At 63.7% G+C, this 136,824-nt stretch overlaps 2 protein-coding genes across 7 annotated transcripts; one reads left to right on the plus strand and one right to left on the minus strand.

Moving 5' to 3' along the window:
• Positions 1–4,164: 4,164 nt before the first annotated feature.
• SLC12A7 (solute carrier family 12 member 7) lies at positions 4,165–72,133 on the plus strand. Of its 6 annotated transcripts, none has more exons than XM_045443149.1 (25): positions 4,165–4,369; positions 48,842–48,936; positions 49,298–49,420; positions 51,721–51,867; positions 52,860–52,914; positions 53,785–53,915; positions 54,697–54,938; positions 55,650–55,861; positions 56,241–56,408; positions 56,975–57,073; positions 57,528–57,585; positions 57,942–58,116; positions 58,958–59,076; positions 59,347–59,445; positions 59,831–59,950; positions 60,476–60,580; positions 61,013–61,181; positions 62,915–63,110; positions 63,384–63,553; positions 64,319–64,450; positions 65,278–65,385; positions 65,863–66,041; positions 66,532–66,546; positions 69,390–69,523; positions 70,467–72,133. In XM_045443149.1, exons 1-25 carry the CDS (start codon positions 4,180–4,182, stop codon positions 70,556–70,558), a joined length of 3,333 nt encoding a protein of 1,110 aa, XP_045299105.1. In that variant the 5' UTR covers positions 4,165–4,179; the 3' UTR covers positions 70,559–72,133. The 6 variants fall into 6 exon arrangements, with proteins under 6 accessions (XP_045299105.1, XP_045299113.1, XP_045299132.1 ...); XM_045443167.1 differs by lacking the exon at positions 4,165–4,369 and adding an exon at positions 34,346–34,568; XM_045443185.1 differs by lacking the exon at positions 4,165–4,369 and adding an exon at positions 38,456–39,014.
• A 3,489-nt stretch (positions 72,134–75,622) lies between these two features.
• NKD2 (NKD inhibitor of WNT signaling pathway 2) lies at positions 75,623–101,966 on the minus strand. Its single transcript, XM_045451348.1, has 11 exons — positions 101,760–101,966; positions 101,066–101,139; positions 100,031–100,299; positions 99,707–99,786; positions 82,210–82,270; positions 80,931–81,058; positions 80,335–80,430; positions 79,674–79,821; positions 79,327–79,411; positions 78,545–78,672; positions 75,623–78,274 (listed from the first exon to the last, which is right to left on the minus strand). The coding sequence occupies exons 1-11, from the start codon at positions 101,964–101,966 to the stop codon at positions 77,775–77,777; spliced, it is 1,776 nt and encodes a 591-aa protein (XP_045307304.1). The 3' UTR covers positions 75,623–77,774.
• Between the last annotated feature and the right edge of the window lie 34,858 nt (positions 101,967–136,824).

A 136,824-nucleotide genomic window follows, 5' to 3' on the forward strand; every position in this document is an offset into this window, starting at 1 on the left:
TTGGGGGCAGGGTTTGCGCCACGAATCTTGGAGCCTGAAAAATAAAAGTCAGTTATTCTTCCAGCAAAAATGGGTTTATTTGGAAACCCGTGCTCACGTGGTCAGTTAATCTTCGACAAAGCGGGAGAGAGCATACAATGAGGAAAAGACATTCTCTGCAAGAAAGGTGCTGGGAAAACTGGACAGCGACGCGCAGAAGAATGAGCCTGGACGACTTCCACACGCCACGCACGAAAAATAAACTCAAAACAGATTAAACACCTAAATGTGAGCCTGGAAACCGTGAAAATCCTAGAGGAGAAAACAGGAAGTAATCCCTCTGACCTCGGCAGCACAACTTTTTACACGTGACACGTCTCCAGAGGACGCGGGAAACAAAAGCAAACGTGAACTACTGGGACCTCATCAAGATAAAAAGCTTCTGCACAGCAAAGGAAACAATCAACAAAACCAAAAGGCAGCCTACGGAATGGGAGAAGACATTTGCAGATGCCGTATCTGATAAAGGGTTGGTATCCAAAATCTATAAAGAAGTTATCAAACTCAACACCCCCGGAACCAAATAATCCAGTTAGAATATGGGCAGAAACATGGCCTGGGTGGCTCAGTTGGTTAAGCATCCGACTTCTGCTCAGGTCATGACCTCGAAGTTGGTGGGTTTGAGCCCTGCGTCGGGCTCTGTGCTGACGGCTCGGGGCCTGGAGCTGCTTCGGATTCTGTGTCTCCCTCTCTCTCTGCCCCTCCCCTGCTCACTCTGTCTCTCTGTGTCTCAAAAATAAATAAATGTTAAAAAAAAAAAAAGGAAGAAATGGGCAGAAGACATGAACAGACATTTCCCCACAGAAGATATCCAGATGGCTAACAGACATGAAAAGATGCTCAACATCCCTCGTCATCAGGGAAACACAAATGAGATACCACCTCACCCCTGTCAGAATGGCTAAAACTAATAACACAGGAAAAACAGATGTTGGCGACGATGTGGAGAAAGGGGAGCCCTCCTGCACTGCTGGTGGGAATGCAAACTGGTGCAGCCACTCTGGAGAACAGTGTGGAGGTTCCTCAAAAAGTTAAAAATAGAACTACCCCATGGCCCAGCAATTGCACTACTAGGAATTTATGCAAAGGACATAAAAATGCTGATTCAAAGGGGTACATGGACCCCAATGTTTATGGCAGCACCATCGACAGTAGCCAAAGTATGGAAAGAGCCCCAGTGTCCATCGACGGATGAATGGACCAAGAAGATGTGCTTTATACATACAACGGAGGATTACTCGGCAATCAAAAAGAATGAAATCTTGCCATTTGCAACGACGTGGACGGAGCTGGAGGGTATTATGCTGAGCGAGATAAGTCGGAGAAAGACAAATATCATATGATTTCACTCATATGTGGAATTTAAGAAACAAATAAATAACAAAGGGAAAAGAGACAAGCAAAAAACACTCTTAACTGCAGAGAAGGCTGGTCACCAGGGGGGAGGTGGGGGTGGAAAATAGGTGTCGGGATTAGGGACTGTCCTTGAGGCGAGCGCAGGGTGCCGTACGGAAGTGACCGATGACTACTGTGCACCCGGAAGGAGTAACACTGTAGGTTAATGGGACTCGAATGTTTGAGGAAGGGTTTATCCAGGAACAGCAGGGAATTACGGCTCAGGACTTGCCAGCTGGAGCGAGACGGGACGCGAGTCCGACCGACAAGGGGGAGCACCTTTATTTTGTGGCGGGGGGTGGGAGGAGCTGTTTCCTGGAGAAAAGCGGAGCTCAGGGTGTCCTCGGATTCCCGTCAGCCGCTTTCCTGGAGGAGACGTTGTGGACGCCTTCCTCCGGCCGGGCCAGCGACCGTGCTGATGCTGGGACCTGGCTGGCTGCCCGCCTCGCCTCCCGGTCTCCAGGCTCCGCTTCGGTTCATTTTCACCAGCGGAATATTTACAGGGGAGACTCTCTGATGGCTGAGGTTCTGTTCAGAATGATGCAGGCTGGGGGTGGACGGGAAGGGGTAGCGCCTGAGCTGCGGGGGGACGGGCGTCAGACCAGGCTGTCCACTTGGCTCACGCTCAGGTCCCTGCGATAAAGGTGCGGAGGAAGGCCTGGAGCGGCTCCTTCTCACTGTGGTGGCTTGTGGCACGTGGCCCAGACCCCTCGCTGCACAGGCCCGGCCTGCCCAGCGTGGACCACCAGCCACGGCCCGGGACTGCACGGCTCAGCCCGGTCGGGGACACGGCTGCTGGGCCTGGGCCCGACCAGCCTTCGTGGCTGGGCCCCTGGGCCCCACGTGTGGCCCCGTCTGTGCTCATGGCTGAGCGTGGGGCCCAGGGTTGGGCTGGGGGAACGGGCAGGCAGGGCCTCATACCAGCCCTGGCTCTCGGGGGCCCTGGGGCAGCGAAGTTACTTATATAGGTCGGGTGCTGTGTGTGACTTCTGAGTTGTGTTCTTCTGAGTGGGGCTAACTGCCCTTCTCCTGTCTCCTCCCTCTGCTGCTGGAATACAAATGTGATGGCTGGACCAGGAGCAGCTATCATGGGCCATGAGGCAAATGAGTAGAAATCACACACAGCTGATCACTGGCCTTCTTTAAGTCGCTGCTCAGAGATCATCTGGATGCCCCATTTACAATATCACCTTTCTAGACCCTTTGTTTCTCCATCACAGCTCTGATCTCTGCCTCCCTTTCAGAACGTGTGCTTCAAAGTGGCAGGGATATTTGTTGAGCAAATAAATGTACATAACATGTTGAATAGGGGCACCTGGGTGGCTCAGCAGGCTAAGCATCCGACTTTGGCTCAGGTCACCATCTCATTGGTCCCTGAGTCTGAGCCGGGTGACCGGCTGCCTGTCTTCAGTGCAGACCCTGCTTGGGATCCTCTGTCTCCTTCTCTCTTGGCCCCTCCCCAACACGTGCGCGAGCTCTCTCAGAAATAAACATTTTAAAAGAGACATTGAAAATTGTAAAGTGCTTTCCTGAAACATGAAGTGGTAGCAGTATTAACACAAAATTAACCTGTGGCGGGTTGGCGCATTGCAGGCGCCCAGACACACGCGGGCTAGTTCTCCCCATGTTTCCTGTCCACTGTTCCCAGGCCTCACCTCCGCCTCCTCCTCCTCCTCAGCTCAGCTCCATCCTGGTAGGAGTCCGCCGCTGAGGCCAGCTGCCCCACCGACACCGACCTCCCGGGCCAAGCGCTGAACACCCCAAGGGTCAGAGTCGGGGTGGATGGGGGCAGAGGATGGGGGCATGCCAGGCCAGGGGGTCCCTCCCCAAGACCCTCAGTCCAGGATGCCTCCACCCTCGCCCACTCCAGGAAACTCTGGCCCTGGCCTCATTGTGAGTGGTCCCCGATGGCCCCTCTGCTTCTGGGTGTGGTCACCGTCCCAGACCAGAAGGAGACCTCCTGTGTTTCCCAGGCCCTGGCGCTGACCCCTGCGGCCTGGTTTGGGCGAGGGGTGTCTCCAGGACCTTGCAGACAGACCCCCAAGGCTCTGCTGTTCTGAAGGGACATATTGGCATGGAGATCAAGACTTCCGTGTCTCACGAAGCCAATGTGCCCCTTTCCCCGGTGACCGCGCCTGAAGCCCACGCTCCTAGCTGTCCCTGCGGCCACCCCTCTCCGCTGCCCGCCGGGTCCCTACTCCCGCGCCCTGGCCGCCTCCCGGGTCCCCGAGGGGGGGGCTCTACCCCTAGGGACCGCCCCGCCCCCACCGCTGCCCCGACCCCGGCCCCCCGCGTGCACCCAGGCCCCGCCCCCCACCGCCCCGCCCTCCCCTCGCGGACCCGGGCCCCGCCCCCCCACCGCCCCCGCCCTCCCCGCGCGGACCCGGGCCCCGCCCCCCCACCGCCCCCGCCCTCCCCGCGCGGACCCGGGCCCCGCCCCCCCACCGCCCCCGCCCTCCCCGCGCGGACCCGGGCCCCGCCCCCCCACCGCCCCCGCCCTCCCCGCGCGGACCCGGGCCCCGCCCCCCCACCGCCCCCGCCCTCCCCGCGCGGACCCGGGCCCCGCCCCCCACGGCCCCGCCCCCGCCCGCCCCGCGCGGACCCGGGCACCGCCCTCCCACCGCCCCGCCCCCGCCCTCCCCGCGCGGACCCGGGCCCCGCCCGCGGGCGCACTGGCGGGGCTCGAGTCCCTCAGCTTTGGCTGCGCCCGGGGACCAGGAGGCTGGTGCTGGCGCTCGGGCCACCATGTCCCAACGATTCATGGTGACCCCCGCGGCGAGCAGGGCGGGGGACGCGGGGCCCAGGCCCGAGGGCGGCGGCAACCATCTCCCCAGCCCCGGCCGGGCCGCGGACCTCGACCCCGCAGCCGCCCCCGAGTCGCCGAGGGTTGACGCGCTTCCCATCCTGCGCTACTGCCGCGAGCCGAGCCGCTACGGTAGGTGCCGGCCCGCGGGGACGCCCACCGAGGGCGCCCGGCCACCTCGTCTGTGCGCCGGCCGGGGCTGCGGGAGCGCTGACGGAGCGCCGGCCTTGGGGACAGCCGCGGTGGCGGCGGCGTCAGCGCTGGGGTCGAGCTGGTGTGGCGCGTGCCCCGCGCGCTCCTCTGGGGACCGTGGCTGTGGCCCCGATGCCGCCTTTCTGCCCTGTCGTGCGCCCTGGAGGGCGATGTGCGTCCCTGGGGCCATTGTCGGGGCGGGGGGTGGGGGCGGGGATTGACGGGTGATAGCTCCTGGCATCCTCTGACCTGGTTGCCTCCGGAGCGCGGAGCGTCCAGGGAAGTCACGTTGGAGTGTGGAGGCCGAGTTGGGGCGCCTGGAGACCGCCGGGGAAATGCTGGGCCCCTCCTCGGGGTGAAGACGGCCCAGGGTCAGGGAGGCCTGGGTCAGAGCTGTGTTTCTAGAACCCCACGGCCCTCTGGTCAGTCCCTAGGCTTGTGTCCTCTTCCCCGTGGGCCCCGCACTCCCTCGCCTTTAATCATCCAGCCTGTACCAGCGACTTTCCTTGGGTTTTGAGGGCGGTGCTGTGCCGGCGTCGGGAAGTGCTAGCGAGTCCCCGGGTGGTCCCGGCTCCGCCGTAGGTGTGTTGGGGTGTACGGACAGGGCCCCTCCTGGCAGCCCACAGCCCTGGGTGGGGGAGGGGGCAGAGGGGGAGGACAGGCCTTGCCCTCCAGCCTCAGGCCGCTCCTGGGGGCACCCAGCCCTGCTGGACTGCGTGGCCTCCACCTCCGGGCTGATGTCTCAACCACCTGTGGCTTCTCAGGTGCCGGGTCTGAGGTTTCCTGCAGGTCAACGGGGGTCCGTGGGCTTCTGGGCAGAAGGGCCTCAGTCCGGCCCCCAGCGGGGAGGATATTACAGGAGAGCCTGGCCTGCGCTCACGGTGAGGACCAGCTCCAAACAGAGAGCGGAGATTCTAGATTCTTTCCCAGCAAGGCCTTTGTTGACTCGGGACCTTTAACGTTAGGATGCGACCTGAGCGGGCGGCCCTCGGGAGTGGCGGGCACTCCGTGTGCACACAGGTTGCCGATGCCCTCTCTCGAGACCGAGACCCCCGGGACCCTGGCGGTAGGACACGTGGTGGGCGCTGGGGTGTGTCTCCATCAGGGGTCGCCATGACACTTGTCACTCTGGTGGCCGCATTTCTCAGGTGCCGCTCCCTCCCCGTCAGCCTCTTAGCCCGGGGAGCCATTGTTTGGGCTCCTGCTGTGGGCCAGGCAGGGCCCTCCCCCACGGTTTCCCTGCTGACCCGGAGCCCTCGGGAGCCCGGTCTTGTTTTCTCTGTGGGCACTGACTCTGCTGTTCCTGTCCATCGGTTAGTAGGGGTCAGAGCTGCCAACTGTTTCTGGGGCTGCACTGTCCCTCTGCTCTGAGGGAAAAGGGAAATGGCCGTGACAGTTGAGGTCAGTAGAGACCGGGGGACCTGGGACAGCACGAGTGAGGAAAGAGCCCCCCACCCCCACCCCCCCAGCAGTGGCAGGCAGCCTGCGGTGTGGCCTCTGAGAGAGCCCGTTCTCCACTCCCCGCCCCGGGGGACCCTGAGGCCCCGCCACGGGTTTCCCCACAGGAACTGGGGCCTTGGAGGCCGTGTGGCCGGAACGTAGACTCTCAGTGGGCACCGTCCTGCGTGGAGCTGTCCTGCCCAGCAGGGCCCAGGTCCCGCCACCCCGGGCAGGGACGTGGCCCCGGGTCAAACTGACCGTCCGGGTCCTCCCAGTACCTCCCTGCCCCTTCTGGCCCCCTCTGCCCCTTGCCCTGGGTGGCCAGTATGCTGGCCGGTGCCCCTGGGGAGAGGGTCTGGTGCCAGACTTGCTCAGGTCAGCTTGTCCCTCTGCCCTTCCTCGGGCGACTGATCCTGTTACCCTCACGCTGACGCGGGAGAGGGCATTTCCCCAGGGTCCTTGACGTGGCAGATGGCAGGCAGGGGGCTGTTTGGGGCCAGGGACACCCGCCTGACCTTAGAATTCGCCCACACACACCTCCCCCCTTCCTGTGGGTCAGACCTCCCCCCTCCCCCCACCTGGGGGCCGAGCCACCCCCTCCACCCCCTCCGCCCACCTCAGCCCTCAGGTGCGGCAAAGGTTCTGAGCTCTGGTCCCCCGGCAGACCGACGCTGGGTCCACAATCGCGCTCCAGCGGTGTGCGGCGGCGGCACCATTGGGATCAAAGGATGGTGTGCTGTGCCCTCCCCGGGGGGACAAAGACCGACGATCTGACGCTGCCCATGACAAGTGCACTGAGCATAAAAAGCAACTCGGGTTTTCTGGTGCGCCTTTGCGGGCGGGCGCTGGTCCCGAGTCGCCCTCCCACTTCTCCTTGTGACCCAGGGGAACTTTCTGACCCTTGGAGGGTGGCAGCCTCCAGGCTCAGAGGCTCCCCAACTGCGTCAGTAGCCGTCGTGCCCCCTGGAGCCGGAGCAGGAACCCGCCAGGCTGAGCCTCCGACTTTGCCCTTAGACTGGCTCCCCTCCAGTGAGTTTGCCCTGGTGCACTTGTGCAGAACGGGCATGTCGGCGGGGTGTCCCTTCTCTCCGCCACGGGACAGGACAAAATCCCAGTCTTGGCGCCCCGTCCCTGTGCCCTGGGCTCAGCCAGCCTTTCCCCGGTACACCCCGGCTTGCCGAGTCTCCTTAGCCTTCGCGGGCGGCAGGGCTTTGTGTTGGGGCGGGAGCTGGGGTGAGAGGCTTGCCGGCCCGCCCTTCCCAGCCCGGCCGTGCCGCTGTTCCAGGCACACCAGGCGGGAGAGTGTAACTGGGCAGTGACAGGGCCGCGGTACCAGAAGGTGAGGTGGCTGAATTAGGGCTGTGCCCCTGTTCCCAGGAAAGCTGTGGTGCCAGCTCCTGGCGCAGTTCCTTTCTGGGATCGCACAGCGGCCCCACATCCAGAATGGAGACCCCGAGGCCATGGGACACCGCCCACAGCTGGAAGGGCAGGGAGACAGGGAGAGAGTGTTGGCCAGCAAAGTTGGCCTCGGGGAGGCACAGCCACTGGCCTGCCCCTCCAACCTAGGGCCACACTCCTCGGAGCTCAGCCTGGCTCCCCAGGGGCCAGACTCCAGTCAGCCACCTCCCTGTCTCCGGTCTGGACCGGTTTGCAGGTCTGGGGGCGTCAGACAAAGGCCTGACGCTGAGAGTCTCTGGAGAGGTCATCCCACCCCACCACTCACCTCTGTGGGCTGCCCTGAGCCAGTGCTCCTGGGGGGGGGGGGCGGGGGCAGCCCAGGGCTTCCCCGAGTCAGGCGGACCCTCGCCCTAGTGTTTGCCCTCGTGCGGCTGCTGGTTTGCACGCCGGAGCCGGCAGAGGCCCGTTCTCCACCCCCCCCCCCCCCCCCCCCCCGCGGCAAAGCTGACCTCTCTGTTTCTCTGAAGCTGATGTTGGGTGTTAGAGTCCTGCAGAGCCTCGGAAGGACAGCTGCAGGGTGTCGTGTGCATTTGTGCATCTGCGTATGTGTGTTGTGTGAGTGTGTCTGTGTCCGCGTATGTGTGTTTTGGCTCTTTCTTGCTCAGGAGGAGGTGAGGGTTTGACTGCCCAGCCTTGCAAGGGCTCCGGGCGGAGCCGCGGGACGAGGCCGGGAGTGTGCTCGGGCACGCTGCTGGCCCAGCCTCTGCCAGGTGCTGGTCCCAGACACCGCTGTCCCCAGGGAACAGGCTCCCCAGGCCACCCTCTGGGCTGGGCCCTCTGCCCGGTCCGTGGACCCCAGGAGAGCACACCTCCACCGCCCCCCCCAACCCCAGAAGGCGCGTCTACACTTGGTGCAACTTCACAACTGGGTCATGGGTTTCTGCTCCAGGGACGTTTCAGGGGAAAGTCCCATTTCCCTGGCTGAACTTGGTGCTTTCTCGTCGGGAAGGAGGCCCGGCGATGCCCTCAGCTGCCAGGGAAGGCAGGCTGAGCCGGAGCCCAGGGCGCGGGCTGCCTAGCTCTGGTGTCAGAGAACCCGCCACCCGCTGGGCACACTCTGTTTTCTCTTTACTTAAATATTTCATGGCGCGCGGCCGTTGCGTAGACCTGGGAGCCGCCTCCAGCTCTCAGGGAGCAGCGCTGCCCAGAGCACGCTCGCTTTGTCACTGGCCAGAGAATTCTCACCTTGGTGGTTTCTCAGGGCACGTCGTCACTTCCCTCCTTTGCTACCTATGCCCAGTTTGGCTTCTCCGTGGGGTGGTGTCGTGGATTTGGAGACACCAATTCTCTTTAAACATCAAAAATTACGTGATGGGGAGCCTGGGAGGGGCTCAGTCGCTTAGGCGTCTGGCTCTGGGTTTCAGCTTTCGTCATGATCTTATGGTTTGTGAAGTCGAGCCCCATGTCGAGCCCCGTGTCGGGCTCTGTGCAGACAGCACGGAGCCTGCTTGGGACTCTCTCTCTGCCCCTCCCCTGCTCACTCTCTCTGTCTCTCAAAATAAATAAACTTTTTTTAAAAAAATTACATGATAGGGGCTCCTGGGTGGCGCAGTCGGTTGAGCGTCCGACTTCAGCCAGGTCACGATCTCGCGGTCCGTGAGTTCGAGCCCTGCGTCGGGCTCTGGGCTGATGGCTCAGAGCCTGGAGCCTGTTTCCGATTCTGTGTCTCCCTCTCTCTCTGCCCCTCCCCCGTTCATGCTCTGTCTCTCTCTGTCCCAAAAATAAATAAAAACGTTGAAAAAAAAATTACATGATAAAGTCTGTATTCAGTTAGCCACTATGCACACTGAAGTCTGTATTCAGTTAACCCGCTAGGGGGCTGTGCAGGCAGGCCCAGGACCGCCCTGTGCACAGGGCCTTCCCCGGGCGCCCAGCTGCTCTGCCCTCGCCTCCCCTCCCACCCAGTCCTGTCCCCGTGAGCAGGGGCTCCGCCGTGCAAACGTGGGCTCGGGCTGGGGGTTCCACACGTGTGTCCAGGGATGTTGGCTAATACAAATATGTAGGGGGGGTGGCAAAAGACAAGAGGCAGCTACAAGCACCAGGTTAAAACATGCAAACATGCGTCAAAGGACACTATCCAAAGCACCCATGGAATGGGAGGCAATGTTTGCATTGATGAGGGATTAATGAGGGATTAATATCCAGAATATATGAAGAACTGATGAGGGATTAACATCCAGAATATATGAAGAACTCTCACAACCAACAACAGCAAAGAGCAGTTTAAACGATGAGGAGAAGCCTTGAACGGACTTTATAAGAATGTCCAGTAAGCACATGGAAAGAACGCCCAACATCACCGACGGTTAAGGACATCAAAATCAAAGTCACAAAAAGGTGCCGCCTCGCGCCCATTTGAATGGCTATGATACAGAAGAGACAGAAGCAGGCGTTGGCGAGGCCGTGAGACATCAGGACGCTGGGCGCCGCCGGTGGGGACCGAGGCCGTGCACCTGCTGTACAGCGTGGCGATTCCTCAAAACACTAAACCCAGAGTGACCGTGTGGTGCAGGGACCCCACTCCTGGCCACGCACCCGGAGCGTCTGAAGGCAGAGACTTGGACAGGTTCGTACGCCCAGATTCACGGCAGACAAAAATGTGGAAACAACCCAGATGTCTTGTCGAGGGAACAATGGGTGAGGAAGACACGGCCCCTCCACGCACAGGACTATTTGCAGCCTTGAGAAGGAGGGACATCCTGGCACCTGCTACCACAGGGATGGACGTGGGGGACGGTGCCCTGGGAGCTGAGACACATGACTGTCCACATGGGAGGTCCCGGGAGGAGTCCCCGGAGGGCCGGACGGCGGGGGGCGCCAGGCCCCAGGAGGGGCTGGAGAGAGAGTGTTTCATGGGGACAGAGTTCAGGAGGAGGGGCCGCCGTGGAGATGGCTGCCCAGCAGCTGAACCGTAAAGACCTTGGCTGCAAGTTTTAAGCTTCATGTTATATATATTTTACCGCAGCAAAAAAAAAAAAAGCACCTATGAGAAAAGCAAACGGGAGAGGAGGGTGAGAGGAAACCAAATTCATCCCCTCCCCCACCCGCCCCTTGCAGAGACAGGGGCTCCGGATTTCCGAGGAGAGGGGGAGGAGGCCTGAGAGGCAGCTTTGATTAAATCAATTCTCGCCAGCCAGCTCTCCCAGGGGTGAGCCCATTCTCATCTAAATTACTCTCTGCAAGGTGTGACCTCAGGACTTTGGCAGGAGATATTTTTGTGCAGGGACCTTCCTGTTTCAAGCAGCACCCAGGAGAGTTTGGCTTGCTGCCCTGTGGGGAGGAGCTGTGGGCCCGGGACGACCCCCCCGCCCCCAACTCCCATACTGCCCTGCCCCCAGCCCGCTCCTCCAGGGACCAAGAAGGAGCCCTGGGCCCCGACCACCCAGTGGGGAAGCCCCCCACCCCCACCCCGGACACATGGGGGACAGCACTCTTGGCCACGAGGCCCACAGCCCCTCGCCCTGCTATCCTGAATGCCCCGAAGCAGGAGTTCTCTAGTTCTCCTCTGAAGGAAGGGCGGGTGCAGGGCACCCGGTGGTCTGCCTTTGGCTCAGCTTGGGTGGCCTGTCCTTAGAAATGGGGACAGCGGCTGCTGCCTGCACTTTCCCCTTCCAGATGCAGCACTTACTGGTTTTTGCCTCAGAGCTGGCCTTGCTGGGGATCAGGGACCCAGCTTCCTGCCGCTGGAGGAACCTGAGACCCCCCCACACACACACAGGAGGCAGGCAGCCCCCCCAGATGGCCCCCTGGGTTGTCGTGCTGTGTCTCAGCCACAGGCAGGGCATGCGGGTGTGTGTGCATACTTGTGTGCGGTGCGCGTGTGTGCAGGTGTGCATGCATGCAGGCGTGTGTGCCCGAGTGTACGCGGGCATGTGTGCAGGGGTGTGTGCACGTGTGTGTGGGTGTGTGTGCACGTGTGAGGTCTCTCCTGCCTGCAGGGCGGGCGGCAGAGCTTTGCCTCCTGGTGGAGACTCCCGCATGATGCCATCAGGAGCCGGGCAGACGTGGCCCCCAGTCCTCGCTGGGCACAGGGAGCCCGAGCCCTCCTTCCTGCAGCAGCCCCAGGCCTGGTGCCACCCCCAGTGGGCCGAGTGGGCGCTTCAGGGCATCAAGTGCTCTGAAAAGTTCCCTAAAAACGGTGGTGGAGCCATGATGCTCACTATAGGCACCTGGGGAAATGTGGAAACTTCCGTAGTTGGGGCCCACAGAGAAGTGGAACCAACAGGATGTGTGTATAGAGAGAAAGACGGGGATTTATTTTGACGAATTGGATTGTTCATGCAGCTGTGCCTTGGTGAGTCTGAAATCTTCAGGGTGGACAGCAGGCAGGAGACCCAAGGACGGGCTGTCGTGCCCACAGGCCGTCTGCTGGCAGGAGACCTTCCTGCCTGGGGAGGTCAGCTTTGGTTCTATGTAGGCCTTTGACTGATTAGACGAGGCCCACCCACGTCTGGAGGCAGGGGGACCGCTTTACTCAAAGCTCCCCACTTTCAGTGTTAATCTCATCCAAAAAGCATCTTCACAGAAACACCCAGAATAATGTGTGACCTAATAATCTGGGCACTGTGGCCCAGGCAAGTTGAGACATCGAATGAACCATCACAGTAATGGAAAGAAAAAGGCCTCAGAAATAGTCGCCATGAAAAAGCCTCTTCCAGGCCGCCTCTGTGTGTCTCTGTGCACACGCGTGTGCACGCACACGGGGATGAACCATGGTGCACATGCTCTTTCAAACTTTATCTCTTAACGGAAATGCTTCTTTGGAGCAAAAGTGCCTTCATTCTCTGGTCCTGAGTGTTGAAGGAAGCCCTTATAAAGCCCCCCGGACACAAAGCTTGAACAACGAGGCTTCCAGCCTCGGCGAGTCCGCAGCAAAAGGCTCCACGTTTATTTACCAGTCCTGTTAGGCGCTCTGGGTCCGTGCTCCCAGCCGTGCCCCAGAGCTGGTGGCTCGCTCCTCTGTCACGCTTGTGGCCGACGCTGGTGTCACGGGGTCGGTTTCGAGTGGTTGGACACGTGCTTCGCCAGCTTCAGAGGCTCTGCTGGGATTCGGGGACTCAGAGAGGAGACAGCGTGGCTGTGTGGCTGCGTGGCTGTGTGGCCGCTCCGGAGAGGAGGGAAGGGCTGCGGGGTGGGGGGGGGGGTGGTGGTTGGAGGCGAGGGCCTGTTTTTCCCGTTCACGCAGATGGTCGCTTCAGAAGAGCACAGCAGCCACCCGGCCACCCGCTGTGTCCCGTCCGTCCTGTTTTCCGCCCCCCTCCCCCGACCCGCATACACACTGGACGGCAAGCTGCTGTGCTTGAGGGACCTCCCTGGACGTCGTTCTGTGGGTGCTCGCGGGCAGTCTGTCTGCCCCTCGCCCCGTGGTTGGGCTGCACCCTCTTCTCTCTGTGGTTGGATTCGGGGGACGGTGCAGGTGGGACGGCCTGGCTGGAGACTATTTAGAGTCCGGATTGGAGTGGGGGACGCGGGGGTTTCACTCGGTGGGGCCAGGTGGCTGGGGGTGCCCCGGAGCATGACCAGGCGCCTCCCTCAGGTCGCTCCACTTCCCTCGACTCCCCTCGGTGGGACCGCGGGTCCTTTCAGACACGTTCTGTGAGGACGGTGTGCATGGAGCCTGGCCGCACTGCCTGAGCTCAGGGAGCAGGTTCAGGGCGCTGTAGGCGGAAAAGCGGGACTGGGTGTCGGGGAGGACCCCAGAGAAAAGCGACGGAGACGCAACATTTCTCCTGTTTTCGTTTGAGAAGAATGCCACAGAATGTTCTGGAGCTCCAGAGGCTCCCCTTCCTGGGCTGTGGAGGACTCTGCCTTCCAGGAGGTGCTTTCCCTGGGGCACGGCTGTCACACACGGGCTCTCTCCCGACTGCACGCCCCCGCGTCTGGCACAGGACGGGGCCTCCCTCTGCCCCTTCATGGCCTTGCCGAGCACGCGCACAGGACGCAGCACCACGCCGAGGCGGGGACGGGCCGAGTGGAGTCCCTGTTATTGTCCTCCTGCCCACCTGCTTTTGTGTGTTCTGAGCTCTGCACGCGTGGCCCAAGGAGCAGAAGCCACCGGAGGAGCTGGGGTGGGGGGTGGGGGGCGTGTGGAGGCCCCTCCCGGCCGGGGGTCCACTGCTGGGGGTTGGTATTCTGGGCAGCGAGCTCAGGGAGGGGAACAGAGGAGAGGGAGGGAGGAGGGCGGGGACAGCGGGAGGCAGACGGTGATCTCCCTCCCCCGGTTGGGGCCGCGCCTGCCCGGGGAGCTCGTGGCGGCCGCGTGAGGGGCCCGTCCTCGTCCTCGGTGGCCAGCAGGGCCCAGGGGCGGGCGGGACGGGTGAGGCCGAGTGGCGTGACTGTGGCCGTGTGGTGCGGGGAACGGCAGTCTCTCTAGGGTAACAGCGGCCGGCGGCTCCTGTGTGCCTCTGACCCAGCTCTCGGAGTCTCCTGACGGTGTCCACGGTAACGGTGCCCGAGACAAAACAGCTCGTTTCTCTCTCCCCGTGTGGTGCCCGAGAGCCATTCACTCGCCCGTCATTCTTTCCCGCCTTCGCTCCTTCCGCCCACCCTCGTGCCCCGTCCTCCGGGCCGAGCTACCCGACAGGCCGCGGGCTCCCCGGTGGCAGCCACCGGCCACAGGTGGCCGTGGACCTGTGGACTGTGGCTGGGGCCCACCTAAGAGCTGGACTTAAATTATTTAAATTTTTAACTAATTTGAACTTAAACTTAACCAACCACACGTGCTGAGTGGCCGCGGAACCGCACGGCCGGGCTGGCGCGGAGGGCCCGGCCCAGCAGGACACGGACCAGACCCACAGCTCCAGAGCGTCTGCTCCAGGATTCAGACGATGGAGCAGGGGAGCAGGGAGGCGGGGCGGCGTTAGGGCTGAACTGTGTCCCCACAAAATCCTCCAGCACGTGACCGCACTCGGAGAGGGTCCTTGAAGAGGAGGTGCAGAGCCTTCCGCACGCCGAGGATACCGGCCTCAGGGGAAAGCGCCTTGCCCACCCCGGCTCTCGGACTCTCAGCCTGTGTGCTGTCTACACCGCCAGCCTGTGCAGCCTGTGTCAGCTCAGCCTCCTTGGTGCCCCCGGTGGCTCCCCTGAGCAGTCTCCCCATTGTGGTCCCTCGTGAGGGCACTGAGCCACAGCCAGCACAGGGACCCTGCACCCTCCCCGGCCGGGGGCTCCTGGACTGCCTCACCTGGACCGAGGCACACGCCTGCCTGTCCCTGCAGCCGCCTCCCTGTGGCTCCCCTGCCCCTCCCCCGCAGGCCACCTGAGCCCTCCCCAGGGCCCCGGGCTCCTCCTTGCTGCCTCTTGTTGCTTGGAGACCCGAGTGTCCCCGTCCCCCTGGACTAGAGACAGAGTGGGGTGGCCGGCTGTGTTGCTGTGTCAGGCTTCCCTCGGGGGCTGCTGGAGGGGCTTGAGGGGAGCAGGTGACGCCACCAGGCCTGGGGCTGTTCCTGAGGGTCCTGGGGATGCAGACCAGTGGTTAGGGTCGCCCCCAAGAGACTCCAGGGACACCTCCCACTGAGCCACCGGGAGGGAAAAAGCAGCCAAGATCAGGGGCTGCCTCCTGAGGAGAACGGCCTGTATGAGCTCACACAGGCTTGTGGCTCCCACCCCCGGGTGGGGGCTGTAGGGTCCTGTGGGTCTGGCTACCCCCTCCGTGGCCGGCAGGAAGTATGAACCTGCTCGCACCCACACAGCTCTCTGCAGGGTTCCCTCCCACCCGTGGATCCAACCTGGGCCGAGTGACCGCCCTGAGCTCCCCAACCCAGTGTAGATGTGGGCTTGGAGTCCTCGCAGCTGAGAACTGTGCTTCTCGGGGGTCTTGTGCGGGTGGTTCCTGGGGGGTGCTGACCCATGCAGGGAGGAGTGAGCCCCTCGGCCGACACCCCCCTGGGCCTGTCCCATGCCTTGGTGCACTGAGACTCAAGGCTGTTCTGGGAGGCAGAGGGGCGGGCTGGTGGATTCTAGCACGTTCCAGCACGCTTAGCACCTGAGGCCGGTCTTCTCAGCTGATCACTTCTGGGACCGGTGGCCTGAGTCACACGCACCAGAACTGTGCTTTAGGGACGTGGAGAAAGCACTCTGGAAACCTCACCGCCCCCTCCCCAAGTGTTCGGAGGGCCAGCATGAGGTGCACCCTTGGACAGCGGGGCAGAAGGAGCTCACAGAACCACGTAAAATGACGCTGCCCCGGGGAAAAGCAGGCTTGCTGCTGGGGTGTGTGTGGGGGGGGTGACAGGGTTGTAGAAACGGCTGCCCAAGGGGTCAAGCAGGCCATGCTGTGGAGCCCCCTTTCCTCTGCGCCCACCCATCGGGACCACTTCTCTGAGATGAGCCACTCTCCTGGGTGGGCCAGGCCTCACTGCCTCTGCCCGCTCACGGCTGGGGGAGGGGACCTCCTGAGACCGAGGCTGCCTTCCGGCCCTGTCCACCCCCACCCCGTGCTGCCCTCGGCACCCGCTTTGTGTGTGGGCCCACGCGTCACGGTCCCGGGGGATGGTGCTGTCACCAGCCTGGCTCCCCTCCACGGGGGACTTGCCAGGCCCCCGCAAAGGCCGGGGAAAGCACTCCTTCCCTCCTCCTGCCCGGGGCCCGGCCCACGAGGGTGAGGGTGAAGCCTGGCTTGTGGGGCCGTTGGGGGTCTCAGGATGCACTTGTTGCTGGCCTGAGCCCCTCCACCCCTGGCAGCCCTTCCAAGCTCAGGATCTCAGCTGTCCCCCTTTGAATTTTTTTTTTTTTTCAACGTTTATTTATTTTTGGGACAGAGAGAGACAGAGCATGAACGGGGGAGGGGCAGAGAGAGAGGGAGACACAGAATCGGAAACAGGCTCCAGGCTCTGAGCCATCAGCCCAGAGCCCGACGCGGGGCTCGAACTCACGGACCGCGAGATCGTGACCTGGCTGAAGTCGGACGCTCAACCGACTGCGCCACCCAGGCGCCCCTCAGCTGTCCCCCTTTGAAAGGCCGGATGGTAGGCGGGGGTCCCTAGGGACAGGGCACGGTTGGTCTCCTGCCCCGAAGCTGCTCCCTGAGGACACGTGTTTTATGACCCTGGCAGAAAGCCATGCGTTTTGGGTGAGTTAGTGGCAAGCAGACAGCCACCGGGGGCCTGCCAGCCTGTCCCACTGTCCGAGATGGTCCCACTGTGTGCCGAAGGCCACAGAGAAGCTTTGGGGTCTGCCCCTCCTGGAGCCCCCTCCCTGGGAACCAGAAACTTCCAAGTTTGGACCTTATCTTGTGTTGGTTTTGAGGCTAGCAGGGGGGCTGAATGATGGCCCCAAAGGATACGTCTGCGTCCTAGTCCCTGGTGCCTGTGAATGGGCCCGGTTGGGAAAAGCATCTCTGCAACGTGATTGAATTAAGGATGTGGAGGTGAAGAGGTCATCCTGGGTTCTCTGGTGGCCTGAGTCCATAACCACTGTCCTTACAAGAGACACAGAGGAAGACACAGGCACAGGAGAGACCACGCGAGGAGGAGGCAGAGGTTGGAGGGCCAGGCCCTGAGGGAGAGGCAGGAGGGAGCCCCCCCCCCCCCGCCCCAGGGCCTCCAGAGGGAGCACAGCTCTGTGACCCCTGGCTGTGGGACGTGTGGCTCCAGAGCCCTGAGAGCAGGCTCCCGTGCGTTAGACCCCATATGCGACGGGGTTCCAGCAGCCGTGGGGTGCTCATCCTGTCAGGGGTGCCAGAGGGGTGGGCTGGGTTCGCCTGGGAGTCGTTCCTGGAGAGGGTGGGACGCAGGAGGAGGTGCACGAGCTCGGCGTGCCCCGCTCAGGTGGCATCGTTGTGGCTGGTGCCCTGTAGCTGCCGGCGGCTCCTGGCGCGGGGCTCAGCCCCGCCGACCGCATCTACAGGGGCGAGCAGCCCCCAGCCCCGCCCGGGCCGAGCGCCGCGGACCACCTGCTCGAGGGCTTCCCGGGGCCTTGTCCAGCCGCCGTCCCTGGAGGGAGAGGCTGGACCCCAGCAGGGAGGGGACAGCTGTGTCCCACAGTGAGTGGATGACGGACGGAGCAGGGCCGAGGGGTGCTGGAGGGGCCTGCGAGGCTGGGACCCGACCCGACACCTGGGAAGCTCTGGGTCAGATGCTGTGTCTGCAGCCACCGGCGTGGTGCCGCCGGCCGGCCGCCGTCCCCGCGGGAGAGCCGCGTCCGCCGCCTGCTCACACAGACCCCACGGGACGGCCCACGTGGGCTTCCTCGCGGAAGCCACGCGGGCAGCCCCGGCCGACGTGCTCCCGAGCGCGGGCCTGCGAGGCCGAGCCTGTTTGCGAATCAGCTTTTACGGAAGCGGAAGCGGAAGCGGAAGCGGGCGGCCTCCTCCGGCCCGCGCTCGCTCCGGGCCACCCGCTGTCTTATCCCGGGGTCACTGGGGCTTGGCTCCTATTCGGAAACATGCTTTCCTCGAAGCGCAGTCGTGACGGTAAGACCCAGCAGGGGTGAGGCTCCTGGTTGGGACGTCGGGGTTCCGAGCGTGCGGCAGTAAGACGGGACGCAGCCCCGAGCGCCGTGCCGCGGACTGCCCGCGTTTCCGTGCCTTCGTGCGCACGACACCGTCCAGAGCGTGTGTGCGGGCTCCCGCAGGAGGGCACACGCGCTCCGTGCCTCTTTCGCTGCGTCTGGGGACGGGGGCGCACATGTGAGCTGCCGCGTGCTTTTCCCTTCTTGCCGGGCTGACGGGGCGGGGGAGCCCGGACTCGGGGCGGAGAGCTCAGGGCGGGGCCCTGGAACGAGGCAGCCCCGCGCGCCCCCCCCCCCCCCCCCCCCCGCGCCGGCGACGCGGTCCCCGCCGCCCACGGCCCCCGGGCGTCTGGGGAGGCGTCGCACACCTGCCAGGAGCTCCCGGGCCACTTTGCAGACCGTGGCACCCCTGTGGCAGGACAGCGTGGCCGGGGATGGGCAGCGGGTGGGCTGAGGAGCCCGGACAGGGCCCGTGACAAGAGCGCGGTGACGGGGCGGGGGCTGGGTCCGGCGACCCCCTGGGGTCAGCGGGTCCGGTCCACAGGGTCAGGCGCGGGCCGTCGTCACAGGGAGAAGGAAGCTGGGGCTTTTCCCCGGGAGTGATGCTCCACCCCAGGTTTTCTGTCCCCAACATGGTGACTGTCACCCAACCTGCACGAAGGATGTGTGATTTAGCGGCAGTGGGAGACGGCCCGTTAGAATCCATTCCGTGGTCTCACCTGCTGAGGGCCAGGCGCCCAGCCAGGTGCTGGGGGGCAGGCCTGGGGCGGATCTCGGCACGGGGTGCCGCGTCCCCTCAGCCTTGTGAGTTCAGATGACACGCTGCAGCAGGGAGCAAGCAGGAAGGGCCTTGAGTGCAAAGGTCACTTTCCGGAAAGGTGCCCTAAGCTGCCCAGATGTCCAGCCCAAAGGCGACAGTGCAAAGGCCCTGGGGCAGTGGCAAATTCAAGATGGGACCTTGGACATGAAGAAGACATGGGGCGGGCACTGGCAGAGGGAGCTGTGGTGACGGGGTGGGCGCATCACTGATCTGGCAGACACGCCCAGGCGGGCAGGGGACTGGCAGAGTGTCACAGCGGAAGGGTGGGGGCTGGCGGGGGGGGGGGCGGCACTGCGGACGCAGGGATGGCAGGGACGAGGAAACTGCCTCCTGTGTGGTTGGTTAGGGGATCGAGTTGGCTTTCCGTGGCCAGTTCTGGGTTGCATGCGCAGCGGTCACCGGTCAAGTCTTGACCGTCTGGACCGATGGCGCCAAGGCCGTGGGCAGGGTCCTGTCGTCCTGTCCTGTGCCCTGAGGCTGCATGGGGAGCAGGCTCCGGGTCACCCCTGGACTCGGACCTCTGTTTGCCTGTTTGTGTTCAGATTTCCACGAGGTGGGAGGACGGCCCGTGAAGTGGAGGCAGGATGTGCTTGAAGGGGTGGAGACCCCAGGGGATGGGGCGACCTCGAGGTGACCAGTGAACAGCTGCTGGCCGCGCACCACGGGGCCCGTTCGTGATGGTCCTGGAGAAGTACCTTCCGCAAGAGCAAAGGCCCTGGGGTCACCCGTGCGGGGCACGGCTTGTAGGAGGCTCCCAGCGGGGACAGCACACTGGCTTGCTCTCTCGCTCTGCTCTCCAGGTTTGGGGGCTTCCTCGTGCCCACCCCTGGCGCCGGCTGGGCCGGAAAACACGCAGACAAGGCTGTGCAGGTTTCTTTCGCCGTCTGGGCCCCGACGGCCTCTCTGCCTCGGGTCGCTGGCCTTCTCGTGCTGGGAGGGGGTTCTGTCCTGAGGATGGGTCCTTGGACGCTGAGCGGCTGGCGCCGCACCCCCTCCGTCCTGTGCGGTGCCCAGGCCTAGCCTGGAAGCACGTGGCTGGGGCACCCTCGCCTTTCTGGCAGGAGATGGTGTGGGCTGTAAGAAATGATGAAAACATGCACGTGACTACCTTGCTCCTGCCTAATTCCCGCCCTGGGGGCAGAGTCCCCAGGCAGCACTGGAAAATCTCACACGCCCTGGGAGAGGCAGGCTGGCAGGGACCCTGAAGCCACCGCAGCGCAGAGGGGTCGTGGCCGGCTTTGTCCGCCCGCACCCCCACCTCACGCCGCGGGCGTGGGATGGCCAGACCCAGCGGCCGGCAGGGCAGTGTGCCCGTGACGCTTCAGTGTCAGGTAAACACAAGCAACGCGAGGAAGACTCCTCACCAAAATAAAAGTCAGCATGTATCTGAAACTCCAATTTGACCGGGCACCCTGTGTGTCTCTCACGACCCCCATCTGGGGTCCTTTGACCACGGGGTCCTGGAGGGAAGGAGGCCGGGACCACACTTAGCCGAAGCACCCTGAACGAGCTGAGGTGTGGGGGGGATGTTGGAACAGCCTCAGCCCAGCGAGCGGGGGTGCGGGGGGCGGGGTGCTCACCGCAGAGGGAAGACCATCTACGCAGATGGTTGGGGGACTTCCAGTGTCCCTCTCGGGGGTCGGATCCTGGGGGTGACACTGCCCATCTCCCTGTGCCGCCAGGCACATCCTCGACAAGGGGCTGGTTGAGGCACCAGGGCGGGCTCCCACCGCTCACCAGGAGCGGGCTTTCGAGGCCTGGGGAGGGACGGGTCACGTAGGGCGCCCAACACAGAGCGGGAGGGGAGATCCTGTGCCTGGCCGCCTCTGCTGCCCTCACGGCCTGTGGTGACCGCCCACAAGGGGGCCGTGCAGGGCTGTGTGTATCTGTTGAGTCTCCAGAACCTTCTGCGTGTGGTGCCGGCACCTGGCTGTCTGGTGCGGGCTCCCACACAAGCTGGCAGCTTCTGGACAGACAGGGTCCGGAGGGCAGCGTCCAGGCCCCTCAGGCGAGTAACAGGGCGGCCAGTAGGGGGCGGACAAGGACCTTGGGAGCCGCAGGCCTTGGGGTCAAAGTCAGACCCGCTCCCACCTCGCGAGCTCTGATGGAGGCCTGTTTTTTGGTGAGGCCGCCTCGTCCTTGGCTTACCTCTGAGACCAAGTCCACACGCCAGACCCTCCTTGTTCCCTTGCTGCTGTTGGATCCTGCCAGGAGGCCAGGGGCTGGAGGAGGAGTTCCGGAAAGTTCCAGCCCAGCCTCAGGGCCCTGACTCCCACCCGGTCCCTTCCTCCTGCTCTCCCCCAGCTCCCACTGGGGAGTCAGGGGCGTCTCCCCCACCCCAGTGTCCTAGGCCCCTGCAGCCCCCAGGCGGGGCTCCCCGTCAGTCCAAGCTGTCCCTGAGGCTGCAGCAGCCCTTCGGAGAGGCGTGCCCTGCCCAGGACACACCCGAGGGACCTGCCCCAGGGACCCTGCCTCAGGCCGGAGCAAGGGCTGGGGCCTCTGAAGATTCTGAAGGGTTCAGGAGCTGCCCGAAGTGGCTGCCTCAGTGGGGTCCAGGGGGACAGTCACCGCCGCAGCTAAGACTCGAGTTAACCAGGTATGTGCAGTTTTAGGTGATTTTCCATGTACTTTCTCAACCACATCCAGAAATAAAGTTTTGGAGGTGGTATCAAGGACTTGGTGGGTTTGCTCACTCCCCTCTTTAGGGGAGAGTGGGGGTGTGTGCAGGGCAGTCCCCTCCCTGGACACCTGACCCCAGCCCTGAGGGCTTGGCGCCCAGGACCTGGGGGACCAGAGGACAGCAGGGCGGCAGGGGACTTCCCACCCCCGACACAGTGCGTCTTCCCCTTTCGAATCCCCAGGTCTGGGCATGGCCGTCTGGCAGCTCCTGGAAGCTGAGCTCCAGGGGGCCTCTGGGCACCACCCCAGCCAGAACCTTCTGCTGTCTCCTTTGGTCACGCCTGTCACACCCGCCAGGGCCCAGGCTGCTGCTTCCCCCAGGACTCCCAGGTGCTCTCAGGGTTCTTCCTGTGGGGCTTGGAGGCCCTGGCCAGGCCCCTGGTTGAGGCCAGTGGGACCCGGGGGGCCCTGCGGTCGGTGTGTCCTGCTCTGGTGGGGGCCTGTGCTCCCCAGGAGGGGCTGGAGGGCAGAGGGGGAAGCCCTGGGAGTTTCTGGGGTCTCGGGCTGGCCCTGCATGGTCCCCTGGTGACTCTTTTGGTGGCCTGGGGCAGGGTGTCACCAATGTGCCCTGGCTTTCACCGTGCTGGAGGCACTGCTCAGCCCAGCAGCCCTCTCCACTCTCAGACTTGCTTAGCTGAAACTACATAGACTTGTAGAATTTAGCTTTTAATTGTGGCCAAATAGGGGCACTCGGGTGGCTCTGTCGGTCAAGCGTCGGGCTCTTATTTCAGCCCTGGGCACGATCTCACAGTGCGTGGAATGAAGCCCTGCATCAGGCTCTGTGCGGATGATGTGGAGCCTGCTTGGGATCCCTTCTCTCCTTCTCTCTCTGCCCCTCCCCTGCTCGTTCTCTCTCTCTTTCTCAAAATAAATAAAAATAAACTTAAAAGAAATAGTTGTGGTGAAACGTACAAAACACAAAAATTTCCAAGCATCTACACTGAGTGCAGCCGACCCACCGACCATCACGTCACCCTCCCAAACCGGAGCTCTGTCCCCAGGAAACACGCCCTCCCTGCCCTGTCTGACCTCCAGGCCTCGGGGGCCCTGGGGGGAGCCGAGTGGGTGCTCTTGGACGCCTTCCTTGTCTTTACTGTGGTTTTACCAGTGAGCTGGAGACTTGGCCTGGCCTGTCTCCTGTCTTCCTGTGAGCTGCCCGCTGCCCCACGCCCTCCTGTGCCTGCCCTTGGCCATCCAGAAACGCCCCGGACACATTCGGCAGCCACTGGCTGGCTCACACTTGGTGTCTGCATCTCGGTGGCCCCCTCCCCGCCTTGCCGTCCCTTTGGCTCCCCTCCTGCACGCAGAGGCTGGGGCTGCTCCCAGGACGCGGGGGTCCGGCTCCCCTGCCCCTCAGATGGTACCCACCCCGCCCGTCGGCTGGTGTGGCACACGGCCACGGAGTCCCGCCGTGCTGTGTTTGCTCGGACAGAGGTGTTTGAGTTCCAAACACCTGCAGCCCCACCTGGTGCCGCCTGGGCGGGTCCAAGCGGACGCAGGGGCTCTGCCCCTCGGAGCCACGAGGCTCGGCTTTCCCCGAAGCAGTGAGGGGCCCATGTGGCTACCACACCCACACTGTGCCCCGTGCCCTGTGCCCCAGGGATGGACGCAGGGGCGGCACCATGGCCTGGTGGTGGCTGTGGGAGGCTCCTTGGTAAGGTGCCCTGACATCTAGAAGACATGGCTGTACCTCAGGAAGGGCAGAGCCCTGGGTGGACACACACGTGCTCACACACACACACGCACACACACACACATCCATGCACTTCACGGGGACTGATGGGAACCAGGGAGACTGCCTCCTGCCTCCCCCCTCCTGCCCCCCACCTCCCACCTCCCACCACTGGTGGGACCAACCTTGGGTAGCCAAGCTCATTGGTTAGCAAATACTCATTGAGCACCGTTGGGTGCTGTGTTGGGTGATGGAGGACAAGACACATTTCCTGCATCTGAGAAGGGTAATTCTAGAACCTTCCATCAACAGGGTGAGGAGGAAAGAAACCAGTGTCCAGAAGATGTGCCTCAGGATATCAGGAGACTTGATGGCCCGGGACCAGCCCAAGGTCCCGGTCTCCCAGACTAGCTGACTGGCTGGTGGGTCTGGTGCTTGTTTACGTTAACTTTGTTTCTCAGCGAGAGATGGTGTTGGGTCTCCAGGTACCTGCCCGGTTCTGCGTGAGAGCTGTGTTGTCATTCGGGTCCTGTTTCTTGTGCTGCGGACAATAAAGACTTTATCTAGGCAACTGGGGCTGAGTGACCTTGATTCACTGGACTCTGGATTGACGCCCACTTCCTGCCCAGGCGGGACTGGTTGGCACGGGGCGGTGTCCCAGCCACGCCCCCTCTGCCCTCCACCGCCGCCCTAGTCCTTCTGGTGGACACACGCGTGTTTAAGTCAACTTGCACCCACTTGTGATGCGAGGAGTCAGAAATGCACAATTCCTCCTCGTGCTTCTTCCTGAGCGGCCGGGAGGTGATGAAACCTCCTCCGGGATGAAAACAGGACGCCGTATCCCTGCAGTTAGGGGCACGTTAATGCGTTTGCCGGCCGTGGCACGTCTCTTTGTGGCTCCCCCTTGCAGTTCCTCGATGACCAACGTTGATTCGATAAAACAAGCTAGGCAATATTGCTTTTTTTAACTATCTGTGAAAGTTGAATATAGTTGGTGTTATTTCTTCTTTAAGTGTTTAGAAAACAACTCCTAGGCGGCCATCTGGGCCGTGGGGTGTGTGTGTGTGTGTGTGTGTGCGCGCGCGTGTGTGAAGGTTTTCATTTCCTCACAAGATACCGTGCTCTTCAGAGCTGCTCTTTCTTCTTGCGATACTTTGGGTAGGTTGTGTTTCCCAAGGAATTTGTTTACATCTACACTTCAAAAATGGTTATCACCAAGTATTCGTCACATCTCCTGTCAGTATCAATGCCACAAACCAGGGATGTGAAACAACAGAAGTGCTACCCTCCGCCGTCCGGCCGCTACGGGCCCTGTGTCAAGGGGTAGGCGGTGCCCCCAGAGGCTTCGGGTGGCCCTGGGCTGCACGGCTCACCCTGTCTGTGTCAGGCCGAGGCTGCCTCCTCCTGCTTTTCAAACCTGTCTCCTCTTAACACCACCAGTCATCCTGGATCAGCGCCCACCAGCCCCAGGGTGGCCTTGCTTGAACTTGATGACTTCTGCAAAGACCCCGTGTCTGAATGAAGCCACATTCACAGTTCTGAAGTGGATTGAAATTGCTTGTGATTCTGCTGGACGTTCACGCGTCTTTGGGGAGAATACGCTGTGTGGTTGTTGGGTGTGTGTTCTAGCATCCGCCGGTGAGGCCAATCTCGTTACACATGGGTGCAAAGTTCATTTGTCTGCACTGAGTCTTTGTCTTTGTCCACTCATTCCGTCAGTTACTGAGAGGTATGTGCGAAAACCCATTAGCGTGGACGTTCGTCCGCGTTTGCTTTCAGGGACGAGGGTGCCGGGGCACGTGTCCTCAGAAGGGCTTGTGGCAAGGCGTCTGGGTGGCTCAGCGGGTCGAGCGTCCGACCGCGGCTCGGGTCACGATCTCTCAGTTCATGCGCTTGAGCCTCGCATCAGGCTCTGCAGAGCCCGGAGCCTGCTTCGGATTCTGTGTCTCCCTCTCTCTCTGCCCCTCCCCCGCTCACACTCTGTGACTCTCTCTCTCAAAAGTAAGTAACAAAAACCTCTAAAAATTTTTTAAAAAGAAGGGCTCATCAGTGGTGCGTTCACCCGGTGAGCCAGCGCGGGATCCTCTCTTCTTGCCTTCTCTGGTATTAAACGTGTATTTTCATTATTCCGCTTCCTCCAGCGGCTTCCCGTGACTCTCGCGGCTGTGCCTGGCTTGTTGGGGTGGGTGTTCACACGGTCACCTCTCACCTGTGGGGCCCGTGCTCCTGAGCAGTTGAATTCAGTGGACGGACTTCACGTCTCGTGCGTTTGCCACCACGCCGTGTCGCCGTCACCGTGTGCGTCCTGACCCACCTCCCACCTCCTCCCCGGTTACTGCAAATCTCCGTGCTGCTGTCCGGAACCGCCTGCCTTCAGCTTGGGAGGAATTTTCTCGGGTGTCGTTTCCTGGGAATGTCATTGTCTTCCCTCGTTTTGCAGGACTGTATTTGCTGGCGTGGACGGCGAGGTGGCCAGCTGTGGCCTCCGTCCCGTGGTCTGTGGCGCCCGCGGAAGCCGACGTGGCAGACGCTCTCTGGTTCTGCTTCTGTAGTGTGTGTGTCCTCCCTCCCGGGAGCAGGAAGTGGCAGCCACGCGGCCTTAGTCAACCTGCTTTCCATTTATTTTCTCTGCGCTCGTCACACTTTGACATGTTTTTGGGCTGTGACGCTTGTCTCTGAGAGGAACTTGCTGGTCACCTTCGAGGTTTTGAGCTATAAGGCCCGAGCGACCTTGCTGTGCTCCCGTCGTGGTCAAAGCTTTTTTTTTTTCTTAAATGTATTTTTGACTCATTGCCCCGAGAAAATAGAAATTAATGACTTGTGGCGTTTACACAAAAAGTATTTCTCTGTGGATGGCGGCGAGGCTTCTAGCACTTTCTCTGTCAGCTCTCGTGTGATTCAAGCCAAAAATTTAATGTTTGAACGAGGTACTTAAACCCAGAGATAGTTATCTCACTCAGAAGCTGTGGCTCAAGCACACTGCCCCTTTTCTCCCCCTAACGGAATAGAAGAAAGTCCAGAAAAAGGTGAATTTGGGTTCAGGCTGCCAAGCAAAATTGGCAGTTTCCAGCTTGAGGCGACGGCTCAGCCGGTTGGAAACCGTCCAGCAGGCAGAGCGCGGCTGGGTCTCTGTGTGCCCTCGCCCCCGGCTGCCCCTCGGGGTCCATGGCCCCCAGACACGCATGTGTGTCCCCCAGACACGCACACGGGCCGCGCTGGTGAGGAGATCTCAGCCCGTGGCGGGGGGCCGGTGCTCCCCGTGTCTCCGGCCTGGTGGCCTTGCTGTGCGGCCGCCCCCGGGAGGTGCAGGGGGAGGGCTGGCGGGAGGCCTTATGCATTTCTCGGAGGGTCCTCCTGCCTGGATCCTCGGGTGTCTGTCTGCCTCCAGGGGCACGGAGGCTGGAGCTGTTACCACCCAGACGCCCAGGACCCGCCCAGAGCCCGTCTCCCCTCCTCGGGGCTGGCGTCTGCGCAGGCCCCCAGCCCTCCCCCAGAGAGAGTCCAAAACCCTGCGCGGCTCCCCACCTTCCTGGGATGATAGGTGTGACCTTGAGAGAGGCCGTTGGTCACCTTATCAGTGCTGTGGATAATAATAGGATCGAAATCACCGCCCTGGGCGCCTGACTGTGACCTGCTTATCTCGGCCAGCAGCAGCTTGTTTAATTTAAATGATTGCGAAGTATTTTTGTCTCAGCAGGGCTGGCTCACCCTGCAAGTTGAAGGTATGGGGAGCGTCCCCTTCCTGTGGGCCCAGGGAGACGCCTCCCGCCTCCTCCCAGAAGGCTGGCGTGGGCGCCCCATTCCTCACAAAAACAGGAACATAATCCCGATGCTTTTCTTTCTTACTTAGACACATTGCCTGGAAATCGCCCCACCTCCATCCAGGGGACGACGTCACTTAGTGAAACACATGATTCGCAGTAGCCAAAAGGTGGAACCAGCCCCCGTGTCCGTCGACAGACGGATGGACACAAACGATGTGGTCCATCCGTGTAGTGGCACAGTGGTCAGCCTGGACACACGACGTGGCCCATCCGTACAGCGGAACAGTGGTCCGCCTTAAGAAAGAAGGATACCCTGCCACCTGCCACGGCATGGATGGACCTTGAGGACCTTGTGCTCCGTGGAATTGGCTGGTCACACGGGACGTATCGCACGTGACTCCCCTGTGTAAATCATACGTAGAGTCGGAAAGGGGGACATGGCCTCCAGGGGCTTGGGGCCTGGGGTCCGGGGTCAGCGTTTCATGGGGACGGAGCTTCAGTCCTGCAAGATGGAAAGAGTTCTGGGGGCGGATGGTGGTGACGGTTGCACAACAATATGTTAAAAGGTAAACTGAGGCACCTTACAGGTTTTGGTTTGTTTTGTTTTTTTTTCCCCAGAGTTTATCTGGAGCTTCCCCAGCAGGAGTGCGGGAGGGGTTTGTACAGGACACAAAGCCAGGAGGTGACCTGATGGGTCATAGGGCACGTGGCCAGCTTATTTGTGAGGCTGCCTGCCTGCCTGGCTGCCTGCCTGGCTGTTCTCAGGCCCCGTTCTCTGTTTGCGCATCAGAGCACCCGTCCGGCGGCCTCCTTGTTTGACTGTGTTAACACTCGTGAGTGTACTTAAAGCCCCTGAACCACAGTTAAATATGGTTAAAACGGCCAGTTTATTATTCTGTGTATTTTGCCACAATTAAACAGAATCCATTTTTCAGAAAGGGGAAGAAAACTCGAAATGCAGACGTTTTTGTCCAGATGCGAGGTTGGGTGAAGGAGGCAGGGAGGCCCGTGTGGTGGCAGGATTCACGGCAGCCACGTCCACAGGGCTACATGCCCACACACGGTCGCGGCGTGGCACTGGGTCGCTGTGACAGCCCCCAAGCTGGGGTCTTCACCCCCACTGACTACATTGTGTGAGACCCCGCTGCTTGGCGGCTTTTGAAGCTGCCTCCCTCCCGAAAACAGTCACCCAGGCCCTAGCATGGTCCTGAGTGGGGGTCCCGTCCTCAGACGGGATGCTGGTCTGGTCACGTGGACTCTAGGATGACCCAGTGACCACCCCCACGGGACTTGGGGACAGTGGGGGTCACCGCAGGCTCCCATGAACAATAGCCACAGGCCGTGGTGGCCAGCCTTGGCCGTCCCCACGACGTCTCAGGAGCCCCAGGAGGGGTGAGCTCGCAGAAGCAGGGTGCCGCCACCGTGGGCCTGGGGGTTCAGCTGCCGTGGGAAAGCAGTCTCTAAGACGGTGGCCCCTGTGCAGGGCCACCTGGGGTGACCTGGGCAGTTTGTCACTTTGGAGGGGTCACTCCTCCAAAGAAGGGACAGCAAATGAACAAGGGCTGGGGTGGGGGCGGCAGGGGTCTGGTTAGTGTTTGGCCGCTGGCTCGGGCAGGCCCCTGTGGCCTCGCGGTGTCGAGGCCATACTCCGCCTCCCCAGGGACAGGGTCCAGGGAGAGAACCTGGATGACCAGCCAAGACCCTTGAGCAGATGCTGGCCCTGGAGGAAGGCCGACGTCTTCTTGGACCTGGTGTGTTCTGTCCACCCACCCCCCTGCCTCTGCACCCCTGCACCTGCCCGTAGCCGGGGTCTCCTTCTCCCAAGTGCCTCCCCGCTTCCCCACCCCCCCGCCCACCGCACCAGCACTGTGCACAGTCTACCTTCCTCCTTGAGGCCTGGAGACCTTGCCTCCTACACCAGATGGAGCCTGGGATGTGGGGACCCACTGGCCACCACTTTATGTGTCCAGGGACGGCCGCGGTGCCTGGCACGGTGATGCTCGGTGACGGACTGTTGAACTCTTAGAGGAACTGGTCAGCAAAGGAGCTCACCTTCCTTGGGGGCCACGTGACCCCTACCGTTGCACAGCTTGTCCGGACACCACCGCCCGGGGCGGTGACCACAAGACGCTCGGCCAGAGTCCCTTTCCAGGCCGGGTGTGCACACAGCTGCCCTCTCCTGGGAGAGCCCGTGCCAGCTACTGAGGGTGGCCCGTGGCCCTGTGTCCAGGGCTCCGCCTTCAGGGCCTGGGCGAGGTGTGGGTGGGCAGTGGGCTCGGGTCCCCGGAAGGGCAGCTCCAGTCTCCACCCCCCCGCCCCCCGGGGTCTGTGGACTCTCGGAGCTGCCTGCTGTCCCAGCCCTCCGCTGTGCTGTGTGACATCTGGCATCCACTCGGCCTCTCTGGGGCCCACAGAATGGGCATCATTGCTGTTGCTATAGATGGTTGTCTTCTTTCCCTGTGAGTAGTTGGCACAGCACAGATAAAGGCCCTGAGCCGCGCCCGCCAAGGGAGCTTTGGGACATTTCCTGCCCCAGGGCTCATGAGACCCGCGGGGCTGACAGACCACCCACCTGGGACCTCCCGCCGGGACAGGTGCACCAGACAGAGTTCTTTGTGATGTGATGGACAGTTCTCGCTGGCGCTCGCCCACAGAAGGACGTGGGAGACGCCGCCCCGGGTGGCCCACTGCCAGGGACACAAGCGACTCGGGGCAGGGGGAGGCGCACCTGGGGCCTCGGGCTTGCTGCCCCCTCTCGTGGAGCTGAGCTCCGTCCCAGGGCATCGGGCTGAGCCCACCTCCGCGTCAGAGGCAGCTCTGAGCTATGTTTTCTCCCCCCAGTAAGGTCACACACGGGACCCACGGCTGAGCCCAGTGGTGTGCCCAGGGCCACCGTCCTGGCGCCTGGCCCTGCCTGCACGAGCTGTCACTGAGCTCTGCGCCAGCACGCATTTGCACAGCTCGGACCCTCCCGTCCGTCTGCCCGTGGTGTTGCTGGGCTTGTGGCTCATCTCCCGCCTGGCTCGCGAAGACCGTGCCGCTCTGAGCATCCGAGTGTGTGTCTCTGTGGGGAGAGGGACCGGGGGCTCCTGGCCAGTGTGTGTGTGTGTGTGGGGTGGGGGGGGGGGGTTTCCGAAGTGGCCACATGCTTCCCACGCCCCGTGTGCAGCACAGGCGGCCCCCTGATGAGGTGCCGGTCTCTCCTTACTGATCCGTGGGGCTGTCCTTACAGACTCCGACACAGACCTGGGCTGGCTGCGTGGACGACCGTGGTCCTGGCGCCCCGGGGGTCCACCTCTCACTCTGAAGGGAGCCCATCAACGAGCAGAAGTGCCTGATGGTAAGGGAGAAGAGTTAGGCAGCTTTTCTTTCCGGAACAGTGCCTTCGAGGCTGCAAGGGAATCGCACGGCCACCATTTTAATGTCAATCTGTTTCATGGCCCCTGACCATAGACTGTGCTCCTGCAAGCTTGGGGCCTCCTTGATGGTGTCGCCTCACACCCAGGCCCAGCTGGGGTGGGAGCCATAGGGGGTGTCCTGTGAGCCTGCCTGGGGAGCTCAGTGGGGGCCTGGGGGTGGAACCTGGCCAGCACCGTCAGCAAAAAGGTCCCAAGGTGACATCAGTAACACACACCACAACCTGGGAGTCCCATGTGATGGCTGTGAGGGGGACCAGTGGCTGGGAACAGCCTGCATGTGGACCTCAGGGGGACAACAGGGTATCTGGGCCTGAGGGGAGGTCAGGGGCCCCAAGGCCCAAAGCTGGATGCTCCTGTTCCCCCCCTCCCCCCCCCCGCCCCATCCCCTAGAACTCCCCTGGGGAAGTCCAGAGGCACAGGGCACACTCAACAGGCTCCAGGGAGGGATGGAACCTGCTGTGCCCAGACCGCGGCCGGGGTCGGGACCGTGGGAGCCCCGGGAGCAGGCCCGGGGTGGGTAGGTGAGGTCCAGGCACAAGGCCCCGTTGCCCTGGCAGTTTCCACTGCCCCTCACTACCGCCCGTGACATCGGCTCCCGCGGGAGGGGCTGAGGCCAGGTTGCCGGCCTGCCTGGGCCCCAGGACACTGGTCTGGGTGAGCCGGGCAGGAACGGCCAGAGAGGTCACACTGAGGCTATGTGGCCTCCGACATTTCTGAAGGGGGTTTGATGGACCTGCGTTGCTGAGCAGGGATGCGTGCCTGTCCCGGTGTTTCCTCGGAGCTGAGGGCCCTCGGGGGTCTGGGCAGGCAGGAGGGCCCCGCCTGTGTTGGCGCAGGCCTGCTGGTGAGGGCGCCCCACGTTGGTCCCCGGGAGGGCTTTGGGGAGAAGGCAGTCAGGGCCAGCATCTCATGTTCTCGGCCCCCGAGGGTGTTGCAGTGAGCTTCTCGAGTTTCCACCAAGATTTATGTGAAAAGAAGTTACTTGTGGCACCAGAACAAGGTGTGACGGCAAAGCGGTGTTTTGGCGTCTGAAGCTCTAAAGAAAGTGGGAGGCCTTCCTTTGTTCTTTGATCACGGGTGTCCTGACCGAGGGGTGGGACGGGGGCACAGGAAACCTGTGCACGAGGACAGAGGACCGAGCCTGGGTGTGTCTGCAGGGCAGGGGACGGTGGGGCCCCTGGGGGGTGGACTGGGGTGGAATCTTCTCGTTAAAGGGCTATAAACCCCATTTAGTGCTTAAGTCCTACAGGCTTTCTACCTTCCACTCCCTTGGAAGGTTACTTGCATCTCGCAAAAACAACATGAAGCCCCAGCAGGGTTTCCGGGGTGCTCTGGAGGTGGGGATGCCACCTTCCTGGCTCCAGATTCCGCCCTGCAGACGCTCCTTGGGCACCGCCTCCCACCGGGATCCGCCCGCAGGGTGGGGGCAGGGTGGGGCTGTACAGCCAGTCAGGTGGCAGTGGCCATCAGATTACCCTCCAGGGGGCATTGGAGGCTGTGGAGAGGACAGCGTTTTTAAGATATGGCCATTTGTCACTTAGAGCTACAAAATTATTTTGAAGGCTTTCCAAGCTACAGAAAAGTGCCACAGTCGTCAGACTGCTCACACCCCCGACAAGCCCGTGAGTCCTCTCCCTCCGTGGGCCCTTCCACCTGGCGATTCCTGCCTTCTTGTTCCCGTGCCCTCAGGTGACAGTGACGTGTTTGAGGAGTCAGGCCATTGTTTTGCAGAACTTGGAAAGCTTGCCCCTCCCTCCTTGAGAGGGACAGGTGTCCCCAGGGCAGGCCGCAGGGCTTCTGAGCAGGGAGCCGCCCAGTGGGGCCAGACTCAGGGTCACGGGGAGGAGCCTGGGGGGTCGGTGTGAGCCTGTGGTGGAGGGGCCAGACACAGGGTCCAGGCTGCCACTGTGGCACCGTCTGGGCGTCCACTGCCCCTGACTGCTGCCCTCTTTCGGAGCCACAGCCTGAGGGCCAGACTTGGGGTCTGCAGGGCCCATCCTGGCCGTGGGTGGTCCCCTCAGACAGAATTCTCCCCGTCCCACCAGCCCCGAGGGTCCTGGTGCCACAGAGCGGTGAAGGCTCCAGAAGTGGCCTCTCCCCTCCAGGGCTTCTGTCCCCCCTCTGCCCTCACATCCCACCCTGCCAGGGACGGCTCGCCACACTTGTTTTGACCAGGTAACTTTGGCTTTAGGTAAAGGGGTCTCCCCCCCCTCCCCTGCTCCTGGAGCCTTTCTGGTTCTTTCTGCTCACCCCACTTCCTCCTTATTTCCCCTCCCCCTTGGCCCTCAGTCCCAGCAGCAGTGTGGGACATCTGCTCCCTTTTCCTCAGGACTGGCCCCAGGCCCCTGGGGTGTGCACCTGGGTGGCTGCCAGGCCCTCCCGGCCTCAAGGCGCTGACTTCCTGCCCGAGGTGGTCCCGGGCCTCCCAGAGCTGGCCTCTTCCCTGACCCAGGGCAGCCGACGCCCCATCCCTCTCACACCCTCCTTGGTGTGGTTCCTGGACAGCGAGCTCCCGGGCAGCAAAGACGAGCTGAAATCTTGAGCCTGGAAAGTTGGAGGGTCAGCCACAGCCTCTGAAAAAGAAGGGAGGAGAGAGTCCTCTGCCAGTCCCCCAGCTCCCTGTGCGTGGCCCTTAACCTCTGGACCTCAGTTCCCTCACCTGTGAAGGTGTTGGCCCCACTAAAGAGCTCCTGTGGTCACCTGGCCCTGGCCGCAGACCACTAGGGTGGAAGGGGGCTGGCAGTCCCCTTGCCCTTGCAAGCTCCCCCCACCCCGGGACAATAACTTGAGTTTGGAGAGGCCTGGCCACTGACCTGCCCAGCACGTCCGCGCAAGGTGCCTCTGTTCCCGCACCCCTCCCCTTCAGCACCACACTCCAGTTTTGTTGAGCGATGCCCGCACCGTTCAGGGAAGCTGGCCCTTCTCTGAGAAGGACACCTGGGACCCGTCTGTATCCTGGGTGGGTGGCCTTTTCCCCACCTTTCTGGCTGCTGCCCCGGGAAGGCAGCTGAAGCCACCCAATGCCTTCCACCTGACACTCAGACCTCTCTGGGGGACCCCTGTCTCTCCTTTGTGGGAGGCAGGGTGTGAGGACAGACAAGGTACAGTCCTGGTCCCCTGCTGGCCCAGGCCAGCTGCAGAAAGCGAGTGCTCACACTGGGTGGGGGGTGGGGCGAAGGGGACCCTCCCCAGAGCCGGGGGAGGGAGGGGAGTCGGGCCACCCTACTGTCTTCTTTTTTGTCTTTCATTGGAAATGGATCTTCTGAATTTGTTTTTATATTGTTCGGTTGTTAATATGAAAAAAGGAAGAGAAAATGCAGAACTTTGTAATCCCCAGGACCGCCCAGCTGCCATTTTTTTTGGCCTATCGGAACATTGTCGCACATTTTTCAAACCTGATCAGACCACTCTGGTTAGCCTGTTATGGTGTGTATGGTGAAATAGTAGACGTGTTTTGGGGTGGGTCACTGCACCAGATGCCATAACTCACTTTCCTTTTGGTGGACGTTCTGTTCTCTACTTTTCCCGCGTCCTTTGTTAATGAGCGCACCAGGGGCTGGAAGATAGGGGGCCAGTGCTTCCCAGGGCTGTGCCTGGCCTTCCTTCCCTGGCTGCAGGGCCCAGATGAAGGAAAAGGAGGGCTCCCCAGGGTGGAGGCCGGGAAAGGCAAGGCCTGGGGTCCTCTGTGGGCCTGGACCTGTCTCAGAGCTTCGGTAACTTGTGTCTGGGTTCTGTCCGTCGAGGACTGAGCCCCAACAGCAGCCTCTGCCCCCCACCCTATGCCAGGCATGGCTCCTTAAGGTTGTGGGTGCTCCTGAGCCAGGCAAGGAGGAGGGAAGGGGGAGACCAGATCCGCGCACGGTGTGGTGAGCGGGTGGGGGGTAACGCTCTGTCCTCGAGGGGGCCAGACTGCGTGTGGGAGGACCTTGCGGGCGGAGGCCTCCAGGGAACGCGGCGGCTTGGAGGCTAGTGCGGGCAAGGGCCCCCTCCCGGCAGGGTGACAGTGCAGGAGCGAATTGTCACCCGCTGGGGGAGGCGCGACCCCGGGGGCGCGGGCCGTCCCCGAGCGCAGGCTGGGGGAGGGGACTTCTGCGGAAGGCGCCCCGCCCCGCTCCGCCCCGCCCCGCTGCGCGCAAACTTTTCCGGAGGCCTAGGGGGACGGCAGGTGAGGTCACGTGGCCAGGGGGCGGGGCGAGCCGGGCCCGGGGGCGGGGGCGGCCGGCGCGGACCCCGCCCCTGCTCCCAAGTCCCGCGGCGCGTCGGCGGAGCGCGGGCCGGAGCGCGGGCCCGAGACGGAGTCGGAGCGCCATGCCCACCAACTTCACCGTGGTGCCCGTGGAGGCGCGGGCGGACGGCTGCCAGGACGCGGTGGCCCAGGGGACCGAGGGGACCGAGGCGCCGGGGCCCCCCGAGGGCGAGCCCGACTGCCAGAGCCCGGGTGAGCGCGGCCGCACCTGCCCGCGGGACAAAGGCGGAGCCGGGCTGCGCGGGGCCCGGGGGCGGCCGGGAGGAGAGGCAGCCCCGGAGGGGGCGGAGGGCGAGCCGGGAGGGGCCGGGAGCGGGGACGCGGGGAGGCCGGCCTCCTCGAGGAAGGGGTGCGGGGCTGCCTTCCACCCACTCTCCCCAACTCCTTCCCTTGGAGGCTCCCCCTCCCCACGGTCCCTCTCTCCCCCTGCTCTCACCTCCCACGAACCCCCCCTTACCCCCCCACCCCTGTCCCCGCACCCCCACTGCCTGCAGAGCCCCCTCGCCAAGCCTGTCCCCGGGGCTCAGGGCCCCTACTGCGCCTATGCTCCCAGGGACTGTGGGCTCCGCTTTGCTGCCCCCTGCGTGTCCCAGCCCCACGGGGACACAGGAAGCACCTTCTTTCTCGCACTCTCGGTGGGACGGGAGGAGGTATGGGACGCCCAGTGTAGCTATGGAAACGGGGAGGGGCCTCGCCCTGCCTGAGAACCCCCAGCCCCGGGTCCCGCAGTCCGGGTAGGGCCGCGGGGTTGTGGCCGCCCCAGTGCCTTCCTGCTTCCTTTCTGTTGCCTTTGCTCTGCCCTTGCGCGCTGGGGCAAAGGGCTCCGGCCAGATAAGCCCCGGCTGGGAGCCCAGCTTTGGGCGCCGCCTCGCCTGGCCGCCGACAAACCCGCTCTCTGGGGTCGTCGGCAGGAAGCTCGGCAGGTTCCCACGGGCTGGGGGAGGGGCCGCCCCATCCTGCAGAGCCTGGCGCTGGCCGGCGAGGGTCCTCCTTACCCTCTTTGTTTCCGGAATCAGGAGACGTCTAGCGCTTTCACTTTCTCTCGGGGGGGGGGGGGGGTGAATACTGGATCCCCCATCCCCCAGGCCTGCTCCCTCTGTCCTGCAGTCTTCAGACCCCGGGTTCTCTGTGGCTGATGAACGGGTCACCCTCAGTAGCTGCCCTCTAGAATTGGGGGTGGTCAGAGGACAGCCCACAGCCCCAGGTCTCACTCCTCTGCGGTTGGGCAGAGGCTCCCTGCTCCAGGGGTTAAGGAAAGAGGGCCTCAGACCGCTGGGGGCCCTCTACCCTGGCTGGTTAGGTCAGGCACCTCCTGAGAGCAACCAGTGTCAGGTGCCCCGGGGAAGGCGCTGTCCTCATTGGGCTGTCCCTCCGTGTCCTTGTCTGCCTGCGGGGGTCTGGGGCTGGTCACCGCCCCTGCCTGGCTCGAGGGCTTGAAAGCGGGTGGTCTGTGAAAGCAGTCTGGGTGCCCGGCCCTCCGTGGTTCTGAGGGTGCTCCTGCGTGGTCTTCCTGGGTGCGCTGTGTTACAGCGGCCACATCAAGTGCATCGTGTTCCCAGAGGAGCCTCTCCTGCCTCGCCTGGGTGTCCCGCTTCCCGTCAGCCGGCCCCTTCTCCGGCGGATTGCAGTCCTATCTTTCGAGACTTGGAGTGCATCTTGTTTTGAAGTTGGGGTGATTTTCTTCCTGCCCATTTCCTCCTGCCCGAGGGCCCGAGGGCCCGAGGGCTGGGCACTGCCGCTCCCCGGAGAGCTGGGCCTCTCGCCCAGCTGGGCTGGTGGGGGGCCGGGGTCCGAGCCCCCGCCCACTGTCTCATCCTCTGACCCCTTCAGTTCTGTCCCGGGCTCCTCAGGAACCTCACTGCCTGTGGGAGCTGAGTGTCCGGAGCTCAGGCAGATGCCAGGCCTGGGCCGCGTGCTTGCCTGGTGATGAAGCCTCGGTCCCCGGGCCGTGCTCTCGCTCAGCTGAGCCAGCAGAGAAGTCAGCTGGGTCTTTGAGTTTTGTGTTCTCCGTTCTTCATCTTCCCTCAGGAAGAGACAGGGTGGAGCCCCCTGCGTGGTCACCGTGCTCGGGGAGGGGGCTCTGCTAGGCTGGACTCTGATGTTGCACGTGAGCTTTCAGAGCCCATTTGGTGCTCAGGGTGCCGTGTGACTGGCACTGTGTCGTGTGGCCAGCGTGACGGTCACTCTAGTGGAGGAAAAGTTCTTAGCGAGCTGGGAAGGCCTGGCAGGAGCCTCTCCTGAAGGCTGAGATCCCCGCCAGTGGCCAAGCCTGGCTCCATCACAGGACCGCTGGTGCTTCTGACTGGCCGATCCCCTGGGGAATCTCCTCGCTTTCTGGGTGGGCCTCCCGGTGGTGGTGGCGAAGCAACACTGAGGGGGCCCTTCTGGGGTGTTTTTGGAAGCCCGGAGCTGTCTGGAAATAGGGGGCCTGAGACCCCAGCTGGGGGTCAGGGGCCAGGGTGTGCTGAGAGCGGGTGGGAGTCAGGGAGGAGTACTGCTCCGCTCATAGGCCCACCTGGCCTGGCAGAGCTCGGCGGGACTGTCGGGTGTTCCCTGCGTCGGCTGCGGTCCTGAGCCGGACGGAGCCTTTACGCCATCGGCCTGCCGCAGCTCCACGCACACCAGGCAGATGCGTCGTGAAGCTGGGTCCTATCTTGTGGTCGTGGAGGCCCCCACTGCTGCCGGCCTTCAGCATGGAGGCTGGAGGACGCCAGCACTGACCTTAGCTGCCCGGCTGGTGGGCCTGTGGCTGGTGCTTTAGAGCCAGGAAGACATGGCCCTTCACCCGGCTGGTGCTTAAGGCAGGCCTGGGCAGGGGGAGGCCAGGGTCAGCACCGGCAGAAGCCGTGAACCCTCCTTGCCTCCCTGCCTGCTTCCGGGGAGGTAGGGGCGGGTTCTGGATGACAGCTTTGTCTTGCCTGGGGGGCGGGGGTGGGGAGCCGTGCCTTCTTGAGGACCTTTAATGTCCTGCATTTTCTTGCGTGATTGGAGATCGCAGGCGGAAAGGATGGGTTAGTTCCGTCCTTTGGTGTTGTGTTTCTTGGTGGAAGCATCTTCCGGGAGGGAGGTGGTGGGGAGTGCGGATGCTTCTTTCCTGACTTCCAAGTGTGGGGTTTTTAGGGACTTCTGGGAACCTTCCTGAGTGTTGGGCCTGGGTGGAGCCCCCTCCAGGCCCTGTGGGGGCTCTGGAGCTGGCAGGTGTGCAAGTGAGGCATGGCCGCAGGCCCTGGGCCCCCACGGAGGTCGGTGGGCTCAGCCCTTGGAGGGTTGACCCGGCCGGTAGCCCTGTGTCCCTGTCCCTGGCTGAGACTCCAGTTCCTCACTCCCCAGGGCTCTGACCCCAGCCTCGTCCTCACCCCGTCACTGTTCCCCTTTTTGGATTCCTGTCTGTGACTTCTGCTCTGCAGCTCAGCTCCTGGGGGCACCCAAGGGTCTCCTCCCGGCCCTCTGAAGGGGGCACTGATCCCTGGGCGCTGCAGCCAGGGCAGCGGGCAGCGCTCCGAAGCCACGGCCCTGGACCTCAAGCGACTTCTCTCTCGGCGCCGTGGGTGGCTGCTGCCCGGGGTGGGGGGGGGTCGCCGCTGCCGGAGTGGTTGAGCTCGCCTGGGGTGGGGGCAAGGGTTCAGTGAGCTGTGTGGTTCTGGAGAGCGGCCAGGACGGCGGCTTCCGGGTTCGGTTCTGCTGGGTGAGGACACGGGGTTTCAGGAAGGGAGGGAGGCGGCCCGCCGTCCCGTTGGCAGAGAGTCCGTGGCTGGCGCAAGCTCCCAGCACCGTCTTGGAAACGGCCGTCAGCGGTCATGGTGTCTCACTGTGTCATTTAAGGAGACGTCGTGATACTAGACGGCGGGTGGGGGAAGGGGCCACCACACGTGCGTGTGTGCCCAGACTCGGTTTCCGGTGGGGAAGCGGCAAGGTGGAAGCATGCGTGGGACGTGTTCCCACGTCTCTGTGCGCCTGTTGGGCTCCCAGACGGTCTTCCTGGGGGAGGCCCTTGGCTCGACTAGGTCCCCTGCTGGGCTCGTGTGTGTGCACACGTGGGCTGTGTATCCGTGTGCATGTGTGTGCACGCATGTGGGCTGTGTGTGCACGCACGTGGAGGCAGGCACAGGGGCTTGGCGGTCACGTGGTGTTGGGGTGTCAGGGCATCTGTTCTTGCCCTCTCAGCCCAGTGACGTGGCTGGAGGTGTCATTCGGGGGGTGTCTGTTGCCACCCGGGCTGAGGAAGTGGTGGTGAGACACGTCTGTGCCTCTGATGTGAGATCTGTTCCCATGACCATTATGAGGAAACTTGCCACATAGATCCCTGAGTGTGTTGTTCTAGAAAGTTCCCTAGACATTCTCAGTGTGATGCTGCTATGCTGGGATGGGTATCTGAGCTGTGGACACCATTGGCCGTGGTAGCTGCTTGTGGGGGGGTGGCTGCCGTGAGTTTGGCACAAGGGGCGCCTGTGAGGGTCTGCCTCTCGTGGCCGCTCCCCGAGGGGCTGCGCAGTTACAGGGCCCGCAGGGCAGTTCTGTGAAGACTGGAGCGTCCACCACGGCTGGTGTCCATTGTGGCCTTGGGTGCGTCAGTGTTCAGATCAGCGTGTGTCCTGCTCCTGGGGACGTGGAGGCTGCGGGGCCAGCACATGATTTGAGGTATGTTGGGGACAGTGGAGTGCCCTGTAGTGCTGGGTGTCAGCATGGCCTCGTGGAAGGGGACGCTTGGGTGCCGGGATGGTGGTGCCAGGCGGAGAGTGGCCAGGGGGCAGGCTAGGCCTCTCCATGCGGAGACTGGCCTGTTCCGGTTCTGATGTCCCTGGCTGTGTGGCTGTCCTGACTGGGGGGCATCTCTGAGCTGTAGCCTCCCCGTGGGGGTGGGGGAGTCCTGGTGAACCCCCGACGCAGTCACCGTTTGCAAGGTGGGCTGTGGCTGACCCCACAGACGGACCCTCTGCTCACTTGGCCTTCCCTGGTGACGCGGGCACTTGGGTCTGTGGCTGTGCCCGTAACCGTGTGCTGGACCAGCAGGGGTCAGGCTGTCTGTGGGTGATCGGTGGCCCCCCTGGAATGCCGCCCTCCCCCCGGGTGTGTGTGAAAAGCAGTGGCCTCTGGGGTGAGCCTGGCCCCAGACAGGGAGGCGCGATGAGTCAGAGTTTGAAGCCACGGGACACTGAGATGACCCAGGGGAATTCCGTGGATGGGCCGGCCGGCGTGGGGTATGTGGGCTCTGCACGGACTGGGAGGCCGGCCTCTTGTGCCTGTGAGCAGGAAGGAGCCGACTCTGGCGGCTGCGGGGCTTGGATGTGGAGAGGCCGCTGTGCTGGGCGTCCTTGGACACCGTCACCTGCCTCTCTCTGCTGGGGGTGCTCCGTGGGGCCTGTGCGTTGTTGGTGTTGTGGGCACTGTCGGAGATTGTGGGGCCCCCTACTCACCTTGCTGAGGGGCTGGGGGCCACAGGGCATTGCCCACCCTCAGAGGTTAAGGCTCAAGTGAGTTTCGGGGTATTTCTTTCAAGGAAATGGCCTCAAGTGTTCCCTGCTTACCCTGTGTCCCTGGGGGGGTGTGGATGGAGTTCTCGGGGCGTTAGGTGCCCCCCAGGGGCAGCCGGAGTGGGCCCAGGTTCTCCTGCTCGGTGGGATCCTGCGGGTGAGTGGAGGGGGGGGACTGCCCACCGCAGAACCCTCTGTCAGGGCGCATAACTGGGTGACTCCCGGGCGGGCCCGGGCTCCTGCGTCGGAGGACCGGTGACCTTGGGCCAGGGACACCTTCCCAGGGCTGCTGTCCGTGGGGGCTGCCGCAGAAGGCCTTTCCTCATCCCTGCACGGCCGGGGCAGCTGGCGTTCGGTTGATTGTGATTGTGGGGACCCTGGCCCAGGGTCTGCCGCTGTCACCCACAGTGGGGTGTGCGTTTTGCGAGCCGGGTCGGGCGCTGCAGCCGTGAGCCCGCAGGGCAGAGCGTGTTGTTAGGTGTTACCATCGCCCAAGGGCAGGCACGCTGGCCGAGCGCCCCCTGCGGTGCGTCGCCATAGCCAACAGCTGTGCCGGGCAGGCGGGCGTCTCCAGCTCTGCCCTCGGCGGGGCCAGAGGAAGGCCCGCTGCCGGGGGGGGCGGGTGGGGGAGCCTTGGACGAGGACCCAGCAGGCCTGCGGGGTTGTGGCACCCGGGAACACGTGAGCCGGTCTCCCCGGCGGTGGGAGTTTGGGCCTTGGCGGTCGGGGCGGCCAGGTGTGGGCACCTGCTGAGGACAGACCCGCGCAGGCCTGGGCTCCCTTCTGGGGGGCTCTAGGGCAGTGCTGTTGGCGGAGACAGCACAGAGGCTTAACGTCTCCTTTTGTGAAAAGGAGGGAAACTCCCTGTTCGGAGCAGAGGCCTGGTTTGTGCAGATAAGCTCAGCAGCTCCAGCAGGACTAGGGCCGGACAAAGTGAGGTGCCCCGGCCAGCTGTGCTGTTTGCACCCCGGCTCCCTTGTCCGTGGCTGTTGGCATCATGTGGGTCCTCGAACGTCTTGCCAGGAGCCCCGGTGAGCAGGCCTCAACCAGGTGTCCCAGGGGAGACAGGGTGAGTGGCTCCCGTGTCCTGGGGGGGAGGTGGACAGGGTGAGTGGGCCCGACCAGGTGACCCCTGTGTCCTGGGGGTTCCCGGGGCAAGTGGGCCTGACCAGGTGTCCCAGGGGGTGGACAGGGTGAGTGGGCCCCACCAGGTGACCCCCGTGTCCTGGGGGATCACAGGGTGAGTGGGCCCCACCAGGTGGCCCCCGTGTCCCGGGGTGGGGGCGGTGGTCCGCCAGGCTGCTTCCCTGGTGGAATGTTGAGGTGCCCGTGCAAGTCTTGGCCGGGTCTCCCGCTCCTGTGTCTCTGGCCCCGTTGTGCCTTGGGCGGGTTTCTTGTCTTGCGGTTTCTTCTGGAGGGACAGGTGGGGGAGGAGGCGGAGGTGCCGCCCTGAGTCCTGTGTGGTCTGGGGTGGTATGGGGGCAGCCGCGGAATCTCCTGCGTCCCTGGGGCGTGTGCGTGGCTCCACGCCGGGGTGGGGGGGAGCTGGCCGACACCTCGGCAGAGAGGGAGCGGCTACCGGGACTCAGTGCCGGGCCGCTGGGCCCGTGTCCGTTCGGGGGGTGGGGGGATGCGTGCAGGTGGCGTGAGCGGCGGCTTCCTGCAGGGTGCTGGCCGCAGCCACCCCTGCGTCCCTATCTGTGCTGGCCTCTGCTCCCGGAGTGCCGCAGGGCCCGCAGGAGAGCATCTCGTGCCTCAGTTTCCCTGTCCAGGAGCCGGCCTGTCGCAGGGGTGGCCGTGATCCCTCGGCTGTGTCGTCGGCCGGTTCCCAGGGAGGCTCCGCAGTCACTGGGGAGGGATCGAGTTGGGCCGAAACCAGAGGAGTGGCCGCGGGTCAGTCTTGGGTTTCCTCCTCCCTGAGCCGCAGGGTCTCCGTCACCGCCAGACGGGAGCCTGTGTCCGTAACAGGAGCCGCCCCAGGAGGCGGCTGAGGGCCCGGTGCCCCTGGCGGAATCTCCCCACCCCCTCCTTGGGCCTGGTCGCCAACTGCAGATCCTGACGTGGAGGAGGTCGCGGGAGAGGGCAGACCAGAGTGGGCAAACGGCCAAGTGACCGATGGGAGTGGGGGTCCGTCATTCCTTGTGCGGGGTGGGAGGGGGGGCATGCCCCTTCAGGAAAGGCCGTGAGGCCGTCAGAGGTGTGGTCCCCAGAGACGTGTGGGAGTGCGTGTGCCCGGGCGCGTCTGTGCCGTTCGTCTGTCAGTGCGTGTGATCGTGCACGTGTGTGGTCTGTATCTGTGCACACGAGTGTGCCCGCGTGCTGTGCCTGTGCCAGCGCCTGTGACTGTGCACACGGGTGGTCTGTGTGTCCTGGAATTTTCCGGGCACTCCTCCTGCTTTGCAGTTTTTCTTCATTGGCGCCTCCTGGTAGCCGAGTGTCCCCTGGGATGTTCCCTCTTTTGGGGCCGTGAGTGTGGGATCTGAAGAAAACGTCCCAGAGGCGGAGTCTTCGCCTGGTCTCTCGGGTGGCGGGTGGCGGCAGCTAGTTGCTGTGGTGGCCGTGGTCGGGCTGGGAGGGGGCTGCGCTCCTCCAGCGTCTGAAGCCGACCTTCTCCCAGAGGTCCCCGAGGTGGTTCCCCAGGGAGCCTCCCCCTTTTTGGAAGCGTGGGCAAGCGGGAGATGGGGGGAGCCTGGGGGGCTTTGTCCCCGAGGCCACACTGCCCCTCCGACCATGAGGCTGCTCACGGGGGTCATCTGCTCTTGGGTCACACCTGGCGTCACATGGGTGCTGGGGTCAGGATGCGTCTGATGCTTTGGAAGTGAGGGCTCCGTCCTTGCCGGGAGGCCTCTGGGAGCCATGGGCAGGCCCCCCTGCCACTCCTCTGTGGTGCCAGGCTCCACGAGGCCAGCCAGATGCACGCGGAGGTCACTCACGTGGTGGACCCGGCGTTAGGCAGATCGTGCCTCCGTCCTGTGTCAGGGACCCCGGACTGGAGCAGAAGTGTGACACTGGCCTTAAATAAAGGGATTTGTTTTTGGTGGGCGCACTGGGCACGGGGTGAAGGAAACAGGTGAAACGTACTAACGTGAGCTAGTCCGTGTGGAACTCGGGGAGCAGTGTCTCAGGCCTCCGTCCCTCCCCCGCGACCCCAGCGGTGGCCCTGCAGGCCCGGGTGGGCGGGCTCAGCGGACACCTGAGGGGGGGCCCTTGGCTGGGCCCGGGGTCGGGCGGGCAGGAAGGGCGTCCGCTTTCCCGTCGGCTTCCCTGTGGGGCACACGCGTCCCTGAGACGGCCCTTCCTTCCGCTTTCCTGGGGACCTGGGGTGGGAAAGGCTGGCGCATGGTCCCGGGATAGGATGCCGTGCCTGGTGCGAGCAGGCATCTGGGGCGGCGGGCGGTGGGGGGTAGTTGTCACGGTTCTTGCCCTCATTCTATTTCCTCTGGTTTCGACACGGTGAGTGTTTCTGTTTTAGCCAGAAATGTGCCGTGAAAACCACGGGGGCTGTGACCTGAGCCTGGCAGTGTTTGCTGGCTGGACACAGAACTCACCCTCCAGCCCAGGAGGAGCCTGCTGGTCTGGGTTCCGGAATCCAGGTTGCAGCACTGGTCCTGGATGTGATGCGTGGAGGGCAGGGGGCAAGGCCCAGGGGTCAGGAATCCGCTATTAGGGCTGTGGAGCCGAGAAACACCTCATTCCGGCCGTAACGGGGTTTCAGAGAGGTCCTGGCCACGGGCCGTGCTCCGGGGTCTGGCACCGGATGCACCAGGGGGCCACTGGGGGGGACTCCATCCTGCTGGAGGCGCCCTGCATGTCTGGGGTCCAGCACAAGCAAAGCAGAGCCTGCATTTGGGGGCAGGAGGGGGGTGGCCGCCGACCCTCCCAAGTCAGTCTGTGCCCCTTTCTCGGGAGCGGTTCAGGGAGAGACACTGGTAAATCCTGGATGCAAACCTGGAGGCGGAGGGAGGTGGGGAGTGATGTGAAGCTCACTCAGGAGGAGGAGACCAAGCCAGGGGACGGCGGCTGATGGACGCTGTAACCCGAGAAGGGACAGGGACGCGGGGGCTTCTGGCCCTCAGGGCTGCAGGAGGACACTGTCGTCAGCAGCAACTGGGGCTCTGGGCTCCAGTTGGTAGCAGGCCACCGGGGTCTGAGCTCTGGACTCCTGGTCGGTGGCTGGCCTCCCTGCCTCCTTGAGCCCCTGCCTCCCTGTCCCCGGGCATCCCTGCCCTGCCTGCTGCGTTTGCACACACTTCTCTCAGGGACAAGGGAGCCAGGGCTGTGCAGCGTGCCTGGAGTCTGGAGAGTAACCAGATTCAGGCTTGGGGGAGGGAGGCGCTGTCTGCCAGGATGACCTTGCCCCTGGTCACATCCGATCTTCCCTGACCAGGGGTTGAGATTGCATTTAGCGGAGTCAGAACTGGTGTGTGGGTGGGGGGGGTGGGGGGGGTGGGGAGTTGCCTCCAGGACTGCGGGGCGAGCTCTGTACCCTAACGGGGGCAATTACGGGGGCCTCAGGAGGATGAGGCAGAGTCCCTGTCTGGATGTGTGTCCAGCACTGTGGGGGCAGGGGGCAGCTTTCACAGAAAAGCTGAACGTTTTGTTGAGCATTTTGGGTTAAGAACACGATTGTGTTGTGTTGTGAACAAAGCGTGTTGAACATTTTGTGTTAAGATCACGGGGTGAGGTGTGGCTTCATCTGAAGTAGCCTGCACAGGAGGGGACGAGGACAGCGCTGCTGGCCAGGGCCTCGCACCCCACGCCCACCTGTGCTCCTTCCAGGTTCCAGTTACTTCCTGAGACCTTGGGCCCCAGACCGGCAGACGCCAGCCGTCCGGTCCGCTCCGCTCCTGGGCGAGCGCGTCCGTGGTCTCTGGGTCCCGGGCCAGGGTTGGGCCTGCTCACCAGTCGTGTGTCCCACAGAGCAGGTGTAGGTGTTTGCGGTCGCTGAGGCCGTCAGGCTGCAGAGAGCAGTGATCCCCGAAGCACTGGTTTCCGCAGACGTCTCTGGGCTGGCAGGCTGGGTGGGGGGCTTTAAACAGGCTGATCCTATGTGCCGTGAGGTGGGGCAGGGACTGCTGGGCAAGCTGGGAGCGGGTCAGGGTGGGTGGGAGGCGGGACGGCCACCTCCCTGCTTGGCGGCCTCCCCGAGGATCACACACGCGGCTGTGTGTTGAGAGCCCCCTGCTGGGCTCTCTGCAGCCTGTGCCCTGGCCACCTGCTTTTGTCAGTAAAGTTTTATCGGCACGTGGCCCTGCTGCTTGTTCACACCTTGTCTTTGGTGCCCAGATGCTTGTGATGGCACTGTGGCCTTTTACAGAGGAAGCTTGCCGGACCCGTGGTCTAGGACCTTTCCCCCCTTGCTGTCTGTCCTGGCATCAGCACGCTTGAAGGATCTGGGTCAGGAGGCTCGTAGAATGCCACGGCATTTGTGCGTGGCCATTTGCTTGGGGTGGTTTTCAGGAGAAACTCTTTGAGGCAGGAATGCCACGGGGCGTCCTGTCACCGTGTGGCTCGCGTGGCCCCAGACGACCCTGGTACTGGGCACCTCCCCTTTGTTCTGACGATACAGGGACCTGCTCCTCTGTCTTTCACCCAGGGGGTTCAGGGTCTCAGATTTTTGCCTGCATTTCTTCACACACTGGTTACGAGTGGTCTGAGGCCTGTGTGCCAGCGTGTGTGAATGGTGCCTGCCCATATGTGTGTCTTCCGGGCCTCAATTCTGAAATTTTCAGTCTGTCGTTTCTTCGAGATAAAACTTGCTTCTTTATGTACGAGCGAGCCCTACACCGTGCGAGTTTCTCTGGCTTTGCTTTTTAACATTTGTTTTTGAGAGCACACGCGAGCATGCGGGGGAGGGGCAGAGAGAGAGGGGGACCCAGAATCCAAAGCAGGCTCCGGGCTCCGAGCTGTCGGCGCAGAGCCCGATGTGGGGCTCAAACTCACAAACCGCGAGATCATGACCTGAGTCGAAGTCAGATGTTCAACTGACTGAGCCACCCAGGCGCCCTGCTTGACACATTTTTTTAAAAGCTCTCACTGTAGAGTTTGTAGAAGCTGTGAGGCCGTGGAGAGTCTCTGGGGACCCGTTTCTGTCCCCTCTGCTGCTCTGTCTTCTGAGCCGCTGTGGGAGACGCCTCTCCCGGTAACAGGCACTTTCTCCCTGTTGCGGCTCTTCCTCTGGCTTCACCAGTCGGCCCGGCAGTGTCCTTTATCAGAGGACGTGGGCCACGTGCTGCTCTCCACCGCCCCGTCTCTGTGCTGTCCCTGTTTCCGGAACATTCCACGCCTGTCTTTGCCCTCTGTGGTGTTGCGTCCCTGAGGGGCCGCTTCTGTGCTTGTCTGGCGTTGTCTCAGGCTTTCCGGTGAAGTCACCAGTCACGAGTGTTCTCCCTGGGTGTCGGCTGGCTTGTGACCCTGGTGTTAACCTTGACCTTGGTTAGGTCAGCGGGTCGGCTTCTCCCCCAGGGCGTGCTTGCCTTGTGATGTGGAGCAGGTCTGGCGCAAGCCGCCACTGCAGCCATCCTTCCCGCGGGGGCTTTTCCGTCCCCATCCCTCCCTGTGGCTTAGCGGGCGATGCAGCCTGGCAGGTGCTTGTGCCGTCCCCCGTTGTTCACCCGCCCGTGGACTTGGTACGTGTACTGTGACCTTGGACACAGATTGTTTTGGGGGTGGCCAGCGGGAGCCCCGTGCTGGTACTCTGTCCCTTCGATGATGTGCTGGGGTGTCCTCGGCCGACAGGGGGGACAGGCAGGTGTAACGGTCACAGGTGAAGAGCCCGCACCCTGCACACCTGCCCCAGCGGCCTGGGGTGTGCCGTGCGCTCACAGACACACAGGCCGGGTCTGGAAGCGCTCACCCAGGTCTCTGGAAAGGGGACCCCGCTGAGGCTTTGGTCTCCTTAGTTCTCCGGGGTCTGTAGTGCAGGACTCAGTCTGCGTTCAGGGCACTCGGGCCGCTTCTTTGAGCCCCGCTGGGGTGAGTGTGGAGAATGGCATTCGGTGGAATATGGTCGCTTGTGTTCCGTTTACTGTTTTGTCCATCTTTGTTTCTGCTTTTTCTTTCTCTAAGTGTGAAACACGGGTGTGGTTTCAGAGGCCACGCGAGGAGGCGCTGGCTGGCGAGAGCACAGGGTTAAGGTCCGGAAGAAGCTGTGGGGTGCAGACCACAGACCGGCTGGGGCGAATGGTGGGTTGTGGAGGTGGGAGGGCCGGGTCTGCCCGCTCGGGCTCCAGGTGCCGTGGGCGGGGACCCCTCGGGGTCTGCCTGGGCTGAGGGATTCTCTGCTGTGCCCAGTGTGGTGGCCCACCATCGCTGCCCCTCGTCACCTTGAGCCGCCACGGGGACAGACCGGTGGACACCTCCCACCCCTGAGTGTCTGGGGAGGATGGTGACCCTCCTGTCCTTTGGGGATTCTGTCAGAAAGTTGGACCGTGGTGGGGTCACCCCACAGGGCCCGCTGTGAGTCTCACTCGGTGCCCTGGGGTCTGAGAAAGCTGGTTTTGGAGACTTTCCTGGGGTCCTTGCTCTGGGGAGCCTTCCTGCGTGGCGGGTCGTAGGTCAGGACACCAGATGGTGTGGCAGGAGGCGTGCGGCCTGCTTGGGGCTTGGGGCTTATTCCTGAGCAGAAGGCTGCCCCAGAGTCCTCTCCCCGGACCCCGGCAGGTAGTGCCACCACTGCCTGGCATCCCAGCACCCGCGGGTGAGCGCCACGTGCCCTTCCCGGGGGCTAAAACCCTGTGGTAGACACATTCTGTTCTGTGCTTTTCTCCTGACATCCGTGGGTGCTGTTCTGTGTGCCCAGGATCTTAAACTCGGGCAGACCTTCATCGTGGGCTGAGCTGTCTTGAAAACCACGTGCCCGCCGATGGGCTATGCGGTCGGCGAGCAGTCTTCTTATTCTAACTTTTTTGTAAGGAGCACTGCGGGTCTTGGTCTGGGGCCATCTGGTTATCGCAGGGTTTACAGACGTGGCTGTGCCCGCCTGGACCCGCCCCTGCGAGCCACACTCCCAGGATGGGGTGACGTCGGGGCGTCGCTTTGCCCTGAACACGTTACTTGTGAGGTTGATGGGTTTCACGTGGGTTGGGCGTATACGCTCTTCTTGAAGCCTGTTGGGACCCTGGAGAAATAGTGGGGGGCGGGAGCCATCTCTCACTTACTGGTCGAGGGCCTGGCTGTGACCCCGCCTGCACGGAGGTCGCCCTTGTCCTTCCTTTCTGATGCCATCCATGGCACAGGGTGGCGGCCGTGCCGAGTGTAGGCTCTTGGCAGAGGGTTGGGGGATGCAGGGTCCGGGGGGCACCGTGCCTGTGGGCGGGGCACCAGGTGGCAGGGCCGTGACCCCGGCTTCAGGAGCAGATGGTCAGGGGTCACCAGCCGCTGTGCAGCAGGGAAGGTGCTCCTTTGGCGCCTGCTGTGGGCAGCCGTCTGGCACCAGGAGACACTGCCGCGGCCTGTGTGCGGGCGGCTGACCGCCTCCAGCCTTGTGGGTGGAGCTGAGGCACCCTGGCCTGCCCTGGGCCTTCGTGTGGGCACCGAGACCACAAGGTGCAGCTCCCCCAAGGCACGCAGACCGTCTCCCCGCGGTCAGCCTGCTGCCTGGGAAACGGGATTGTGCTGTCCTGTTGGGGGGGGGGGGGTCCTGGATGCAGTGTATGGCCCCCCTTCCCCGGCATGCAGCTTGGGTCTTGCTGAGTCAGTGGGGGCTGCACTTGACTCGTTGGAGTGGGGTCCTGCCTGGGGGGCGGGGGGCGGGTGTGTGTGTGTGTGCGCGCGCGTGTGCACATGCGTGGGGGGGTTGGGGGGCAGGGTCCTGCCTAGGGGGTGGGGCCGTGTGCCAGTGTGTGTGCGCAGGGCGGGGGGAGCCAAGGGTCCTGGAGTCTCACAGGTCCTCCCCCAGGCCTTTGGGGGAGGGGCTGGGCCCGCACGGGTCTGCAGTGGCCCCTGCCTCCTTCCAGCTGCTCCTGAAACTGACCTGGGCGTTTTCCCCACCAGGAGATGGAAACTCGAGAGAAAACAGCCCGTTTATTAACCATGTGGATGTGGAACCGGAGAACTGCTTTGAAGGGAAGAACATGGCACTTTTTGAGGTGACTCATGCTTCCTTCTACACAAAGTGCGAGGGCTGAGGCTTCACTCGGTCACATGACAGGGCCGGGGCCCCGAGACCCCACGGTCTAGTGAGGAGCTGGGGGTCAGGCGGAGGGCTGGCCTCCTGATTGGACACTGTGCATGGGGGGAGCCCCACACCCCGGCTCTGTGGCCTGGAGCCCCGACCTCTGCTCCTGACCCCAACTGGGGACCCTGGTGTGCAGGCGTCCGGGACGTCGAGGGCCCGCATCAGCCCTGTGTGCCCCGGGTGTGGGGCTGGACACCGCAGGGAGCCCTGCTGGCCGTTGCTCCCGTGGGTTGAGGTTCCGGGTAACTAACCCACAGCTTGGCCCCAAACAGGAGGAAATGGACAGCAATCCCATGGTGTCCTCGTTGCTCAACAAGCTGGCCAACTACACCAACCTGAGCCAGGGCGTGGTGGAGCACGAGGAGGACGAGGACAGCAAGAGGCGAGAGGTCAAGGTGAGCCCCCACCCTTCCCCCTGTCCCCTCTCCCCCGTCCCATCTCTTCCCTTGTCCCTGGGACACTCCCTGAGTCCCAGCAAAACATTAGTTTTGTCTCTCGTCTGCACGAGGTTCAGTTAGGGCAGACGAGGGCTTTTTCCGACCTTCCACGGTGATTATTCCCCCGGCTCTTGGCCCTGCCAGTACTGCCCACAGGTGCTGTGTTTCAGGGATTATGAAGCAGGGCGGCGACCAGGCCAGCAGGACGAAGGTGGCCTGGGGCCTGGGCACCTGGTCTCCCCTCAAGGGGTTGAGCATTTTCTGCCGGATTCCTGCAGCTGGCTGTGGCAGCCTGGGGGCTCCGTGGCCGCCTCTCCCTCCTCTGCGCACTCTGCCCATGGCGCCAGCCCTGCGTGCACGGAGTCCCTCCCGCATCTTGTGTCCAGCCTGACCTCGGCTGTCAGGAAGTCCGGCCACAGAAGACACCTCTTACTATAAACCAGCAGAATGGATTCTCCCATTCCCTTGACACTTGGGCGCGTTTGCTCTGTGTTTGTGAAGTGCCACCTGCTTAGTCTGGAGTGAGAGACGTGGGGTGTGAGGACTGCCTTGCCCAGCCCTGGTCCGGCCGCCCTCCTGGGGGCAGGGAGCAGTGCCCTGAAGGACGCTCCCCAGCCCTCGGGAGCCCATGGTGGCCCTGGTCGCAGGTTATACCACGGATGCTGTGGGCCAGGTGCCATGCTGACAGATGCTCTGGGGTTTCCCATGTACCCCGGGCACTGCCTGTGGCCTCACAGGCTCTTCTCTGGTCCAGACTTTGGGAACCTCAGGCATCTTCTGTGCAGTCAGCACCCATCGGTGTCTGTCCCTCTGTGCGTGTGCTGGGGCTTCTGTGATGTCCACTGCCTTCGGAACAGGTGCTTTGCCGTGGTGGGCCCGGGTGTGCCGGCCCCTGCTGGCTCCCCCCGCTGTCCCCAGGCTGCCCAGCTCAGCCCAGTGTGTCCTAGCCTCCCCTGCACAGAAGTGCAGCCCAGACCCCTCCGCATAGTTTCTGTTGGCACGTAATCTAAGTGTCCAGCCTGGTGAACCTGCACAGCACGTGGCTTGGACCTGTGGCCAGGTTAGGACCTGGGACAACCTGCCCGTGGGGCAGGTCAGCTGTCTGTCCTCTGTCCCCTGGAGACACTGGGGCAGCTGCTGCAGGCTGGATTTCGGTCACAGGAGGGATCCAGCCACCCTGGGACCCTCAGCACAACCATCGTCACCAGGTGGACATTTTCTGGGTGGCACGAATCAGCCGCCCCGCTGAGGGCTGACCAGGTCCCCTGGGGATGGGGGCTTCCCTTACTGTCCCCTGTGACCAACCAAGCACAGGAGCTCATCCGCAGATGTCCACCCCCCCCCCCCCCCGGCCCCGCCCAGTGAGGGCTCTGGACCTCCCGTCCGGCCGGGCTGGTCCAGCAAAGCCGCCTGTAGGAGCGAACTGCAGGTTCTTCCAGGGTGACTCGGGTCTTGCCCGACGCCAGGTGCAGAACAGCAGTGGACGCCCCGCGTCAGCTGGGGATGGCTGCGTGGCGCTTACCTGTGAACGAGACGCCGCCCCCTGCCTGGCACCACCCTCCCTTGGCCAGTGCGTTCCCAGTTTACACAACTGGAAAGTCCCTGAGTTGCTCTCGCCTGCCCCGTGGCCACTCGAGGGGGCACACAGAAGCCAGGCACCCCGTGGGCGGGCAGGCCCAGGCCCTGCATTAAGAGGGAGCTGAGCGTCCCAGACGTGAAGACGCCCACGCGCTCGGGGGTGCCCTCAGGGGGTTTTCCCCAGGGTTGTGGGGTCCCATGGGGCTCTGTGGCCCCGCCCCGTCCAGGCTCATGGGGGCAGGCGTTCCTGCGTGGAGACCAGCCCTTTGGTCCTGAGAGTTTACCTGCCTCCTTAAATGTGGGTGCAGCCTGCTGCCCTCGGGGAGCCCGTCCCTGGGCCGCGAGCCGGCAGAGCTGCCTCCAGCCCCTCGATTGCAGCCTGTTCTCTTTCACAGGAAGTGATTTCAAAGCAAATCTTCCCCAGTTTTTTTGTGTTTTTTAATTCACCTGAACTTGAGAGGTGTTTCCCTTGAACGTCATCTTGCCTCTTCAGACAGCCCTGTACCTGATCGCGGTGTCATGTCAGCTGTCGGACAGGACAGGCTGGGCCCCTGGCGTCGTCTGCCCGGCCGACGTGCTGAACTTCTGTCCCGGGGCTCCCGGGGCAGGGCCGTGCAGCTGGATGCCTGCAGGTGAGGGTCCAGCCTCCCTGGAACCAGAACTGCTGTGCTCGCTTCCAGAGCCCGCGCATGGGCACCTTCATCGGCGTCTACCTGCCCTGCCTCCAGAACATCCTCGGCGTGATCCTCTTTCTGCGCCTGACGTGGATCGTGGGGGCGGCTGGCGTCCTAGAGTCCTTCCTCATCGTGTCCATGTGCTGTACCTGCGTGAGTGACTGCAGGTCCCCGGGCGGGTGGCGTCTGGACGTCAGGGACCCATCCGTGTGGGTGGCCGGGGGCTCTCCAGGGCTCTGTGCCCAAGGGAAGTCGAGTCTCGTGGGGCCGGTGGGACTCCTGTACCTGTGTCTGTGAAAGGATGCTGGGGCGCACATCCTGGTGGCCGAGGGCTTCTGAGGGGCGCTGTCAGCACTCGTGAGGGTGCTGTGTTTTGCCGAGGTCCCTTTCCGGTTTTGAAGCCCCTGGGCTCCCTGTTCGAAGGAAGGGCCCACGCCAGTGACTTGCTCAGCCCCAGACCCCGGTTCCCCAGACCCGCCTTGCCCTCATGTCTCCTCTGCACAACTGCACTAGGCCTCCTTCCCACTGCTCGTGGGTCTGCCGTGGCCTCTGCGTCCTGGGCACCTGCTCCAAGAGCCACAGCCTTTCCTGCCTTGCTCTCACTGTGGGGACCGTAACTGGCTGTTCTGATCCCCCGGTGTCACCTGGAGCCCTCTGGCTAAAATTCAGACAACACAACAGGCGAGAGTCCCTTGACCTGGCCCCCTGGGGACCTGCCTGTGCCCCCTACAGCTTTGTGGGCTGTGGTGTGGCTGCCTGAACTGTGTCCCCTTCCTTCTGTGACACTGCTTTTACTGGAGGAACCTGGAGGCTATCTGGAGTAATTGCCACAGAAACTTACAAACCTGGAATAAGAGAAGAGGCTTCTTTAAGTAGCAAATGTGCCCAGCAGGACACTTAGCCACACCCCACGGCAGGTGGACACTCGGGCAGGAGCCAGCCTTTCACTCCAGGTGGGGTCCTGCATTGGCTGTTTCTGATGGCCTGCAGGAGCCCAGCTTTAGGGGTTGGGTGGGAGATGATGAGGAACATTCCGGAGCATTCCAGAGCCCATGTGGCTGGTGGCTCGCCGGTTCCTTTGTGATTGGGCCGGTGCGGCTCCCGGCGTGTTCTCTCTTTTGAGAGGATCTCCTGTGTCTTTGCAGACGATGCTGACCGCCATCTCCATGAGTGCCATCGCCACCAACGGTGTGGTCCCAGGTAAGGGTGCCGGGCAGGCTGAGCGGAGGGCCGTCCTCCTCACTTGGTATCGCAGCCCACCAACGCACCGAGAGCTGGTGTCCTGGTGTCCCCCAAGGGTACCAAGGTGGGGATCCTGTGCACACTTGTCCCCTAGCACCTGGCCTGGCGCCCGAGCCTGCTGTGACATCGGGCTTCTCTGGGTAGGAACCCAAGGGAATACTTCCCCGATACTTTGTGAAATCTCACCTTTGTCCACCGGTTGGAGGTGCTGGCGTTTTACGAGTTGATTCTTGCCTTTGGTTCTGGAGTTAATTTCCCCCAGACCCTCATCCTCTTTCTAAACCGAGTCATTTCTGCGGCTAAACTGAAGCACCACAGCGGGCAGTCCCTGCCTCAGGCACCCTCTGACCGGTGTCAGCGGCCGGGATGCTGGAGGGCCTGCCAGGGCTCCGGTCTGTTGGGGGACCTGGCTTGGCCTTGGAGCCTTGGAGTCACGGCTACTTGTAGTGACCGTCCCCGGGACAGGTGACAGGTGGGCAGTGAGCTCCAGGCGAGGAGGGCAGGGAGGGACCGTGTGTCCCATCTCCAGGTCTTGGGGAGGCTGCCCCCGGCCCGGAGCCGCCCTGGCCCAGCGGGCAGCAGCCGTGTAGGCGGCGTAGATAGACCCAGGTGGCTGTGCTCCCCGCCCGTCGGGGGCTGGGAGGGGCCTGGTGTGGGATCCAGGGTCAGCTAAGGCGTCGGCCATGCTCTGGTGCAAGACGGTGCCCACACGGCCCCAGGTGTCCTCAGCCTTTTTGGGGCAGAGTGCACAGAATTGAGGCGTTGGGTTCACCTTCAGCAGCACAGTAAGTGGTGCGACCTTAAGCTGTTTCCTCCTCTGGTTCGCAGCTGGCGGCTCCTACTACATGATCTCGAGGTCCCTGGGGCCTGAGTTTGGAGGGGCTGTGGGCCTCTGCTTCTATCTGGGCACGACCTTCGCCGGGGCCATGTATATCCTGGGGACCATTGAGATTTTTTTGGTAAGTGCTTTGGTTTGGGCTGGTTTTCCAGAGCCTGAGGAGCCTGTCCCGAGGCGCACGGGGCCTCTCGACCGGCCCCTCACCGTGTCTCTCTGACACCGCCTCCTTGGGCCCTCGAAGGCTGACTGCGTCCGTCTCCTCAGAGCCCACGCAGCTGTGACCCAGTGTCCGTTGGCCGCCCGGCGGGTGGGCCCCAGCGTTCTTGCCCAGCGGATGTGCTTGCTGGGCCGCAGGCCTGAGCCCAGGGTGGGCCTGGGGGCCTGAGCCCAGGGTGGGCGGGGGGGCCCGAGCCCAGGGTGGGCCGGGGGGCCCGAGCCCAGGGTGGATTGGGGGTCCTGGCCTTCAGGGCCGTGGCCGCTGGAGGAGGCGGGGCTCCCAGAAGAGAGCTCCTTGGCCACGAGTCGGTCCTTTCTGCTGCCCGCGCTTGGTTCATGTTGCACGTGCCCGGTAGGGCCTCCCAGATGGTATCCTCACTCTCAGGTGGTCGGGCCACGGGTGCCCCCTGGCCTTGCGGACTGGGCTGGGGGTGCCACCCGAGGGCCAGCCTCCACGACACCAACCCCAGGACGGCATTCCTATGAGTCTTTCTTCTCTGCTGTCGTGTCTTGGTGGCAGCACCCAGGGGCCCACCGTGAACGGGTTCTGGTGGGCTGGGAGCCCGCAGAGGGGGAGGGAGCCCAGCACCAGGTCCTGCAGACAAAGATGGCCTCCCCCGGGGGGCCGTCTTCCAGCCGGGGGTGGTCGGCGGCCCTCCTCGACCCCCTCCCCCTGTCCCCCACAGACCTACATCTCCCCCAGCGCGGCCATCATCCAGGCGGAGACGGTGGGCGACGAGGCCGTGGCCATGCTGCATAACATGCGCGTGTACGGGACGTGCACGCTGGTGCTGATGGCCATGGTGGTCTTTGTGGGCGTCAAGTACGTCAACAAGCTGGCCCTGGTGTTCCTGGCCTGCGTGGTGCTGTCCATCCTTGCCATCTATGCCGGCGTCATCAAGACCGCCTTCGACCCGCCAGACATCCCGTGAGTCCCGCGCCTGCGAATCTGCAGCTCCTCTCGTCAGCCTGGTCTGTGCCCGTGGCCGCGTGGTCGGGATCGGGGATGAGCCGTCAGGACTCTCGTGCGCCTCTGCCACCTGCGAGGGTGGGACGGGTCTGGCAAAGGTCGGGGTGGGCAGGGTACTGGTGGCCCTGAGGACGGTCAGGCCCTGAGCTCCTGGGGTGGCCTGTCCTCGGTGCCCTCTGTGCGTGGCTCCCCTCATCCTCACAGAAACCCCCGAGTGCGTTCCTTTCTCGTCCTTCCTCCGGATGCGGATGCCGGGTCCCAGGGAAGCGGCCCAAGGTCACAGAGCGAGTGACGAGCTGTAGAATGTCCGGTGCTTGGGCCGGCTGGATGGGCCCAGCGCCCACAGGGCTGATCTGGGAGGGGCCTGGCGGGGTGGGTGGCTGCTGGTGTCGAGCCCCCCGGCCCCTCCACGTGGAGGGAGCTGCCTGTGTCAGATGCCCCAGGACGGGCCATGAGTCCACAGCACACTGTGAGGAGCCCGGGACCCCGAAGTGTGGTCTCGAGGGGCTGCTGTGTCGACACCCGTCCCTCCCAGCTCACGCAGCGTTCCCATCACGCAAAGTGGAGCGTCAGAAGCGATTTAGCGGCCCCTGGCCCCGGTCGCCCAAGAAAAGCAGTAGTGGTTTCAGAAGAGGCCCCACGACTCCTCACGCCCGACCACCGCTCTAGGGTCTGTCTGCTGGGGAACCGCACCTTGTCGAGACGCGGCTTTGACGTCTGCGCCAAGGTCCACACCGGCAACAACAGTACGATGCCCACGGCGCTCTGGGGCCTCTTCTGTAACAGCTCCATGCCCAACGCCACCTGTGACGAGTACTTTGCCCAGAACAACGTCACGGAGATCCAGGGCATCCCTGGCGTGGCCAGCGGCGTCCTCCTGGGTGAGTCCCCCCCACCCCCACACTCCAGGCGGGCGGGGCCACGCCTCCCCTCCCCCACAGCCCACCCGCCGGGCGGCTGTCTGTCCTCCCCGGAGCTGCTGTCACCACACAGCGTGCAAAGGCAGTGGGGTCAGTAGACACTTTATATCTAGGAGTTAGCCGCTAGGTGCACAGGAACTTTCCGGGTTCACTGGAGACTCACAGGGCTTTTCCGTTTCTGTTGTCTTCTGGGAAGACACACTTCACGTCTTCCTGTGAAGTTGGAGCCCATGGGAGCTTGGGAACCCTTTACCGCCAGCCACGTCTGCTGGGGCCTCCCTGAGTCAGGGCCCCTGCGGAAGGTTCCGGAATCTTGTTCCTGGTCTGTTGTCGCCCACAGATAATCTGTGGAGCTCGTATGCAGACAAGGGGGCGTTTGTGGAGAGGAAGGGCACACCGTCGGTGCCTGTGCCCGACGAGAACAGAGCCAGCGGCCTGCCCTACGTCCTCACTGACATCATGACCTACTTCACCATGCTGGTCGGGATCTACTTCCCCTCTGTGACCGGTGAGGCCCCCCCACCGCGCACACGTGCCCTGGTCCCCTCACTCTCCATTTGGCCCAAGAAACGAGCCTCAGGATCTCTGCTCCTGTGTGCTGTGGTTGGGGTGCAGGAAGGGGCTTTGTCCCAAGCTCTCCTGAGAGGCCGTTGTCACTCAAAGGAACCGTGACCATGGTGGCCGGGAGTGGACACGCTTTCTTCCACACCAGTGCCTCCTCCCCTGCACGTGTGCACGCGCACTTCCTGCCGGGACACCCCTCGGCGGCCGCGTGTGCAACGGGAGCCTCCCCCACCCCGGCCTGGCCCTGGCTCCCTGAGCCGCCCGCAGCCGATGCTGTGTCTGCCCGTGTGGCTCTTGCCAGGGGCCGCTCGCAGCTGTGCTCCTGCTCCGGGAGCCCGGTCCGCATGGCCGCCTCGCCAGGCTTCACCTCCGCACCCTCTGCAGCCACGCCGTCTGGGGGCTGGGGGCTGGGGGGCTGCTGAGCGCTTCTCTCTGGTCCCACCCTCCCTGTGTGTCGGGGCCAAGGGCCTGGCCTGGTAAGCTGCGTGTTCTTCCTGTGGGCTTCTGTAGGTATCATGGCGGGCTCGAACCGGTCTGGGGACCTCAGGGATGCCCAGAAGTCCATCCCCACTGGGACCATTTTGGCCATTGTGACGACATCTTTCATCTGTATCCTTGAAAGGGCCGAGTTCGGGGGTGGCCCTGATGCTCTGCCCGCCACTGTGTCCCTGGCCACTGGGGTGGGCTTCCCAGGCTCTGGCGAGTTCTGGCCGTCATCGCCCCCGAGGTGGAGCTGGGCAGGCCTCTGACACTGACCTTCATGGCTGGTTCTGGCGCAGGTCCTTGTCCGTAAACCACACGTACCACCACGTCATCCCACGTAACGTGTCACTAACATGTAGCCGCTCCCTGCTGAGTGAGCCAGGGTGCCCTGCCCTGTCCCTGTGGCAGTCACATTACAGGCCGTGTGCAGCCTGACTCACCTGGTGGATGGGGCGGTGAGGAAGGTCCCCTGAGGGCTGCCAGGACGGAGTAGGTGGGGTCAGGGTTGGTCAGGTCCACCTGCAACCAGGGCCCTGTGGCCCGTGCGTTTGGCCTGCCTCTTCCTTGACGTGAGATGAAGACCTGTCCTGCATCGTGCTCTTTGGGGCCTGCATTGAAGGAGTGATCTTACGAGATAAGTACGTTTTCACTTGCAGCTTCTAGAAGCTTCCGTGTGTTTTTTCTAGACGATCGTAGCGTTGACCTGGATTTCAGGCTTCGAGCGGTGGAGCAGGAGGCCCCGTGGCCCCTTTGTGGGGATTCCGTTTGGCCTGGTGTGTCCACCCTCCAGCCTGGAGCTGGGGAACCACAGGGCAGCCTCTGACCCCGAGAGAGCGTGAGGGCGCCTGTGCGGTCCCTGAGCGTGACCCGCGGCGATGCTGCTCTTACACGAGTGACCGTGGCTTCCCTGCTCCCGAGAAAGGACACCGAGGGTGGGAGCGGCCTCGTTCCTGCTGAGAAGGTGTCTGAAAGCCCACCTGCCCCTGCCCCGCAGGTTTGGGGAGGCCCTGCAGGGGAAGCTGGTCATCGGCATGCTGGCCTGGCCGTCCCCCTGGGTCATCGTCATCGGCTCCTTCTTCTCCACTTGCGGTGCTGGTCTGCAGAGCCTCACGGGCGCACCACGCCTGCTGCAGGCCATTGCCCGCGACGGCATCGTCCCCTTTCTGCAGGTGAGCTGGGAGGCCGTCCTTCTGCGAGCGTGTCCTCGAGGGTCGCTGAGGGTCTGCCCGCAGGGCACGACCTTCACTGGCCCGCACTGTGGGCCCCAGGCACCCCTGCCAGCCTGGTGGCTCCCCGCAGATGGTCACTGTGCTGTGGGAACAGTGAAGAGCATCCACCTCCTGCCGGGGCTGGGGCGGGGGCCAGTGTCTGTCCTGAGCAGGGCCGGGGTGGGGGGGGGGGTGGGTCTCTCCGGGAGGGGCATCTATTCTGCGGGGTGTCTGTCCTGCAGGGAAGCGTCCTCCACTTGGGACGGAAGCTTTCTGGAACGAACTTGACGGTTTCACGTCTCAGTGTCCTGGGGCCACCCTACCAACATGCCACGGGCTGGGGGCTCAGACGACACGAGCTGATTTGCTCACACTCTGGAGGCCGAAAGCCCGAGATGCAGGCACGGGCAGGGCTGGTTTCTTCTGAGGTCTCCCTCCTTGGCGCGTGGACGCTGTCTTCTTCGAGGCCTCACGTGGCTTCCCTGTTCCTGTGTCTTTGTCACTTCTTGCAAGGACATCAGCCGGGATTGGGGCTGCCCCCGTGGCCTCGGTTCCTGTAAAGCTCACAACCTGCAGACATAGTCACCTCCTGGAGCGGGGGGGGGGGGGCGGTGGGGCTGTGGATGTTGGATGTTTGTCCTGATCCCGGCTGGAGAGGGTCCGGGACGAGTGGTAAAAGTCTGCTTCTGCCTCCGTCCCATATCTGAGACCCTCTGGAGTTGCACCTGAGACCCTGGGCTTCTCATCAGGGTGACAGGTGTGCCCGTGGCCCGTCAGCAGCCCCCCTGCCCTTCCCCTGCAGGTGTTCGGTCACGGGAAGGCCAACGGGGAGCCCACGTGGGCCCTGCTGCTCACGGCCCTCATCTGTGAGACCGGCATCCTGATCGCCTCCCTGGACAGCGTGGCCCCCATCCTCTCCATGTGAGCGGGTGTGGGCACGGCGGGAGGCATGTGGGGACAGGCTGTGGAGAGGTGGCTGCCGCTTGTCACCTGTGCGTCCCTGCCCAGGGGACAAGGGACGTGTATGGTCATGGGGATGGAGGGGGCGGGGAGACCCCTGTGGGGGGGGGGGGGTGGTGGATAATGCTGCAGATGAGGGGTCTTCCTGGGATCAGGGGGCCCAGGTGCCTGCAGGACGGGAGCTGCCGTGGGACCCGCCCCCGCTCCTCTGGTGCTACGTTTGTGCCCCAGGTTTTTCCTCATGTGCTACATGTTCGTGAACCTGGCCTGTGCCGTGCAGACCTTGCTGCGTACCCCCAACTGGCGCCCGCGATTCAAGTACTACCACTGGTGAGCATTGGAGCCCGCGAGCGGCCGCTGCCTGGGCCACGCAAGCGTCTTGTGGCATGTGGCCCCCGCTGGGGGTGTGGCCTCAGTCTCCCTGGGCCCAGAGCATTTGACTGCGGGCTGCTCGGTCCTCCTGCTGCCAGCGTGCGTGGCTGGCGTGCGTGGGGGACCGCTGAAGCCAGCTGTGCTTTGTGCCCTGGGGGCGGCGTGGGCTTCCGGTGGGTGGGGCCAGGACCGTCTCAGCCCCCGGAGAGGGGTCAGTGGCAGGGACTGATCTCAGGGCATCACTGCTGCTTTCTCACGGTGGCCGGATGAGATCTTTGTGGGGAACCCGTGAGGTTCTGGGCTTCGGCCATGGGCAGGCACGTGAGCTGCGTGTCCCCCGCAGGGCGCTGTCCTTCCTGGGGATGAGCCTGTGTCTTGCCCTGATGTTCATCTGCTCCTGGTACTACGCCCTGTTTGCGATGCTCATCGCCGGCTGCATCTACAAGTACATCGAGTACCGCGGGTAAGCCGCTGCAGGGCCTGGCCCCGGGGCACAGGCAGGACCCAGCTGTCACAGTCGCACACCTTCGTCACAGCAGCTGGAGAGTGACACATGTTTTACGGCGTGGTTTTTGAGAACTTTGAAGTCCGTCCAATGACAGCACTGATGTGTTGGCGGATTTCAAACTTTCCAGAAAGTACCCCGCATCCCACAGCGCCTGGTCCATCCCTGGGGCGTTTCCCTTGGGCGCCTGGCCCCCTCTGGGGAGGGTGCTCTGGGCCGGGGTCCCTGCTGCTGCCCCCCAGCTCTTTCCAGGGTGGTTTAGCCGGAGTGTCAGGGGCCGTGACCACTTGCACTGGGGAGGCCAGGCCCACCGAGCCAGCTGTGCTCCTCAGCGTCCGCTCCACACACACAGCCGTGTTCCCGACTCCCACGTCCCGCCCTCGGCAGAGACCCCATGGTGCCTCCTCGGGGAGGTTGTTGCCCCTGGGGGCCTGAGGCCCTGGACCCCTTCCCTTGGCACTCAGTGCTGCCCTTCCGTCACAGAGCCGAGAAGGAGTGGGGTGACGGCATCAGGGGTCTGTCGCTAAACGCTGCCCGGTTCGCCCTGCTGCGTGTGGAGCACGGCCCCCCCCACACCAAGAACTGGAGGTGAGCGCCCCAGCTTGCCCTGAGTTGGCCTCCTGCCCTCTGAAGCCCCGAAGCGCCGTCTCTGACAGCACACTTCGGAGAAGGAAAGTTGCTGCCTCTCTTTGGGGAGCGATTGTCTCAGAAGCTTCTAGCACCTTCCCTCAGTCCGCAGTGGTTGGCCGTGGCGCGATCAGCATGTCTCTGGGCACTAGGCCGGACCTGGGTGGCGTGGTGGGTGGGGAAGGGGGCGAGCTGACCTCGCTGGGGTCCTGCCGAGGACGGAGGGCCAGCGTGTGGGCGTCTCCCTGCCGCTGGGGGGGGGGGGCGGAGAAGGCCGTGCCTGGGGAACGGCGGTTTTACCCACACGGAGAGCCCCTCGGCCCCCCGGGCACGCGCACCCGCGCTCCCGCGCACCTGGCGGGGGCGCGGGGTGACGGCTGTCTCCCCCCGCAGGCCGCAGGTGCTGGTGATGCTGAGCCTGGATGAGGAGCAGTGTGTGAAGCACCCCCGACTGCTGTCCCTCACCACCCAGCTCAAGGCCGGCAAGGGCCTGACCATCGTGGGCTCCGTGCTGGAGGGCACCTACCTGGACAAGCACTCGGAGGCCCAGCGGGCCGAGGAGGTGGGCAGCGTGGGCGGACGGCGGGCGGAGGGGCCAGGTGGCCCTGAAGCGCGGCGTGGGGCAGGCCCGTGTTTCCTGCACGGGCTGGGTCCGTGCGTCCCGTGGGGCTGTCTGGTTTCGAGGCCCGGGGCTTCTGGGTTTGGACGGAGCTGGAAGGAAGCTGCTGCAGGGACCTGCTGTGGGCGGGGCCTCGTGCTGGAGGGGCCGCCCGCCCGGGGCTCAGGCCGAGGGGCGCGACCTCGGCACGTGTGGAAACGCAGGCGTGCGGGTGCTTCCAGACAGAAACGCTTCCGTGTCCGTGACTAGAGCAGGAGGCACGGGAGCACCAGGTGTTCCCAGGCAGCCTCCCTCTTGTCCCCTGTCTTCCCTTCCTCACGGGTGGAGCCCCGCCGCCCCCCGTCCGGGCAGATGGCGTGTCCTCGTGTCCGGGAGCAGCCACGCTGCTGCGGTGGGCCCGAACCGGGGCTGCACCCAGAGGCTCATTCGGATTCAGAGCGGGGGGTGGGGTCGCAGGACGGTGGCCTCCTACCTGGACAGTTAGCCCCGCGCGCTCAGCGGTCCGCAGGTGCAGCTGGTTCAGGGAAGGCAGCGGACGCGCTGGGTGCTTGTCCCTCCCTCTGGGGCGTCAGGCCCCCCGCAGTGGGACCTCAGCTCAAGGGCTCAGGTGCGGCAGTGGCTGGCTGCAAACCAGTGTAAGCGGTGTCCTCCTTGCGACGCTCACACTGCCCGTTTCTGGCCAGGGCTTTGCTCTCCGGATCCCCTCCTGCTCGTGGCGACAGGAGCTCTTGCCCTGACCCGAGGAGTGGCGGGAGAGGCCCTGGCGTTGACTTCTGACACAGCTCGGGTGCCGCGCAGTCTCCGGGCAACTCTCGCCGGGTGGGGCGTCTCTGGCGAACCGAGGGGGAGGTGGGCGTCCACGAGCCAGGGCCCAGGGCGGTTCCGGTGTGGCTGGGTTCACGGTCTCTGCCCCTTTCTAGACTCCACTGCTACCATTTAACACACAAGGTTCTGTTCTTTGCTAACTAAGTCCTACAGAAAGCGTTGCGCGCGCTTACGTCGTAAGAGTTCAGTTTTGTGTTTTGGAAGAGCGTGTGTTTGGGGTGTCTCGTGGTATCTTGTGGAAGCGGGGGGTTCCTGTTCTGAGACCCCTCTGTTCTCGTGCGTTGAGGGGCTCCTGACGTTCCTGTGACAGAAGCGTGGGGGGTGAGTGGTCCATAGACAGGTTTGGTTCCTCGGTGGGGCTCGCGCAGTCAGAGCCTCCCTAGTAGCGTGGACGCCACGGGTCTGGGCCAGGTTCTGGTTTCCTGGTCTGCCTGGCGGTCTGCCAGCCGTCGGATGGCTCCGTGTGCCGGTGGCTCGGCTCCGTTATTGCCCTGGTGGCACGACTGGGTTTCACCGCAGATGTGCGGCAGCTGTGGGGCTGAGGGTCACGGTGTCCCCGAGAGGGGGCCGCCATCTGAGGGGCTGGCGAACAGGGAGCTGTGTCTCAGGACGAGGGCCCGGGGGCCCCGCGGTGCCCAGACTCCTCCTGCTCTGGTCATCTCCTGCCCCGCCCTGTGTCTCTCTGCCCGTGGAACCGAAGCCAGGAGGCCTGGTTGGTCACGCTGGGGCTCGCGCGCCGGCCGGGAGGCCGGGAAGGGTGAGGCCGTGCTGCTCCCCGCGGCGAGAATGCCGCCGGGTCTGGCCGTGACCGTGCGGTTGGCCCCTCACGGTCCCCCCGCGTATCTCCCCAGAACATCCGGGCTCTGATGAGCGCGGAGAAGACCAAGGGTTTCTGCCAGCTGGTGGTGTCCTCCAACCTGCGCGATGGCATGTCCCACCTGATCCAGTCGGCTGGCCTGGGGGGCATGAAGCACAACACGGTGCTCATGGCCTGGCCCGAGTCCTGGAAGAGGGAGGACAACACCTTCTCCTGGAAGAACTTCGTCGGTGGGTCCTGGGCCCCCTCTGCGAGGCTCCCGGAGGCCCCGGCTGTGCGCCCCGTGGGAGAGTGACAGCCCCCCCCCCCCCCCCCCGCCTTGGGAGAGCCTCACTGCCCTGTGCGCGCCAGCTCCGCCCCTGCAGGTCCCCCGGAGGCCCCTCCAGCCGCGCCCAGGCCGGCGAGGGCTGCCGTCCTCCTGCGCTCCAGGCGGGGGCTTCGCGGGGGTTGCGGCCTCACCACTCCTGCCACGGTGCTGGCGACCCACCACTGTCTCTCCACAGAGACCGTCCGAGACACCACGGCGGCGCAGCAGGCCCTGCTGGTGGCCAAGAACGTGGACCTGTTTCCACAAAACCAGGAGCGCTTCAGCGACGGGGACATCGACGTGTGGTGGGTCGTGCACGACGGGGGCCTGCTCATGCTGCTGCCTTTCCTGCTGCGGCAGCACAAGGTGCGTCGGGGTCCTGCGACAGGGGTAGGGGGACAGGGTCCCGTGATGGGGGGTCCTGAGATGGGGGCAGGGGCTTGGGGTCCTGTGATGGGGGGGTCCTGAGATGCGGGAGGGGGTTTGGGGTTCTGTGATGGGCACGGGGGCTCAGGGTCCCGTGATGGGGGTCCTGTGAAGGGGGCGGGGGTTTTGGGGTCCTGCGATGGGGGGTCCTGAGATGGGGGCGGGGCTTGGTGTCCTGTGATGGGCATGGGAGCTCAGGGTCCTGTGATGGGGGGTCCTGAGATGGGGCAGGGGCTTGGGGTCTTGTGATGGGCACAGGGGCTCAGGGTCCCGTGATGGGGGTCCTGAGATGGGGGCAGGGATTTTGGGGTCCCGTGATGGAGGGTGGGGTCCTGCTATGCAGGCACGGGGGCTCAGGGTCCTGTGATGGGGGGTCCTGAGATGGGGCAGGGGCTTGGGGTCCTGTGATGGGCACGGGGGCTCAGGGTCCTGTGATGGGGGATCCTGAGATGGGGCGGGGGTTTTGGGGTCCTGAGATGGGGGCGGGAGCTTGGGGTCCTGTGATGGGCACGGGGGCTCAGGGTCCTGTGATGGGGCGGTCCTGAGATGGGGGTGGGGGTTTGAGGTCCTGTGATGGGCACGGGGCTCAGGGTCCTGTGATGGGGGTTCCTGAGATGGGGGTGGGAGCTTGGGGTCCTGCGATGGGCACAGGGGCTCAGGGCCAAGTGCAGGTGCAGAAGCCAGCCCCCCCCCCCCGCCTGCCAGGTGTGGAGAAAGTGCCGGATGCGCATCTTCACGGTGGCCCAGGTGGACGACAACAGCATCCAGATGAAGAAGGACCTTCAGGTGTTCCTGTATCACCTCCGGATCAGCGCCCAGGTGGAGGTGGTGGAGATGGTGAGGCGTGCGGACTGCCGGCGGTTCTGGGTTCGGGGGTCCCCGCCCACCTGTCACAGCCGTGGGCTGGCCGGCGCTCAGCTCCCGGCTCGACCTGACCTGATGGTTGTGCCCACACGTTCCGTGTCGTGCAGACCGCCGCTCCAGTGTTCTCTCGGGGCTGGACTGGGCCTGTGAGTTTAGGGGTTTATGGTCAGGGGACCCTAGAGATGACGCACCCTTCTGGGCATGTCTCGTAAATCGGACGTGACACCCAGCCTGTCACAGGTCGTGAGCCTGGGGTTCAAGCCCCCGTGTTCCCATCTCCAGGCTCTTGGGTGGGAGCGGGTCCCCGGGGCCGTGGGAGCACTGGTGGCCTCTCCCCAGGCAGCGTGCCCCCAGCAGGCTCTTGGGAGCAGGGGACTGGGCTCAGGCCCTGAGGGGGCAGAGGAGGCGGTGTGTGCCCGACACGGACCCCGCCCGGGGCCGGTGGGAGGACCCGGGGTCGCCCACCAAGCGTCATGCCAGGGCTGGGGAAGATCCCGACCCCACGGTCAGCGGGAGAGCTCCGGGCTCACCCTGCGTGGCCGCCGGCTCTCCCGGCACAGAAATGGCTCCTGTTGGCTGTGGTCTCAACTTCGTGCGGGACGTGGCATGAGCTTGGCGTGGGTTCCGTCAGGGGCCACGCTGCGTGTCCATGAGCAGATGTGCGTTCAGCTGTGGCGGTTGTCCACCCCCCCCCCCCCCCACCAACGTGGTCACAGCACAGTCACGCTCCTGCAGGCGTGCCCGTGTGGCACACACACACCTGGGGCACCCGTTCACTTCCGTGCCTGGGGGCTCCCTAGGTCGAAAACGACATCTCGGCGTTCACGTACGAGAAGACGTTGATGATGGAGCAGAGATCCCAGATGCTGAAGCAGATGCAGCTGTCCAAGACCGAGCGGGAGAGAGAGGTGCGCGTGTGGGTGCCCGCTGCGCCCAGCCGGCCTGTGCCCCGCGTTCTCGCCTGGCCAGCAGGACCGAGTCTCGGCGGTCTCTGGAGCCGTGCGCCCCCAAGCCGGGTCTTCTGAACGGGCGGTGGCACGATTCTGCCTCCGCCTCCTCTCCCTACCCGCTCCGGGTGTGAGGGCACGCGCCCTCCCAGGCCCCGGTGGCCCCCGTCCACACACGCGGGTGTGCTCAGAACCGGCGCCTGCCGTGTCGAGTGCAGAAACTTCTGGGTACAAATGTTCCCTCGCCCTGGGCTTTTCTCCGTGGCCTTCAGAGCCAGGGCAGGAAGCAGAGGAAGAAGAGGGGACGAGTTTGGTCTGGAAGCCGGGGGTGGGGTGGCATTGGGTCCCCTGCAGGGAGGCCTGGTCCCGGGGTCCTGGCCTTTCTTCCCGGGAGAGTTTTGGAGACCTTCCTGTTCGTGTGCCCTGATTCCCTGCCAGGCCCAGCTCATCCACGACAGGAATACCGCGTCCCATTCAGTGGTGGCCACCAGGACCCAAGCCCCACCCACACCGGACAAAGTGCAGATGACCTGGACCAAGGAGAAGCTGGCCGCCGAGAAGTTTAAGAACAAGGAGCCAGGCGCGTCCGGGTTCAAAGACCTCTTCAGCCTGAAGCCGTGAGTGTGGCCCACGGGCTCCCGGGTGGCAGGTCCTGGCTGTCACAGCGCTGGGGCTGGGCAGGCCCGAGGGCCACAGTCTGCTCTCGGGGCCTGTTCGCCAGATGTGGGATCCCAGCAGTCAGGGGTCAGTGCCCTTAGGGAGCTGGGGACTCCCAGCTGTGACCCTGCTGATTGTGCAGGCTACCTGCCGGGGCCTGGATGCTGCCTATGGCGTTGGGCCGAGAGCCCCAGGGTGGGCGCAGGTGCAGGTGGGGGGTGCCGGGTGGCGTGGCTGTGCCGGGAGGCGCCCCCGCCCCCAGGGGTTTTCAGTGAGGACCAAAGCCCCAAGGCCTTGTGTTGTGGGGAAGGGCATGGGGGTCAGACCCTGTTGTGGAGAAGGACCAGGTAAGCCGGGGAAGGGCAGCTGGGCTGTGCCCACGGTTGTTTAAACGTGTTCATTGTGCACACTCTTGAAGTAACCTGTTCTTGTGTTTTCTCCTCCTTGTAGAGAATGGGGAAGTCTGTAAGTGCTCTCCTGCTGTTTAGGATGCTTCTTAGGCCTGTCTTCTCGCATGCTGGGCACACACTGCTTGTGAACTGTGCACATGTCCACGTGTGTGTGTGCGTGCCCAGCCCTGGGTGTGTGCATGTGCGTGCACGGCCCTGCATGTATGTGTGCGCGAATGGCCCTAAGCGTGTGTGTGTGTGCACGGTCCTGTGTGTGTGTGTGTGCAAGTATCGCCCCGAGTGTGTGCATGCACAGCCCTGAATGTGTGTGTGTGTGGCCCCGAGTGTGTGTCTGCACGTGCACGGCCCTGTGTGTGTGTGCATGTGTGCACACGACCCCAAGTGTGTGTGTATGCACACGGCCCTGTGTGTGTGCGCGCGTGTGTGTGCACGGTCCTAAGTGTGTGCGTACACAGCTCTGCGTGTGTGTGCGCGTACAGCCCCCAGTGTGTGTGCACGCACGGCCCTGAGTGTGCACGTGCCTGCACACAGGAGTCTGCCTGCTGCCGCTGTGGCTTTCAGTGGTTTTCTACTTAACTCGCTCCCCTCTGCAGAGTGGCTCAGGGCACACGGCTGAATCCCTTCTCTGATGCTGTGAGGGCTGAGATGGGGGGAGGGGGCTCGTCCTGAGCTGTCTCTGGAGCAGAGAGAAGCGGATGCTTTGGTAGCTCTTAGAGAATCTGTCCACACCCTGGGGCTGAGCGTTCGGTCTCTGCAGGGGACCCCGTACGTCGTCCCGCCCTGCGGCCCCGGGTACTGTTCACCCCAGGAAGCTGCCGGCCTCGGTGTGAAGAGGGGTGTGGGCAGATCCTGTGTGTGCTCCGGTGCTGGGGGGCAGCTGGACGGGCAGGAGGGGGACCCGCCCTGAGGTCGCTGCGCGTCCCCCTGCCCCCCACGCCTGCGGTGGTGGCCACTCGGGGGGTATCCGTAGTGCAGCGCTAGAGGCCGGGGGGCCCCGGAACCCTGTGCATCACACTGAGGGCACGGGCGCGTGTCAGTCTGTTGAGGAAGCAAAGCTTGTGGACGTGTCTGGGAATCGTGGGGAAGAGCAGGGACACGGGGACTCTGGTGTCTACTTCTCTGTGAACTTCAAAGCGCTCCCCAGATAAGGTCTGTCAAAACCCAGACACGGACATGCAGGACTAACTAGGGTTTCTCCCCTAAAATGCTGTGAAGAACGTGGGCCCGCAGATCCTGTCCCCAGGAGGGCATGAGGCTGAGGTGGGGAGGTCAGCCCGCAGGGGGCACGGGGCTGACAATCGTGGTGTCCCCAGGGGTGGGCGTGTCTCTGTTGTGCCTGTTGTCCTGGCCGTGTGCCCACCAGGAGTCGAGGGACCAGAGCCCCCACTTTGCTATGGCACTGCCCCCCACCCCACCCCCCCACACACTCTCCTGCGCTGGGCTCCGAGCGCTTACGGCAACGTTCTGTACGTTGTGGACTCACGGCCCACCGTCGGGAACAAACACAGCTTTCCGTTGGCTTCCTGTCCCTCTCCGCGCCTCTTTGACCTCCACGAGGCACGTCGTCCTGGAGCCGAGGGCCCTTCCAGCCAGACCCAAACCCCTGATTTTAAGATTATATATGTTTTCAAAACTTTTAGCCGTAAGAGACCCTCTAATGTCACACACACTCATTTCTGGAGTTGCTGTCGTCCCCAAACACTGGTGATTGTGGTCTGTTCAGGCAGCTAATGCGTGGTTCTTGTAACAGAGTGTCCCTGGTTGTGGCCCGGACAGATCCCCAGCCTGTAATTTTATCAGGCGAAACTGCAGAGAAAGAAGGGGGCCCGGCTCCCTGCCTTCCTTCTGGGAATCAGGGGTTGTGATAGCGTTTATTCAGCTGCAGGGCTGAGCTTTTGAAAGGTGCATCCTGGACGCCACTCCCGTGGGCCTTGCACTGACCCTGGTGTGGGGGGGACCTCTGTCCCTGTTGTCTGGGGCACGGCGACCTGCTCCCAGAAGGGCTGCCCGCGGATTCTGTCCTGCAGGAGACCCGGGCTTAGGGGACATGCGTGTCAAGGAGGCAGGCAGCTCTCCCAGGCAGTGTCTCCCAAGTGCCTCCCGGGACACGGTTCGGGGTGGGGGTGGTGCCCCACACAGCCACCTGACGCACGTGGTGGCCGAGGAAGAGGTCCTGCGGCCACTCGAGCTCCAGGGAGTGCCGGTGGGCAGGCGGCTGCCAGGGACTCTCCCCAGGGGGTCATCAGAGCCCAGCGGGCGCCCTGCCCGCGCTGTGGATCCCGCAGACCCGGGTGACTGGCAGGGACGGGGTGTGGGGCCTGCTTGTTGAGCATTGGAAGCTCTCGTCCTCCCGCCATCGGCCAGGAGAGCTGGGTTGAGAACGGGGTGGACCCTGGCGGTGGCCTCGTTCTTGCCCAGAATCTCCAGGCCTGGAGCTGCACGGCACGTGCGAGGCTCCCGGGACCCCAGCCGGGTCAGGACGAGGGAGGTGCTGCCGTGCGCACCCCGTTGGGCGTGCTAACCTCAAGGCCACGTGTGAGCAGGGCTAGGCCATGGCGTTGGGGCCTGCCCCGGGGGAGCTTAGAGCCTGTGGGTGTGTGAGTGCCTTTCGTGCCTGGTGGTGAGCTGTCCCCAGCCCCCCGGGGGACACTGCACGCAGATGTAGAAGCTTGGCAGCTTGGTGACACCCGGTCTAGCACGTTCGGGAACCAGAGCCTTCTCGTGCCGAGTAGTCGTCCCCGACCCGTGCCCGCCAGCCTCGCACGGGGTCACCTCCCCTGTGGGTTCTCTGGGGAGTTGACGCCGTTTGAGTCTGATTTGCTTTTGCCCGGGACCGAGATGGGCAGACGGGGCTCGGGCCGGCACGGCCATGGGCGTCAAGTGGCCATCTCCCCGCAGGAACCAGTCCAACGTCCGGCGGATGCACACGGCCGTGAAGCTTAATGGTGTCGTCCTCAGCAGGTCCCGGGGGGCTCAGCTGGTCCTGCTGAACATGCCAGGACCCCCCAAAAACCGGCAGGGGGACGAGAACTGTATCCTTTCCGTGTGCCGCCTGTGGGGCGGGGTGAAGGCGGTGCCCGTCGGGACGTGTCTGGCTTCGCTGCCCTTCTCACGGGATCCCAGGGGCTGGGGGATGGGAGCAGCGGGGCCCGGAGCGAGGCCCACGGTGCCAGGGGCTGGGGTCGGAGCGGGGGCCAGAGCCTGGTCCGAGTGCCAGGAAAGCAGGGTCTGGGGAGCAGTTCCCAGCGAATGGCTCCTGGTTGGTGTTGGGGCGTTGGCAAAGGTGAGGGAACCGTACACGTGCCGAGTGTCCTCGGCAGAGGCCCTCGGTGAGGAACACGGGACCCCCAGGAATCAGTACCACGAGCGGCGACCTGGGACCCTGCCCGGTGCTGGCTCTGCTCCCGGGCGTCTTCTTAGCACGTGGGGGCAGCGTGTTCCCTCCGTAGTGGACGAGCCGCGCGGCCGCACAGATGGTTCCCCCGAGTCCTCCCCAGTAGGTGGGCCTGCCGCCCCTCCTGGCTGGGTGGAGGTCCCAGGTCGGCTCCACCTCGAGCTGGGCTCGCGGCCTTTCACCATGTGCCCCTGTCCTGTGACGGGGTCTCTGGGGTGCAGCCCCCCCCCCCCCACCACTGGCACCGGGGACAGGGAGGCCGGAGGGGTCGCTGGCAGCTCTCAGAGGCTGCAGGACCTGTGCTTGCTGACCAGACCGGGACTTGCGGGCCTGTGTGGGTCCTCGGGGGACTTGCCCGGCTGCGCCCAGAGCCCCGGGGAGGGGGGTGGGGGGCGGGGGTCTCCTCAGGTCCCGTCGGGCCGGCTGCAGGAGCGGGCTGACCCCCGAGTGCCCTCCGCCCTGCACTGGGCTTCGTTGGTGCCACCGGCCACGCTGCGGGGCCCCCTCTCCCGCACACCCACCTCCCTCTCCCGGGGACTGCCGGCGGTGCCCCCAGCTGTGTCCTTAACTCCGGCGCCCAGACATGGAGTTCCTGGAGGTCCTGACCGAAGGACTCAACAGGGTCCTCCTGGTCAGGGGCGGCGGCCGGGAGGTGGTCACTATCTACTCCTGACACGCCGGGCGGGCTGGGAAGTGTGCCCTGTGTGGCTTCATATACAAGTTTCCAGAATGGCCCCACAGCACTCCTCTCCGGGCCAGGAGCCAGCACGCAGCTGCCGAGGTTTCCTCGTTTGGCGGGGAGACGTCGATGCTCGAGGGGACCTGGACGCAGCCCTCCGTCTCCTGACCTCCTGACGTCCACACTCGGGCTGTGGGCTCCAGACGTGGTTTCCTTGGCCCGAGCTACCTGGTTTCATGGTTAAGTTTTAGTTCTGCCCCATCCAAGACGCTCACGGGAAACCTCGCTCGGACAGAAGGTCACCCTTGGGCCACGAAGCATCTGTTCAGGAAGGTGGCCGAGGGCCTCGGGTCCTTGGTCAGCCTCCTCAGCACCTGTCCCTGTAATGTCCCTGTTCGTGTTCCTGTAAGTGAAGTCCGAGAAGAGCCGTCCACGCCTACGCCCCAGGCTCAGCCGGGTGGCCTCGCTCGCGAGCCCGCCCAGTGTGTGGGCACATCTGCCCAGCCTGGGCGTGTCTAGAAAGGGAACCCCGGGGGGCGTGGGGTGGTCGTCTCGGTGGGCATTCCGGTGGGCTCCAGGCTGGCTTTGCGGCCAGGACGGCAGCGGGGTCCCGCGTGGGCACAGGGCGCGTGAGTGGTAACTAACTGCCGAGGATTCACCACGTGGTTACCAACCTACACGTGCCCGCCCGTGGACCCGGTTCTCGCCAGGCTCCCAGGAAGGGGCTGGGCTGCAGCTGGGCGAGGTCCTGGGGCGGCGGTGGCACTGGGCCGCGTGTCCCCTCCCACCGGCATGGAGGGGACAGTGGCGGCGGTGCGTGGGGGCTCCGTGGGCTGCCTTCCGATGGTCTGTAGGCTTTGCGCTTCACCCTGGTGTCTGTGCTCTAGGTCCCGATTGTGCCACCGTGGGCTGTTGCCCTGACCCGGGCCTGCTGTCTGTACGGCTTATTTATTTAAGCCCCTGGGGAGTTTCAGTGATAATTAAGGTGCCCGTGAAGAGATTGTTTCTGCGAACAGCCCCAAAGGGCCGGGTCCCTGGCTTTCTCTGGCTTCCTTGGACATCCTGGGAGGTCAGCCAAGTCCACGGATCTGAAGTCTGGCACAGGCTGAGTGTGTGCGTCCAGACGTCTCCGAGGCGCAGCTGGGCGGCACAGAGGGTCCGCATCACATCAGAGTGACCGCTGGCCAGAGCGTGTGCCAAACCACGGCAGCCAGGCTCGGGGCGTCCACACTCTTGCCCGCCGTGGGTCTGCGCCGAGTCAGGTGTCGGGTGGGGGGCGTGCCCAGGGCCCCTTTGCCCACAGGGCACCTGTGAAGCCACAGCGGTGCTCACGCTGGCTGAGGAAGAGCCACCGCGTAGCAGGACCGCCCCCGTGACCCTTAACCCTCGTTCACGCGGTGGCGGTGTTCGCGGCACACTGCGGGTGAGGGTTCGACTGCGCCCACACACCCTTTTCTGCACTGAACTTCGTGGAACCCTAACTGCAGCCACTCTGAGTTGGTTTCGTGTCTCTTTTATAGCTTCCTTTGTATGATTTTGTTGGTAGAAGAATAAATTGTATAAACCCGAGCATGTTGAAGAGTCCTGTGCCTCATTCGGCAAGAAGACTGGACAGTTGGAGGGGTGTCCGGACCCTCTGTCCGTGGACGTTTGTAGTCTGATCGGCCAGGGCAGACGCCGGTGGCTCAGGAGCTGTCACTGGAATTGGGCACGAGAAGTAAACAAAGCCACGAATCCGCAGGGAGGTGTCTGACCCCCGTCTTTAGTCATGCTGCGTCATAATGTCGTATTGCTGTTTGCTGAAATTGTAATTCTCAGAAGGGTGGGGTCGGCAGAGAAAACCCGTCATTAGACGGAACCCCGTGTTCCGAAGGCCTACAGTCGGACCCCCGACGGACCGAGCCACCCAGGCGCCCCTCAAGGGAGTGAAACTCCAGCGGGCACGGCGTGGATGAGCTTTGGAAGCACAGAGAAGCCAGTCAGAGGTCAAGGGTCGTTTGGTAACATTTAATGCGAACAGGCCAGGGTGGGCCAAGCCAGAGACCGGAAGTGCGGGGGTGGTGACAGTTCCCAGGGCAGGCGGGCAGTGAGAACCGGTGACCGACCAGGGCACAGGGCTTCTCGGGGGTGGGGGTGGGGGTGATAAAAGTGTTCTAAAGGGGGTTGTGAAGTTTGCACAATCTGAACGACTCAAATGAGGCTGTGCTGTGTGAGCTGTCGGTTCCTGGTGTCTCCCGTGGGCCTGACACGTGGTGGACATACAGCACTGCTGGGGAGCAGAGGCCTGGCCTTTGGGGCAGGGGACCGAGATGCCACAGGCACGGAGGTGGCCGGGTGAGGGGCAGGCAGAGACGTGGGGGGAAGGCTTAGCAGAGCCCAGGGGTCCTGACTCAGCCACGGGCCCGCAGGGACGTGTGGGTCAGGTTATGTAGCTGAGAAGCCTGTGTCACACCTTATCAGAGATATTTAGTGAGTCCTGTCTCTGCCAAGAGGGATCCCAGCCCCCCCCCCCCCACCCGGGTCCGAGGGGCAATTGTGTCCTGACGTCGTCGCGGGGGCCTTCTGCACAGCTGTGAGCATCAGCCTTCCGTCCGTGCCTCAGAGGCAGCGTCAGCCGGGGCCCGGCAGGGGTGTGGGGGAGGCTGTACCTCTGGTGTGCCAAGGGCAGGAAGTGGGGGCCCCCGCTGGAAATAGAGGGGAGGCCAGGAAGGGGGCTAGAGGGCTGCCTGTGGCCAGGGAAGCCTAGACTCAGGCCTCAGGGTGACGGGGCCTCTGGGCATCGGGAGGAAGGCCCGGGAGATCTTGGAGCTCCGGGTGGTCTGGGCTCCAGGGCGTGTGACCAAATGCTCTGGGCTGCCCTCCAAGCTCCCACCCCGCCTTCCACCTGTGTTTCCAAGCTGGCGGGAGGGCAAGGACGTGAGGATGGGCGGGTTGGGGGACACGGCCGTGGAAAGGCAAGACAACAGGGCACCCAGCGGGGTGTGAAAGGTGAATTTGGGTAAATAAGACCAGGGATTGCCCAGAACAGCTGGTGTTTGACGACAGCACTGCCAGCACATGGCCCCCTCTGCAGGTGCAGACGACCCTGGACCCCTCCTCAGACCCCCCCCCCCCACCTGGGCTCTGCAGGTGACCCCGGGCCCCCCTGCGGGACTCAGAGGGCAGGAGGGACCATCTGCACAGCCTTGTCTGCAGTGTCTCCATCAAAGGAAACATACGTGACCACAGCAGGAAAAAGAAGTAAAGAAAGCCGTGTAACACTCAAAATAACCCCCAGGGGAGGGGGAGGGGGAGGGCGGAGGAACTGACTTCACCCAAAAGAGACGTAAACGTAGCGCCGGGGCCGTTCGAAGGCGAGGAAGTTGACGAGGCCTTGTCTGGACCGGCAGCCCAGGTCAAGCGTCGGAAAGGTCACTGTGGTCACTTGCCTAAGGCAGGGGCCCCACGGGGGTGGGTGGGAGGTAAGGCAGGGGTGGAGACCAGGGCCTGAAACGCCGTCCATAACTGAAGTTTTCATTGGTGGAGACCACGAGGTCACCGCTCCCACAGTCACTCGGGACTCGGGATTCATGCTCTGTTGATATGGGGGTCTCTCCTTCCCCGGGTGGGGGGGGGGCGGGACCCTCCAGGACTCCCTTGCCCCACGTCCCCAGGCGGGCAGGCGCCCCCTCCCTGCAGGGCTGGGCTGGGCTGGGCTGCACCGTCCCCTCCGCCCCCACCAGGGGCTGTCACCCACGTCTGGTGCCGCTGGGGCCCCTTTGCCGGTTGTGGTCCTCACTGGCCACCCACCCCTTGGCTCCGGCTGCCAGGCCCGGGGGTCCAGCCCCTGCTGGTGCCTCTCCCGGGGCAGCTGGGTGCATCATCGCTGACCGCTGGGGGAGGGGCTGCAACTTGGCAGTGGGACTGGTCTGCATCCGAGCGGCCTGTCCCCAGGGTTCTCGAGTGAGACATCCCACGGAGCACGGCCCCCAGCTCACAGCATCTGTGGAGGCATCTCGCTGAACCTTCTGCTTTTCTCTGCTCCTCGTGGGTGGCAGGAAGCACACTCACCACCAGCTCAGACGCCAGAAGGTGGCTGTGGCTCTAGTGGCCTGCGCCCCCGCCCCTGTCTGCCAGAGGTCATCTGTCTGCCCAGGGCGCCGCGTGGGTCTCCGTGCCGGGAGGCGCCCCACTGTGGGAGTCCCCCGCTGTGCCCCCCGCTGTGTTGTCCGCTTGAGGATGTCTGTCCCATGGGCACGTGCACCCTGGGTGCATCCCAGGAGGGGGCTGCTCTGCCACAGGGCCAGTGCGTACCCGCGGCACCCAACGATGGAGGCGGGACCCACCGACCCGTCACCATTTGGGGAAAGACGTGGCCCGCGCTCGTGGGGCCACCGTCGTCACAAGTCTAGTGGCTGTCTTTGCAGGGGCTGTGTCTGGGCCTCCTGCCCTGGTCTGCCGCTCGCTTTGGCTGGCCTGGCGCACCGAGCTAATCACCGCGGCCACTCTGTGTCCTGACGGTCAAGCAGGTCACCTGGCTTTTCACGTTCTCGGCCCTTTGCTTCTCCACACACTACAGCATCCGGTGTCGAACCACCGCAGAGAGCCGGCTGAGATTTCACCTGGGACCAAACCACTGCTCCGAGCTGGCAAACCCGGGCACGCACCACACCCCTCCGTTTGGATCTTTCTGGGCGACTTCCGATAAAGTTCATAGTTTCTGTGTTGAGATCCCATACCGAGGCTGGGAGGCCCCAGGGAGGTCCGTGGGGGCAAACCTGGCCGAGGCCTGAATCCTGAGCCCGGAGCTCTGACGTCAGAGAAGACGGATGTCCCCGCCCAAGGAGAGAGACAGAATTGGACTCGGCAGAGACAACTTCCACCCCGGCCTGACGGGTCCGCTGGTCGCCGCACACACTGGGAGGTGCTGAGTCAGACGCCAGCGCCTCCAGAGACGCCTGCATGGACCCACCCGGAAGTAACGCTTCGCCAGCTCCCTCGCGCCCTCAGCCCCATCAAGTGGCACAAAGTTAACCATCATACCATCTGGAAAAAATCCATTTCTAACCAGTGGCTGTGCTGTGGAAATAAAATTGCTTTTTGACCTCGACTTGTGTCTAGAGGCTGGGCTAATCTTACTCTCAGGCATCTGAAGACGCTTCTGGGTTTTACTCGGTGCCGCCTGTGGGGAATCCTAGCGGGTGTGCTGTTCGGACAGTACCTTTGCTTCTGTTCTTTGCCCTGCTGCTCCGAGGCACTGGTCACACACATTCCCTGTCTCGGATGTGGGCTGGGCTGTTTTCCTGTTCGTTTGCAGACACTCTAACTAGACCAGGGGACTCTCCAGTTCCTGGCTTGCTGGCCATCGGCTCTGCATTGTGCGGGGACATCGCCTCAAGAGGCCTCCCTGCCTGGACCCCCTCTCCCCCGTTCTGGGGGCTGTCCGGTCCGCTGGGCTCAGACCCCTCCCGGACGCACGCAGCAGGGTGCTTGGTGGGGAAGGGTGGGTGAGGCCCCCAGTGCCCACCTGCGTTCCGGACCATCAGAAAGTGCCCGGACCTTCCGCCTTTGCTGGACCTCTGGGCCCACCGTCCCGCTGGCCTCCTCCTGACACTTCCCATGGCAGGTCACGCCCACGCCACAGGGGGCTTGCGGGCTGCCCTCCAGTGTTCACTGGGCTTCTCTGGTGTGTTGGTGACGTGCCTGGCACCGAGGATGAGGCGTGGGCCCTCCAGGAGCCCGTGGAGCAGAAGCATATGAGGTCCCGGGCAGCAGGTGTGGGTGAGGCGAGCAGGCTGGCACAGACACACAGGTCTCCCCGAGTACAGACAAATGTGTAAGTTTTGGGCAGAAAAGAGGAAACAAAGCAGGGCAATGGTCCCCTGGTGGGGGGGGGGGGTGGGGGCTGCCCCAGGGGCAGGGGTGGCTTGGGGGTCTCCCGGGGGCGGGGAGTGGGACGTGGGCCCCAGGGAAGACGCCAGATCCTCCAGAATCCCTGCAGACTTTACAACAGCCACGACCCAGGAGGACGTCCTGAAGAGCAGACAGGGGCAGATGTTATCCCGACCCCTCCAAACAGATCCCTGTGTACAGAGAGCCACCGTCTCCACTTGAACCCTGGTCCTCACAGCCCCAGACGTGGTACCAAGTGTCCCGTTATCACGAGCCAAGCTGGGGACGTAGGTTTTCGGGTTGCTTACGTGTTCGAACTTTAGAGCAGAAACACGGGGAGGAAACCCCGCAAAGACAGAGGCGCGTGTGCCTGCACGTGCGTCAGTTTTCCCTCTACCCGTGCACGCGGGGGACGCGCCCTGGGCCCGCCGGCTCCGCACACCTGTAGCCTCGCGCCGCCTGGGGCGGCGGTCTGCCCGTATCTACCGGAAGATCTTGATTGCAAACCGGGCCCGACGCGTTGCAAATGCACACGCTTTCATTGTGCCTGAGGGGGGACCTCACGCGTCGACCACTAACGCTTCGTCCTCAACAGCGGTGCCACGAAGGCCAGTGAAAGCCACCCACACAGACACGCAAGCTGCCGGGAGTCGGCGTGCCTCTCCAGAACAAAGGAGCAGTAACTTCCTGCCTCGGTGGGAGCGCTGGGGCGGGGTGAGACTTCCTGCTGGCCCACAGCCCTTCTCCCGACGCCCAGAGGGAATGGGGATCATGCCTTCCCAGAGGGGGACTTGGCGGAGGCCGGGTCTGCCGCCACGCCGCTTCGGGTCTGCGTCCACCAAGCACGAGGGGCCGGCCTGCCGTCCACGTCTGTGTCCGCGGAGATGCCGGAGGCCCCTCCTGCAGCCCCTCGGCCCTGCCTGGCCTCCCCACCCCGCCGCCGCGTTTCCTGACAACGCCCCGTCCTGCGCGGCCACCCCCCTGCCGCTGCCCCCTTTGGACTTCCTCGTGAACAGATTACAGCAAGGGCCACGTAACAGGGAGCCCACACCGGACGTGTGGCGTCCGAGCGGAGCCCCTTCAGCACCACAGGGGCCCCGTCTGGAATCACAAACAAGAGCAGATACCGGCTATGTTTCTCCACCCACGGAGGGTGTCTACGGGGCACGCGGAGTAGCTTCAAAGCTGAGACGCCAGTGGCGTCCCACGTGTTCGTGCGGACACGGCCTCTGTGGGCAGCACGGCGCGGGGAGGCGGGGGGCCAAGGAGGCCCTCCCCACCAGGTCCATCGGCGCCACCTCCGCGGAGCCCACGCCGGGGCCGGTGTGCACGGTTGGCACTAGGATGGGTGGTGGTGCTCGTGGCGGTGGTGGTGCTCGTGGCGCTGGACCGCGGGCACCGCACAGCCCTCCCCCACCAGCGGGGGCGGCGGGCCCCGCACCCCCTCGTGCTCCAGCACCGCCTTGGGGGGCGAGTGGCCCTCCCTGCCCCTCTGCCGGTAGCACTTGTGGCCGTAGGGCTGCGGCGGGGGCTGGGGGGGGGGGGCTGGCCGTCCTGGGGGGCGGGGGCCGGAGGCTCTCCCGGGCTTGCCTCCGCCGGGCGCCCCAGGTGGCCTCCCTGAGCCCTTGGGGGACCTCAGAGGCTGCTTGTCCTGCCCCTTCAGGCGGGGCTGCGCATCCAGGGCCCTGGCGGGGTCTGCAGCCGGCGGGGGGTGGTCGGCCAGCGGCTGAGACCTGCGGTGGTGCGCATCGTGTGCGTCCGCCTCCTGCGAGTGGGACCTGCTCCGGGGGTGCACGGCCTTGCCCTGATGCTCCTGCTTGGCTGGCGCCGGCGGGGATCCTGCAGACACGGAGCACCCCCGAGACCCACCCCTGACACCCTGCGCAGGCCTGGGACGCGGGACACCCTGCGAGACCTCTGCGGGGCCCGGGACATTTCACGCCGGAGCAGGCACACCCCACACACCTGACTGCGATGCCCACGTTTGGATGCGGGACCGTCGTGAGCTTTGTCGCAGGGACCCGGGGGCCCTTGCGGGGAGGGGGCTCCTGTTCCCGGGGCGTCCACACACGGGACTTCAGACCCCGAGCGCTGGTCTCCGGTACCTTCCAGGTCCGAACTTAGACGTGTAGTTCTCGATTCCGGCCACGTCCAGGTAGTGGTTCCTCCGCTCCGTGTTCTCGTCCACGCGGCACGGGCCCCGTGCACGGCAGGGGTGGGGGTCGGCGCCCGGCCTCCTGCATGCACCGTGGGGATGAGGGCCCGAGTGCTCGCTGCCTCACGGGCCACAGCAGGCCCTGGGGGGACTGGGGGACGCCTGGGCCGGGTGGTCTCCGGATCCCGGGCAGGGGGCCTCTGTCCGGCACCCACTGCCCCAGAGGGGAACGGGAGAAAGGCCCTCGAGGACGGCCAGGTCCCCAGCCAGCCCCGGGGACCCCAACAAGACCCCAGCAGCACCACTGGGAACCCCATTCGGCACTTACGGGGGCTCCAGTGTCCTCCCGGCTAGAGCCTGCGGCTGGAATCGGGCCACCGCCGTGAGACCTCCGCACAGCCCAGCCGCCGAGACACCACATGGGACCGCCGGGCGCCAGAGCAGGTCAGACGCAGGGTCCGAGGCCAACCCACCACCGCCCTTCAAACCTCACCCAGCACTCAGACGCCGAACGCGCTCAGCTCCAGCAGAGCGCCCGCCGCCAGAGGGGCCCCCAGACGGTGCCCTCACCCTGACAGCGGGCAGTGCCCGGGCTCCTCGGCCAGCATCCCACCCTCCGCACCCAGATGCCTGACTCGGTGGCTCTGTCCGGAGGGGACAGCCTTGAGGCCTGCAGGCGGCAGGGGTGAGTAAGCTGTTCCCACTGAGGACACCCCAGAGGCAGAGCCCCCCTCGCCTGACATGTGCCGACAGCCTCTTGTCGGCCCCCCGGGGGTCCTCGCTGAGCTCGCCCTCCGTCCCGCAGTGAGTGGGCTCCCGGTCTGCGGTGGGGGGGGGGGCAACCCTTCCCTCGCTTAGTCGTTGACTCGCTCAGTCACCCACTCACTCACTCGTTTACTGAACAGCTTGCCCTTGGCGGGGATGGGGCACTGATGGTACACAGAGGTGACGGGGAACCAGAGGCTCAGGAAGCGAGCGGTCCGCGCCGTGGGGACGGGGTGTGCAGGACAGGCTGCTAGAGGGAGGAGGTGGCTGCCATCTAAAGCAGGGTCTCCGGGGTGTCTGAGCAGGGGAGCCCCTCACCTTGGCCTGGGGGAGGGCTCTCCTTTCTCTTGCTGGAGGACTCGGGGCTGATGGTCAGTTTCACACGGAGCGTCCTGCTGCTGCCAGAGGAGTGGCTGACGGAGGCGTTGACGGCCTCCCAGATGGTGTGCATCAGGCTGGACACGTCCTGAGGACGGCCATCAAGTCACCGGCACAGGCAGATGGGCGGGCGGCCCTCTGCTGCCTCCAGGCCATCTGCCTGATTCACACGGCCTCCCACACAGACCCAGGGACGCCCACAGAGCTTGTCTCAGCGGCCTTTTTGTGCCCCCGAATTTAGCCCAGCCCGTGCACCGGGCAGCCTGGGACAGCCCTGCTGTTATTGGGATCGCATCTCTGGGACCTTTTCCATCTGAAACTGACTCTATGTTCAAAAGACTTAGGAATCAGATAAACTGTCAAAATTTTGCTCGTTAAGCCAAACATGTCCTGCACGCACAGGCCGGCAGAGGGGAGCCCCTGGGACTCTCGGCTGCCCCCCAGCCCTGACCCTCCTCACCGGCCGCCTGGGAAAGGTCCGGGCCCCCCCCCCCGCCACCTCCCTCCCTGCAGGGCAGGGCTCTGAGAGGGCAGGCGGGGAGGGGGCAACCTCTGTGTGTCTGCTGTCCCAGCCTTCCCCGGGGGCCGCCTGGCACCTCACCTCTCTGGTGGCTATGCCATTGTTGTCGAAACCATAGAATGTGAACGTCCACTCCTGATGGTTGTCCTCCTTCACCGAGACGTCGCCCTGGAGCACCTGCAGGGCACACGGGACAGAAGGAGGCAGGCAGGGTCGTCCTCACCCCACACAGGGGAGCCTGGGCCCCGGGCCCTGCCTGTCCTCCAACACCAGCCCCTCCCCCACTCCAGGCGGGCAGGCACAAACCATAAGTCGGGACCTCCTGGGATGGGGGGGGCACCTAAAGGGGGGGACCACCATCCTGGCCCAGGACCTCCTGACGGGGGGAAGCACTATCTGGGCCCAGGACCTCCTGAGGGGGGAACAGCATCTTGGCCCAGGACCTCCCGAGGGGGGAGCAGCATCTTGGCCCAGGACCTCCCGAGGGGGGAGCATCATCCTGGCCCAGGACCCCCTGGCCCAGGACCTCCTGGCCCAGGACCTCCTGACGGGGGAGCAGCATCTCGGCCCAGGACCTCCTGAGAGGGGGAAGCACTATCTGGGCCCAGGACCTCCTGAGTGGGGAGCACCATCCCAGCCCAGGACCTCCTGGCAGGCAGGGAGGAGCAAAGACCTACATCGATGTTCAGGTGCCTCTTGCCCAGCCCTCGTGGGCCCTCGCGCCTTGCTGCTTTCTCTCCATCAAGCACGCCAAAGAGCTGTCCTGTGCTGCCTCGGGCCTCGGCTCTCTCAGGGGTGGCTGCCACTGGAGGGAGGAGAAGGCTGGGAAGGGTCCTTTCCGGGTGGGGCAGAGGGATACGGCAGGTGTGGCCGGGGAGCCCTGGAGTCCTTGCCAGCCTCTGGTCCCCTCCATCAGGGTCCGAGCTGAGAGCCCATCCCCCAAGGAGGCACCAGGGACCTGTGAGGAGGGCGGGGCGGCCCTCACCAGGGTTAACCAGGTGCACCCTCCTGCCTCTGCCCCCCGCACCCCTGGCAGCAGTGTCTTTGGAGCCCAGGGGAGGAGGCCCCATGCAGGCCAGGACAGGGAGGTCCCTGCCCGAGGGGGGCAGGAGCACCATCCGGGCCCGGCCCAGGATGCCCCCTCTCCCCATCTACTGGGTCCAGTTTCCCCTGGACTCCAGGACCCAGGGGATGCCTGTGTGCTGAGCGTCAGTGGGAAGCCCCCAGTCGCCAAACGACTCAAGCGCTCGTTTCCGGGCTCGTCTATTCTCTGGGAGAGGAGCTCAGGCCTGTCCTGGCTTAGCACCTGCTGGCAGGTGTCCATGCTGGTGGGAGAGGGGGACGTGCTCAGGGCCTGAGCCCCCAGCTAGGAGGGTCTCGGAGCCCCTCTGAAGGCAGCCTTGCTGGTGAGCCTCCTAATACCCCACATGGTGCACATCTGATGATAACCTGTCACCCTCCACGGGCGGACTACCCCACCGAGGATGCAGACGTGTGGCCGGGACTCTGGCCAGTCAACACTTCCCAGTTGACCGTCCCCGGCAGCCTTCTGCTGACACAGGATGTCAGACCCAGACCTGACCCTGGATTTGCCAAATGGCTTTTATACAAAGCCTGGCCATCCCACCTGCACGCCGGCTCATGGGGATCCAGACACATAAAAGGTCAGAGGCCCTTGTGACCCCAGCTTTTGCTCACATCCCTAGATCCAAAACCCAAGTCCCCTAAGCCACGCAGGAGCCCTGAGAGAAGTGTTATTTCGAAGCATATTTTAAGGCCAAACTGCCTTTCAGACCGGGGACAGTGGCACCTGCGACAGCCCCCTGGGTTGGCCCGGGTTTCAGGGACATGCCAAGGCGGGCTGTCCCGTCGCCAGGGGCTCAGCTCGTTCTGAGCGCAGTTCCTGCTTGTGCCCTGGGTCAGGCTTCTCGATGAGGTTCGGGGAAGGAGACTTACCCTCTAGGGGACACTGGTCCTCCCAGGAAGGTCCCTCCGGCAGGTCCCCGCTGAGCAGCTCCTGCAACAGCAACAGGACAGCCAGATGACACGGCTCAGCAGCAGAGACCCAGGCACGAGCCCTGGGCACCCGAACCGGACGCCAGCCTCCCGGGCTGTCATATGCGCTCGGCTGAGAGATGTGACCTCTCCACACCTCACTGAGCCTCAGATTTTAGAAAGCAACCCCTACCCCCCTGGGTCATCCGGATGCAACTGCACCGTGTCCGGAAGATGTGGCTGCCTGTGCGCGCAGCGGCTGCTGTAGAATGCGCCCCGCGTGCCCGGGTCGAGTGGCATGGCCTTTGCCTGAGCCCGCAGCATAGCCTTTGCTGTTAGAGGACAGCCCGGCACAGGTGCCGGGCTGCCCTCCCCCTCGGCTGCCAGAGCCCAGGGCAGCGGCGGCGGGGAGGGCGTTCGGGGCAGCCGGATGGCGTGAGAGGACCCCGTAGCCCATCTCAAGGCCAGTTACGGAAAAATGGGGAAAGGTCCTCAGCACACCCGAGCGGCTTCGGCAGGAAAGCTACTGAATGGAAGTTCGGGGAGTTGCATAAATAATTCACAGAAGCAAACAACGTGGAGAAAGAAACACCAGACGTGACCGGGGAAGCCTCCTTGAATCGTGGAAACTGGACACCCCAGGAACCAGCGAACCTCCCAGGGGCCTTTGTGGGGAAGTGACGATTCTTGTCCCTGCGACTGGTGATTTCAGACAGGTTCGTCCCGGTTACACAGACGCCCTTAAATCTGTGCTGCTTTGGCTAAAGAGGGGGGCAGAGAGCTTGGACTGGGACACATCAAACCCATTGCAGCCATTGGCCAGATGTGCTGCGGCCCCTGCCCAGGGGACCCCAAGGGGCCGAATCCCAGACGGCGGGGTCCCATCAAGAAGAGGGCGTAGCCATCTGCCCCTCTGGGAGTCCCAGCAAGGGGCCACCTCCCACAGCAGCGCCCTCCCCAGCCCACCAGGGTGCCCCCAACCCCTGCCAGAGCGGCGACAGCCTGCCCACACCCTTCGCTCCCCCCCAGAGGCCACGTCTCTTGCTGAGACCACCCCCAGCTCAGACTCCTAAGCTCCTCGTCCTCCCTAGCAAGTGGCCCCTCACCGGACAGGCCCTGGAGGAGGCCAGGAGAACCCAGCTCCCCACGGGTGCAGAGACACTGGGAGCTTGGATGAAAAAAGTAAGCTTCCGGCCTCCCCTGAAAAGCCAGAAGGTCCAGCCACGTGTTCCCAAGGATCCCCAGGACCCTCCGCCCCTGGGGATATCCCCACACCATCCCCCACCCCTGGGGGACCCCCACGCCATCCCCCACCCCTGGGGGACCCCCACGCCATCCCCCACCCCTGGGGGACCCCCACGCCATCTCCCACCCCTGGGGGACCCCCACGCCATCCCCCACCCCTGGGGGACCCCCACGCCATCCCCCACCCCTGGGGGACCCCCACGCCACCGGGACTGTGGCCACGCTGGGCCAGCCACCCCGTGGTGTTAGGTCTGAGAGGTCACGTGCACGTCCTGGCCGGGACCAGCTCCTGTCAAGGCCATGTGGGTGTGGGGGTTTGGGGTTATGCAAACAATCCCCCCAGGAGGAGTCTACTTTTCAGATTTCAGCGTCTGTCTTTCTTGGAAACCCATTTCTCTGACTCCTGGAAATACCCTGAGGAAAACCACTTTTCTAAGACCTCTTCCTTCTCAACCCATTAAAGCGTGGGCTCAAAAACTGCTCTCTGTGGAATAATGCTGGGCATTCTGGAAGGATCTCATGGGTCTGCTGTAAACACAAGGCCACGGTGAGAACGTCCTGAGCACAAAGGGGAGGCTCAGCTTCCGCCTCAAAGCCAGGCTGCGACCGGAAACAGGGGGCAGGTCGGCTGGAAGGGACAGCTGTGTGTTTGCTCCCCAAGACAACACTCTGGGCCTGCCTGACAGATGGGTTCTCCCCCGGATGCTCGCTGTGTGTTGAGTCCAGGGGAGTGACAGCAGGGACCCGAGCACGTTCTGTTGTGACAAGAATCCAGCATCTCCACGGAGGGCTGGGCTGCTGGGACCCACGGTGAGCGGTGGGCGCGTGCCTCCCTCCACCTCGCCCCTGCCAGCTGCTGCCCTGTGAACTGCACCTTCTTCTGTGTTAAAAAAATGCAGAACTAGGGGCAGCTGGGTGGCTCAGTCGGTTGGGCGTCCGACTTCAGCTCAGGTCATGATCTCGCAGCTTGTGAGTTTGAGCCCCACGTCGGGCTCTGGGCTGATGGCTCAGAGCCTGGAGCCTGCTTCCGATTCTGTATCTCCCTCTCTCTCCGCCCCTCCCCTGCTCACGTTCTGTCTCTCCCTGTTTCTCAAAAATAAATAAACGTTAAAAAACTTTTCAAAGGCAGAATGGTCCACTCAGGGCACCTCACAGCTACCTCGTGACTCCCGACCTGGAGCCCTGGAGCCTCTAGGGTCCTGGAAACGTTGGCCTGTTCCTCAAATGTAAGGTCAAGGCTGCTTCCACTTCTGAGGGGCAGGACTGGGAGATGAGGTGGGAGGGAGGTGGGATGGGGAGTCCAGGCAGGGGTGAGAGGTGGGGTGAAGGTGACAGATGGGGTGGGGGTAGGGAGGGAGAGGAAGACAGAGATGGGGGAGGGGAGGGAGGGGCCCCGGGCAGGTGTGTTGCTGGCACTTTCCAGAACCAGATGCTCTTGGCATAACAGCCACTGGGGCTCCCCAGACCCTCAGGGGAGGGTGGCCCGAAATGCCGGGTGGCCCCTTACGACCATCTAGAAGGTGCTGTTCAAGCATCCCCATGAAGTCGGAAACAAGAGGGGTCCCTCCTCGCAGGCCCCACCGGCACGTCCGGGGCTCCCGGCCCCTCCACGGCCACACCACCTGCTCCCCGCCACCGTGGCCCAGCTCACACCAGCTCCACCCCGCGCTGGGGGCTGCCGACCAGCCAGCAGGGTTTCTGACCATCGGGGACGTGGTGACAGGAGAAGCAGGTGGCTCTACAGCAGAGCAGGGAAGGTCTTCGGGTGGCTGGATGGGAAGGAGCCCTCTCAGCCTCCAGCGCGAGGCTCCTGCCGTCGGCACCGCCGACCGGCCGCGGGACTCCCAGAGACCAAGGGCTGCGGCGTCAGGAGTCCCCAGGACCACCTCCCCCGGGGTTAATCCCGCTGACGGGGGCCGCCTGGGTGCTGGGTGGCCGGGTGGGAGGCCAGGCAAGGAGCTGCCTACCGTGTGGCCGAAGACGGTGGAGTGACAGGGCAGATGGGGGTTTGCGGGCCCAGGAGGGGAGGCCGAGGGGTGCAGGGCAGAGGCCCGGCGAGCGCTGCGGGTGGTGGGGGCCTCACGCTCGGGTTCTCGGGGTTCAGGACACGGGGCGGGATTGACATGGGGTAAGAGGTGGGGAGTCTGGGCCCAGCACGCAGACCCGGGCCTTGTGGGGAAAGGCAGAGAGCGAGGCCAAGTCAAGGGTCAAGAGCGCAGAGCCCTGGGGAGGACGAGGGCCAGGGCGGGAGGCTGCAGGGGTGGCGGGGGACAGGAGCCCCAGCCCGCGGTCCCATGAGGGCCCCTGCCTCCAGAGCTCTTTGAATGAGAAGAACCCCCACGCCTGCCTGCCAGGAATCCCAGGCGGTTGGGGGCTTGGGGACGCGTCCGCCCACACGCGTCTCGGGACCCGGGGTAGCGTTGCCCCCATACTCTGTTTTGACGAGAGAAGGCAGGAAGGCGGAGACCCGCCATTGGGCACATTGGGCGGAGTGTGACCTCGCGGCGACCCGCCGGCGAGTCTGTCTGGATCGCCTCGGGCGGCTTTGAAGTGCGCCTCTCGGTTTCCGCAGCTAAACAGTTTCAGATGTGACGGCGGCTTCGCGGGCTTGATGATTCCGACACGCGTGCTGAGGCCCAGGGGCCCCGCTCGGGACTCCGGACCCTGAGACCAAGGCTCCCGGGGAGACGGGCGGGCTTCAGCTTCTGGTTCTTTCTTTCCCAATGACAAGGCTTCCAGATCTGAGAGCGGCCTTTCCAGATTTTGTCCGTCGGTGCTTCTAGGTTAGGGCTGTTTCATCAGACTTTGTAATCACCAATCTGGAATTTATGTCTAGAAACCCGGTAATTTGGGGACCAAATTACCCGAAATAAATGTGTCTGTCTCTTCACACGCCAGCTCTCTGTTGGAACTTACTCCCCAAATGAGGTCGGACAACAAAAATGGTTCCGCTCTGTCTCATCCCCAACACGGTTTGCCATAAAATTGCTTGTTTTATTAAGAAAAGACACAGAATGCATTACATGCCCCGCTCCCCCTGGTCTCTAGAGGTTAATAGCACCCACTCCGCCCAGAAAAACACCCTGAGACTGTCCCCGAGGACCCCTCGCTTGGACCTTGCTGGAGAATGGTTGCCAAGCGTGTGGCGGGAATGGCTGAGAAACCACAGCACGGGGGACAGGAGCGTCGACCCAGGACACGCTGCGGAAGACGCAGCCCAGCGGCCGGCCCCAACGCATGGGGATGTTTGGGGGAGAGGACACATACATGTGAATATACACGTGTGGGATGGTATCTCATGTGCACACACACACGCGCGCACACGGGTATGCACATGCACACACATGCACACACGTGCACACACACACTTCTACCCCAGATAATCGAGAAGGGGCCATAAATATGCTAAAATCATCCCCAGGGACGTCAGCATCCGGGAACTGTTTTCAGTCTAACACTAGATGTTAGAGAACACTTTTCTCAGCTGACCTGCAGACTCGATTGTCTTCTCCCAAACACGCCTGCTCCTGTCTCCGTCTTCAGAGTTAACGATTTATAATTTCCCAGAAAAAAAGAAAATCAAGGGTGACTGACCTTCCATAGCCTGCTGCTGTCCTCTGAGCTTACTGGCCAGAGGCCACAAAACACAACACAAAGCCCCCCATCCCCTTGGGAAGCGGCTGCACCCCAGGCCAGTCCTGTGTAGACAAGGTTTCACACACCAGGTTTAAAGCGCAGACCCAGGGGCGCCTGGGTGGCTCAGTCGGTTAAGCGGCCGACTTCGGCTCAGGTCATGATCTCACAGCCTGTGAGTTCGAGCCCCGTGTCGGGCTCTGTGCTGACCGCTCAGAGCCTGGAGCCTGCTTCCGATTCTGTGTCTCCCTCTCTCTCTGCCCCTCCCCCGTTCATGCTCTGTCTCTCTCTGTCCCCAAAATAAATAAACGTTGAAAAAATAAATAAATACATAAAGTGCAGACCCAGAGGCTGGCTCCCCTCTGTCTCAGTCTTCCCCGGGAACCCTGACTTCTCCCGTTCTTTCATTTGTATTAAAGCCTTATGTTTCCACTTCACCGGAAGGCTAATCCCAAAGCTGTAAAAGAACCCATGGATTTTAGGTCTCTTCTGTTTGTTAGTTTTTTACTTTAGAAGGTGCCGCCTGTTCCGTGAAGTCCGTGTGCTGAGCAGAGAACGGGCTGGGAGTGTTGAAGGGCTCCTGTCTGGTTCCGGCACACGACCCTGAGGACTGGGCTACTCTGGGGAAGGTGATACGCGCTGTTTCTTCCTCTGGAACCTTCTTCCTCGCGTCACGTGCACACACAGCCCGTGAATGGCAGGGACGGACGGCCCCCCCAGCCTCCGGGGAGACCCCTGAGCTCAGAGGGAGCAGCTCGTGCCGGCCATGCCCCTCCTGTGCCCGCACCCCTCCCACGCTCAAGGAGGCCCGCTCACGTCTTAGTTAAGCAATGATCTGGACTCGGAACCGGGAACTGCAAGCGCGAAGGACGAGCCCCGAGTGCAGGACACATGCTTGCCGGGCCGCCGGTCAGGTGACACGGCGCAGTGGTTCCCAGGATGACGACGGGATCCGCACAGTCGCCTGGTCACACTGCCCTCTGGCCCGGGACTCACCCCACCCCGTGTCCCCCCCCTGCCCCGCTGACTCCCGCAGCCCGTGAGCAGCGCGGGGCCCGCCCGGGTTGGGTCCCGGCTGCACGGCTCTACGCAGCGCGACCCCGGGCAATCCCCTAACCCTACCGTGCCTTGGTTTCCCCTCTGCGGAAGGGGGAAATGACTGTTGTGACGGGCGGTCCTGACCCTGCCGCTGCAGCGAACGGGTCGCGTCCAGAGTTCGTAGGCGAGGCCTGCAGGTGTCGGCAGGGGCTGCAAGGCCCCCCCTGCCCTCCCGCCACGAGACTGAAAGATGTGTTTGCTCTGCCTGCCTTAAAATTCCTCTCCTTGTTGTTGGTTTTCAGCAATTGGATTGTCAGACATCCTGGCACAGTTTTCTTCGTTTGCCTGAAGGCACGGAGCACCTTCGGTCTGTGGTTTAGAGTTTTTATTGCGTTTGAAAATCTGGGGCCGTATTTCCTCAAATCCTTGCTGCTCTCCTCCTTCTACGCTCTCTGGGCGCGTCGGACCAGGACGGGGTCCCGCAGCCCCCGGCGCTCTGCGCACACGGCCGTGCAGGCCCCTCTCTGTGCTCCGTCCCGGCCCACGTCTACGGTGCCGCTGGCCGGGCGCTAGCCTCCCGTGCGGAGAGGTCACTGACGTTGCCCGCCACTGCGCGCTGCTCACTGGGACGCCGTGTCCTCCCGTCTAGAACGTGCGTCCGCACTTCCCACCTCCGGTGACGTTTCCTCTACCTTCGTGAACACGTGAGACGTATTACCGTTTTCGTGTCTTCTGGGCTGTTTCTCAGCCCTGTTATGGCTCAGTCTGTGCCGATGGATTGTCTTCGGGTCACGGTCATGAGGTCTCAATCATTCACAAGACCGAGCAATTTCGATCGCACGCTGCAGGTCGGGCTGGATCCTGTGGGGGCACAGCGCTGTTTTGTCACACCGTGCCGTCCCCCGACGGCCCAGCCTGGATGCACTGCCGAGGGGACCTGACTTCCCACACCTGTCTGGACCCCACAAGCCGCCTACACGCTCCTGGCGGCTCCTTCCCAGCTTCTCACCTGTGCAGGTCGCGGGGACCCCCTGCCCCCGCTCCCCAGGCGGCCCCTCCTCTGCCGGTGTCCCCGCTCCCTCTTTCTACGCTGTGACCCGGAAACCAGCGCCTGCTCCCCGTGCCTCCCAGGGGTCACCGCCCCGCACCGCGTCGTCTGACGGTCGCTGTGTTCCGTGCTCCGTGCAGTCTCCCTGCCGTGTGAGGCAGGACGGCAAACGCAGTCCCTCCATTGTGACATCGGTTTCCGGGCAGCTGGGTCAGCGCCTCCGGCCAGCCCAGGCCCCGGGCCTGCACGGCCCTCAGCGCGACGCCCGTGGAATCTCGCCCTGGTGCCTCCCCTCAGCCCAGCCACTCGCCGTCTTCACTCCTCGTCCCTAGGGAGAGAGGGCAGCCCTGTTCCCAGCTTCAACTTGCCCTCGTTTTAGGAGGCTCTCCCTCATCCCGTGAGGCACGGCGCGTATCACTCCCGTGGTGCACTCCCCCGTTTCCACATTTGTGTGTCGAGAACGTGTTGCACACCGCACAAGGTGAACCATAGAAACGCTAGTGCTAATGGTCTGATTGGCCTTCTTTCGTCTAAAAGGATTCTTGACAATTTTAAAAGCCAAGTCCCCGACACACACACGTGAGTAGGGCGTATACACCCATATTGCACTCTCACACCGATCCGGCCGATGACTCCTTGAAACACACGACCACTGCCGTGACCAACCCCAGCCATGGAGGGAGGGGACACGGAGTTGGCTACACCCCAAATGCAGCCTCCCGGGGCTGTACTGTCCACGTGGCAGCGACAGCCACGGCCACGTGGCCATTTAAATTTCAACGTATTCAAATGGAACCACATTAGAAATCCATTTCTCTGTTGCACCAGCCACATTCAAGCATGAGGGTGACCCCTGTGGGCAGCGTGGGTACATCCAGTCCAGTTCTACTGGACGGCGCCTAGTCCCATGCCCCCACCTACAGATGGAGAAACTGAGGCCTGGAGACGTGTGCAGGCTCCCCAGGCCACAGGGAGAGCCAGCTGGACCCTGGCCCGCCCGGCCATCCTGCCTTGCCAAGGCCTCAGTGAGCGGCTTCAGGCCGGGACCGAAAGTGGGGCCCACTTGGCACATCCGGAGCCCCTGACGTCTGACCTGCTGCATCGTGGCTAGGAGTCGACTGCTGTCGGCCGTGACCCTGACCTTGGCGCCCTCGGCAGAGCGGCTGTCTAGGCCCGGGCCCCACCCTGCTCCCAAATTCAGCCTCCAGGCAAGGGCTGGCAAGGGCACTGTGCCCCCACGCCGGATGCCCCGGAGGCAGGCAGAGGGAGGACAGCCGGTGCCCAGCCCCGCTCCTCCTGTGCGGTGGTTCACGTCCCGGGTCTGAACCCGGTGTCTGGATGTTTTGGGTCACACTGTGGAGGGCGCTCTGCAGAATGAAAAGGCAGGTGTCAGCAGGTGCCAGCCAGAGAGGGGTCCCGGGCCCCACGAGGAAGGCCGCTGCACGGGCAGCAGAGGGCAGAAAGGGTGTGTGCAGGGTGGCCCCTGCCCTGCAGGACATCTTGGGACGGCCCCTCAGGGGACTGTGTCTGGGCCTCCGCTCGGGCACTCGGTCGAAGAAAAGCTGCAACCTCCACAGCCAGCCTAGGAAGGTGCCTGGAGAGAACGCTCGTGCCTCTGGTAGCGTGCACCGAGCCACGTCTACCCTTTCCACCCCGTGTCCACGGGACCACGGGGTCCAGGCTTCACCCACACCCCAGCCCCCGCTGCACGGCGCACACGCCAGGGGTGGGAGCCCACACCCCGAACGGTGCACACGCAGGAGGGGGGAGAGCCTCCGTGCCAGTGGAGTGTGCTGTGGGCCTGAGCGTGAGACAGCCCGCAGCAGAGGGCCCTGGCCGTCCCCCGCCGAGGAAAGAGGCTCCCGAGTGCAGATAAGCAAACAGGTTTGCCAAAGAGCCAGTAACACCGATGCACGGCTACCGAGGTGTTTCGAAGCCTGACAGGTGACACGCACGCCTGCCTCCTCTGGGGACACAGCAAACGGCCGACCTGTGCGCCTCGTCACTGCTGAGGTCCCCGCGTGACGGCAAGCCGAACTATGCTCCCAGTTCTCTGCCCCCCCGCCGCGTGACCAGCTCTCTGACCGCCCCCCCGGCCCCGTGACACAACAGACCTGTCACTCGTCTTGGGGGCCATCTCACGCTGCCACAGGTCCTCGTGGGGTTCCACGGGAAGGACGTGTCGACGCTCGTGTGGAAGACGGACACGCTCAGGCGTGACCTGGGGCGTGACCTGGGCCGGTCCGGGCCCTGCCTGGTGGCTGTCTCCTTACAAGGAGCAAGACGGGGGCAGTTAGCCACCAAGAGCCCTGGTGGACGGACGGACCGCTGGTTCGTGTCCCCCTGCAGAGCGGCTTTTGTCTGGGCCTCTCGTGGCGCTGGCTTCCAGCGCTCTTCCCCATTCCCTGGGAATCCCTCCAAGCAACGATCGCTGCATTGAGATCTTTCTGGAAACCCTGTTCCATGCCCAGAAAACAACTCCAGGACCTGGGCAAGTGAAGGCCAGTTCTGAAGCACCCCCCCCCCCCCCCCCCCAGAGCACACAGATCGCTCTATGCCTGTGTGCTTCCACTGGGTGAGGTCTGCAGACCGGGAGGGGCCCGGAAGCTCCCGTGGTTCAGCCTGCTCAGAGGGGCCTGTGGCCAAGCGCAGAGAAGGAGCAGGTCTGCAGAGGCCCAGGATGAGACAGCAGGTGCCCGTCCTCCCAGGAGGGGCCCCGGGGCCTGGTGAGCGCAGGGCAGGCCGGAGTGCAGAGGGCACCTGGGGGGACACAGGGACACAGGGCCCACAGAACCTCAGAAACCCAGCTGGGCCGAGGGGCACTCAGATGTCCGCGGGCAGGGCTGAGCCAGAAGCCACACTGGGGCGGTGGGAGGTCAGGCGGGGGGGTCCATGACCACGAAAGACCCGGCTACACTCGGACTCCTGGGGGCGTGGGGAGGCTCCCGTGCAGGGGTGCGGGCACCTGGCTGAGCGGGCAGCAAAGGGGCAGAGGCTGAGTGGGAAGCCGGGGCCCGCAGGGGTGTGCGTGGCGAGAACACAAGGGTCTCAGCCTGGTGGAGACCAAGGCTGGTGGAACTGCTGAGTTCCACAGGGAGACAAGGGCCCATGGTGGCCAGCCAGTCGTCCTGCGTAGATGAGGGCGTGGGCACGGGGCTGGGGAGACACCTCAGGAGTTTAGGCCCAGCACAGCCCTGGGGGACAAGGCCGGCAGGCAGCTGGACAGATGCTCCTGGGCCGGGCAAGGTTGATGGACATTCCTGACATGTAGCTACCAGGGGGCAGGGAGAGACCCCGAGGAGCACGAGTGGACGGGCCCCGGGACAGGGTGCTTGCTGGTCACACAGGCCAGGAGCCCAGAGGATGGGGCTGTGGGCACCGTCCTGCTCCCGACACTGAGCGTGAAACCCTGACCTCACCAGCAGGAGGCGAAGAATGTGCCAGAGTCCCACAGCCAATGGGCAGCGAACCATCGGGTCTGGAGAGAGATCAGCGCTGCCTGAAACCTTCCCACGACAGCCTGGGCTGTCCACACAGTGGGCAGGGAGCTGGCACAAGTGGGACTGCCTTCGAGGGAGGCTTCAGGCTGGGGCTGTGGGCTGTGGGCTGCAGGTTGGGGACTGCAGGTTAGGGCTGGGGGCTGGGGGCTGCAGGTTGGGGACTGCAGGCTAGGGCTGGGGGCTGGGGGCTGCGGGCTAGGGGCTGCAAGTTGGGGACTGCAGGCTGGGGCTGGGGGCTGGGGGCTGGGGGCTGAGGCTGGGGGCTGGGGGCTGAGGGCTGGGGGCTGGGGGCTAAGGGTTGGGGGCTGGGGGCTGGGGGCTGGGGACTGCGGGCTGGGGGCTGGGGGCTGCGGGCTAGGGGCTGCAAGTTGGGGACTGCAGACTGGGGCTGGGGGCTGGGGTCTGGGGGCTGAGGCTGGGGGCTGGGGGCTGAGGGCTGGGGGCCGGGGGCTAAGGGTTGGGGGCTGGGGGCTGGGGGCTGCGGGCTAGGGGCTGCAAGTTGGGGACTGCAGACTGGGGCTGGGGGCTGGGGGCTGGGGGCTGAGGCTGGGGGCTGGGGGCTGAGGGCTGGGGGCCGGGGGCTAAGGGTTGGGGGCTGGGGGCTGGGGGCTGCGGGCTAGGGGCTGCAAGTTGGGGACTGCAGACTGGGGCTGGGGGCTGGGGGCTGAGGCTGGGGGCTGGGGGCTGAGGGCTGGGGGCTGAGGGCTGGGGGCTGGGGGCTAAGGGTTGGGGGCTGGGGGCGGGGGGCTGGGGACTGTGGGCTGGGGGCTGAGGGCTGCAGGCCAGAGTGTGTGGAGAGGAGGGTGAGCTTTGGGGAGCACAGTGGAAGGTGCTGGAAGGAGGGCTGGCTGTCCAGGCCCCAGATGACAGAGAAGGAAGGACTGAGGGGCTGCTTGCAGGGGTCCCTCTGGAGGGTCAGGCTGAGGCAGAGAGAAGGTAAGGAGAGCCACCCTGGGCCTCCCCTGCCCCTGAGCTCCTGCAAGAAGCCAAGTCCCAGAAGGACACAGGCTTGGGACCCGAGACCCACGGTCACAGGCGGGCCCACGTCTGGGGAGGGTCCTGCCATCACGGCGGGGGCTCGGGGACGAAGTCTGGCGGCCTCACCTTCCCGACGGCAGGGAAGGCTGCTGAGCCCTGGCCGTGCTCGGAACCCGAGTCCTCCGAGAGGCTTTAGCGGCCGCGCTAACAATGTCCAGGGTCAGTTTTGATGTTAAAACGGTATGTGGCTTCCCTTCTCTGATTCAGACCGAGTTATACTCTCCTTGGAGGACATCGCAGAATGAAAGGAAAACAGATCCTTCCAGTTCGGGCTGCTATGGGCTGCCCAGCGCCGCGGGCAAACTCCAGCTAGCACAGCAGGCGGGACAGAAGGGACCCAGTGTGACTGGAGCGGAGACAAAGGCTGCCGGCGGGGCCCCCGAGGCCGCAGGGGTAGCACAGGACACAGGCGGGGTCCCTGTGAGGACCTGCGTCCAGCCCCCGCGAGGGTCCTGACACAAGCCAGCTCTCCGTTCCGACAGGTCACTGTCACACACGGTGGAGCGTCCAGAACGATGGCTCCGGCCTCACGTGGAAATTGGACGGTGCGGCTCTCCCGTTGAAGGCGAGTGACCCCACGCTCCGGGTACCTGCATCTGGGGTCAAGTTGTACAAATGAGGCGGCACTGAGCCCGTGAAGGCCCATGGTCTCCCCGGGGAGCACCAGCCCAGCCCCTGGGAGGGCCTGAAGGTTCCAGGCAGGGGTCTTAAAAGGCCTCCAAAAAGCTGACGTGTGAGTAGACACCTGAAGGCGGGGAGGCGGGGAGCTGAGCTGTGGGGATGGGCTTCCTGGCAGAGGGCAGCACGTGCAAAGGCCCTAGGGCAGGACCAGGGAGGAGGCAGGGGCAGAGTGGGTGCCCCTGAGCAAGGTCAGAGGTGAGATGCAGGGAGGGGTGTCAGCCTCTCAGATCTTCCTCCCTGAGGAGGTGCTGGCATCAGCCCTGTGTCCCCAAAGCCCCTTCAGCTCCGAGGTGGAGGATGGGTCGCAGATGTGTGTGGGCGGCGGGGTGTGGGGAGCAGGTCACAGCAGAGGCGGGGAGAAATGGCTGATTCTAACCCTCAACATCAAGAGCCTGAGTTGACGGGTTTCCCGAGGAACGGGGTGAAGGTGGGACAGGCGGGGGGACAGGGCCTGCTCGCTGGCATGGAGAGAAGGAGGAGCCTGCGTCCTGCGGGTGGTCTGGCTGGAGAGTGTCCTTGCCACCTGGGGACGCTGGTGCCTGTGGATGCGTAGCGCCCTCAGGGTCTGCCCGGCCCAGGGGCTTGCTGGCCTGCGGGGGGTTCCTGAGGTCTCCCTCCTCGAGCTACAGCTCCACACCCCTGACTTGGCCCCAAGTCAACGCCAGCTGTTCCGGGTGCAAAGCGACTATGTCACGATCCCTTTAACAGACCCTCCGGGAGGGAGGGCCCACCCTCCAGCCGCCCTCCCTTCCAGGCTGGCCGCGGAAGAACCTAAAGCTGACCCAGATGGGGCCAACCAGGGATCTGGGGAGCGCGACTGCTGTGCCTCAGCAGCCGAGAGCTTGTCTTGACACCAGAGGCCTGTCTGCGTGCGCCCAGCACTGCTCAGTGTTCCTGCTCAGAGAACTAGAGGTTCGTTCTGGGATCAGCAAATCCCGAAACAGCTATTCAGCTGTGGCTCAGTGTGGACACACTCGGGTCGGCCTCAGAACAAGGACCTCCGCTGACGCGTTAGTGTGAAGGCCGCACCAGCCTCGACGGGAAGCTTTGCTACCCACGGCTGCTGCTAGTCCCTTTTAGGCCAAACAATGAGGAGAGCAGCGCGTTCCAACCTGGCACGTCGTGGAGCTGCACCGGGCGGAACGGTGCCTCCCGGAACCCGCGTCTGCCTGGAACCTCGGATCGAGACCTTATTGGAGAACACGGGCTTTGCACATGTCGTCTGTTAAGATGGGGTCGTGCTGGATCTGGGCAGACTCTAACCAGTGGCTGGTGTCCTTGTAGGAAGAGGAGGGGACACACAGAGACACGGGAAGAGGCCACGTGTGGACCTGGGAAGGGATGGGGCTGTTGCGGCCACAAGCCCAGGGACACCGGCTGCCCCCGGAGCTGGAGGAGACCAGGAAGGACTGTCCCGCAGAGCCATCAGGGAGGCACAGCGCTGCTGACGGCCTGGTTTCGGACTCCCCCCCTCCCACCCCGAACCAGCACAGAATAAATGTCCGCGGTTTTAGGCAGTTTGATACAGCAGCCAATACAGGTAGCCCGAGGCTGCTTTTTTATATGATTATTTTAAAATACTTAATTCTAGGGTGCCTGGGCGGCTCAGACGGTTGAGCTTCTGACTCTTGGTTTCGACTCAGGCCATGACCCCACAGCTTGTGGGATCGAGCCCCAAGTGGGCTCTGTGCTGACAGCGCAGACCCTGATTGGGATTCTCTCTCCCTCTCTCTCTGCCCCTCCCTGCTCACTCGCTCGCTCCTTCTCAAAAATAAATAAGTAGACTTCAAAAAATAAAATAAATAAAAGAAAATACTTCATTCTAAGGCATTCCCAGGACGTGCTTACGTTGATTAGCTATCAATCGACTCCAGAAAGATGTGGAACCTGGCGCCCGGTGCCCACGTAAGACCGGGGCTCCAGCTTCCTTCAGGAAGAACCACCCACACCCTCCTGCTGGGGTCAGGGGCTGATCTGCTCCAAAGTTCACCTGGGGACCCAGGGACCCCACAGCAGCGGGCTGGCCCCTCCTGGGTTAAGCACACACATGTGGGCGTCCCCAAGGACCAAGAGGATGCCACACCCCGAGATGGTCAGGGCCCACTGGGCCTCCCCACAGGCCAGCGAGCCTCCAGCAGGCCTGAGAGAAGAGGAACAGGAGAGGCAGTGGGAGAGAAGGGGGCACAGGAGGGGCCGAGGGGGGTTTCCCTGAGAAGAGTGGGGGCAGCCGGGCCCCTCAGATGCTTACGTGGGAGCCCATGAGCGCAGGGCAAGGAAATCGGTGCTCGGACGTGGGTGTGTTCACCTCACACTCCTCTCTGGGCCCCAGACCCTGTCCCCGGCTGGCACCGGCTGGCCCATCCGGCGGCCCCATGGCTCCACATGGCAGCATGGACACTCGGGGTTGACACTCGGGGCTTCGCTCAGCAGCGAGACGGGCGTGTGGCCTGCGGGCCGCTGTGGGTCCTGCCTTCACTTCGTGCGGAGACCCCGGCACGGCGCTCCCAGCACGGGGACCACCCTGGTGCTTCTCTGAAGCTCCCCGAGGGCGCCTGTGGATGAGGAGGCTCCACGCTCCCTCAAGCCGCCGCCCATGAGGACACAAGCCGTCACAAGCCCGCCTGTCCCCGGGACGGGCGGCCGCACCTGCCATGTCTCCCGCAGCTTGCTGGGAGCTTCTTGGGAGACCAGCAGCCCCGGGAAGTGCCTCTGCGACCACGGTCCAGCACGGGGGACAGGCTCTGCCGGCCAGACCCCGGCCCACCGCGGCCAACACGGAGGGGTCCTCTGCCCTGGCCCCCAGCCTCGCCTGGTGCTCACCTGCCGCCCCGAGCTGTCCCCACCTGGAACCACCTGGAACCACCACCCTGCTGCCCGAAGGCCGTGCCCCCGCTTTAGAAACAGCACCGTCAAGTGCTTCTGGGGCTGCTGCCCTCGTTCCTCGTAACGCCCTGCGTGTACGACCCGCGGTACCCCCTCCCGGGGTCCTCTGGGCAGCACTGGCCAGCACCCCCACGTCACGAGGCACAGCCTGGCCCCGCGGGGGGCACTTGGCAGAGGAGACAGGTCCTGCCACTGTCAAACCGTAGCGTCTCCCAGAAGCAACAAGGAAGACCGTTCCAGACCTGGACACAGGCGGTCCAGCTGCCTAGAAAATGCTAATATTTGCAAGTGTGTTTTAGACGTGCACTAGGCAGGCACCAGGGGCCAGCATGGTGCACGGACATTAAATGGGGGAAAGCCGACCTCATTTCCTTTATTTTGGGGGAAGAGGGGGACAGGTGACAGGAGGTGGGCACACACTTAATTTCCACCAGGTGGTTCGCCACAGTTCTGGTGACCACACAGGGCAGCTCGGTCGGCACGGAACCACTGACTAACTGCAGAAAAGGCGCGTGTCCCCCCGGGGCGCGCTGAACACTCCAGCTGGCCTTCCCCGGGCACCCCTGGGGGGCAGGGCCAAGAACAGAGCTGGACGGCGCAGAGCAGAAGGGAGCAGGACGCCAAGCCGTAAACAGGAGGAACGTAGGACGCGACCCCCAGATGTCTCTGACCGAGCAGTCTCCAGGGTCCGAGCCCATGCTGGGCAAGAGCCGCCCAGGCTACGTTCAGGGACGCGGTGGCCGCAAGGACACCAGTGCTGGAGTGAGGTACACCTGGGCCAGTGGGTCAACCGGAGGCTGGTGCCAAAGGCTCACATCCCCGCGGCCAAATGAGGGAGACACAGTAGAAGCCACGCTGCTGTTTCAAAGCGAAAATGTCTTTCAGGCCGTTCTGCTCTTCCTGTATCCCGGTGTTAAGGCACCTGCTTCTCCCAATCGGCTTGAGCGACTCGAGCAGCCCACGCTGGGGGCTTGTAAAGACACTCAGTTCTCACACTTCGGACACCGGAACCCCAAGGTCGAGGTGGGGGCAGGTTCCGCGTCTGGTGAGGCCTCTCTCTGATCCTTAGATGGTGTTTCCTCGAGTGTCCTCCCACGGCAGATGGGACAGGGACCTGCCTCTGTGGGGCCACTTCTAAGGGACTAACGCTGTCACAGGCACTCTGTCCACGTGACCTGAGCACCTCCCAAAGCCCCCACCGCCTGACACCATCGCCCCAGGGCCAAGCTTCAACCAACAGACTTTGGAGGAACACAAACATTCAGATCACAGCGGAGCCTAGAGGGCCCTTCCGGGACCCGTGGCCCCATGGCCCAGCAGAAGCAGGCCGCTTGGTGCTGGGACTGCCCCGTGTGTCACTGCCATGTTCCCAACGAGTGAGTGCGCTCGCCCAGAGACCTCCCGAGTGCACAGAGCCAGGCCCTGCGCCCACGCCCCCAGGCCTGACCTCGATGTGAAGTTACAGGCAGGTGACGTTTGACCACGTGCAAGACGGCCGAGCCTGGATGAGGCTCCAGCCCCTTACTGGCACCTCTCTCTGATGAGGGAAAAAGGCAGAAACCAGCAGTGCTGCCTGGTCCCCTGCGTGGAGGGGCGCACGTCCATCCAGCGTTATTAGGAGGTACCCAGAAAATGCCCTCAAGTGCGTCCCCCACTTCACGGCACTCCCAGACAGCACGAACGTGACTCTAGGGTGTCTCCTTTTCAGGACATATCTGAGCCCTTTCTCAGGACCCCGCTGCACAAGTGTCTAAACAGACGTGGAATTTTTATTTAGCAACAGCCAGAAAAACGTCCTTCAAATAAGGGAGCTGATGCACTCTGCCTGCCGTGGACTTTGGGGGTGTGGGGGCAGGCAGGACAGGGGCAGGGGCCTCGGCCACCTGGGGTGGCCCTCTACAGGGACCCAGTTCACACCGAGGCTGGGACCACCTTCTGCTTGACAAACTGTGGGTTTACTTTACTCAAGGTCCCCCCAGTACCCCAGGCAGGGGCCGTTCTCTGCTTCTAGACCCAAGGCCTTTCAAACCCACTCTGCCGGACGGCTGGGTCTTGAGCCCACAGTCGGGGCCCCTGGCTGCGGCATCTGGAGCCTGCCTTTCCCATGAGCCTCCCTGCAGGCCAGTGGCCACCCACCCCACAGACGGGAGAGGCGGTGGTCTCAAACCCCAGTGCAAGCCATTGACCCTAGAGCACCTTGATGCCCAGCCCCCGCCCCCGACGCCTCCATCTGGGATCCTGAGGCCCTGGTGCCACAAGACCCCAGCCTGGGACTCAGAGGCTGGGCAGGGACGGGCTCTGGGCCCGGCTGGGGTCACCCCGGCGGCGGGCCACCTCGCAGGTCCGGACCAGGGGTCACAACTCTGGCGCCCGCTCCCCGGCCCGCGCCTACCTGCTTGCCGCCGACGCGCCGCTCTGCCTCCTCCGCGCCTTTGTGGCCACTCGCGTACGCGGACACCGCGAAGCTGTCCCCTGCGGCCGCGCGAGCGGCCGCGCGGGAAACGAGGCACCGAGGAGGAAGGAGACGCGCGTCAGCCCCTGAGCCCCGAGCCCCGGGCCGGGTCCCCGCCCGGCGCGCCCACCCCATCCCCGCGCGCCCCGGGGTCGGGGTGGGGGTGGGGGGACCCGCGCGCTCCCGGAGACCCCGCGGCGGCGTCCCCGCACCCCGCGGGCTCTGGGCTCGGCGTCCCGGCCGGCGGCAGCCGCGCGCGCTCACCTTCGGGGCTCTCTCTCTGGGGCGCTGCGGCGGCGCGGCCGGGGCGCGGGGGGCCGCGGGGGGCCGGTGAGTGGCCTCGCTCGCCGCGCTTGGACTGACACTTCCCCTTGCCGCCCGGGGCCCCGCGCTCAGGGGCGGGGCGGGCGTCCGCGGGGGGGGCGCGTGCACCGGGCACCGGGGCGGGGTGGGGGGGGGGTGGGGAACGCGGACGGGGAGGCGACGGCGGCGGCCGGGCGCCCTCTGAGAGCGCGCGCCCGCCCGCGCCCGGGCTTTAAGCGCGGCGCCCGCAGCGCCCCCCCGCGGCCGCCGACCGCAGCGCATCGCGGCCAGCCCGCCGCCTCCGCCAGGGAGCCCTCGAAGGGGCGCGTGCCGCGTGGGGACGTGGCGGGACGGCGCCCGCTAGAGCGAGGCCCTGGGACCAGCAGCCACGAGGGTGGGCAGCGCCCTCCGTGGACCGGCGGTCCTGTGCGGACTCTACGGAGGGCAGCTCCAGACCCCTCACCAGGCCATCCCCGGTCGGTCGGGACACTCGTTCTAGGGGAGCCAGGAGGACCCCCGTTCGCAGGGGAGGACCCTGGAGCACCGCCCCGGGGCCCCGTAGCTGGCGGGGGCGGGCTTTGGCGGGGGGGGGGTGGGGCAGGAGGCTCTGGGGCGGGACCTTGGAGAGAGGTCGGAGGAGGGCAGGAGGTCCAGGCCTGGCTCCTGTGAACCCGCGGGCTCCCTCCCCAAAGCTCCGGCCCCAGACCCCGCCTCACGTTAATCAAGGACAAGGAAAGGGGCGCCTGGGTGGCTCAGTCAGTTAAGTGTCCGACTTGGGCTCAGGTCATGATCTCACAGTTTGTGGGCTCGAGCCCTGCATCGGGCTCGGCGCTGACAAACAGCTCAGAGCCTGGAGTCTGCTGCGGATTCTGTCTCCCTCTCTCTCTGCCCCTCCCCCACTCATGTTCTGTCTCTATCAAAAAATGAATAAACGTTAGAAAAGTTTTTCAAAATAAAGGACAAGGAAGGAGCTGCCTTGGAGGGACACACCCTCACCCTTCTCCTTTGGCCTTGGCTGCAGCAGAGCCTTCCCTGGACTTCTGGGCAATGGTGGAGGGTGTCAGCTGGCCCTGGGGGGCCCCAGGCACCCTGCACCCCAGGTCAGCTGCACTCGCTCCCTCCACGTGAGGCACAGGGCCACCTGCACACCTTTCCTCCACTCCGCCTCCTTCCCCGAATCATCCAGCTGCGGTGCTGGCCCCTCCCCCAGTGCCCAGCCCCCCAGCACCCCCTCTGTTCCCTCCCTGCAGCCCTCACCCTGGGAGGACTCCTCCTCCCCTCACCCTCTTCACTTGCCTCCAGAAAAACCATCCTCTCTCACCTGTGCCCTGGACCCCAGCTCGCTACTCCCACACGACTTCCCCCCTCGTTTTGCCTCAACCTTCCTTGCCCACTGAGCACTGGTTTCAGCTCAGAGGTGCCTGTGACCCCACGGTCATTCCCACATTTCTGATCTCCGTGGATGTCCTCACCATGGCCCCGTTCGAGCTCTGAGTGTCGGAGATGGGCTGCCGTGCCCAAGGTCGCTCACCTGCCCGGGCCTGGCCCACGTCCTCAAGGGGGCTAGGCTTCCCCAGCTCACCACTGTAGCTCCCGCCGCTGCCTGGATCCTACCCACCCCTCACCCCTAGGATGACTCTCACTGATGGGTTGACATCCGGCCGAGCCCGAGTGGATGCGTTACACGCACTGGTGTCCCCTTCTCAGCCCTCAGGGCAGGTGCTGTGCCCCCTTTTACAGCAGCCCTCAGCGCACAGAACTGTGGCTCGTGCCACAGTCCTGCTCCTGACCCTGGCAGACCTCTGCACCCGCCGTCAACCAGGCCCCGGGCAGCACACGGGGCGTGAACCCCGGCCACGGGCAGGGCGCGGCCTTGGCGGCCAGCCGTTCCCGCCATCCGTGCCGCAGAGCAGGCCACTGTGTGTAAGCAGTGCAGGGCAGGGGCCTCGCCTCCGCCTGCGGATCAGGGCCTTCCACGTGGGGCCCAGCCCCAGTTCCAGGCCCCTCTACCTGTGGGCAGCCCTCCCAGGCTCTTCCCGCCCCTCCTCGGCCTCCCACCCACCCATTCAGCTTTTAGCCCCCGACTCAGAGTGGGCCGACGGGCCGTCTTCCGTACCGATGACTGCGTTTGCAGCGACACCAGCACGCAAAGCGGCAGCTTGGAGATTGAAGCCCGTGCAGACACGTGTGTTTAGGTCCGTCACCAGACACCGGCTCAAGGACAGGTGTGTGCAGACCTGCTCCCACCATCGTGTGCAGACCTGTGCCCGCGTGGGGCCGAGCGATGATGCCCGTGTGCTCCCACGGGCAGGATGGCTGGGATGCTCGCCCAGGTGTGCTGGCAGGGACTGTGGAGTCTCACGTCTTTGTTGAGGGCGAGAGGGTGGGCGTGTGTCCTGGGAAGACGGGGAAGGAGCCGCCCCCCGAACCGGTCCCACACTGTGCCGTGCTCGGCTGCTCTCCTCCGCCTCCCCGAGGTGGCCCCGGGCCACTGGAGCCCCCCCTGAGGCCAGCCCTGCTCTGGCCGGCATCCGACATCACCTCTGCTTTGCCACACAGAGAGAGCAGGGTCGCGAAGTGGAAATGCCACGCGTGCTCCACGCTGACCTGGTGTACGTGGCGAAGGTTTTCCATTTCCTCTTTAACAGCTTTATCGAGACGTGATTCACAGGCCCCACAACCACCTGCTCGCAGTAGACAATTGAACGAGTTTTAGTATATTCATAGACACGTGCCGGCATCACCAGGCAATTTTAGGACATTTTCATCACCTCATAAAGAAACCCATGCCCTTGGCTCTCACCCCCAATCTCCCCGCCAACCTCCTGCCCCAGGGAGCCACTGTCCGCTTTCTGTCCGTGGATCTCACCGTTCTGGACATGTTGTGTGAATGGAATCACACGGCGTGTGGCCTGTCACATAACGTGATATGTACAGGGTGCCCCTATCTTGCACCCGCGTCAGTACTGTGCTCCATTTTATGCCGGAACAACATTCCATTGTGTGGGGGACCCCGTTTTGCTTAGGACGTTTGTGTTGTTTCCACTTTCTGGCTGCTGTGAGCGCCCATGCACAGGCCCGGTGTGGAGGGTGTGTCCGGTTCTCTTGGGCGACACCTGGGAGTAACCGGGGGCCACGTGGCACCTCCGTTAACCTCGAGAGGAACCACCTCACCGTGGGCCCGAGTGTTTTCCACAGAGGACACGCCATTTCACAGGCCCACTGGCCACGCCGGACACTCCCGTGTCCCCCCCACGCTCCTTCCCGCCTGACTTCGTGATTCCGGCCAGCCCGGCACGTGCGGTGGTGCCTACGCCGCAGGGTTGCATTTCTGTGATGACCAACGATGTCGAGCATGGTTTCGGGTGCCGGGTGCCTGCTTGCGTGCCTTGCCGACACGTCTGCTCAGATCCTTGGCCCTTCTGCAGCGCAGAAGTTCTCATGCACTGTGGATGCGAGTCCCGCATCAAATACACGATTTGCTGAGCTTTTCCCCGCTCTGTGGCTTGTCTTTTCACTGTCCTTTGAAGCACACTTTTCGATTTTGATGTAAACTCCAATGTATTTCCTTGACTTTCTGCTGGTCCTGCATTACACGATGCCCTCCGAACGCCTTGGGTCTCAATGTCTGACTTTGTGCCCCTGTGGCCGCGGGGGGCAGATAGGCACAGCCAGACTCTCCAGAAAGCCCCGCAAGGTTCTTGGTGTTGAGGTTCTCCACTGTAAGAAACGTGACTGGGACTCACTGGGCCCCAAACAGGCTGGAGGCGGCGGTGGAGTGGGGGAGCGGGGGGCTGACCTGAGGGGCCAGGGTCCCAGACACTCACCCACTGGGACATTTGGGGCCTTTTCGCCTCTGGATGTCGTCTGTGGGTGCAGCTCCCAGCAGCCCCACCCACGCCCGGCAGCTCTTGCTGGAGGCCTCCCGGAACCGGCCTGTGTGCAGGGCAGGAAGACAGGGCAGTGGGGTCGGCCGGCAGAAGACAGTCATCTGGACTGACTGGGACAATGGCCATGACCATCACAGAGTCCAAATTCCCCCAGGAGACAGGCATCGCCACGCCCCACCTGCCTCAGGCCTGGGGTGCACTTGCTGCTTGAGGCCAGGAAGGGGGTGCCAGGATGCTGGCTTGGAAATGTCATATCCACGTGTCCTCGGCCCCAGGCCTCTCCTCAGAGGACATCCGTCTCACTCCTTCTCGCTGGAATGGACCAGGGGTCTTCGGGGTCTCGGGGGACCCGTGGGCCCCAACACTTTGGCTTCTGGAGGCCCCTTCTTCCATAAAAATACGGAAACTTACATCTTATAACGGGGCCAGCCCTGGTCCTGATGTCAGGCCTTCCTGGCCTCCCCGCCAAAGGGCTGGGTCCCGGCCAACACAGCGGGCCAGGCAGCTGTGTGCACGGCACCCTGTGAGGACGAGGCCCGCGGCTCTGACCCAGCCGCTGGGCCCCACAGGCCATCAGTCCCTTCAGGGGAAGCAGTTTCTAGCTGAGTTCTGCCCACCGTGCGTCTCGGCAGGGCCGGGAGCTGGGTGCTATCCCCGGCCCGCCCGCCAGTCCTACAGGGTGCCCCAAGGTGGCAGCATGACTCCCGGCCAGGCTGTGGCTCCTGGGAGAGGCCACCTGCCCGGCTGGCCCTGGCTCCCCCACCGGCGAGAGGGCACAGACGGGGGACAGACAGGCCCTTTGCTCCAAATGGTTAACCGTTGCTGTAGTTGCTCAAGGTGAGGGAGATGGCGCCCCGACGCCCGGCACGTGCACAGAGCGAGGGACGTGTAGACGGTGCCCCGATGCCCGGCCCCTCTGTGGTCCCAGCTCACAGGGTGACCCCGAGACACAGTGGCCCCAACACCCTGGTGCTTGCCAGACTTCCTGTCTCTGGCCGCCCTTCCTGGTGAGGCAGGGCCTACCTGGGATCCTTCTAGAATGTGGACCACCGTCCCCAGGGCCCCGCACAGCTGCTGACCTGAACTTTCTTGAAGACTCAGACCTGGAGCCCATCGTGACCCTCCGCAGCTGAATGTGGCCTCCTCCCCTCTGTCGTTCCTGTCGGCGGGCGTGAGCTCGGTGACGGCCCAGGTCCCTGCACTCCCGCACCCGGCGGCCTTGCCTTGTCGCCCGCCTGATTCGCGGGCATCATGTCTGCACCGGTGCTGCTTCCGCAACGGGACCGCCGTGAGCCTGCCGTCTGCTTTCCCCGCGAGGCTCTGGGCGGGAGATGCTTGCGGGTCCCCCTCCCATGACACCGACCGCCGTGTCCTCTCCGAGGCCCGTTTGTGGGTTAGCCCTCCTCCCACTGGGTCTGCAGGGCGGACACTCACAGGGGCCTTCGGGGAGGTCTCCTCTCCTGAGATGGGCTCTGAGTGTCCTCATCCCCAGAGACGCCCGGCTCAAGGAGGGGCACTTGTCACATCCCGCCCACCAGCGCCCGGGAGGAAAGGACAACAGAGCGCCCGGACATACAGAGGCCACCACCGGCCCAGGCTCGCCCAGCCTGGCCCCGGCCGGCCCCACATCGTGCGGGCCCCACGGTGGCTTTGGGAGCGGGAGGCTGAGCCCACACTTCCCTCTGGGTCTTGGAGCCGCCTGGAGAGTCTCACCTCTTGATGAAACCCGGTCTCATCACTTTCAACGGGAAGGGCTGTGTTTTTGTTCTTACCCTGCGGGTTTCCAAGTGCTTCTCACATAAGTGCTCCGGGGCCCCGGGGCGGGCAGGGCAGGGCGGCTGGACGGTCAGCGCTCCAGGACCCTGAAGCGGGCAGGGCGGCTGGATGGTCCGCTCCACGGTGCCAGTTTCCCCGGCGCGGCCTCGGGACAGGGTGGGGCCCCTTTGTGCGAACAGGGCACCGCACCTTCGCCTCCCAGCAAACTGTGCCCCGCTGTGCCTCCCCTTGACCCTCCCGCCTGCGCCAGGGAGCCAAGCCCTGGGCCCGGGCGCTGGCGGGCTGAGGTCCACTGGGCCGCCTTGGCACTCACGGAGCCTTTGGAAGCAAAGTTCAAATGTCCCACTGGAGCACGGCCGCCCGGAGCGGTGGGCGTGTCCTGTCTCTGGTTGTCAGGACTGCGGCGGCCACCGTCATGCCGTCATCAGCCACCACCTTCGCTGAGGGGATGTAAAACGAGGGTCCACGGCGGGATGGGGCGTCCACCCGAGGACCGTAACCACACACTGGAAACGTTGCACAGAAAAGCAGATGTGGGACGGGGCGGGGGACCCTCCCCAGGTGGGCCGGCCTTGCTCTGTGTGTGCAGACCCTGACTCGTGCCCCGGTGTCCGGACCCCTGGGTCGACGTGGGACGCCTCTCATGTCTCTGCCTGTTGACAAAAACGAGAGACAAGGTGGGGAAACACATAGCCACCCGAGCCTTTGGGGTGCGCGGCCGGGAGCTGCCCTCCGTGGTCTCCCCCCTGTGAGCTGCATCTCTGTTCTCACTTACCGCCTGGCCGCCAGAAGTTTCCGGAAGGCATGGCAAGTTGCTTTAACAGTGCAGCACACAAGGGTCTCTTTGGATGAAGTGTCTCTTTGCACAAAGTTTCAGTGTAAACAACCTGCTCACTTAAGTGGGGCCCGCTCCCCCTCAGGACGTGCTCGGTCCGTGCAGTACAAGAACAGGCTCCCGAGGCAGCAAGCGAGACCCGGATCCACACACGCGCCCACGGGGCTTGCTAAGAGAGCTGTCTGCTCAGGACGGACAGTGCACACCGGGGAGACACCGGCTCGGACAGAGCCCCACGAGCCAGGGTCCTTCTCAGCAGACGTCAGCCTGGACGCCTCAGTCACACGCACGAGGACCGTGTCAGAGTCTGAGCGCTGTCCCTTCCGTGGGGTGTGTTCCGTGGTTCCTAAGTGGGTTGCTCCGTTGTTGAGGGCATAAAACAACCTCCGAAGGGCCCGCGAACCCCCGGTCCCGAGGTCTCTGGCGCCCCCCGCCCCTTGACGAGTGGTGATGTGGTCCAGAGGGGTGTGTCTGTGGGACGGTGACCTAGGACTGCGGACAGGGCCCCCCCCCCCGTTCTCCCCGCAGACCGCTACACTCCGCATTTGGGTTCGTTCCTGGGCACGGGCAGGGCTCCACACAGCCAGCGCGACACAAGAGCCTCGTGTTTCAAACGTGCTCCCCTCTCTGGTTGGTGCTCCCAGGTGCAAGCAAGCTTGTGGTGAATTACAGACGTACTGTGACAGCCTTTCTGGTGCGTCCCGTTAAAGCCATCAAAGGGAAGCGGGCTGGAGACACCCACAGCTGGGTCCTGGCTGTGTGGAGGGGTAACTACATTTCTGCCCACCCTCACCCACTCCGGCCGTTTGGACGGTGAGTCACACGCACGGGGACCCTTGACTTAATAACTGTGCTTCTCGGGGCGTCCGGTCACGATCGGACTCAGGTCACGATCTCGGGGTTGGTGAATTCCAGCCCCAGCTGGGACTCTGGGCTGACAGCTCAGAGCCGGAAGACAGCTTCAGATGCTGTGTCTCCCCCTCTCTCTGCCCCTCCCCTGCCCACATGCTCTCTCTCTCAAAAATAAATAAACATTTTTTTTTAAAAGAAAACTCCAGATCTGAGGGCTTTAAAAGAGTCAATGCCAACTCTGATTCTTTCCCCAAACACACGGAAACAGAACCAAGACTATGGAGAGCCTAAGTCAAGGGGACGGGACTTACTACCCGCTCCCCCTGAGCAAGGACAGAGACCCACCCCCTCACCCCTGGTCTGGCAGTGGTCGGGGAAGGAGCAGGGAGCGGAGGACAGAGTCTCCCCGAAGCCTTCCCAGCCCCCGGGAGGGAGAGAGGCCTCCAGCCTTTCATCCCACAGGTTCTCGCAAAGAAGCTGGACAATTACATCTGACTCAGCCTCCGAGGGACGCTGGCTTCCAGACCCCCGTCCTGTCCCCCTGCAGGAGCCCAGAGGCGAAATGCTGCCACACAGCAGTGGGGCTGGACGAGGGGATGCTGGTGGGACTGTTCTCTCCCCTCCTCCCTCCTCTCCTCCCTTCTCACCCTCCCATCCTCCTCCCCTCCTCTCCCCCTCCTCCCCTTCCTCCCCCCTCCTCCTCTCCTCTCACCCCTTCCTCCCTCCTCAGTTCTCCCCTCCTCCCCCTTCCCTCCTCCCTCCCCTCCTCCCTTCTCACCCTCCTCTCCCCCTTCCTCCCCTTCCTCCCTCCTCACCCCTTCCCTCCTCCCTCCTCCTCCCCTCCTCTCACCCCTTCCTTCCTCCTCAGCTCTCCCCTCCTCCCTCCTCACCCCTCCCCTCCTCCCTCCCCTCCACCCTCCCTTCCTCCCTTCTTTCCCTCCCCTCCTCCCTTCTTTCCCTCCCCTCCTCCCTTCTTTCCCTCCCCTCCTCCCTCCTCACCCCTCCCCTCCTCCCTTCCTGTTCTTCCTCCCTTCCTCTCCTCCTCCTCCCCTCCTCCCTCCCCTCCCCCTCCTCCCCCCTCCCTCCCCTCCCCCTCTTCCCTCGCTCTTCACCCCAACCCTTTGGGGAGACTTGGCTGCCTTCCAGATGTGGGAGGAGCCGGGATGAGGCCAGCTGGGAGGGAGAAGACTGTTACCCTGACATACCTGGACCCACACATGCTACTGTGACACACGTGGACCCACAGAACGGGCTGCCGTTTGCCTCTGGCATTTCATCTGAATTGTGGCGCCTTTGTCCTTTGGGGGCCCAGAGCACCAGGACCTCCCCCATTGTCTCCCCAGGACTTTGGGTCTCCCTGGGGAGGAGGGCGTCTTAATCTCCGAATGCTAGCAGATAAACATCCACACTGTGTGAGGCAACTGACAATACTTGGTTATTCACGAAAGCCGCTCATCTGCGGAGTAACATCCGAGGGTCACTAGGCATGCGCAGCCCCCCGGAGAAGGGCTGTGGGCAGCAGGCATGTGGTAGGTTGTCCAGGGAACCTTGGTGAGCAGGAGGAAAATACTGCCGTTTCCCCATTCCAGTGGGAAGGCTCTCCAGGCAGCTGGGATGCAGGGCTGCTCCCTCTGTGCGCCTTCCTGACTCGAGACCAGGGCGGCTGAGCCCTGGCCCTCTGGACAGCAGAAAGTGAGCTTCTGTCAGCGCCGGGTGACAGAGGAGGGGGACATGGGGAGATGGGCAGGGCAGGGGTGAGACGCAGGGGAGAGGCGCGACACGGAGGGGGCGTGGCACCGGAGGGCAGGCGCGGGGAATTGGAGTGAGAGAGCTTGGCACCGAGGTCAGGGCCTGGAGGGGGCGTGGCCCAGGAGGGGCGTGGCGCTGGGGCGTGTCAAGCGCTAACCCCGCCCCGGCAGAGCTTCCTGGGCGGAGAGGTGCCCTGGGCCTCCAGCATCTTCTACGTGACCCAGCCTGGGTGGCGGGGCAGGTCCGGGCACCCCCAGGTCTCCGAGGGGCGTTCCCGGGAGCCCTACTCCGAGCTGACACTTGAAACCCCCTGGTCCCCCCGGGGAAGCTATCTGCTCACTGTGCCTCGGGGACAGCTGGGGCAGGGAGGGTCAGCCTGTCCTTGCCCTGGGCCCACCTGCCCGGTTAGTGGTCGCTGCAGTTTGCGGTCCTCACGGCAGGCTATGCAAGGTCAGGTTTTCCAGTTTCTGGGGGTTAATTTGCTCAAGGTGCACCATCACCCAAGGTACCCTGTCCAGCCTGGGTGAGCTGCGACCTGCTGCTGGGGTTGGGGGACGCTCAGGCAGCAGCTCCCGTCCTGGGTGTCCAGGGAGACCCGGCACAGGGTCCTTCCCGCTCCCGCGCTCAGCAGGTGGATTCAAGGCCCCCGCTCCCCGGCTGCCCCCAGTTCTCTTCCCCCCACCGCACCCTGGCGGGCCCTCTGGAGCCACACACACAGTCCCAGCCGAGGCTTGGGACCCTTAGCGGGGTCCACGCTGCTCCGTGCCGCCAGGCGCTCACCCCGCAGGCCTCAGGGGAGCAGTGGGTCACCGTCCTCCCACGGAGCACCACACATCTCTCTTCTCAGCAGCTCTGGGCTGCCCCTGCTGCAGCCAAGCCCCTGCCCACTGAGGGAGTCAGACCCAGGCCATGCACGCCTGCAACTCAGTCCTACAGGCCACAGCCCGGGGTTTTCAGCACGGCAGGGTGGGGGGTGCTGCAGTGACGCTCCGGGATTCGGGAGGGAGAGGGCCTGCCCAGAGTCAAGGCAGGGCTGGGGAAGCCCTTGCCGCCCAAGCTGGGATCTGGGAGGAAGGGCTCACGCCTCAGGGAGCTTCCCTCTTCCCCCTTTGGACTGAGCTCAAGTCCCTGTCTATCAGGAGGGTTTGTGGTCCAGCGGCCGGGCACCAAGACCTCACGGTGGACGTGCCCTTGAGGCAGACGGGGTTGCCAGGCCCGTCTAGACGTGGGGAGGTGGCACGGCCCTGCTTGACAGCAGGTCCCCACTCGGCTTGTCTGTCCAGTGTCACCCTCGGTGCTCACTGTGTTTGCAGGAAGAATCCTTTGGAAGTGACCTCATGTCACCGTGGAGACAGGCTGTGCCTCGGCCTGGGGCCAGCGGGCCTGGTCCGTGCTGCCGGGAGAGCAGCTAGAGATCTCACAAAAACTAGTGCGGAGACTGCCCCCGGCCCACCCTTGTCATGACCTCGAGGCTGCTGGGGTCCCGGGTCCCCCGAGCCTGAGAGCCACTGCCTGGGTGTCCAAGAGCCCAGGGCCCAAGGGCACGTTCCGTGTGACTGCCCTGTGCCCGGGGCCCTGCCCCGCTGCCTGAGGGCCGCATCTTGGAGTCTCCACCTCATCCAGCTACAGGGCCAGCTTCCTGTGCCTTCTGCATACCTGTCACACGGACCCTGGTCCGCTCCCTCCTTCTCTCTCTCTCTCTCTCTCTCTCTCTGTCGGCTCAGCAAGACAAAGTTGCTGTCAGCTACAGGAGGAAAGTCTGAGAGAAGTAAGAGGGGGTGGCCTTTCCCTCCGGGACCGGCTGAGGTCTTTGCTAGAGGCCACTGGGCCACGGGCTGCCCGGAGGGACAGTGGGCCCTCGCCACCCTGTTTGACGACTCGGTCACAGAGTTTTGGAGACGCGGCCTCTGCGCCCATCCCCACCCTTAGGGGCCCTGAGTGCCCTCGTCTCTTGGGTGACGCCCGTGCCTGCTGGTCTGCCTTCCGTCTCTGAGTTAGCTGCTCCAAACCGTCCACACACCCTTCCCTTGTCAGAGGCCTCTGTGCCCCGGGGGCGGGCTGGGGTGCGCATCAGGACCACGGCGTGCCTGGACTTGTACCCAGCGGTTCTGCCGGGCAAGCGACGTGTGCGTGTTCCCTCCAGCTTGACTCACAAGGGGCAGAACCAGAGCGCCCGCCACGCTCGCTAGCAGGGAGGGAGTCCGCGTCTCCGTGGCGGAGTCTGTGCCCAGGAAGCTTCAGGGGTGTAGGTGCCCACTTTGTGGCATAACACGGAGAACCCAGCCGTGAAGGAGAGAGACCAGGTCCCCACGCCGCAGGGGCCGACATTTAGTGGAGAGTCAGACCACGAACGGGCGGCCGAGCCCCGCGAAGTGTTGACGAAGAAAGTACAGCGGGCAGCCCAGGCGAGGACGAGGACACGGACACGTGCGGGACCCGAGCTGCCGAGGCGCCGTGTCAGTCAGCGCCCCGGTGCAGCGCCCGTCACCGCCTGCGGCTGCGGTGACGTGACGAGTCAGCAGAGCTCACGGTGGCTGGGCCCGGCTGTCCGGCTCCACGGGCCTCACGGTGGGGACACGTGTGCAGCCACGTGGGAGGCCCTCGGAAGGCAGGACGCGTGCCCCACACGGGGCGGGCGGGCCCCCGGACCTTCAGGAAGCTGCCCAGGGGGCTTTCGGGGACCCAGGGGGGCCCAGCTCTCAGCCGGGGGGGGGGGGGGGGGGGGGGGGGGGGGGACGTGCGGCAGTCCCGGGCCTGGGCCCGTCCAGTGCTCTCGGTAACGACGAGGGTCTGATCCGTCTGTACCAGCTGAGGCGCGTCTCTGTGCGGGAGGGAAGGTGCTAATGACCCCGCTGCGACCAGCGCGGCCCGTGCGCTCTGGCGCCTCCGCTTCGAGGCGTGTCCACCCGGAGCCGGCGGGCACGCGCGGGTTCTGGGAGCAGCGCTGGGAGCGCAGAACCTTCTGTCGCGGGAGCTCCGCCCTGCTGCGCCCGCGCTGCCCTGCGGCGGCCGCACAGCGTGTCCAGCGCCCACGGCCACGGACGCGTCCCCGCAGCCGCGTCCTTCCTGCCTCGGGGCGGCTGCGGGCACCCCAGCACAGTGACGCGGGAGGCTCGGGCTGGGCCGGGGCCAGCAGCGCCCTCTGCGGACGACATCCGGGTCACCTGGCTTCGGGAACCGCCTCCAGCCGCCGCCGCGAGGAGCAGACCAGACGGCGGGGCCGCCGCCCAGGTCCGCCGGAGTGCGACGGGCCCAGTCCTGAGCTTGGCGCTGGCGGGTTGGCACGCCATCAGCAAGGAGGGCAAGGCCGTCGCCTTTCAAAACCTCGATCCGCTGAAAACTGCAATCCCGTCTTGGCGCGGCTCTGGTCAAGGGTGCCGTCTGTCCTGAGTGGGGGAAGACAGGTGATTCACTTTCAGAAACACCAGAGAAGAGCTGTGCTGTCTGGTTCACAGCGGGTCTGCAACCTCCTGGAAACGCGTATGAGCCCCCCCTGCACGACGGAGTCCCAAGCCCTAGGACACCTCACCTCCTGGTTCTTCCTCCCCGCTCTGTTTCGCGGGCTTGTTTTCACGGGCTTTGCACCAAGCATGCGCCACGGGACTGAGGTCCCGCGTCACCTCCGGGAAGGACACTTGTTCCAGTCAGGCTACTTTTTGCCTTACAGGGGCACAGCTGACGTCCGGGCGAGGCCGTGACCTCCGTCGGCACAGGTGATGTCCGGCCGGGGCTGTGACCTCTGCAGTGCTCTGCCGATGAGGGAGGGACCAGGGGAGGGACTTGTGCGCTAGGAGACAGACTATGTGCTGGAACCGCCCCGGGTGGACCTGTCCATCAGACCCCTGCTCTTGCAAGAAGGTCGATTCAAGCCTCGCTCTCTGCGTCCTCCTTCCATCGGGTTTGTTTCTCACACTGAGTATCTGCGGTTCCGTTTCTGTTTCTGTTGTGGTGTTGTTTTTGTTGACGGGTAAGAGCTTTTCGCATATGAAGGATGTTTTCTCCCTTTCCTTTTAGGTGTGTCGAAGCTTTTCCTGCTTTACAGAAGCCTGACGTTTCCAGGTGTGGGAGACACCTGCCCGTGTGTTTCTTCTTTGATTGAGCGGTGTTGGTCCTTACGGAGTCTCGGTCCATCGGAGCGGGCTGCCTTATAGTGTGGCTGTGGATGGCCCCGGAGTGTCCCCGAGCCCACCGGCCCTGCTGCAGCACCTGGGGGCCCAGCCGGACTGTCCTGAAACTCACAGCGTCCTCAGGAGGGGAGAGGGACAGGGGTCCCGGGCCTCAGGCAGGAGCCGATCTGTAGCCCCCAGAGGGTCTGTGCCTGCAAGGGTGGGCGAGCCCGTGCGCGATGGGCCGGCACGGCCCCGCGTGTGCCGACAGCCCCAGCAGGCAGGAGCCCCGCAGGCCCCGGGGCTGCCTCTGGAGAAGGACCTCCCGTGGGCCAGGCTGGGCCCTCTGCTCTGGCGGCAGAGCTGGCCTGCCGGGCACCTGCTCGCCCGAGGTAAGCGCGCGCAGCCAGAGAGGGGAGACCAGGGCGGGCAGAGGCGGCCCCGAGCGTCTGCTCCCGAGAAGCCCCATCCAGAGGAGGTGTGGGCGGAAGGGTGCTTTGCGCGTTTCCTGGGGACCCTCTCCGAGGGCGGGCCCGGGTCCACCTAAGACCCCCTCGGGGCACACGGCCCTCCAGGCTCCTGTTGATTCCCGACTGAAACCCCCCAAGGCCGGTGGCGTTCTGACTTTTCTCCCCAGGAGGCTGTGGGGAGGTGTCAGCAGGACGTGCCCCGCCATCCTTCTGGACAGGCTGTGGCAGGGTCCTGTCCCAGCACGTGCTCGAGGAGTGCTCTCCAGGCGTCCTCGCTGTGCTCCAGCCAGGACGCCACCCGGTCCCCGGCCACTGAGTCTGTTTCCTGGTGCCCGAGGCCCACTCGACGGCCGCTGCCCTGCGTGCATCCAATAAGCTGCCTGCTGGGGGCTGCCCACACGGTGTCCTTCCAGGTGGCTGGGGAGGTGTCCAGGTCCTGAAGGGCCCCCACTGTGTCCCCCTGAAGGTCCAGGTGATTTCAGGGGCACAAAGGCAGAAGAAGGAAGCACGGGAGGGTCCTCCTTCGCCCCTAAACACGCACACACACCGTATAAACAAGGACACGTGTGCACCCGTGCGTGCACACACACACACGTCCACAGGCACACACGTGTGTCCACAGGCACAATGCGCACCTGTGTTCACGAACACACAGGCTCATGTGTTCGGGGCACCCGTGCCCACGTGTGCATTCACAGACACGCACACACGCATACGCGTGGGAAGGGGCACCCTCGGTGTCGCACGGGGCCTTGGCCCTCTGCCCTCACACCCTCCCCCAGCTTCTGGGCCCAGGAAATTCTTCAGGACTTGGAAACAAGGGACATTGCACTTCCTGCTGCTTCTGTGGACATTCCACGGAGGAGCCAGGCCTGTCCTAATGGAAGCCCCGTCCCTGGAGCTGGTCCTGGGCAGGGATAGGTGTTAGCTCGGTCGGCAGCTCCCTTCCCCACCCCTCCCTCCTGTCTCTCCTGTCTCCCCTGCCCCTCCTCCCTCTGCCCGGCCCTCCCTGCCTCCCTCTGTTCGCCCTCCCTTTCCTCCTCAACGACATAGGCTTGAGACCTTGTCACCGCCTCTACCTGGGTGCTTCTCCCGGCAAAGATCATCCTCCGGCTGACCCCCCAAGGGGCCGTGGGGGAGCTCTGACCTTGTCCCCACTGCCAGTCGGTGCTCAGCCCATGTGGGCTCCTGCTGGGGTCTCGCCCTGCGCTGGTCAGCTCACAGGGAAGGTGGCCCGTGACAGGCAGGGCCCCATGGCTGCTGCCCTCGGTTTCACTGAGGCCTTCCCAGCCTCGGCTGCCCAGAGGGGACTCTGAGTCCGTGGGTCTGGGCGGGTCCCGCACACCCCTCAGACGCCCCTGTGCCCAGCTGTGCCGGGCCCTCGTGATGGTGCAGTTGTGGCCTTTTCCAGCCAGAAGACGGATCGTGAGGACGAGGAGGGGCAGCCGCCAGCAGGAAGCCCGAGCTGCCTCCCTCGTGCCTGCCCGCACCAGAGAGCCTGTGCCCAACACCCGCCATGCTCACCCCCCCCATCTGTGCCCACCCCCGTGCCTCACCCACACCTGTGGGGCTGGTGCCCAGGGGGGCGGCTGGTGCTGAGGAGACCCCAGGAGCCGGTCCAGCCTTGCCCTGCCCACGCAGGGGACCAGGGTATCACCGTGAGATGGGTCCCCGCTTTGCCTCAGAGCTCACAGGGTGAGCACAGCTCCCCAAGTGGGGACGTCCAGAGAGAGGGCCCCTCAGAAGCAGCCCTGGGGTCAAGTGTCCTGGCCACTGGGTCACGCCATCCTTGGGCCGTGTCAGAGGCCCCAGGAACGGGAGACCTTGGCCCCCGTGCGGACGCAGCCGACCCAGCAGCCACCTGCCTCACCAGGCTGAAGGCCCAGGAGCATGTGCGTGTCAGGCCCACCTGCCGAGGGGCAGCACCCCTTTCCCTCGTCCGGCCCTCCTCCCTGCCCGACGCTGTCCGGGTGGGTACCACACCTGCCCCTGTGACCCGGCGCCTCGGTCTCCCTCCTTTCCAAGCACAGCTGAGCTCCAGAGATGACCATTTCCTGGGAACCTGAAAATCTCGGGGCTGAAGAAGGAGCCCACGTCGGTGGAGAAACCGAGGGAATTCCCGGCGTGAGCTGTGGGGGGGCCTGGGGCGCATGTCCGCCTGTCGTGACAGTCCTCTCCTCTGTGGAGCCCGGGCAGGACAGGAGGAGCAGAGGACCCCTCGGCGTCTGTGGCCAGGGTGGGCTGGTCCCAGTGGGTCTCAGAGGTGCAGGGGGCGTCCAGGGGCACCTCGGTACCTGGGCAACCACAGTGGTGCCATCTGACCCCCAGGCCGTGGGTGGGTGGGGCTCCACCAGCCTACAGCCGCAGCCTTCTCCGGGGCTCCCTGCTCAGAGCCCCGGGAGATCTCCTGTCCCTCGAGGAGTAAATGCTGAAAGTCCACCCTGGCCTCGGGGCCCTGCATGGCCTTCTCCACCCACCCCTCCGACCGGACCCTGACCGTGCTGCCCCGTTTCCTCCGCCTCAGCGGCGCCAGCCTCATGGCCACGCAGCAGGTGTCCCAAGCTTGGTCCTGCCTCGGGGCCTTTGCATATGCGGCACCTGTGCCCGAAGCATTCCTTCCGCACACCTCGCTCCTACCACCTGCTCTGGGCTCCGGTCGCTGGGAGGCCCCCTCTCCTCGTGCGCCTGCCTACTGCCCCGTCCACACCGTCTGGCCACTGTCGGTTCCATCGAGCCTGGGAATTTGAGCACTTGGGCTGCTGCCCTGCCCAGGGCAGGTGCTCAGTACTTACCTGTTGAATGAATGAATGAATGATGAATGAATGAAAAGAGCAAGGGACCCTTCCAGAGTGCAAGGTCTGAACTTGTAGCCTCGGATGAAACTTAGGGAATTAGTCCTCCCTGCGGCATTGACAGAGTCCTAGACAGGCCGCCATGTCCCTGCCTGTCGGGGCAGCCATCCCCCGGCACCGCGGGCTTACCAACAACAGATACTGGTCCCTCTGGGTCTGGAAACTGCGGGTTCCGAGGGGCCCCTTCTGGGTGTCCTCACGGGCAGACAAACCCCCTGCCGACCCTCACCTCGTGACCTCCTGTAGCCTAGTCAGCAAAGGCCCTGCCTCCAAGTGCCACCACACTGTGGGGGGCCTTCCGTGTGGGAACCTGGGGACACAAGCCTTTAGTCCATAACACGCTCCTAATGAGGAGCGTTTTAGATGCCGGGGGCGCTTTGGTCTCAGGAGACCCTCCGAGGACCCTTCCACGTCAGCTTAGGAGAGAAGGTTGTACCCTTCGTGCACGGAGGCCCCACGCAGTTTCCCGGTGGAAATGTGGATGCATCAGATTTGCCTCAGTGAAGGGGGGCACCCATCCCTGGTCGGTGCGGTCGGGCTCGGCCGACCGAGGACACCACTGCCTTCCCTTGTGCCCTCTTTTCCCGTTGGGGCCATGGACCGGGGTCCCCGAGAGCGCGTGGCTCCGAGCACCCCGCCTGTCATCCGGACACCAGGGGGCCCTGCGGGGGCCGTGTGCGACTCGCGGAAACGTTCCCACAGACACCCTCGCGTGTGCACGTGTGTGCATGTGTGCGTGTGAGTGCGGGCCCTGCTTGCAAACAGGCGAAATCGCCAGAAACCGTCTAAACGTCCAGCAAAGGGAACTCGCGCGTAATCACATCCGCCGGGACTCACCCTCACACGCGCTGGCTGAACGCAGTTCTGTGTGGTTCCAAGTACGCAGAAACGATCGCGGCCGCGTGTGCGTGGGGACCGTCTGGGAAGACGCCTGTTAGCGGAAGTGCCCTTCGGTACGAGGGGGATGGCGGGCTGTCCGGTTCAATTCTGAGCTTTAAGTCCTTACAATAAACACACGGTCTTCTAAAGATGGGCAAGTTGAGCCAAATGCCAGCTTAAGGAGCGCCGGAGGCAGGCGGGGCGCGCTTACACGGCCGCGGCATTCCGAGCGGCGCCTGGGGCTGACCGGGGTCCTCAAGCAGGCCCCACCCCGGGGACCGGTCAACTGGTTAGCTGGTCCCGAAGCAGCTTCCTTTGGTTCTAAGGTAACTGACCAGCTCCAGGCAGGCGTCTGCACCGGGAGGCGGAGGAAACGGATTCGAGAGACAGAAGGCACCCCGGGGCTTCGGGTCGGCTGTCCCTTCAGGCCCGGTCCCGGGTGCCGGCGGGGTTGCTTCGTCACGCGTTTTGCTGTCGGGGGGGAGACGAGCCCACGCGCATGCGCCAAGAACGGGGTCACGATGTCCCAGCACAGAGGCCTGTGTCTTCCGCACCGGACGTGTGGCCGCAGCTCGGCCACGCAAGAGGCCGGCGGCAGGGCGGCCGCGGCCGGTTCCCTGACCAGTGGGACCAGCCGGCGGTGGACCGGGTGGCGGGGGGGCCTCCGCTGAGAGCAGGCCGTTCGCTTTTTGAGGTGGCTCTTACAGATCGGCCGGCACAGGGACAGGTCACTTTTACGGGAAAGCCGTGCCAGGAAGCCTGTCTTCTTTCCTTCCGGGGGACAAGAGGAGACCAGGGCCCCCCTCCGGCCCGGAGAACTGGGCCTCACGCTTACCCTCACCTTCCCTCAGGTCTGACGAGCTTAAGGGCAGGGGGTGAATGCGGAAGGGACACGGGGAGCCCCACCCAGAGGGCAAGCCCCCCGCCCCCCAAGAGCTGAGCCCTTCCCGCTCCCCCACTCCCCCTTTGCTCTGGTCGCCGGCCCGCACCAGGCTCCTGTGCCCTCTGCCTGAAGAGCCTGCCTCTCAGGCGTGTCCCCGCGCCCCCACTGGGCTGTGTTGTCCCCAACCTCAGCCTGCGAACCGGCCGTCGTCCCCTCTGCCTGCACGACGTAACACGGCCCCTCGCCCACGGCCTCTGGGCGTGTGCCCACCTACCTTTTCAGAGCTTCCCCCTTCCCGTGGGGGAAATGTTGGGGGTCTGTGTCCGGCCCCTCCCTCAGGCTCCGGGGACCCGGAGGAGCAGCCAGACCTGGGGGCTCTAGAGGCAGTTGCCCAGGAGGGGGGAGGGGGGCTCGGCACTTAACCCGCACTTGTGCACACGTGCTCACACACACACGCACACAGCACAACGCCCCCATACGTGTGCACGCAGAATACACCCACATATGTGCACACACAGACACAAGCACACACGCACACACGGAGCACACAGCACAGTGCACTCACACGTGCACACACACACGTGTGCACCCACCAACCCATACACGCACACACCCATGCCGGCACGGTCACGCGGCCAGCAGGCCAAGCTGAGGAGGGACAGGAGGCAGCTTTCCTACAGCGGCGACCACAGTCCCTCGCCCGTGGCCACAGCAAAGCACCCGGGACCCCAGAGCCGACGTGTGTGCGAGATCTGGGGCCACACAAGGACAGTTGTGAACGGGCTGATGGAGGTGGAGACCCCGGACGCCTGGGGCCAGAGTCCCGGCCACATTCCCTGCCCCCCCTCCCTGGGCCCGCCGTGCGGGAGGAAAAGCCCCACTGGGAACTGTTGGCCTTCGTAGCCTGGGGCTGAGCTTCCTGTGGCCGCCTGGAGGCCACGTGTCCACGGGGAGTGGCCCCGGGGCTAGAGGTTCTGGGGGCTGCCGGGGCCGCTCTGTGCCTTTCCCAGCACTGTGGGCCCGCTCGCAGCCAGGCTTGTGCCCACCCCGTCCGAGGACCTGCTTGGGCTGCTTATCTCCAACTGTCCCCCCCTCCCCGACTGTCTCCAAGGACCCCTGTGGTGACCCCGGGCCACCCTGAGAGTCCACCTCAGGGCCACGTGGCCTAATGTGGCCGCTCACATGTCTGGGGACCGGGACACAGAGTCTCTCGGGGCTGCATCAGGCTGGGCTCTGTATCAGGCGGGGGCACAGCTGAAGGTGGGCCGCGTGCAGGGACGTTGGACATCCCCCTCCCCAGGGACCGAGGGGTCCCCAGAGGAGTTTCAGGAAACATCGGTTCTTTCTTCAGCTGGATTCGTCCCCAGGCAGGGCCGGTGGCCTGGGGAGGGGCCTGGAGGAGAGCCAGAGCTAGGACAGACGGTGTCTGTAGACCCCACGCCTGGCCCCGTGGGACGAGCCGTGTTCGGGCTGCAGCGACCCTTCCTGCGTAGGGAAGGCCCCTGCGAGACTGCTGGGTAAAGCTCTGGGGCATTGGGGGGCGGGTGCCATGGGGGGCCTGGGACCCGGGCCGGCGGTCAGTGTGAATGACCGTGTCCCTGGGAAAGTTCTCACTCTGTGCTTTATTTCTCAGTTACTCTTAACCCAAGGGACCCAACCAGCCGGGGCTTTGGCAACACTAGACCACCCCACCTTCCTCCAGGGCGCCAATCTCTCCCAGACACACCCCCGGTTTGGTGCTCGGGGAAGGAGCGGCTCACACTGCGGGTCTGCTCCCCCCGAGACGGGGCTGTGATCACACGGCACCACGGGCGTACCCGCCCCCCGCCCCATCAGGGCATCGGGACGGCGGCAGGCAGACGCGGGGTGCTGGCCTCTGACCCCGCCGCGTGTGTGGCTGGTCTGCAGGGCAGGCCTGGGTCCAGGGGGGCAGGTCTCACCCTCTAGGGCCTGTTCTCGGCCCTGGGCTCGCCCTCCCCCACACCTGCCGCCGGGGCCTGCAGGCCCACTCGGGTGGTCTAGTCCGTGTCCCTGGCTGTTTGGATGCAGAGGCCCTGCTTGCGTCCTTGCTGGTCCCTGGGTTCCGAGCCCCTGTCGCGCCCCAGGGGGGTCTTGGGATGGACAGGTTCTTCACCGTCGCGAAGCACCACCCTCCCTTTCTTTTCCGACTGATGCTTTCTCGGCCCGCCTGCAGAGCCCAGGCCTGGTCCTCAGGGGACTTTCCAGCTCCTTTCAGACCCTCCCTGATTTCATCCCCATGAGGTCTGTGCTCCATTGTGGTGGTGTTTTTCGATGTGAAGTATGGGTCGAGGTTCGTCTTTCCCCCCCACGCAGACATCCGACTGACCTGGCACCACTTAGCGAAAAAACTCGAGGGCACTTGCGGTCCCGGGCCCGTGCCGCTGAGGGGCCGCCGTGCAGGCCTGCCCCCTCGCTGGTGTGGGGCCCCGGCCACCGGGCGAGCTCCAGAACCCGGAGAGGGCCAGCGTGAGGGCTCAGCAGAGGAGCCCCGGGCGGGGCGGACGTTGCCCCCCGCCTGCCCGCCGCAGCCACAGAGGGGGGCTCCCTGCCCGCAGCCCCGGGCACCAGGCCCCACAGAGGGCCCTTTATGAGCCACCGGGATGTACAAAGTGCTCTCGGAGAGAAGAATGCATTGTTTTCCAGGAGAGCGTTTAATGAGACTCGCCAGCCAAGGGAATAAATAAGGCACAATCGAATCTTTATTTTAGAGCCTTCCCGACGCCCCCGGCTTTACAGACTGCGCTCTGGCACAGTTTTCCTGCCCGGGTCTCCATTAGCTTCACGGCTCTTCAGTGAGCCCCTGGCGTGTCCCTTGGACTGCGCTGTTTATTAACTATCGATTGCAGTCGTAAGAAACGGTTTCTACTGAAGTCGAGAGGAAAGGAAAACAAGCAAACTAGAACGTTTTTGACTTGCCCTTGTTTTAAAAAGCAGGGCGAGGAGTTTCTGCCGTGCCAACAGGCAGTGCCACGGAAACAAAGCCCACGTTTGATGTTCGGGCCGTGGCGTCGAGGTTTCCTAGCTGATGGCCGGCGAGGGGGTGGAGGGTGGTCTGAGACTGGCTCTCGGCATACTTGGCATAGGTGAGAAAGCCTTGGTGGCTCATGGGTACATGCGTGAGAGCAGGAATCGAAAGCAAAGGTGGAAAGGGAATCTGGCCCCAGGAGCGGCCACGGGACTCTTCGGGGAGCCGTCCACTGCGGGGCCCGGTGGGCGGTCCCGATGTGGCGTGTGGGGCCAACCCGGTCTGTGCCAGGAGGGTTGACAGCTGAGCCGGCCTCGCTGGCAGCCTGAGACTGGTCGTGTGTGATGGGGTTGGGGGGGGAGGGGCCTGCTGGAGCACCTGCTTCCGTGGGCGCTCCCCCGACGGCCACGCTCAGTCCCTGCGATTCTCCCCAAACACGCCCGGACCTCTGGGAGGAGACAGGTGTTTCCTGAGGGTGCAGATGTGGTTCCTCATTCTTGAATCCGATTGGGTCTCCTCCTGACCCAGGCCCCCAGCACAAGCTTCGGGACAGCACAGGGACCCCTTCTTGTCCTTGGCCCTGGGGCGCCACGGACAGGCCAGGGCCCCCATCAGATGGGCTGTCCCCCGACAACCCCGCAGTGCGAGGAGCCGCCGTCCTGAGGTGAGCACGTGGCCGCCCGCCGCTCGGAGGAGGTGGTGTTGCGGGAAGGAGGACGGGTCCCGTGGAGACGGCACGGTTTCCCCAGCGGGCCTACGTCCCAGCCCGGGAGAGCCCGCGACTCGACAGCAACACGGCCGCAGGAGGTCCTGTTCATGGTGCAACCGAAAGCATGCGCACGGCTTTCCAAAATACTCGGGGAGGCCAGCCGTCGGGGAGAACGCCCGCCGGAGCCTGTGCGGGAGAGTGGGCAGACATCGGCATCCCGAGACTCCGAGCCTCCCGTTCAGCTCTACGTCCTTCAGACCAGTCCGTAAATCCCAACGGGAGATTTGGAAACCTGCTCGAAAATAATTCTTAAGTTTTGGGAAAAAGGGTTCAATCATAACCAGGAGAGTTTGAGAAGAAAGAGTAGCTCTCCCTGTGGGCTCTGGGAGCAGGGGGTCCCCAAGTGTCCACGGGCACGTCTGCGGGATGCTCGGGATCCGGGGTTCACCGTCGGTAGGGACAGCACTCCAGACCAGCAGTGAAGAGACCGGTCACTTTCTAAGTGCTTTTGGGGGAACGGACGCCGATCCCGACTCCATCTCAAGCTCCGAGATAAATGCCGCGTGGCTCCCAGCGGAGTGAGAGTGTTCAGCCCTTCCCGGCCTCACCGCCGTGCGGCTGCTTCACAGCACAGAGCTCAGCCGCGGAGTCGGCCGGACTTCTCGGTCCGGGCACGTGGCTTGTCCGGCCGCCCGGTCCTCGCCGGCACAGCTGCTCGCGTGCACCCGTCTGCTCCGCACACCCTCCCACGGGACGGCAATGTCTCTGCGCGTGCGCCTACACGCAAACACGTGGCTGCTTCCCGAAAGAGCCCGTAACGGCACCGGCGACATTCGCCACGCACCTCATTCCCAGCAGCAACCTCACGCGGCGCGTCCGGCTGCGGCCCGGGTGTGTGCTGTTGTCCCCACACCGTGGGCCGCTCCTCAAGCCCGGCTGCCCTTGGATGGTCTGGGCGACCTATGTCGGGTCCCAGCCCCAGAGACTGATTCAGGCACGGCAGGGTTTACGAGTAGCCACGTGGCTCCCAGCCTCCGCCGGAGGCTCAGTCCTCGGCCTCTCCTGGTTCGCGGTGTGGCCTCCACCAAGCACATCGCCGTGACGCGGCGGGTGCCACATCCCGCCCTGGGCCCCGCCTTCACCGCTGCCCGTGGCCACTGAACACACCGGCTTCCCGCCCATCTGCAACAGCGCTATCCCGGGCCTCGGGGCAGGGCAGGGCCGTGGGGAAGGCCCCAGCTCTCCGGACGGTGCAGGCCACTTCTGCCTCCCCGGCCGCCTCCCAGACCCACGCCTGCCTCTGAGACCCTGTCCTGGGGTCCGCGCGGGGACACCCTGCCGGGCCCGTAGCCCGGCTTCCCTTCCCTGGCCACGCGGCCCTCTGAGGACAGGTCCTCCCGAGGGGGCTTCGTGTCAGTGTCGGAGCCCCAGAGCCCGGAGGAGCCCCCCCGCCACACCAGGTGGGGACAGTGGAGCCGGCCTGCAGTGGCTGCTCCGAGCCGCACGGGGATGTCCGCTTGGGCGGGTGCAGAAGGGAATACGAAGTGCCCCTCCAGCCCCCGGGGGGCGTTTCTCGCCAGAGCTCTGGGGTGGGACACGTTTACCGTTGCCCCCCCCCCCCCCCCGTCAGGCTTCCGGGGCCCCAGGGTGGAAAGTCTGCCTCGCACGTGGAGGCACGGACCTGACCGTGGAGAGCTGTGGCTGGGCTCTGGAAACAGCCCCAGAGCCGCGGCCCGTGGCGGACGTCCCCCCGCCCCCACCCCACCCCGCCACCCGCCCAGGCTCTGTTCCGGCCTCCCTCATATGGAAATAATATTGTGCCTCGGAAAACATCCAGGCTCTTGTTTCAAATTATGAAACCAACATTCTCCTTGGATAAAACCATGTCCGGGCCACGAGTGAGGTTTTGAATTCCAACTTCAAGGGGAAGTTAAATTAGTTCTAAACCGTAGCATGTATGTTTGTAACAAATTGGGTGCCGCGTTTTGCTGCCAGTCGAAAGTAACTGTTGGATCTGATGCTTTGAATCAGTTGAATCTACATGAGCGTCGCTAAAGTCATGGACAGAAGTATGACCTTCAGACATAATTAATGCAATTTAATGACGGTAAATAAACGTCAAAGCCCAAGAAGCAGCAAACTTCATCAAAGCAGAAAAAATAAACGTGTTTCTAGTTCCGACTTGAAACCCTAACCCCGCACAGCACGTGATCTCGAGGGAAAGGCCGCAGAGCACTCTGGGGAAGGGTGCGTGCCGTCTGCCCTCTTTCTGCACTAACAGAGCACCGAGGGTATGCGTGAGCCCACCGCTTCCGTGCTCTTCCATGGGAGAGCTTCTCAGGGTCCGCTGACAGGATTACGCCGTGATTTAGGGGTCCACACTGAGACACTTCCCAAAATGTAGCAAACGGTTTAAACTTTTGCTTTAACTGAACGTTACTCTTCAGAGTAATCAGCTTCTCCGTTCTGGGCATTTTCTAGAAAACCTCACCTTAAGGCTTTGCTATAGACATTTCTCCCAAATGCCTTTGGAAACTGAAAACAAAATGCGTCTTAACTGAATAATATGTCCAGGAGACAGAACTGCAATGCGCCTGGAACAGAACCACTGGGTCAGCGAGCGGCTCCGTGGTGAGGCCCATGCCCCGGTTCACCCTCATCACCTAAGCGTGCCTGCCAGTGTGAGCTGCTGAGTGCTAGTGCCCAGAGCTGAGCCGGCGGCCTCCCCATCTGTCTTGGGAATCTGTCCTCACACGTAAGCCCCCTCGGGGACCTGTCCTCGTGCGTGAGCCCCTTCGGGGACCTGTCCTCGCGCGTGAGCCCCCTCGGGGACCTGTCCTCGCGCGTGAGCCCTGTTGGGAAGTTCTTCTTGGTGGGCATGGGCACGACACCAACACATTCAGTCAATGAAGGCAAAAACTGAGTCATCGGTCACAGGTTTTGTTGGCTCAGGGCTGGGCAACGGGGCTCCTGTGCGGTGGGCCCCCATCCCCACCCCGGCACCACCACAGCCACCTGTCATGTCTCCACAGACCTCTCCTTGCCTCCCAAGGGCAGCGGCCGGCAGACCCAGGCCAGCCGCAGCTGGGAGGGCACAGGCAAGGCCCTCACCGTCCCCTCTACCCCCTGTCCCTCATCGCCCACCTGTCCCCTCCACCCGTGTTCCCACCGGGGCTGATGACGGGATCCTTGTCCTGCCCCGGAGTCCTCAGCCTTCCTGGGTGGCCTGGGGCCAGGGCCTCCTGGAGCCCTGCTCACCTGCCACCTTGGGAGGAACCAACACTCCTCTGGCCCAACTAAGTCATAAAGACACGATTGGATGCCAATTTACAAATGTCACCCGTCCCAAGGGGAGTATTCTCAGAGACACCACAGAGGCAGTGCCCCTCTTGCAAGGAGCGCTCAAGGGGCATCAGACCCTGGGCACAAAGACCCTGGGCACAGACCTCCCGCCACCCTGTCTGCTCCCTGCAGGTGGGGGTGACCTAGCACCACACACATGGGCAGCGGCCGCCGACGCGGGTGCAGGCACGGAGGAGCCCGTGTGCACGGCTGCCCGTGGGGACAAGATGGAATGTGAGCCTTAAACTCTGCGTGCAGCACTGGCCGGTGCAGGGACACGCTTGGCTGCGGCTGTTCTAGACTCTGCCTGCGCGCTGTCACCATGAGAACCGCCAGCAAGGTTGCAAGGGCGTTTGGCTGTGAGGCGTTCGAAGGTCAACGTTCTTGTGTGTGCATGTGTGTGTGTGCGCAGGGGGGTGTGCGTGCGTGTGCACGTGTGTGCAGAGGGGTGTGTGCGTGTGTGCACAGGGGTGCACATGCATGTGTGTGCACAGGTGTATCGTGCACATGGGTGTGTGTGCGCACGTGCGTACAGGGGTGTGTGTGCGTGCACGTGTGTGCACAGGGGTGTGTGTACGCGTGCCCACTCTCGCAAACCTTGGCTGGCTGTGGGACAGATTTCCACCAGGGAGCAGTGCAGCCAAGGCGGGAGTGCAGTGTCCACAGGACCCGGTGTCCCCCGCTGACCCCGGGTTCCGGGCAGGGGCTCGCTCCTCCTGCCACAGGGCCCTGGGTCCACTCCAGTCACACGGGCTCACCCCAGAGGCCCTGTCCTTCCTTCTCCCAGCTGTGAGCTGTCCTCTGTGCCGACACAGGAGGGACCGTGGGCACGTGGCACGTGACCCCCACCCATCGGCTGGCTGTCCCCGTCACCCGCAGGGGCTGAGGCCCTGGTCCTGAGTGGGAGCCGCTCTGGGTGGGGGCCAGCGCCCTGTTTGCTCAGTGATGACTGCCCCAAGGCTGGGTCCTCAGAAGGTCAAGCCACAAGCCACGAATCACCGGCTAAATCCCGCAGGGTCAGACACCGTGCATTTGTAAACACCGACTGAAATGGGTTTGTGCTTTTTCTTCCGATTCTGGTGATAGACTGAGTCACCCACCTCGAACTGCTGGAGAATCAACTTGATTGTCGCATGTTATTCTCTTGTGTGGAAAGTGACCATACCATCAGGTTTGGTTTGCTATCCTGCGTGCGGTCACGGCACTCCTGTCCACCAGCGACCAGCCTTGCTGTGTCCTGCGGCTCCGCCTGTGCTCGGAGGTCGAGGGGGTGGCCTCGGGCCGTCTTCCTCCACCCTCCGGAGCAGGATGTGCAAGTTCGCTGTTAATTCTTTCCTAAACGCTTGGCGGGTTCACCACAAAGACTGCTGGTGCCCGGGGCTTTCTGCGGGAAGACATAAATGGCAGATTCCGTTTCTCCAGTGGACTCCAGTCTCTCCTTTTCCTCTGGTGTCAGTTCCGGAAAACTGGGCGTATCCAGAGAGGGGTCCATCCCCTCTGTGTTTTCACAGACAATCAGAATAATCTCATTACTGCACGGTGAAGTGTCCCTGGGACATCTAGCAATGCGTTTCTTTTTGCTTTTGATAGAACAGTAATTAAATTCGTCAGTGGTTAGGCACGTCCGTGGTCTCCACGAAGAGCCGTCTTTTTAGAACTTTTTAGAACATCCTGCGGCATTTCCTCCAGAGCCTCAGTCCTGTCTCTGTGGTTCTTTGCTTCTCCTTTCATCCACTTTGATTTGCTTTTCTCCATCTGATTTTTTCTTTTTTTTATTAATTTTTTTAATGTTTATTTTTAAGACAGAGTGAGAGAGAGAAAGAGAGAGACAGAGTGCGAGCAGGGGAGAGGCAGAGAGAGAGGGGGACACAGAATCCGAAGCAGGCTCCAGGCTCCGAGCTGTCAGAGCAGAGCCTGACGTGGGGCTCGAACCCACGAACTATGAGATCATGACCTGGGCCCAAGTCAGACACTTAACCCCCAGGCATCCCTTTTATTTAATTAAACATTTTTAATGTTTACTTATGTTTGAGAGTCTCCATCTGATTTCTTAAGATGGATAACCAGGCATTGTTTCTAAATTCTTCCCTTCAATAGTCACTTAAGGTCAGAAAGTCACTGCATTCCACTTTTAATTTGTCATATTTTTATTCAAATATGTTCCAACTTTCACTGTGGTTTATTTTTTTGACCTGTGAATTATCTGAAGGGTTATTGCTAAATTTGTAAACATTTGAGGATTTCTCAAATCGTGTTTTTGTTATTCCGCCGTGGCCAGAGCAAATACTCTAAGTGACCCCAACCCTCGCATCGGGTGGGGTTCTGCTCTACGACCAGTTTTACTGCTGAATTGGCGAAACGCGGTGCGTGCTTCCGAGGGTTCGTTCTCTTGGGCGTCGAATGCAGTCTTCCAACTGCCAGTTACGGGAACGTGCCTTCCCAACCTGTACCTTTCGGCAGCTTCTCGCCAGTTTCAATACTTACTGAGATTGGCATGTCGAATGTCCCAGGATGACCGGACGTGCTGACGGGCACATCACGAGCCTGGCTGTCCAGGCGCCGGGACACCGGACCACGGTGCCCTCCTGGGGGCCGGCCCTTTGTGGCTCGAGGACTCGTGTCCCAAAGCCGGCTGTGACTGCGGCCACACGGAGCTCTCCTGCCTGGCGTCTGCACAGGATGAGAAGAGGCATGAATTTCTCACCCTTTCATTTTTCTCCCATGAACCACGTGCATTTAAGGATTCGGTCTCAGAGGGAACCCATAATTTTTGTTCTGCCTTCTGACCCCGGCAAACTTGACTTTGGAGTCTTTGGGGTAATTACAGGTGTATTTGCGTCTGGCCACCTGACGCTATCAAAGTGAGAGGAACGGGGAGTTCCTCATCCCGCTAGTTAAACGCAGCCGATGACGGGAGCCCCGCGCTTCATCCACAGGCTGCAGCCACGTGGCCGTCGGGTCTGACGTGTGTGACACACGTCCTGCCCTCCCCTCGCTGTCCTTGCGGTGGCCCGAGCCCCACACAGGCGCCCACCACCGGGATTATCCAGTGGGCAGGTCCCCCGACAGCACCCCCTCTCCACTGCCTCCGCTGCCCGTAACCCCAGCTGTCTCTGGTTCAGCGCCGCCCTGGTCACGTGGACGGCCACGTTCCTGGTCCTCGGACGCCGTGGAGTCTCCAGCGTCACTGCGTCACGAAGATGAAGAACATTCTTTTCTGGACTCCATCACCTTCTGCTCCTTAAACGTGGTATTTCTGTCCTTCCTCTGGCTGCGTTCGACACGTGTGCCCCTGTCCCTGGTCCCAGCCGTGGTTCGTCTGCTGATCCCTCCAGACGGTGGGGGTTCCTGCCCCTCTGGATGTGGCTCCGTGGTGTCAGTTCTTCTCGGTTCGCGGCCCGGTCTTCCGCTCTCTGCTCTTCCGAGGGGGCCGTCCGGCTCGCGGTCCAGCTTTCCGAGCCTGTGTCTGATCCGCCCATGGAGCTTTGCCTTGAACTCTCCACAACTTCACGAAGGATAATTAACACACAAAAATACAAACCAAATGATTACATTCAGTGTGTGACTTGTAAGTTCTGATGTGCCGATTACGTGCCTGCAGCGTCACTGGGCTCTGACGGCAGAACCACACGTCCCTCACCGCGTAGGGGCCCCTTCCCGCCTTCTGGCCACACTGGGGGTCCAGAGGAGCCCCGCCTGCCAGTCTGCCATTGTCCACGGGGCCCTGAAGCCGTCCTCACGGTCTGGGTCTGGGCCTCACACGACACCTGCCAAGCCTTGTCCTATTTCTCGTGTTCTTTGTCGCCGGTCGCTGGGCTTTTCTCTTCTGTTCCCGAGTCCCTTCCGTGACAGCCAGCTGGGGATTGTCCTCCTCTCCTCCAAGTGTCTTAACCGCGTCTCATTTTCCATCTCTTTCTTTCTGTAACAACGTCTCATGGTGTCTAATCTGTCCTTCACCCCGTTATTTGTGTCCTTCCTTTCACTGATGACACACATGCCTCGTGGCGTTCATTATGGACTGCGTGTGTGTGTCCCCCAGCCCCAGCGTGGGGGTGGGGTGTGGAGTGCCGGCCTCCTGCCAGGTGAGGGCACCGCGGAGGCCGGGTCCGTGGATCAGGTCCAGGCCCTGCCGTGGGAGGTCACCTCTGCTGTTCAAGCCACCCTGACTGATAACGTTTATCTTGATCTTTTAAAAAATCTCCTGTTCGCTTTCCATGTTTTTACGTTCTTTTGGCTTCAGTTCCTACCTTTCTAATCATGGGTGTAAAAGCCGTGGCCGCATCAGGTGGGGTCCCCGTGATCTGGGACTCGGGCCAGCTCCGTCCCGGCCAGTCTCCAGAGCGACGCTCTCTGTGGGGACCCTGCAGTGCCCTTCTGGCGCTTTTTCCGCAGCGGACTTGGCTTATCACCGGCCAGGACCTCTTTCTTGTTAGTAACCTTGCTAGTTCCTGGATCCCAGAAATGTCACAAGTCAAACACATACGGAGACCAGACCTGAAAATTCCCAGAGCAGACAGAACCTATTCGTGACACAGGCGAAGCTTAATTTAGCTTATTTTGCGAGACAAGCCAGGCTAACTTGGCCTGGGTCACCTCTTGCTTGTGTCTCTGAAAATCATAAGGGCATCAGATAGTGCCCCCGATAGGAAGCAACCACTAACCTGTTCATTTAAGAAAATTCCAGTATTGTTTCCAGCCCCGGTGGACAATACGCATCCCTGCCCCCTCCCGTACAAGCAGCTGCAGAACCACACGGCCCGGGCCTCACTCCAGGTCTGGCTGGCGTGTCCCCAGGTTGCCAACCGTTTGGTGTATGTGCACGGTAAACCTTTCCTCATCACTACCTCAGTGACTCACGGCTTTACTTCTGTTTGTTTGTTTTTTTTCTCCCTGAACTTTTGACGGAAGTGGCCCAGATACAGACCCAAGTGTCAGTGCAGACTCACTCATGTTACGCGCAGCTCTTCTCATTTTGTCACACAGAAACTTTTTTTTAATGTTTATTTATTTATTTTGCGAGAAAGAGGGAGGGGGAGTGAGCATGCGTGGGGGAGGGGCAGAGAGAGGGAGAGAGAATCCCGAGCAGAGCTCAGGAGAGAGCTCGAACCCACAAACCGTGAGATCATGACCTGAGCTGAAATCGAGAGTCGGACGCTTGATCGACTGAGCCACCCGGCACCTCCAGATACTCTTCTGTCTATCGTTTCTTTCCCGTAAGCTCAGCCATTCATTTAAAATCTGTATTTTTGGTTTTGCCCTGTTTTGCTCAGCATTTCCGCTGGGCCCTTTGCTGGCTCTGAGCATTCAGGCCTCACTCTCTTGGGGCTCAGTCTAGGGGAAGAGGCAGCAGGAAGGCTCGGCACCAGACGCAGGAGGAGCACTCCGGCCAGAGCCCCTTGGTGTGGCAGGGCTGGGAGGGACGCCTGCCACAGACAGCCCGTGTCTTGACAGAAGAGTGAAAGCTTCTACCAAGATAGTTTGGCATAAGTTGCTACGAATACAATTCAAGATGCTACCAGAACAGTGCAATTATTGAAGAGGAGAGAAACCAGTGAAAGTCTGCATCAGGAAGGAGGGGAGGTCATCCCAGGCTAAGACGCTGGCGCACGCGGAGCCACAGAGCACGTTCCGGGCGCGATTCCTGCTCCAGGGACCCTGCGGCCGGCGCCCTGGGCTCCACCTGCGCTGACGGGCACGTGCATCGGCCGATTTCACTTGAAAAGGGACCCAGGGGGCGCCTGGGTGGCGCAGTCGGTTAAGCGTCCGACTTCAGCCAGGTCACGATCTCGCGGTCCGTGAGTTCGAGCCCCGCGTCGGGCTCTGGGCTGATGGCTCAGAGCCTGGAGCCTGTTTCCGATTCTGTGTCTCCCTCTCTCTCTGCCCCTCCCCCGTTCATGCTCTGTCTCTCTCTGTCCCAAAAATAAATAAACGTTGAAAAAAAAAAAAATTAAAAAAAAAAAAAGAAAAGGGACCCAGGGCACCGTGCAGGCACTTAGTTTTAGGCAAAGGAGTGCAGCTGAGAAGTTCGCTGCATCACTGAGACCCCCCCCTCCCGCCAAGGGGGGGGGCTCCCTGCTGACAGGAGAGGCCTTGTGTCAGGGCTGGCGGTGGGGGGCGCGGCCAAGAAGGAGCCACAGAATTAAGAAGTCGAAACGTCTGTGTTAGTCGTCTTCCTCCAACTGCAAGGAGAGACGTGAGAAAGGAAGACAACGTAAGTAAAATATTCATTGACTCGCCTTTATTTCTTGGAAGAGGCAATAATTCTTCTGGTCAAAACCCATCGTTGACTGATCTGAAGAATCCTTCCTTCCTCACTCTTTCATTCATTCTTTCATTCAGTAAACGCTTCTTTAGCTCCAACTACGAGCTAATTTGCTATTCAAATTTCTCTTGCTCAGTGACACCCCGGCAGCAGTGAGCACACCCTGGGCCCAGATCCTGGTCTCTAACGCCGTGGGGTGGACTCCGTGCCGCAGGCAGCCTGCATCCCGACAGCTCACCCTGGGCTCCCGGGTCTTCAGAGACAACGTCGGAGGCGAGATAAAGGGGCTGCCTCCTCCCCCACTAACACCTTGTTCTGAGGACCTGAGCCAGGCAGGTCTTTCTGGCTTGGAAACAGCAGAAAAGCCGAAGTCCAGACGGAAAGGTCCAGAAGGGCAGTGGGCGCCGGGCACTCCTCTTGGGCCTCTGCTCTCTGGCATGACTTGTTCTTCCCTGCCACGGGCCCCGGCGTAGGCTACGGGGTCTGCGGGCCGGCCGGCAGGGCGAGCACGGCCCCTCTGTGGACTCCGAGTCCTGGGCGGGTCAGTAGAAGATGACCAAGGCGTCTGGCCCACCTGGACACACTTCCCTTCCTTTCTTCTCCGGCTCCGGGATGCTGAGGGGACTGAAAGCGGGCAGCACGCTCACCCCCGGAGGAACCGGGCCTGGGGAAAACCCACAGAGAACACCCAAGCTGCAGTTCAGAAACAACAGATAACACGGCATCAGCGAGCACCCACGAGCCACTGCCCTTCGGGGCCTTTCCCACCGCCCGCGGCCCCACGGTGGCTGGGCTTGGGGCAGCACGCGGTCTGCCGTCCACACCCCTGCAGGCCTGGCTCAGATGGGCCCCCAGCTTCCCACCTGCCTCGTCTGATTCCTCGCCAATGTAATCATATTTCCTTTTATTTTTTAAAAGTTACTTATTTCTTTCCAGTCTCATTGAGATATAATTGCCATGTCAGCAATGCAATCACATTTTAGAAATTTGTTTCGGCCATGGCCTGTGTGAAGGCACGCACTTCTGTGTTTGTTAGCCTGGGTAAGCCGATGGGAAGGGTGGGCCCGGGTGGAAGAGCCCCGCGGGGCCAGGTGGCAGGTGGCCAGCCCCACAGCCAGGTGTCCTGTGCTCACACCCTGGACGGGTCCTTCCACCGGGGCTGGGCCGTGTAACCAGGGGCACACACAGAAGCCCTCGACCGTCACTTCCGAGCTCGGGCCGTGGAGACGCTGCGGGCCTGTCGGGTGCCCCCCACCACAGGATCGCCCGGACCTAGGCGCTGGGGTCTGCAGGCCGTCCGCAGGACCCGGACACACACCTTCTGACCCCAGCACGGCCTCAGACGACTGCAGACCCCCAGCCCGCCACGGCCCCAGGAAAGGCTCACGCGGAGTCCCTCCGCCAAGCAGCTCCCGATTCCCCACCCACGAAACTGCGAAGTCCGGGGCGACTCGTGCAGCAAGAGAGGGGAATGGGAGCGCTGGCACCATGGCCCAAGGCCCCCTGGCCACGCCCTCGGCAAGCAGTGGGCGGGAGCTGTGGACCATCCCGGAAGTGCCCGACTCCTGTTCTTAGAATTTTGGACTCTGAGGGGCCGGCCGTGCATCCTGTTAGAGGCATTCTGTGGGGGTGCTCCTGCAGGTGGGGTGGCCAGTCCGGTGACGCCAGGCCCGCGGAGGTCACAGAGGTCACTGGTGGGCGGGGCATGTGGCTGAGGAGGCTCCCCCGTTTCTGCTGACGGCAAGAGGCGGGGGGAGACCCGCCAGAGGACGCAGTGACAGGCAAGGAGCCAGGACCCCCAGCCTCTCCAGGGCCGAAGAGACCAAGCGCACGGTGCTCTCGGGAAAGCGTGGTCAGAAGGGGACGCTGGTGGGGGGGGGGGCCTCCCGGAGTCTCCAGGGAGCATGGATGCAGCCACCCCAGGCAGCCGGGGTCTCCGGCCGGGCGCCCAGGCTCAGACACATCGCTGCGGTGAGAGAGGCTCAGCCAAGGAGGCACGGAGGCAGAGAGGGCATGGGACGCGGGGGGGGGGGGGCACCCTGGGTCCCGGGGGCTTGCAGGTTCCCTTATTTCTGGGCATCTCCAGGAACACCTGGACACACCGGGGGGAGAGTGGGCAGGAGATCCTGCAGCCGCTGGGCCAGCCACACTCTGCATCTCAGGAGGCGGGCAGGGGGCTGCCTTCCTCCCAGGACCGGCCAACGGCCAGAAAGCCATCTGGGGACGTGCAGCCAAAGTGAGGAGGGTCACCGGGAGACAGACACCGTCACTCAGCACTCGCCGAGGAGCCAAGGGAGCTCCCGCGTGACCCCAGCCCGCTGCCAGGGCGGGGTCCAGAGCAGGTGGCGGCGTCCCAGAGAGCCACCGCTGCTGTGCAGTGGGACAGGGCCCGTGTCCACATTCCCTCCAGGAAGGGGGGACGTGAGCAAACGGGAACAGCAGAGGAATTGTCCTCACGGCTGCCAGGAAGTCGTCGCTGGGGGCTTTTCTTTGGGAAAATGCCACAGCCAGCCTCAGAGACTCAGGGACAGTGTCTGTTCGGGACTCCTGCAAATCCACAGAGGTGGCCTCTGGACCTTTGTCCTGGCCTCCCCCGTTGGCACGGGGCCAGCAGCCCAGGGACCCACGGACTGGCTCTGCGGCTACCGCCAGCCTCGGGGAGCAGCTGAGAGACCTGGAACTTTCCATGGCCCCCTTCCCCATCACTGATCGTGGGGTCCTCCTCACCCCCCTGACAGTACGGCTATAACTGCAGTGTGTCCTGTGGCTGCTGTGACAGATGACCACACACTGAGTAGGACTTCGTTCTCGCACGGTCTGGGGCTAGAAGTCTGACACGGAAGTGTGGACAGGTCTGTGCTCCCCCAGGTCTGGGGGAGGCGGGGCTTCCCTCAGCTTCCCTGTGGCTCCAGCACTCTTGGAGCCTTCCTCTCACGTCTGCGTCTTTCACCGTCTTCTGGAAAGGCCCGCACGCCGATACCTCGCCCCATCTCCCCCTCCCCCTCCCCGTCCTTGTCCCCATACTCACCCATCATCAAGGGTGCTGGAGTGGACTTCAGTGATACAATTCATCTTGGAGACCCCAAGCGCCACGGATTCACTCTCCCTCCTCCTTCCCTGACATTACAGAACATCTGCTGAGCTTGGTGAGCTTTTCTTCCTCTTTGGGTTGGCACAGTCTCCTAGGAGTGCCAGTCATGGCCCACGGCCGTGGCACCTGCAGGGGCTGTCCGCACCAGAGGCCGAGCATGTCAGCGCACCACATAGACGGATTCCACTGCCCTGGGCCTGCCTGAGGCTCCGCTTGGGGTCCACACATGTCTGCCTTGTTGTGTGCACTTTCCTGTCTCCCATGTGGAATCTGGGGAATTTCAGAGAGAGAGAGAGAGAGAGAGAGAGAGAGCTCTTCAGCGGAGGCCAAGGGGCCTTCACTCCCTATGTGCTCTGCATGTTCTCAGGGCCCACACACTAGGCTGGGCCCCTGTGGTCCAGAGCTCCACCCAGGTCTGGTAGGCAGTGCAGGAGGAAGGCAAGTCGGAATCATAATCCAGTTACGCTCTCTGGACCAGAAGCTGCAGACTCAAGTGGCTGTCACAGTTGCGACCAGGCTGAACTGGGCCAAGTTTGCACGAGAGCTGTTTTATTCAATGCCAGGTGCAGAGGATCGTGGGATCACCTCTTGACTTTCCCTTCTCCATGAAACCTGGTTGAATCACTGGTGAAGGCAGGCTATGGCGGCTTGTTGCCCTCTCAGAGTTTACAGAGGAATAAGAACACAGCATGGACAAAATGATCTGCCCGTGGATACGAGTCGCGTTCTGCTGGACTTGACCTCTGGCCACTAAAGCGGAAGCACAGTTTGCTTAGGGAATCACAGGGGTGTGAGCCGCAGTGTCAGGAGGGTGGGACAGGAGGTGGTGTGGGGCATGGGCTGCAGGGATGGGCAGGGGTCACACACACTGGGCGCCCGCAGACTGGGCCTTGGGGAGAGAGAGAGAGAACAGGGCCCCGTTGGTCCGCTTATGTGGAACTTCCTGTGGCCGGGTGAGGTGGGAGAGGCCTGCTCTGCATGTGTCGGCATCTGAGAGGACTCAGAAGGGGCCGAGAGGGGACCTGTGTGCAGGGGCAGGTGCTGCCGGTCACCTTACAGCCACCGTTTGGATCCCCCTTGGCCCACCTGCAGACAGCTACCTTCACAATGAGGGAGGGAAGGCGGTGGAGCATGACCGGCAAGAGAGTCCCCGGTGCTGAGAGCAAGAGGCCAGAGCCAGGGCGTCATGTCAGGTGGGGAGGGGCCCCCCAAAACCAGTCGTGGGTTGAAGGGGGTCCCACTCACCCTGTTGAAAGGCCCTGACTCTTACAGCCCCTTGTCAGTCATCATCGTACAGACCAGACGAGATGCACCCCAGCTGCTCCCCGTACAGGTCCAAACTTGGGGACAGATGAGTTACATGATGGCCATGCACCCCTGTGTCCTTGCCTGTGGCTGGGCACCCGCAGCTTTTCTAGCAGACCTGCGAGAGGCCCTCTGAGCCAGGCGGGGCTGCCGACTTCCCCTCTGCTTCACGTTGGGGCCCCGGGGATCCGTCCTCCCGACCAGGAGGCTCAGGAGGGGAACAGCTTGGCATGGGGCATCCAGCGCCCCCGGCCCTGAGACCCCTCCCAGGAAACGCTCACCACCGCCCCCGCCCCCCACCCCGGCCTTCCTGTGCCCACATGCTCCAGGAAGCCTGGACAATGCCCCATGTGGAGCCTTTGCTGGCCCGTCCCACCTCCCGAATGCGTCTCCACCCCGGGCAATCCCATCCACATCACTGCACGCAGGAGCCCCCCACATCATGCAGGCCGAGAGGCAGTGCCCCCTCCACGGGCACCTTCACCCTGGGCCTCACACACACACACCCCCGCACCCCCTGTGCTCTCGTTGCCCCGACTCCTGCGGGGTGGCCTCTGCTTTCCTGCAGCGGTGGGAACTCTGGGCCGCGGGTTCCACGGAAACAGGAGGGGCGGGCTCGCTCATCCATCCCTTCACAGAGCACCGACTGCCTGCGGGCTCTGTGCCACACGTGGCTCTACGCACTTGGGCGTGTGGGCTGATACCGTCCCCCAAAGATGTCAGGTTCTCACCCCCGGGCCTTGCAAATGTGGCCTCAGATGGCAGAGA

This window comes from Leopardus geoffroyi, chromosome A1 (assembly GCF_018350155.1).
Source record: "Leopardus geoffroyi isolate Oge1 chromosome A1, O.geoffroyi_Oge1_pat1.0, whole genome shotgun sequence".
NCBI classification, from domain to species: domain Eukaryota; kingdom Metazoa; phylum Chordata; class Mammalia; order Carnivora; family Felidae; genus Leopardus; species Leopardus geoffroyi.

Bases quoted from the DNA above. Each gene is read 5' to 3' on its own strand.
- SLC12A7 (XM_045443149.1), top strand. From the start codon at position 4,180: ATGTCCCAACGATTCATGGTGACCCCCGCGGCGAGCAGGGCGGGGGAC. The intron at 53,916-54,696 runs GTAAGTGCTTTG...TGTCCCCCACAG, and splicing joins GGACCATTGAGATTTTTTTG to ACCTACATCTCCCCCAGCGC. The intron at 56,409-56,974 runs GTGAGGCCCCCC...GGGCTTCTGTAG, and splicing joins CTACTTCCCCTCTGTGACCG to GTATCATGGCGGGCTCGAAC.
- NKD2 (XM_045451348.1), bottom strand. From the start codon at position 101,966: ATGGCGGGAACGGCTGGCCGCCAAGGCCGCGCCCTGCCCGTGGCCGGG. The intron at 101,140-101,759 runs GTGCGTGTAACG...GGGGCCCCCCAG, and splicing joins GGGCTGAGAAGGGGACACCA to GGCCAGCTGACACCCTCCAC. The intron at 79,412-79,673 runs GTGAGGGGCTCC...CCCCCACCGCAG, and splicing joins GAGCCCTCCCCCAGGCCAAG to ACCGGGAGCCCACTCACTGC.